General features: G+C 44.3%; 4 protein-coding genes across 13 annotated transcripts in view; 2 read left to right on the forward strand and 2 right to left on the reverse strand.

The window, feature by feature from the left end:
* Positions 1-1,309: 1,309 nt before the first annotated feature.
* Positions 1,310-5,742, reverse strand: LOC121288847. Its single transcript, XM_041207634.1, has 2 exons — positions 5,213-5,742; positions 1,310-1,944 (listed from the first exon to the last, which is right to left on the reverse strand). Exons 1-2 carry the CDS (start codon positions 5,740-5,742, stop codon positions 1,449-1,451), a joined length of 1,026 nt encoding a protein of 341 aa, XP_041063568.1. The 3' UTR covers positions 1,310-1,448.
* ccdc28a (coiled-coil domain containing 28A) lies at positions 5,698-35,186 on the forward strand. 5 transcript variants are annotated; one of them, XM_041182758.1, is made up of 7 exons: positions 5,698-5,850; positions 14,034-14,215; positions 26,931-27,109; positions 27,870-28,024; positions 28,897-28,919; positions 30,194-30,256; positions 32,912-35,186. In XM_041182758.1, exons 2-6 carry the CDS (start codon positions 14,064-14,066, stop codon positions 30,246-30,248), a joined length of 564 nt encoding a protein of 187 aa, XP_041038692.1. In that variant the 5' UTR covers positions 5,698-5,850; positions 14,034-14,063; the 3' UTR covers positions 30,249-30,256; positions 32,912-35,186. The 5 variants fall into 5 exon arrangements, with proteins under 5 accessions (XP_041038692.1, XP_041038693.1, XP_041038691.1 ...); XM_041182759.1 differs by lacking the exon at positions 32,912-35,186 and adding an exon at positions 32,119-32,455; XM_041182757.1 differs by lacking the exon at positions 32,912-35,186 and having other exon boundaries at positions 30,194-32,455.
* Positions 34,357-82,994, forward strand: LOC121288853 (epithelial cell-transforming sequence 2 oncogene-like). The gene is made up of 24 exons (XM_041207646.1): positions 34,357-34,489; positions 37,594-37,655; positions 42,295-42,699; positions 45,067-45,179; positions 46,449-46,611; positions 49,582-49,825; positions 51,700-51,836; positions 51,971-52,098; positions 54,430-54,553; positions 55,921-56,089; positions 56,982-57,110; positions 57,824-57,916; positions 61,305-61,487; positions 62,768-62,871; positions 64,122-64,238; positions 66,697-66,786; positions 70,294-70,508; positions 70,926-71,073; positions 75,573-75,646; positions 75,752-75,908; positions 76,686-76,751; positions 79,623-79,711; positions 80,790-80,962; positions 82,244-82,994. The coding sequence occupies exons 1-24, from the start codon at positions 34,357-34,359 to the stop codon at positions 82,372-82,374; spliced, it is 3,447 nt and encodes a 1,148-aa protein (XP_041063580.1). The 3' UTR covers positions 82,375-82,994.
* A 5,537-nt stretch (positions 82,995-88,531) lies between these two features.
* The window catches only part of reps1 (RALBP1 associated Eps domain containing 1), a 59,537-nt gene continuing 3,889 nt past the window's right edge, over positions 88,532-144,179 (reverse strand). For 3 of the 6 annotated variants that reach the window (XM_041173242.1, XM_041173234.1, XM_041173251.1), the window contains exons 2-19: positions 130,571-130,770; positions 129,736-129,826; positions 126,279-126,403; positions 125,192-125,354; positions 114,981-115,044; positions 111,085-111,239; positions 108,305-108,426; positions 103,405-103,485; positions 99,842-99,929; positions 96,999-97,100; positions 95,847-95,919; positions 95,506-95,639; positions 95,191-95,255; positions 94,500-94,682; positions 94,320-94,403; positions 92,900-93,048; positions 90,992-91,097; positions 88,532-88,797 (exon numbers count right to left, since the gene is read on the reverse strand). In XM_041173242.1, coding sequence (XP_041029176.1) covers positions 88,729-88,797; positions 90,992-91,097; positions 92,900-93,048; positions 94,320-94,403; positions 94,500-94,682; positions 95,191-95,255; positions 95,506-95,639; positions 95,847-95,919; positions 96,999-97,100; positions 99,842-99,929; positions 103,405-103,485; positions 108,305-108,426; positions 111,085-111,239; positions 114,981-115,044; positions 125,192-125,354; positions 126,279-126,403; positions 129,736-129,826; positions 130,571-130,708 — 1,992 coding nt within the window. In that variant the 5' untranslated portion in view covers positions 130,709-130,770 and the 3' untranslated portion in view covers positions 88,532-88,728. Of the gene's footprint in view, positions 88,798-90,991; positions 91,098-92,899; positions 93,049-94,319; positions 94,404-94,499; positions 94,683-95,190; positions 95,256-95,505; positions 95,640-95,846; positions 95,920-96,998; positions 97,101-99,841; positions 99,930-103,404; positions 103,486-108,304; positions 108,427-111,084; positions 111,240-114,980; positions 115,045-125,191; positions 125,355-126,278; positions 126,404-129,735; positions 129,827-130,570; positions 130,771-144,179 lie in introns of those variants that run through there. The other 3 variants (XM_041173264.1, XM_041173256.1, XM_041173270.1) reach the window with 3 other exon arrangements.

A 144,179-nucleotide genomic window follows, 5' to 3' on the forward strand; every position in this document is an offset into this window, starting at 1 on the left:
CTCCCTCCAAAGTCGATATACTCGAAGGTGAAGTGCCCAAAAATGCTTACAGTATTCCAGGCGTGGTCTAATCAAGGCTTTATAGAGCGAAGGCATGAGTTCTTCCCCCTTGTATTCGTGCTCTTCAGATATAAAGGCCTGCATTCCAATAACCCTTTTGGTCATTTTCTATGCCTGTTCACGAGGTTTTAATGATCTATGTACCTAGAATTCCCTTGCCCCTCCCCTCCAAACAAGTCTCTTTGGACCTTCTCTGTTCCTAACTTTTCACCATTTAGAAAGTACCCTGTTCTATTTTTCTTAGTAGATGACCTTACATTTGCCTACTTCTACTCAAGGATAAAGAAGCCCAGTTTTTCCTGTCTTTCCTCATAACTCAACCCTTCAATAACAGACATCCATATCTCTCCTTTGTACCATCCCCAAGGCTTAAGATTTGCCCCATGTCTTCTTGTTTCCCAAAACACAGCACAGTACATGGGGTGCAATCTGATCAGGTCACTGATTCCATCTTTAGTTTGGCATCTAACTTCCACTCAATGATCTAATAACATAATTAAACATTCTCTTCACTTTGTCCGTTGCTAAAGCACAAATATTTGACATGTTAACTGCTGAATCCACGCACAGATCCCTTTCCACTTTACCTTTAACTGTTTGCATATTGTCGGTACCATTCTGATTGCACATCCACTTTTCAGCCTAGTGTCAGCAGGTACGCGCACGCACATAAGTAATCAGGAAATGTTTGTCTCCTTATATTTTGCTTGTGATACCATGCAGTGCAGTGTTTTCCCTCACTGACCAATTTTCCTCTTGCCCTCTTCTCCTGAATCACAATGCACTGCCTCATTACAAGGTCATTGTTTACGTATGAATTTTGACAATGAGTGTCAGCAAGCTATTTAACTACTGCATCACAACCAATCCCAGTACTTCCCTTGCCCATCGTCTGCACAAGCAGGGAGGTGACACCAGTCTGCGGTTACGAGTGGGAGCCTCAATTGATTTTTTTTCCTCCTGCCGATATCCATTGCTGACAAAGCCTAATCGCACACTTTTTCCATCCATATATTTGTAGTCAGAGGCTAATCATATTGGTTCATTGTAGTAGCTTACCTACATTTATGGTTCTGCATTGCCCAATATTTAAATGTAGAGTGAGTTCTTATATTTACTTACTGTAGTAAGTTACTGTATATTCGGCTACTGTACTGAAGTATCCTAGTTCCCAAAGGACATTACCCTATATCTAGTTGCTATGGTGAGTTAACCTATAATTTAATGAATCAACATGCGTGGGGCATGGCACTCTCACCAACATTTATGCTTCATGCAATATCACAAAAACAGATTATCTGGTCCGTACCACACTGCTGTTGGGAGGGTCATGTTGTGCATAAATTGGTTGCCTACAACAGTAGCTACACTTTGAATGTTTTTTTTTGTCATTTGCAGAGTTTTACTTGGAGCTGGTGTACTTGGTCACCGCCTTTTGTCCCTTCCGACACGTCGTGCTTGGCCAATTCCCTGGGCAGTAGCAGGCACACGGCGGTCGGGATCTCCCGGGAGCTGATGGTGCTGCGCTTGTTGTAATGGGCCGGGGGGGAAGCCTCACCCACGATGCACTCAAAAATATCATTCACAAACGAGTTCATGATGCTCATGGCCTTGGAGGAGATGCCGGTCTCAGGGTGAACCTGCTTCATCACTTTGTAATGTAGATGGAGTAACTCTCCTTCCTCGACCTTAACTGCTTCTTGCCGCCCTTTGCGTGCCAGTTTCTTTAAGACTTTCTTAACTCCCTTCTTGGGAGCTGGTTTCTTCTCATCAATCATCTTCAGTTTCAGACACAGAGAGGACTTCGTGGGCTGTATAGTACTTTGGGATGTCCAATGGTGTTGAAAGGAGTGATGAAAATGTTGGAAGAGAGAGCAAGCCAGTCTGGAGGGCATAGAAATTATAGGCCAGTTAAGGCACAAGGCAGTTTGGCAAGGTTGGACGGTATTTATTTTAATGCAAGGAGTCTGACGAATAAGGCAGATGAGTTGAGGGCACAAATTAACACAAGATGGTATGATGTCATTGCTGTCACAGAGACATGGTTGAGAGAGGGGTAGGGTTGGCAGCTCAATATTCCAGGATATCGAGTCTTCAGGCGAGACAGGGAAGGGGGTAAAAGAGGAGGGGGTATCACAGTATTGATCAAGGAATCAATTACAGCAGTAAGGAGGGATGACATCTTAGAAGGCTCCTCAAATGAAGCCATATGGGTAGAACTGAAAAACAAAAAGGGAGCAATCACATTGCTGGGAGTGTACTATAGGCTCCCAAACAGTCAGAGAGAAATAGAAGAACAGATATGTAGGCAAATTTCAGAGAAGTGTAAAAATAATATGGTATTAATGGTGGGGGATTTCAACTTCCCCGACGTTAACTGGGTTAGTCATCATGTGATAGGTTTGGAGGCAGCGGAATTCTTAAAATGCATCCAGGAGAGCTTTTTAAGCCAGTGCATAGAAAGTCCTACAAGAAAGGGGGTGGTCCTGGACTTAAGTTTAGGGAATGAAGCCGAGAGGTATCAGTGGGGGAGCATTTTGCAGATAGTGATCATAGCTCCATTAGATTCAAGGTTGTTATAGAAAAGGACATGGATGGGCCAGAAATCAGAGTTCTAAATTGGGAGAAGGCTGATTTTCATGAGACCAGACATGATTTGGCCAGAGTGGACTGGGAGAAGCTACTTTTAGGTAAATCTGCGTCAGAGCACTGGGACTCATTCAAGAAGGAAATAGGGGGAGTACAGGGCCAACATATTCCAGTAAAGGTAAAGGGTGGGACCAACAAATTCAGGGAACCCTGGATGTCGAGTGATGTACAGGATTGGATAAAGAGAAAAAGGGAGGCTTATGGCAGATACCAAGGGCTCAAAACAGTGGAAGCCCTACAGGAGTATAGAATGTGTAGAGGGAAACTTAAAAAGGAAATTAGGAGAGCAAAAAGGGGCTCATGAAAAAACATTGGCAGGTAAAATAAAGGAAAATCCACAGTTATTTTACAAATACATTAAGAGTAAGAGGATAACTAGGGAAAGAATAGGGTCCATTAAGGACCATAGTGGTAATTTGTGTGTGGAGCTGGAAGGTAGGGTTCGAAATGAACACTTTGTGTCGGTGTTCACAAGTGAGAGGGACAACATGGGTATGGAAATCAGGCAGAAGGACTGTGATATAATTAAAGAAGTTAGCATAGAAAGGGAGGAGGTTCTAAGTGATCTGGCAGGCTTAAAAGTAGATAAATCTCCAGGCCCGGATGAAATGTATCCCAGGCTGTTAAGTGAGGCAAGAGAGGAAATAGCTGGGGCACTGGCAATAATTTTTCAATACCTCTCTGGCCACAAGAGAGGTGCCAGAGGACTGGAGGACAGCCAATGTGGTACCGTTATTCAAGAGGGGAGGAAGGGATAAACCAGGGAACTACAGGCCAGTCAGTCTAAACTCAGTGGTGGGGAAACTATTTGAAGCAATTCTCAGGGGCAGAATTAATCTACACTTGGAGAGGCAGGGATTAATTAAGGACAGTCAGCATGGTTTTGTTAAGGGGAGGTCATGTCTGACCAATTTGATTGAATTTTTCGAAGTGATGACCAAGTGTGTAGATGAGGGCAATGCATTTGACGTAGTCTACTTGGACTTCAGCAAGGCTTTTGATAAGGTCCCACATGGGAGACTGGTAATGATGGTAAGAGCCCATGGGATCCAAGGCAATTTGGCAAATTGGATCCAGAATTGGCTGAGTGGCAGGAAGCAGAGGGTGATGGTCGAGGGGTGTCTTTGTGACTGGATACCTGTGTCCAGTGGGGTTCCACAGGGATCGGTGTTGGGTCCATTGCTGTTTGTGGTATATATAAACGATTTAGACTTGAATGTAAGAGGATTGATCAGTAAGTTCGTAAATGACATGAAAATTGGTGGGGTGGTAAATAGTGAGGAGGACAGCCTTAGATTACAGGAGGATACAGATCTGATGGGCTGATCAGTGGCAGATGAAATTTAATCTGGATAAGTGTGAGGTGATGCACTTTGGCAGGACAAACAGGGCACAGGAATACATAATGAATGACCCTGGGAAGTATCAAGGATCAGAGGGACTTTGGTGTGCATGTCCACCGGTTCCTTAAGGTAGCAGTACAGGTAGATAAGGTGGTTAAGAAGGCACATGAGAATCTTGCCTTTATTAGCCGAGGCATAGAATACAAGAGCAGGGAGGCTATGCTGGAACTGTATAAAATGCTGGTGAGGCCACAGCTAGAGTATTGCGTGCAGAGAGAACGCAGAGGAGATTTACCAGGATGTTGCCTGCACTGGAGAGTTTTAGTTATGAGGAGAGATTGGATAGACTGTGGTTATTTTTCCTGGAGCAGAGGAGATTGTGGGGGGACATGATTGAGGTGTATAAAATTATGAGGAGCAAAGATAGGGTAGATAGGAAGGAACTTTTCCCCTTGGTGGAGGGATCAATAACCAGGGGGCGTAGATTTAAGGTAAGGGGAAGGAGGTTTAGAGGGGATGTGAGGAAGAATTTTTTCATCCAGAGGGTGGTGGGAATCTGGAACTCACTGCCTGAAAGGGTGGTAGAGGCAGAAACCCTCATAACATATAAGAAGTATTTGGGACAAAAATAAAAATACCTGGAAAAACTCAGCAGGTCTGGCAGCATCTGCGGAGGGGAACACAGTTAACGTTTCGAGTCCGCATGACTCTTCAACAGAAGAGTTCTGTTGAAGAGTCATGCAGACTTGAAACGTTAACTGTGTTCCCCTCCGCAGATGCTGCCAGAACTGCTGAGTTTTTCCAGGTATTTTTATTTTGGATTTTCAGCATCCACAGTTTTTTGCTTTTAAGAAGTATTTGGGTGTACACTTGCGATACCGTGGCATACAAGGCAATGGGCCTAGTGCTGGAAAATGGGATTAAAATAGTTAGGTACCTGTTCCACCGGCACAGACTCAACATGCCTTTTTCTCAAGGGCCTTTTTCTATACTGTAGCCCTGTATGACTCTAATTGCAAGTCTCTTTATTAACCTCTTTATTTAGCTGTTGTAGTGAATTGCTCCATATCTGGTTATTGTAGGGAGTTCCCCATATTGTTGCTGTAGTGAATTACCATATGTAGTCATTGATGTTCCTCCTAGTTGCTCTAATGAATTACCTTATATTTGCTTTGAAGAATGTGAAAGCTCTGGGCCTGTTTTCTGTGTTCAAGTTGTAGCTGTCTCTCTGGTCAGGTTGGTTGCCTCTCCTTCGCTCTCTCCCTCTCTCACCTGTACCTGTCCGTCCGTTGGGCCATGGCCGCCGCGGTGTTCTCCGGGGAATGGAGTTCCTCTCCTCAGGATTTGCCTCGGCCACCACGCAGGTGGAAACTACAACCCCCAGCATGCCTCTCGGCCTGCGGCAAACCCTTCCGGGGCAGGAACGGGGAGGTGGGAGGCTGCGAAGCGGGCGGCGCCATGGCAACCAGGGCCCTGCTCTGATAACCGAGGCCTGTGCTTCAGGGTTGGACGTGAGGCTCCGGGAACGTCCTCCGGCTCTGGGAAGATTGAAAGGCGGGCCGATCAGAAAGATGTTGCGGTGGAGGCGGGCCTCTTTCACGCTCTGATACTGCGAGAAGCCGCTCGGCCTAGGCCCGACTCGACCCAGGCGCCTCTTTTCTCCCCTCCCCCCCACACAACCAATGGCCATCCCCCTTGTGACCGCTTAGGCAGTGACCCAGGCCTCGCAGAGCCGTCATGTCCTCAGCCCCACCGCCCTCCTCTGCAGCATAGCGACCAGAAGGTGGGGGAAGTCCTGGTAAGGAAAGAGCCTGCGTTTATTGTCGTACCTAGAAGCACATCCCTCAAGCCACCTCCCATTGCTTCTTCTCCAGGATAAAAGCAAAAACACTGCAGATGCTGGAAATCTGAAACAAAAAGCAGAAGATGCTGGAAAAAACTCAGCAGGTCTGGCAGCGTCTGTGAAGAGACAGAGAGAGAGAGAGAGAAACACAGAGTTAATGTTTCGAGTCCGTACCACCTTTTCTTCAGAGCTCAAGAGAAGTAGAAATGTGATGAAATTTGTACTGTTTAAGGAGGGGGTGGTGGAGCAGGTGAAGCTATGGGTCAGCGATAGGCGGGGGCAAAGCTATGGGTCAGCGATAGGTGGGGGCAAAGGTGAGATGGACAAAGATGTCACGGGCGAAAAGACAGAGGGAGTGTTTAATGGCGGTGGTCAGGGTTATCAGAAAAGGTGCGGATTGTGGCATAAAGGGGTGAAAGCAGAATGTGATCGTGGCAGAACGGGGGTAGGCATTCTGTGAGAGAACAGCATGGAACAAGTTAAACAGATGGCCCAGATGGGGGTGAGGAAAAAAGAATAGAAAACGGGATGTAAAGGGTGGATTAAAAAAAAGGAGATAAAACAATGAATAAAAATGGGGAGGAAAAAAAGTGGATTAAAAAATAAAAATGGATTTTGAGAAAAGGGATGAAAATAGAGGGGAGGGTTCATGGTCTGAAGTTGCTGAACTCATTGTTAAGTCTGGAAGGCTGTAAAGTGCCGAATTGGAAGATGAGGTGCTGTTCCTCCAGCTTGCGTTGTGCTTCACTGGAACATTACAGCAGGCCAAGGATGGACATGTGGGGCGAGAAAGCAGATTGGTATGTTGAAGTGGCAAGCAACAGGAACTGGGTCATGCTTGTGGACAGATCAAAGGTGTTCCGTAAAGTGGTCACCCAGTCTGTGTTTGGTCTCCCCAGTGTAGAGGAGACCGCATTGGGAGCAGTGAATGCAGTAGACTAAATTGAAGGAGGTACAAGTGAAGCACTGCTTCACCTGAAAGGTGTGTTTGGGTCCTTGGATGGTGAGGAGGCAAAGGGGCAGGTGTTGCACCTTCTGTGATTGCATGGGAAGGTGCTTTGGAAAGGGATGAGGTATTGGGGGTGATGGAGGTGTGGACCAAGGTGTCCCAAAGGGAACGGTCCTTATGGAATGCTGATGGTGGGGTGGGGGGTGAGAGGAAGATGTGTTTGGTGGTGACATTGTGCTGGAGTTGGCAGAAATGGCAAAGGATGATCCTTTGAATGCGGAGGCTGGTGGGGTGAAAAGTGGGGACAAGGGGGACCCTATCATGGTTCTGGGAGGGAGAGGAAGGTGTGAGGGTAGAGGCATGGGAGATGGGTTGAACATGGTTGAGGGCCCTGTCAACCATAGTGGGTGGGAAATTTCGCTGAAGGAAGATATGTCAAACACCGTTTTGGAAAGTGTCATCATTGGAACAGAAGCAACAAAGGTCTGTCTGCAAGCATGACCCAGACCTTCCTGTTGCTTGCCATTTCAACACACAATCCTGCTCTCCTGCCCACATGTCTGTCCTTGGTCTGTTGCAATGTGCCAGTGAAGCCCAACGCAAACTGGAGGAACAGCACCTCCACTTCCTATTATGCATTTTACAGCCTTCTGGACTTAACATTGAGTTCAACAACTTCAGACCATGAACTCTCCCCTCTATTTTCACCCATTTTTTATCCCTTTTTTCAAAATTCATTTTTATTTTTCATCCACTTATTTTTATTTCTATTTATTTCCATTTTTATTCATTATTTTATTCCCCTTTTTCTATTTTCTATTTTCTAATCCTATTTTCTGTCCTTTTTTCCCCACCACCGCCCCCTACCCCCACAAGGGCCACCAGTTACTTGTTCCATGTTGTTCTTTCACAAAGTGCTTACTCTTGTTCGGCTATTATCAGACTCTGATTTCTTGCCTTTATGCCACCTATCGGCACCTTTTCTAGCCCTTACCATCAACATTAACACTCTTTTTGTCCTTTTATTCATGACATCTTTATCAATCTCTCTTTTGCCCCCATCTATCACTGGCCTTCTATCCAGCTTCATCTATCCCACCCCCCCTTAAACAGTATAAATTTCATCACATTTCGACTTCTCTTTAGCTTTGAAGAAGGGTCATTCGGACTCGAAACGTCAACTCTGTTTCTCTCTCCACGGATGCTGTTAGACCTGCTGAGTTTTTCCAGCATTTTCTGTTTTTGTTTCACATTGCTTCTCATTGGATAACTGTCTTCAAGATGGCCTTTTCCTTATTGGAGGAGCAACACAGTAAACTCTCACAAGCAGTGAATGAATGGCAAGCTGTTTGGTTGGAGGGGGAATGTTGGCTGGCACACCCTGCTCTTTTTCAAAGTGCTCTTCAAATGGTATTCGAGTGCTATTCAAAGTGCTCAGCAAAAAAAAATAATTTGTATTTATTTGTAGCTTTTCACCACCTCAGGACGTCTCAAAGCGTTTTACAGCCGATTATGTACTTTTGGAAATGTGGAGCATTTGGACATGGCTTCCTTTGTTAGCCGAAAGACAGCATCTCTGACAGTGTAGCACTTCCCCAGTACTGCACTGAATTGGTTGTTTAGTTTCTGTGTTCCAATTCACAGTGATGCTTCAACCAAGTACCTGAAGAGTTGATGAGTGCTACCAAGTGAGCCAAGTTGGTACTGCATGCCCTCCGCTCTTGAACCCACAAGGCTAATCCACCTCCCCCTGCCCACCACCTTTGATGAGGTAGATTCATGTTGTCAGTGAAAAGTGCCTTATTCAAACAATTTTTCTAATTACTCAGATGGAGTGCTTTACATAGTATACCAGATTGGAATAATCGCCATTGCATAAATTAATTCTTCAATTGCCCATTTTCAGGTGTGAAACAGTCTATATTTGCAGCCTAAGAGATAGTAGCTACAAGTTTTTCCTTTGGTTTTAAATTTTTGGTTAGAACTTGTTTCTACTTTATTTACTTCAATTCAACTGGCATACAGGACAAACAGAGCCTCCAGATCTTTAACCAGCTATTTCTTGAATGAAGACAGTACCTTAGCCTCAGTGACCTTTCTTGGGGGTCCCTTTCCAGCTGTTGATCATTTCCTGGTAAACGAATAATTGACATTTGTCTTGAATATTCCCTTCACAACCCTGAACCTGTGCGCTCTTATCCTAACCTATCTAAAAGAATTTTGAGTTTGTTTTTTCTACCCTGTTATCTCACAGTTTGAAAAGAACTGATCCGAGATATTTGGTCAAGGCTAAAGAACCTGAACTGAAACAGTTGTTTCTTATTGCCCTTCCGTCTCGATGTGGTACTGACTTCCGCATAATGGGAAGATATCAGGATTTTGCTGAGTTATCTGATCTCGGCTTGGCTGGCGGTGGCGATGACATGTCTACCCTCTGTGACCCTGAGTGGGCTGGAGGGCAAAAGTCACCTCATCTTTTTATTGCTATCAAGTGACTCCTGCTGACCAGTGACAACAAGATCAACCGATCTGCTTGTTATGGTTTATGCATGGACAGGCCCCACTGTACAGAGTGGCTGCTACTGCCCTGATATAAGATCCCAGCATTAATCAGGAGCAGGACAAAGAAGAATAATATTTTAGAGAAATAAATGTCCAGATAGTCTCATCGTTTAGAAAACTGCTTAAAGGCCTCCTCTTAGACAATGGGTTCAGTCTACCCCAGAACTGAATTGTGTTAACATTACAGTGCAGTACTGAGGGAGTGCCTCATTACCAGAGATGCTACCTTTTGAAGGGGTGTTAAACAAAAGCTTCACTGTCCCTTTGGTTAAGGTGGATATTAAAGATGTCGTAGCACTTTTTCCAAAGAGCCGGGAGTTCTTTTTGTATACTGACCAAAATTTCCTCCCTCAAGAAAGGCCACCAGAATAAATTAACTTGCTACATGTAAATTGGTTGGTGTATTTTCCTGCACAATAACAGTAATTGCACATCAAAAGTAATTAATTGGTTACGAATTTGTGATGTCCTGATTGTGATAAGGTGCACATTCAATTCAGGCAGTGACTAGTGGGGTACCGCAGGGATTGGTGCTGGGACCCCAGCTATTCACAATATATATTAGTGATTTAGATGAGGGAACTAAATATAATATCTCCAAATTTGCAGATGACACAAAGCTGGGTGGGAGGGTGAGCAATGAGGAGGATGCGGGATGCAGAAATGCTTCAGTGTGATTTGGACAAGCTGAGTGAGTGGGCAAATGCATGGCAGATTCAGTATAATGTGGATAAATGTGAGGTTATCCACTTTGGTAGCAAAAACAGGAAGGCAGATTATTATCTGAATGGCTATAAATTGAGAGAGGGGAATGTACAACGAGACTGGGTGTCCTCGTACACCAGTCACTGAAGGTAAGCATGCAGGTGCAGCAGGCGGTAAAGAAGGCAAATGGTATGTTGGCCTTCATAGCAAGAGGATTCAAGTACAGGAGCAGGGACGTCTTGCTGCAATTATACAGGGCCTTGGTGAGACCACACCTGGAATGTTGTGTGCAGTTTTGGTCTCCTTATCTGAGGAAGGATGCTCTTGCTATAGAGGGAGTGCAGCGAAGGTTTAGCAGACTGATTCCTGGGATGGTGGGACTGACATATGAGGAGAGATTGAGTTAGGATTATATTCGCTGGAGTTCAGAAGAATGAGGGGAGATCTCGTAGAAACGTATAAAATCCTAAAAGGACTAGACAGGGTAGATGCAGGAAAGATGTTCCCGATGGTGGGGGAGTCCAGAACCAGGGGTCACAGTCTGAGGATACGGGGTAGACCATTTAGAACTGAGATGAGGAGAAATTTCTTCACCCAGAGAGTGGTGAGCCTGTGGAATTCGCTACCACAGAAAGTAGTTGAGGCCAAAACATTGTATTTTTTCAAGGAGGAGTTAGATAGAGCTCTTGGGATGAAAGGGATCAAAGGATATGGGGAGAAAGTGGGTGCAGGCTATTGAGTTGGATGATCAGCCACGATCATAATGAACAGAAGAGCAGGCTCGAAGGGCCAAATGGCCTAAACTCCTGCTCCTAGTTTCTATGTATGTTTCTTTGTATGCTATAAATGAGCATCTATCTCTCTTTCACCTCCTCTTCCAAATCTTTACTCCTTTATATACAACCTGCTCATGTTTAAGGACTGAAATACAGTATCTGGGTTCTGATGTCTATCACAGTGTATGCATAGTACGTGGAGCAGTAACCCACTGTACCACAGCAAATTGAGAAGATGTACTTTGGTGATGTCAGTCTTGGGAATTGTCATTCGCTTTAGAAACATTGATGCCTACTTGTTTCTTTCTGGCCTGTCCAATCTCATTAAAAACCGCAGAGCCACAGTGATTATGGGGTTAGAAATGTGTGCCAGGCTAAACCGTTGCAGATTGTGTGATGGAGTGAAAGTTGAGTCTGACTAGCTTCACCTACTGACTGCTCATAGAGCAACATTGGCACAAGGTCAAAGAAATATTTGTAGGTGGGTGTGAGAAGGCAGCAAGTCAGGAAAATGGGCTAAAAATAGTGACATTCAAAATTTACATTGGCCTATGTCGCAATAGACCGGGGGCAATGTGATTAATGCAACTGACCTTTGACTGTCTGCCAACACCCAAAACGTGCTCACTTCATTCAAAGAGGATGTTAATATTATTGGTCTTATGGCCCAACTAGTCTATCCAGATGCTTATGCTCCACATAAGTCTCCTCCCACTCTATTTCACCTAACCTTATTAACATATATTCTTTCTCCCTCATGTACTTATCTTGCTTCTCCTTAAATGCATCTATGCTATTGGCCTCAACTATTCCTTGTGCTACCATGTTCCACTTTTTTAGAGAGTTTCCACTTTTTAGAGAGAGTTTCCAATATATATGCATATATTATATATGTGTGATATATTAAGTCAGTAATGAAACAGCAACAATGCCGTGGGTTTTTTTTCAAACAGTCAGTGTTAACTTTCTATGTTCATTTGAATTTTGGTTCTAGTTTGTATTGCTGGAGCTTTACAAGAGAACCAAAAGCAAGTGAATACTTGTACTTGCGGCTGAATAGTCAGCCAGAACATGATCCTGAGTGATCCAAGTGTGAATTTTCCTTGTGGTTTCCAACTATAGTTCATGTCAAGTCATGCCTGCCAGGTCAGGAACATATTGCACATGTTTATTTGTTTCCTGAAAAGAAGGTAAGAATAGAATGTCATCAGGAAACCATGTAATCTCATGGATTGTGTGCAAATACTTGACTCCAAGCTGTGCATATATTTGGACTTTCTTAAGAAAGATGACATATTATCATAGTTAACATACGTTACCCTTTCCTTAAAAATATGTTATATATCAGCCAGGACAGAGGATTGGTTAGCTAACAGGAAATGGGGAGTAGGCATAAATGGGGTCACTTTCAAGCTGGCAAGATGTAACAAGTGGAGTGCCACAGGGGTCAATGCTGGGGCCTCAACTATTTACAATGAATATTAATGATTTGGATGAAGGAACTGAATGTATAGTTGCTAACTTTGCTGATGACACGAGGACAGTTGGAAAGTAATTGTGATATTGATAGGTTAAGTGACTGGGCGAAAATTTGGCAGATGGAGCATAATGTGGGAAAATGAGAACTTGTCCACTTTGATAGGAAGAATCAAAAAGCAGTATATTATCTGAATGGGGAGAGTTACAGAGGGATCTGGTGGGCTGGTGCATAACTCACAAAGTTAGTATGCAGGTACAGCAAGTGATTAGGAAGGCAAATAGAATGGAATCGTTTATTGCAAGGGGGATGGAATATAAAAGTAGAGATACTTTGCTACGTTTGTCCAGGGGGTTGGTGAAACCACATCTAGAGTATTGTGTAGTTTTTGTCTCCTTATTTAAGAAAGAACATAAATTACATTAGAAGCAGTTTAGAGAAGGTTCACTTGACTGATTCCTGGGATGAGGGGTGTTATCTTGTCAGGAAAGACAGTTGAGTCTGTACCCATTGGAATTTAGAAGAATGAGAGGTGATCTTATTGAAACACATAAGATCCTAAGGGGACTTGGCAGTGCGTATGCTGAGAGGATGTTTCCCCTTGTGGGAGAGATAAGTACTGGGGACACAGTTTTAAAACAAGGGGTCTCCCATTTAAGAGAGTTAAGGAGAAATATTTTCTCCGGGTGTCATGAGTCTGTGGAACTCTCTTTCCCAGAGAGTGGTGGAGGCAGGCTCGTTGAATATTTTTGAGGCAGAAATAGATAGATCCTTGCCTAACAAGGAAGTCAAAGGGTATTGGTGGTAGGCAGGAAAGTGGTGTTGAGGCCACAATCAGATCAGCTTACTCCTGCTCCTAATTCATAAATTCATATGTTCGAAAAAAGTTGCATTTTTAATACTTTTCGTGATCTCAATAAGTCTCAAAATGCTTCAGATACAACAAAGTGATTTTGCAATATAATCACTGTTGTAATTAAAGAAAGAAAGAAGAACTTGCATTTACATAGCATCTTTCACGATTTCAGGACATGCCTTACAGCCAGTGAAGCACTGTACTTCAAAATTGCTGTATTATTGTAAATGCCAATTTGCCCAAAGAAATATCCCACAACAGCAACCTGATAACCAGATAATCCTATTTAGTGGCGTTGATTTGAGGGATAAATATTGGCCAGGACATCAGAGATAGCTCCCCTCCTCTTCTTCAAAAATAGTGCCATGGGATCTTGTCTGAGAAGTAGGCACAGCTTTGGTTTAATATCTCATCCAAAAAATGGCATCTTGGACAGTGCAGCATTTCCTCTGCACTGCACTGGACTGTCAGCTCAGATTTTGTGCCCAAGCCCTGGAGTGGAACCTGAACTGAACAACCTGGTGACTCAGAATGCTACCAACTGCACTATGACTGGCAGACAAATGTGCCAACTAATTTGTGCGCTGCCAGTAGTTGTTTTAAACCTTGTCCTTGTGTTAAAATTGCCACTGCCAATTGCAAGAACCTAATTATTGTTCCTATTTTTTCTATTCTTTTCCCTGTGGATCAATGACTTTTGCTAACTGCACATTCTCCACAAGCTTAATTTGAACCATTGTTAGGGGGAAATGAAGCTGGTACCTAGGTTTTTTTTTAGGTGTTGTAACATTTATTTAAATTGTCTTCCTGCAGGCAGACTTTGGCTCCTGAATAGCAGACAGAATGGAGGAGAAGAAACTGAAGCGCAGGAGTCCCAAGACCGCTACACAACAGCATATGCCTCCAGTAAGCAACAAAAAAAACACTGTACCAAGTAAGAGTGTGGGCTTGAACACTGGCTCACAGACAGCTGCTCCAAAACAAAAACTGAAAAGGTATAATACATTATTTTTTATTATTCATTCTTGGAATGTGGGCATTGCTGACGAGGCTGGCATTTATTACCCATCCCTAGCTGTCCTCGAGATGGTGGTAGTAGTGAGCCTTCTTCTGTAACAACTGCTGTTGAACTACCTCAGAGGCATATGAACATACGACATAGGTGCAGAAGTAAGCTATTCGGCCCCTCGAGCCTGCTCCGCCATTCAAAAGATCATGGCTGATCTGTTTGTGTTTCGGGTTCTACATTCCCATCTATCCCCGGTAACCTTTGATTCCCCTGCCTAACAAAAATCTATCTACCTCTGCCTCAGGGGTAGGCAGGAATGTAGAGTTGAGGTTACCTTCAGATCAGCCATGATCTTATTGAATGGCAGAGCAGGCTTGAGTGGCCTACTTCTGCTCCTAACTTGTATGTTCGTATTCAGTGGTCCCGTTCCCTACCTTCTGAGGCAGAGAGTTCCAAAGCCGCGCAACTCCCTGAGACAAAAAAAACTCTCCATTTCTGTACTAAAAGAGCAACCCCTAACTTTAAAACAGTGCCCCTTGTTCTGGACTGACCCACAAGAGGAACCATCCTTTCCACATCCACTTTGTCAATACCGTTCAGGATCTCAGATGCTTCAATCAAGTCACCCCTCACTCTTCTACATTCTAGTGGAAACTAGCCCAGCCTGTCCAACATATCCTCATAAGACAATCTAGTAAACCTCCTCTGAACCACCTCCAATGCCTTTACATCCTTCCTTAAATAATGAGACCAAAACTGCAAACAGTATTTGACATGCAGTCTCACCAATGTCCTGTATAACTGAACCATACCATCTTTACTTTTACGTTAACTTCCTCTCATAATAAAGGAGAGCATTCCATTAACTACCTTGACTACCTGCTGTACCTGCATACTAACTTTTTGTGACTCATGCACGAGAGCACCTAGATCCCTCTGCTCCTCGCAATTCTGCAATCATTCTCCATTTAAGTAATACTCTGCTTTTTTTATTCTTCCTGACAAAGTGAACAACTTCACATTTTCCCACGTTATAGTCCATCTGCCAGATTTTTGTCCACTTACTCAGCTTACCTATATCCATCTGCAAACTTCTTATATAAAAATAAAATACTGCAGATGCTGGAAATCTGAAACAAAAACAAAAATTACTGGAAAAAACTCAGCAGGTCTGACAACATCTGTGGAGAGAAAGACAGAGCTAACGTTGCGAGCCCGTATGGAGCTGCGGGCTGGCAAGTCTCCAGGTCCTGATGGACTTCATCCTAGGGCCTTAAAAAAGTGGCTAATGAGGTAGTAGATGGCTTGGTGTTAATTTTCCAAAATTCCCTAGATTCTGGAAAGGTTCTGAAGAAGGGTCATACGGACTTGCAATGTTAACTCTGTCTTTCTCGGCAAACTTCTTATGTCTTCTTCACAATGTACTTTCCTACCTATCCTTGAGTCGTCTGCAAATTTAGCTACCGTGCCTTCACTCCCCTCATCTAAGTCATTGATGTAAATTGTAAAAAGTTGATAAATTGGTTAAACTTGATTTCCCTTTCACAAAGCCATGCTGACTCTTCCTGATTACCTTATGTTTTTCTAAGTGCCTGCTATAAACTCTTTAATAATCCACTCTGACACCTCTTTGTCCTTTTGTCTGTGACATCTTTTGGTTATCTCCACCTATCACTGGCCCTCTATCTCGCTCTGCTTGTCCCACCACCCCCCCTTAAACCAGCTTATATTTCACCTCTCTTCTATTTTTACTTAGTTCTGTTGAAGTCATACGGACTCGAAATGTTAACTGTGTTCCTCTCCGCAGATGCTGCCAGACCTGCTGAGTCTTTCCAGGTATTTTTGTTTTTGTTTTAGAACAGAGTCAAAGTGCCCTTTACCAACATTTCAGAAGAACTCCCCTTAGTGCATCGGTGTTGGAAGCATTTTATAAAACCCTATGCCATTAACTTCTTTCAAAGGGAATGCCTGCTTTAGGACATACAATCATAACAGTGCAATACAGGTTTTGCTGAGGCTGTACAATGCACTGGTCTGGCCACATTCGAGTATTGCTTAGAGTCTGGTGATTCCCTGCACAAGAGTTATGCAAACATTGGGCAGGGCACGTAAAAGAGCACCAGAGTGTAAAGGAATAAGGTGTGAGTGAGATTGCTAACTTCTGCTCAGTCACAGGCAGTCTTGTGCAAGGGAGGAATCAAACTGAGAAAGCTCCAAGCTAATTATAAGACTGAACAAAGGAGAGGAAAGACTTGCATGGTATCAATCTGACTTGATTATAAGCCAAATCCCATCTTGAAAGAATACAGATTTCTTGCTCGCTGTGCCATCTGATCTCTTGTAGGCTGATTTCAACAAGCTTTTAGTAACTGAAACTGTTCGCTTTACAGCATTGGAAAAATCTATGGCTGTTGCTCTTTTCAATGTACTTGTTCTTTCTAAATATTCACAGCCTGTGCGTTAGCCCCAGAAGCTGATGGACCTGACTGAACTACACACTTTGAGCTTATAACAAAAAAATGTAGCCAAACAGCATGGGCTTGGAGGTATTCCAATGTAAAGCTGGGGGAATGCAGACTGGGCTCATTTTCTTTTAAAAGAAGAACAGTAGCTCAATGACATCAGATGCAGTTTTGGGTTGTCATCAGGATTTGAATAAAGCCTAACTGTGGGTGTGGAGCTTTTGTACTATCTCCACTTGTGATGCCGTGGTACAGTTCAATAATAGACCTTGTCCTTTAGGACAGTTCTGTGTCCGGCCACAGTATTTTGAGCTGTATAACATTGCTACTGATGAACTAGTTTGCATCATACGCTGAGAGGATTTTTCCCATCGTGGGCAATCTAGAACTAGGGGCCGCAGTTTGACAAAAAAAGGGATCTCCCATTTGAGACAGAGATGAGGGGGAATTTCTTCTGAGTGTCGTTAATCTTTAGAATTCTCTCCCCCAGGGAGCAGTGGAGGCTGGGTCATTGAGTATATTCAAGGCTGAGTTAGACAGATTTTTGATCGAGTCTCTTGTCGAAGGTTTATGGGGGGCAGGCAGGAAAGTAGAGTTAAGGCCACAATCAGATCAGCCATGATCTTATTGAATGGTGGTGCAGGCTGAATTGGCTGAATGGCATATACCGGTTCTTAATTTGTATGATCTTATATGGATTTTCTAACATTGGCATCAATGCATTGAACCCGAGCTTCAGCAACTGAAGGTGCTATGATGCCTCATTCCTGTTCCATACAACATCCATGCACTTAGCATTGAGAAATGCACCTTTATAGGTTTATCAATACCATGGAACAGCGTTAGGGGCATAGATTTGTCCTATCATTTCCTATGTTTGGAGGTCTTGGGTTTTTTTTTGGTGGTGATAAGAGAGGAAAGTATTGAGAGAACATGGGAATAGGAGTAGACCATTCAGCCACTTGAGTGTGTTCTGCCATTCTTTATTCTTCCATGGGATGTGGGTGTCACTGGCAAGGCCAGCATTTATTGCCCATCCCTAACTGCCTTTGAAATGAATGACTTTGCAGAGGACAGTTAAGCGTCAGCCACATTTGCTGTGGATCTGGAAGCATCTGGGTGGCAGATTCCCCTCCCCACTGATGGTTTTTAAAATAAACAATAATAACCGTCATGGGTCTAGCTTTTTAGGACCAGATTTATTAATTGAATTTAAATTCCACTGGCTGCCATGGTGGGATTTGAACCCACGACTCCAGAGCATTAGCCTGGGTGTCTGGATTACTGGTCCAGTGACATTACCACTAAGCTACTGCCTCCCCTCATAGATCATGGCTTATCTGTATCTCAGCTCCATGTATTCGCCTTTGCTCCTTGGGCAAATCTGTTTCCTGAGCATGTGTTCCAATGTGCTGTACATTGATAGGCTTGAGAGCATTTTACCTCCACTCCTTGGCCTCTTAACCAAGATAGTAGATGTCAGTAGGCTCTTTGAATTTGGAGGGCATCATAAATTGTGCCTGATCTTCCTCATATTTAAATCCCTTCATGGCTTCAGCCTTCCCTACCTCTCTAACCTACTACAGTCCTATCCTCCCCATCCCCCAGAGCTTTCTATTCCTCGGACCCTGGCTTCTTGTCTATCCGGGTTGTGCGATTGGCTGCCACGCTCTGGAGTTTTCCCATTCACCCTTCATCTCCCTCTCTTCATGCAAGAGCTTCCTTAAAACTCATCTCTTTCACCGAGCTCATGGTCACCTCTCCTTCATAACACGGCATCCCTTTTCTCTGAGTGGGCCTCTGTGAAGTGCCTTGGATGTTTCCCTGTGTCAAATGCTTTACATAAATGTAAATTGTTACAGCGACAGATGCTGATGTCACTTAATCTATTTTAAAAATATTCTGTCAACTAGAATTTCTTTAACTATTTAAAAACCTTATTCAATTCCTTATTTGTGACAAATAATGAGTAACTGTTTTCAGTGATGGAAGGGTCGGGAACTAGAGGACATCGATTTAGGGGAACTGGCAAAAAAACTAGAGAGGAGTTGAGTTTTTTTTACACAGCTAGTTATGATGATCTGAAATCCATTGTCGGAAAGGGCAGTGGAAGCAGATTCAACAGTCATTTTCAAAAGGGATTTGGGTAAATACTTTAATGGAAAACATTTACAAGGTTATGGGGAAAGAGCAGGAAGAGTGGGACTAATTGAATAGCTCTTTCAAAGAGTCAGCATGTGAACAGTGGACCAAATGGCCACCTTTTGTGTTGTTTCATTTTATGTAAATACTGAATCCATGTTTTTGCAAGCTGTGATCACAAATTATGCTTTTCTTAAATAAACAAACTGGATGATTATTTGGGTGGAATGGATTAATAGAGGAGCGTGAGTGAGACTCAACCCATGAATTCCACCGAGCACTGGAACTGTAAGAGGCATTCAGCAGTAAAAGTGCAAATGGTACATTTCAAATATTTTGAACGTTCTGACGATAATAATTTCTGAAAATAAAAATGCTATTAGTAATTTGGTTTAAGGATCTGCTTGTCTTCATTGTGTGTGGAGGAGGAACTTTCCAATTGGAGTTATAAATCCTGTATAGTGCAATCAAAATGCCAGAAACAAGAATACTGTCCATTTAAATTTAAATTCAGGTGCTGGAAGCAGTTCAGCAGGGCAGGAGGTGCTAATGAGTCCATCTCCCTCTTGTGGTAGGATATCAGCATTGTAGCTTACTGTTCTCTTTTCAGGAGTCATTTTAGATCTGTGTGCGATGTTTAACCCTTTTGCTTGGACAAACCTAAGTGGTCCATGTTAATCTCACAATTGTCCATTTTTAAAAAAAACCCACAAGTCTATTTGTGTTGTGATCTATTACCACAGGCAGATGGGCAGACTGAACACAGTGCAAGTCTTTTCACGCGTCAGTTAAAAGTGAGAAGCTTTGTTTCGTTTCTTCTATAACATTCTTGTTTTATTCTGACTCTTGCTGGTGCCTTGACTGCACAAGCCTAAATGGTGATCGTCAGTCAGCTATTTAACAGTATTACTTCCAAGCTGGGTCTAGTCCTATCTTTGGTCGTCATCCACGCATCTCACTTTCTAAATCTGTCTGTTAAACACTGTCGCCTGTTGGGGGCGCGGCGCAACTTGCCTCAGTGGCCACATGAGAGTCAGTGTGCTAGAACTCTTAACAGCCGCAGTTCCAGACCTTGGCTTCCTGAGAACAACTTGCTGAGTTTGGAAACACCTCGTTTAAGCTATGTTCGGTATTTATTATTACCATTAATATTAGATTAGGTTTTCTAGTTAAGCTATTAATGCTCCTTTCCGTCCTTCCCAAGAAAAAGGTTGCATGTTTTGTTTAGCCATTAGCATTAAGTTCTTCCACCCTCAGCCCATTCCCTAAATCCTCATGAATTGTTTTAAAATTTCCCCCCAGCCCTCTATTTGTTGCTGTACCGAGTCCTCTTGCGTTATTTCCAGTCTTGCTCCCTAACCCATGGCCCTTCTCGTGTACCTGAATCCATTTTCTGCTTGCTCCGTATACTCCCTGCTCTTCAGCTCCTAAGAGTGTGAGGCTAAGACCAGTTTTCACCTCAGTTTTGCTTTTTTCAGAAAGAAAAAATAAACCCAGCAAAGCTGGTGCAACTGCAAAGTGTCCACGATGAATTTTCAAATAATCAAAAATAAACACCAAAAATCCTGGGAATGTCAGTGGTTTTTGCCGGAAGAAGGGATATTCATCTGGGTTCTGCCTCACTCTTTACTTGATCTCTGGAATTTGCTTGAAGGCTCAGTGGGTAAGTGCAATGCCTGGCTTGGTACTGACCAGAATAGACCCATTTCCAGACTTCCCCAACTGCCTTATGCTGATTTAGCTGATCCAGGATTTGGTGTTCCTGATTTTCCCCCCCATGTCCTCTAAGTTAACAAGCTTCACCCCGCATGATGTACAATTGGCCTCAGTTTCTCTAGGCACAGAATTGGGAGACCTGGATGGGTGAGGGGGGTGGGGGGGAGATCAAATGGTGCCCCTGCTTTTCATTAATATTCGCTGATAGCTGCATGGCGGTGAGCATTAAGCGGAGAGAGGATCAGACTGAGCTGTGATTTCCTTCCTGCTTTCTATCTGCCCTCCCCACCCCCAAGTCCCACAACAACAACCTCTTGATGAAAATTGACCATTTGTGCAAATGGTGGCTGAGATTGTGTAACTGTACAACATCAGTTAGACGACTGATTTAGGGTGTTGTGATGGGCTATGAAAGTCTACGTTTATACAGTATGGTGCTTCAGAGCATTATTAATGGGATCCTAAATCTATTGTAATAGGCAAGGATGAACCTTACCAAAAACAAAATACTGTGGAGTACTGGAATTCTGAAATAAAAACACAAAATGCTGGAAACTCAGCAGGTCAGGCTGTTGGAAAAGGAAACGGAGGTAACATTTGAGGTCAGTGAGCTTTCGTCAGAACTGGAAGAAGTTGATGATTTAACACTTTAAGCAAGTGAAGAGGCAGAGAAAAGTTGGGGGCTGGTGGTGTGGAGTGTTGATGGGGAAGAAAGAACGAAAGGGAAGATCTGTGATAGGATGGAAAACAGGAGTGATTAAATGGCAAAATACTGCTGAAAAGAAAGACATCTTGCCAAAGCTTTTCATCTTGCGCTCATCAGGACAAATGCAAGAATGCCAAATGATCACAACTATTTATACTGCAGGAGAAAAGGGTGCTGATTGGCAAGTCGACTCTGGCTGAGACGTTGCCATGGAGAATATGTTCAAGCCTTGTGCCTTTTTCTAAATTACCTGGGTGCTTGCAGAGCCTATAGGTTCCCATTGCTTTCTCCAGGGCAACACCTCAGCCAATCAGTCGACTTGCCAATCAGTCAGCACCCTATTCTCCTGTAGTATAAGTTGTTGTGTGATTGTTTGAAATTTGGTAATCTTGTGTTTGTCCTGATGAGTGCAAGATGAAAAACTTTGACAACATGTCTCTCTTCAGCAAAGTTCAAGTTCTATAATACCAAGCGACTATTTATATGACAAGGAATGATGGTACAAGGAAAAGGGGAAGTTAAAGAAACCAAAGGAGGGTCTAGAGGAGCTGTAAATGGCAACAGAAGAACCATTACTAGCATCTGTTGGCTGAGAAAATGGAGCGCTGGTTGTGAGTTGAAGTTTTTAAAATCAATGCTGAATCCAGAAGGCTGTAACGTTCCTAATCGGAAGATGAGGAGTAATTTTATGTAGGGGAGAAAACTCCTGGCTTGTTCCTTCCTTACACTTCTAAGGCAAAGGGTCACAAAAAGGCCAAGTCACCAGTGAGTGACATCACAAGGCCTGATAGTTTAATGAAATGGGTGTTTGTTTATGAACTGTACCAGAAATTCTCAACTGTCAGCTTGACTTGGAGCTGCTGTTGATTAAGAGAAGCAGAAAGCACATACTGCACAGAGTGCAGACGGACTTACCAAGGTAAATTTGGAAGCCTGCTGTAATAAAACAGAGTGATGAAAAAATCAAAATATTTCCCGTGTTTTTATGATTGTGGAAATGAGAGAGTCCCTGTGGTGACTGCCTGGATAGATGGAATAACTGGACTATGAGTTTATGATGCTGAAGCGTTATTAGTAACCTGAAGCTAGGCTATTTCAGTCCCTCATTTTAGGCACTAGGCTCTGCTCCTGCAGGTAATGTAGAGTTTAACCATGCAGCTGTCAGCTCAAGATTTTGTACAGTGCCCAGTGCAACAATTCCTGTATCTTCGTAACACTACACCCTAGCCCTTGGCAAGTCGTGCCCATGATATAAATTGTCTCCAAGGTCAGTTTTCAATGTGGCAACATTACAGGCCACAGCAGTCAATAGTTGCTCCATTTTGGAAATATCACTCTTTGGGACGGTGTTAGCTGTGTGGACGAAGTCGAGCAAGCCAATGAGTGAATGGCTCAGAGAACTTCCCTTTTTGGTAACTGCCATACAGAAAGCTTCATATTTACATTGGGATATATACTGACCTCGCTAATTGTAAGCAGGTTAATGGTGATGGAGTTATGATTCAGAAATAAAACAACACCCTGTGCTGACTTTGAACGTAACAGACAATCTGGTGCAACCTGCAAGTTTACTTTTTTCCATGAGGGACTGAATATTTCTCTGAAAAAGAGCCCAGCTAAGTCGTAAAATGCCCTCACGCCAAATGGGGAATATAGGAACAGGAGGAGGCCATTTATAAAAACATAAAAATTAGGAGCAGGAGTAGGCCAATCAGGCCCTTGAGCCTGCTCCGCCAGTCAATAAGATGATGGCTGATCTGATGTGACTTCTACTCCATTTTCCTGTCTCCCATAACCCTCGACTCCCTTGTCAATCTAAAATCTGTCTAACTCAGCCTTGAGTATATACAATGAGCCAGCTTCCTCCTCTTCTGTGAGAGAGACTTCCAAACACTAACAACCCTCTGAGAGAAGAAGTTTCTCATCATCTCTGTGTTAACTGGGAGCCCTCTGATTTTGGAACTGTGTTCTCTCGATCTAGATTCGCCCACGACGGGGGTCATCAAGTCTTTATGGCACATACAGTCTATGCCAGCATTCTGCAATGCAATCCATTCAGTCCCATTCCCTGCTTTAGCCCTGCAAGCTTATGGGAGTCATCCTGTCAGCATCTGCCCATCAGCATCATTCAGCAACTTCAGCTTCTTCAGCCATTCAGTGACATCATTGCTGATCTGCGTCCTAACTCTTTGCGTCCTACCTGTTTCAATATCTCTTAATACACTACACTGGCATAAATCTTATTGCAGATGTAAAGTTATTAGTTGAGAGAGAGAGTTCCACACTTCTACCACCCTTTGCTGGAAAAATTGTTTCTTAACTTCTGTTCTGAATGACCTGGTTCTGATCTTAAGGTTAATTCTCCTCATCCTAGAATACTTTGGCAGTGGAAAATGTTTTTATCTATCTACCCTATTGATTTCCTTCAAAACGCTTAAATCTGCAACAAATCCCCTGAACCTTTGATGTTCCAGGGGCTACAATTTTTTGCAATCTCCCCATATAATCAAATTCAAAATCTCTTTCTATTTCTGAATTGATGTTGCGGTCACTTATATTTGTCCGAATGTCCACCATTCCTGATCAGCTTCCGCATCTATTTGTTTATCCTTCTCTCACTAAAAGCCCCCTTTTTTTTGTACCAGCTTGAAGTTTCATCCACTTCTGCTGGGAAGGGAGAGGTGTAGGGGAGTGAATCAGTCTTGTCCTCTGCTCTGGACTAGATTGGGCTTGGCTTTGATAGTTTGATTGACACGCATTGTCCAAGATCAAAAGGATCAGAGGTTGGGCTAGGTTTTGGGTCAGCCTGTACATGTGAAAGTAACTATGACAGAGACAGTTGAAGATGGAGCGGGGGAGGGGAATGACCCCAGAGTTTAAGCAGCTCAGATAAAGGAAGGATTCAGCAATAATTGTAAGGTTTATGGCTCTCACGCATTTGCTGGGAAAGTGGTGGCACTCCTTCCAAACCTCATTTCACTTCAGAGTTAGTGTTGGAGACTGCATCGGGCCAATTGTACTTAACTTGAATCCCTACCACTCCGACTTGACTGTTGCCCGAATCCCTGCCTCTCCCTTCTTGGCTGTTGCCTCCTGTTTTGTTAACCCTTGTCTTGCCCACAGGCGTGTCTCTATCCTGCATCAGGTTGCAGGTTAATCTGTTAATCCAGTGATCACTTTTACGACAGTTTCTTTTTGATTTGTTACCACAGGCCAGGGGTGGTAAGTGATGCAAGAAGTAGCAGAAGAACGTGGAACCATGGATAAGTAGCTATTCCCACTGCCCCAATCTTTTCTTCAGCAGGGTGATTCTACAGAAGCTAGCAGAAATGGATTCAAACACTGAGCTTGCATTGTGCATTGGGTGTCTGTGTAAATGTGGCATAAATAAGCCATTACTGCTCTTTCTGAAGTCCAGCAATAAAGGTTAATGGTGTTTAAGTTCCTACAGGATTCATTAGTGTTTGGCCAAGTTTTATAGCATTCTTGATTTGTTTTAATGCAAAGGACTGCAATGCTGGAACTCGCTGGGTAAATATATCTGTGGTGTGGAATGTGACATGCAAACTAGGAAGCTCCCAAGTTCATTCCTTGATCTATATTTAAATGAGCTGATCTCAGCTTAGAGGGGACACCACGATTCACATTATGTCATTTGCTAGGTAGGGGGAGAAATCATGTGGGGTACTTTGTTCACTGTTCATACAATTTTGTCTCATTTGGGATAATAGAGAAAGCAAGTATGTATGTCTGTAAATGTGCGTGTGTGTCTGTATGTGTTTATCCCATATTTCTAGCAGTGGGTTTTAAAACTATGTGGCAGCCTTCCATATGGTTCCTTAAGATAATAGTTTGCACTGTGGTTGTCAGCTCTGTACAGTGTTAAAACTAATTCCAGTGCAAAGCACGAGGTAACTCGCATAACGCAGTTTGTTGGAATAGATTTAACTTGATGTGTGAACCGTAACCATACGGAGAGTACAGAGGTGATCTTAAAAAAAGGGAATAACAAGGGCAAAGAGAGAATATGCAAATAATTTAGCAGATGACATAAAAGGAGATCCAAAAGCTGCTGATAAACTTAGAAATAGTGAAAAGTAGTCAAAGGAAGGGCTGGGTCAACTAGGGACCCAAAAGGAGATGAATATTCTTTTTGAGGCAGAAGTACTAAATGAGTATTTTCCATCTCACTTCACTAGAGAAATGGATGCTGCCAATGTAGCAGTAAAGGAGGAGGCGGTAGTGATATTGGTTAGGATCAAAATAGGTAAAGAGGAGCTACTTAAAAGATTGGTAGTTCTCAAAATAGGTAAGTCACCTGGTCTTGATGGAATACATCCTAGGTTACTGAAGGAAGTAAAGAACTGTAGAGGCTCCGGTCACAATTTTCCAGTCCTCCTTTGATGTCAGACTGGTGTCAGTGGACTAGAGGATTGAAAATGACACAAGTGTTTAAGAAAGGGAGGGGGATAAACCCTGCAACTATGGGCCAGTCAGCCTAACATTGATGATGGGGAGCTTTTAGAGATTGTAATCCGGAACAAATTAAAATCAGCACCCATTTGTTAAGGGAAAATGTTTGTTACGGTAGAGATGTTGATTTTGTGCGCCTGGACTTCATAAGGTTTTTGACAAAATACTACATGATAGACTTGCTAGCAAAGTTAAAACCCATAAGATTACAGAAATGGTGGCAGTGTGAATACACAGTTGACATGGGGACAGACAACAGACGGTAATGATGGAATAGTTCTTCAGGCTGGAGGGAAGTATAAAGTGGTGTACCCAGGGTTTGGCTCTAGGAGCACTGCTCTTTTTGATAAATGTTAATGAACTTGGTTTGGCATAATGTCAAAGGTTACAGGCGACACAAAACTCAGAAATACAGTAAACAGTGAGGAGGATGCGGGGAGACTGAGGACATGAGCAGACTCATGGCAGGTGAAGTTTAACATGGGGGTTTGAAGGGATAAACGTTAGTAGTAAAAATGGAAGGGAATATGAACAAAATGGTGCAATTTTAAAGGGGGTGCATGAACAGAGCGATCTCGGGGTGTATGTACACAAATCTTTAGGTGGCAGGACGAGTTGAGAAAGCTATTAAAAAGCACATGTGGATCCTTGGCTTTATTCATAGAAACACACGGTAGAAAAGAAATTTGGCTCATTTAGAGTGTTGTGTTCAATTCTGAGCACTGTAATGTAGGGAGGATGTAAAGGCCTTGGAGAGAATGCAGAAAAGATTTACTAGAATGGTACCAGGGATGAGGGACTTCATTTATTTGGAGAGACTGGAGAATCTTGGGTTGTTCTCCTTCCAGCAAAGAAGATTAAGAGGAGATTTCATAGAGGTGTTCGATAGAGTGAATAAGGAGAAACTGCTTCCAGTGGGAGAAGGGGTTGGTAACCAAAGATTAGATGATTAAAGTGATTAGCAAAGGATTCAGAGATGAAGAAAAATTTTCTATCTTCTTTTGTATGTATGTCGACAAATCGCTGTAGCAGCAGGCCTGAAACTAGGATCTGAATAGAGTGGAGTATTCGAGTTGACATCTCGCCAATCTGACAGCACAATTCGGTGCTCTTGACCTTATAGCCCTAGTTTTCCACTTTTAAGAATTGCAGATTTTAATCTATGCTTGCTCTCATTCTCACTTTCCCTCTTTTGTCCTTAGGGTAGTTAAAGAGAAGCCCAAACCACAGACTATAGCTGGAAAGAGCACCCAGTCGGCCCCTATTCAGCATTCCTTCCTCACCGATGTATCTGATGTGAAGGAGATGGAGAGGGGGTTGCTCAGCCTTCTAACCGACTTCCACTCTGGAAAGCTTCAAGCATTTGGTAAAAGGTTTTTTTGTGAGTTTACAAGATTCTCCTTCAAAGCACAAAGCTGGGTTTCACTACTTGATTTTTAACTTGGCTTGTTCTTCCCAGCGCTGAAAGTTATTACCTCCCAAGTGGAGTTGAGCTCTGTTCAGCAAGAACCCAGCTGGAAAGGCACTACACCTGATCAGAAGATTGTATTTGTGTGTAATAGTATGTCCAAAATACCCCATCCTACCTTTATGGAGATTTCTCCCTCACTACTCCTTGGTTTGTATCAGGGTGTGGCCCCTCATACGCTTCATCTGTGAGTCTTGACAGTGAATGACAGTAGTCTATTTGCTGGTGAGACACCATTAAGGCCACTCCAGTTTCCCTCCAGCATCCACACACACAGTGATTTTCCAGCTAGGTCTCTGGATGAATCCTGGAAGTACAGGCATTGTGGCTGAACAGCAGATGTAATATACTTGGATTTTCAAAAGGCCTTCGATACGGTACGCATTATAGGTTCCTGGCTAAGGAACTTTCGAGAAACAAGTAGCAAAATGGATAGCAAAAAGTAACGAAGACAGAGGTAAGGGTTAAAGGAAATTGGTTTAACTTGCAGAAGTTGGGAACCATTGTTCCACAGGGATTAATGCTAGGATCACTCTTGTTCATCATTCACAATTAATTAATTTGGCCCCACTCATCACCCTGTTCCCAGCTTCCAATGTTTTTTGTCTTTCTAATCGTTGCACTCCACGTCTCTTGACTCTTGGGGGCTTGTTTGTTTTCTCTGTTGTCGCAGGCAACGAGTGTTCCATCGAGCAGATGGAGCACGTGCGTGAGATGCAGGAGAAGCTAGCTCGCCTGCACTTTGACCTTTACAGTGACCTCGACGAGCCCGTGGAGGAACAGAGGAACATAGCTCGGGACATGCACCTGGACAAATTGCTAACCAACGTAAGTCACACTCAAAAGTGGCCAACTCTGCTGGGTTTGAAATGTTAGGGTCAAGCGGGAGCAAGGAGAGGGATGAAAAGAAAGAGAGCCCCTGTTGCCACACTCTCCTAGTGGATTGGCTGATTGATCCAATGAGTGCCTGAATCACCAAACCCTGCAAGGTCACAGGTTTAATAGGGCTAATTGATCTCAGCGATTGGATTGCTACAATTGGCACTGGTGTCCTTGAACTAGGGAAGGAGATAAATCTCACAGGGCACTTTTCCCTATGCACCATAGGAGGGGTGCTGCCTGAGTTGTTCACTTCATCCACTTCCCAGTTTTTCTAGTACAGTGTAGATAATTAGGGTAAAAACCCAATTGGTTCATTACTGGGGAAAGAAACCTCCCGTCCTGATCTAGTCTGGGCCTATATGTGACTGCAGTCCCACAGCCATGCAATTGACTCTCATCTGCCCTCGGAAGTGTCCTAGCAAACCACTCACTTGTGTCAAACCCTCACAGTGCAGTGGTTGAAGATTGTGGCTCACCATTACCGCCACCTTCTCAGGGTGACTAGGGATGGGCAATAAATACCAATTGTTACCAGTAGTGCCCACAATCAAAGAATTAATTTTTATAAAAAGACAAACCTCCAGTCTTGTCCAGCCACAATTTCAGCTGCTGTCTCAATCACAACCATGTTTGTGTTTTGTGCTTTGAGATTCCTACCTGTGCTCAGACTGCGCTGGGAAATCGCCCGGTCCCTGCTGCATGTACTGAAGAGGTCACATTTTGCTTGTGCACTGAGAACTTTGCAGGGTTTAGCCAGTCAGGGTGTAGTAGTTCCAAGTCCTATGATCAGATATTTGTTTTCCTTTTCTCTCCTGCAGTTGGAGGAGCTGAGCTCTTCGATGTATCCTTCAGCATGTGTGTTGAGCTGTTTTGAGTTACAATGCAGCAGAAATGAACAAGATGGTGCCCAGTGTAGGGGAAAGAAAAGCTTGCCTTTCTATAGCACCTTTCGTGACCTCAGGATGTCCCAGAGTATTTTCAGAGCTTTAACACTTCTTAAAGGGCAGTTGCTGTTGTAAGCTAGATCCCACAAACAGCTGTGTGATGATGACCCCAGGTAATCTGTGCTGTTTACTAGGACCCGAGGGCACAGCCTCAGAGTAAAGGGAAGACCTTTTAGAAAAGAGGTGAGGAGAAACTTCTTTAGCCACAGAGTGGTGAATCTATGGAATTCATTGCCACAGAAAGCTTTGGAGGCCAGGTCATTGAGTGTATTTAAGACCGAGATAGATAGGTTCTTGATTGGTAAGGGGATCAAAGATTACGGAGAGAAGGTGGGAGAATGAGGTTGAGAAACTTTATCAGCCATGATTGAATGGCGGAGCAGACTCGATGGGCCGAATGGCCTAATTTCTGCTCCTATGTCTTATGGTCTTACGGGATAAACATTGGTCAGGCTTCCCTCCCCAAAAAAAGTATCTTTTCCTGATGTCAGCTTTTTCCCCCCCTCTTTTAGCGGTGTTTACTTTTTTTCTCTTTTCCTCTCTGCTGTGTGATATTCCAGGTTAACGTGAGCAGGCAATCTGCTCCCCAACCCTGCTCTGTAATTCTGTAATGCAGCTAGATCAGCTCAATGGGAACCTTGTTGCAGATTTGAATCGGAGTGCTAGAATTCAGACTGCAGAGATGGGTCAGGGGGACGTTTAAGATGGTGGACATTGGATCAAGTCTGAAGAGGGGAGACTGCAGAATGGGGACTAAGCTGAAGACCTGGAAGCTGAACCAGACTGGGAGGGGCAGGGGGGGTGGGAATGGGATATGGTTGAGTTATACACTTTGTCATCATGCTGGATAATCATTAGACCCAATATTAACGGAGAAAGCAAATCCTGGAATCACAGCTGTATTGCTGCTTCCATTTGTATGGCCCTGGGATCTTAATGGAGTTAAGATCCGTGTGGTGGACCAGGTTCAAGGGATGAATGGCCTACTCTTATTGGCTCCTCTTAAGCACATGACATGATATCAAATGGTTACCAAAGACCAATACAAAAACCAGGAAGAACTCTACATTCATATATAGACATCAAAGATGGGGGAGGGATGGCTGGGGAAGGTGAATGTGAAGCATTGAATTCTTGGTTATATTCATCCTTAACCCATCATTTATTTCAGCCAAAAACTAAATTTGGCAGATAATCAAGATGTCCCAAGAGCATCCACCTCCTGAAAGAACAGGTGGGAAGTCTGTGTATAACACCATGCAAATGCCAATTCACAATAGCAGTTGATTAGGAAATTGCAGCATGGTGCTCCTTTATTATGGACATTGTTCTCTGGATCTGCCCTTTTGTACTTAATACTTCTCAGTGGACGTTCTGGAAGCCACTTTTGTGAAGAACGGAGCAGTTCCCACCGATTATTACTGCTGTTGCTGTGCTCATCTTCACCTGTCTGGTCAGCATTGCACCCAGAAAAGCAACTACTGTTCTCAAACTTGAGTGTGTTTTGCAAGAGTGGGATGAATCAGTTGTATAATGGTTGATTGTTGTGTTTAACTGGCTGGTGTACTTGGCAATGGTCCTCCTTGATTTTATTTTGGAGTGGTTGGTGGGTGAAATCTGCTGCTGTGGGAGGATGTGTGGCACCTAGGGGAGATGCCGCGTAGGTCTCTGATAACAGCCATAACGCACAACGTGTTGGCAGCGGCTTCCAGGGAAATTCGAGGCAAATTTATGACAGGAAAGTGAAGTAGCACCGGACGGTTTGGAATATTTTATATTGCTAATTGCGGAGATCTTCACTCGGGTTGAAACCACCATTCATTCGAACTTTGGAAGCCCCCGTTTGGAAGGTGCTGTCGGACTCCCATCATTGCGCTTTAAAACGTTCCACAGAGCTCCATGTCCAGTGGTCCCAGAATGGGAGCCAACTGGGGAACTGCCGCTTCTGTCAGACCACATCCCGACCTAATTGTAGCCTCTAGTGTGGCTGCTTTGCTGCTGTTGACCAGCCAATGTAGAGCAGCAGCCCAACCACGTGGCCCAAGGATAAGAGCTGGCGCTGAATGGAACCTCCGCTGGCTTCCTTGGCTTGTCCTGATTCACGTTGGCCGCAGCCATGCAGGCCTTGCCCCAGTTGAATTGTGGAAGCACAGTGCTCCAACACTGCGTGGTGAGGGTTCCCATGCTGTGACTGGGTTTGGGGGTGGGAAGGAGAAAGAAACCATCTTGAGCAATCAGTGAAGGATTCTCGTAAACCCCACCAGTTCTCAGACCACCACCAAAATCCTTGTCCTTTGTCAGGTAACTTACCAAGTACTAATTATGGGTTTAACTGACTGTGTCATTTAAGTAGATGGCTGCTGCCTTAATGAAAAGATTCTGGTGGGGGTGGTAAAGAAATCAAAATTGTGAGATCCCTGATTGAAATGATTTAAACTCCCAACAAGTGGAAGGACAGTTTTTTTTTTAAAAAAAAGACTGTCTTGTTTTAAAATGTCTTTTCTGTGTTATAGCGGCTTTCCCAGCAAAGCCTCGCTAACAGTATCCTTGATCGTGCTAAAGGTGGAAGTCACTTTGTGTGGAAGTGAGAAGGTGCCTCGCCCTCTGCTTTTCTTTCCTCCACCTCTTCCTGCCACTCACCCCCACAAACGGGAGTTTGTGTGACTCCTGCGGGACGCGTCAGGGTACAGGAGAGGGGTGAGCCCCACGAGCAGGCTGGCTCATCACCCGCTGGTGTTCGTTGGCATCCAACAGGGAAAGGGCTGAATGAATCCGGTGATTGCTGGGGCCAGACATCCTAATTTTCTCTCACTCCATTCACCATAATGCTTTACTGAGCTTCGGCAGCCGATACATGCTGTTGGTGTACCAGTGAAATCCAAGTTTTATTGCACATTACTGTGTTTACAATTCATGCAAGTGCAATTGTGGAAGAGTCCCAATTACTTACTCTGCCCTGGAGATTGTGAGTGAGCATGTGTGTATGTGTGTGTGTGTACCTATCTGCACGGATATGTATAGTATCTTTCAAATGTGCCACCTATTTTATATCAAAAGTGCAGTGTGAATAGCAATTTTATTTTAATTTTCTGTAAGGTGGTCCTTTGAGTTGGGAGAGTTGTCCAATTACAAACGATCCTGAAGTTGGAATGGAGGTCACCTGGCAAACTGAGCATGGCTAACCTTAAACTCGGACAGCCCAATGAGAGGTTTAGCTGCTCAAACTGAAGCATGGTGCTTGCAAGTTAGACATGAGGTGAGGGAATGATCGCCAGTCTGCTTGCTAGATGCAGCACAGGCAGGGGATGGGGTCTGATCCATGCAGCACTGCTCCCGCTGGTTTGTTTCTTGTCTGTTCTTGCTGTCTGTATGCTGCAGGCTCATATCAGGTTATTGCATAATGAAGCATTAAAATTAAATGTGTTTGACTCTCCTTTTTGAGTTTTATCTTTGGTTCCCTGTGTCCGCACCCAGTGCATGAGACGAAACCATCACCAGATGCAGCATGTGGGTCAAACAACAACTTACATTTATATGGTGCCTTTAATGTAACTTAACATTAGGGAGGTCGTTGCTGGCATACTGGCATGTAGAATGTGTAACCAAAACATCACAATCTAGCCTTTTCTCATCCTGGATGATGCCTGTTCTACTGTGTGTTTCCAGTATTTTCTCTTATTTCTGATTCTCTGCATATTTATATTCTCCTAAACTGCAGTTAGGCTTCATGGTCTTAAAGGGACTTTGATCATGGAGCACTGCATTATTGTTCCATGTGGTACAATATTCTGGTCTTTACATGGTATCCTATGGCTTACCATGAGCAATAACAGGAGAAATTTGAAACTAATATGAGTAATATTGCTGAAGATTTTCATCTTGTACACAGGGCAAATGCAAGGATGCCAAATTTCAAACAGTAAAAACAAATTATACAACAGGAGAAAAGGTTGTTGATTGATGGGATGTCGACCCTGGCTGAGGTGTTGCCATGGAGAAAGCAACGGGGCAAGGGGACTATAGCCTCATCAAGCTCCCGAATCATTTTAAAAAGGCACAAGGCTTGAACATATTCCTTTTGTTTGCAGAGATTGGGACCCTGCATATGAATGTTTGTCGCTTCTAGCATAAATGAGCCACGTTCCAAACATGACTGCTTATCCTACGTTGGCTGTTATTGTAGCTATTAGCACACTCAGGATTGTTCAGCAAGTGCTGCCCAATCATGGAATCACATCTAACAGACATTTTATTTTGGGTTTTGTGAGCCCGGGCTGTTTGATTACAGCCTGTACACTGCCTATTCTGAACAATCGTAGGAACACGCTGTTTGATTCAATCAGCCAATTGCTGGTATGTATTAATAATGTATACATTAAAAAAATGAATGTTACACTATGTATTACACTTTGCAATTTAATGTAGATTAATTTTGATATGGATATTTACTGCATAACATGTTTTGGCAGAAAGAAGAAGCAATGAGAGTATAAGCTCAATGGAAAGGCACTAAAGGGTTTCCCAAGTCCTAGAATCCTACAGTGTAGGAGATCATTCAGCACATTGTGTTTGTGTTGGCTTTCTGAGAGAGCTATCTGATTAGTCCCACTGCACTACTCATTCCCTGTAGGTCTGCAAATTTTCCCTTTTTAAACACATGGCTCTCTCACTTTGAGAACTGGCAGCTAAAGCAAAACAAGAAAAGCAAACTGTATTTTAGATTTTACAAGTCAAAGAGTAAGGAGGGAATCATCAGTCTTTGCATTGCAAGCAAGCAGTTTTGTATGCTTGATTACAAAAAGGAATTGACAACTTGCAGCATAGATTGATCAGAAACTATAGTTATAGGGGAGAGGATGCAATACTGGGACCATTTCACCTGAAGATGAAAACCCGTCCGCTGAAGTTCTACCACACCCCCCCTCCCCCAGCTCACTGATATCACCCAAGGTTTCCGGAAGTATTACAAAACTTGCCGTATTTTGGAGCGCTGTCAACCCAGCTCTGGTTTCCATACTATAAAAAGGATATTGAGGTGCTGGAGAAAGTGCAAAAAAAAAGACTCGCAAGGGTCTTGTGAATATCAAATCTATGAGCTTATACCTTTTGGAAAAAACTGAACAAGCTGGGGCTTTTTTTTCTCTGGTAAATAGGAAACTGAGGGGAGACCTGATAGAGGCCTTTAAGAATGTGAAGGTGGATTTAGAGGATAGATGTAGAGAAGATGCATTAACTTGCGAAGGAGTCCAAATTTAAGGGTTGGAAATATGAAAGTCAACCAGTAAATCCAATGGGGAATTCAGGTGAAAGTTCTTTACCTAGAGAGTGGTGAGAATGTGGAAATCGCTACTACCAGGAGTGGCTGAGGTGAATAGTGTAGATGTTTCGAAAGGGAAGGTAGATAAACAACAGGAACAAAAGGTTTTGCTGATGGGGTTAGATGAAGAGGAGGCTTGTATAAATGCAGGTGGGCTGAATGGCCTGCTGCTTTGATGTATAGCCTCTGTAATTTGTGAATAGTGAGAGTGTTAGAGGACACTGAACAGATCCGTGTAGAATTCCATCAACGAAGTCACTAAGTTGCCTAACCATTCATCATTTATGATCACTTTCTGCTATTTGTTTTGACCCGACGCGCCATGTATCTACGATAAAAGTGAATATTAAAATAACAAAACTGCTTCAGGTGCCACGAGTTTCTATGCAGTGGCTTGACCGTTATAAATGAATATTTGCCAGCCAATTTGAACACCTCATGGTCTCTCAGACCGCATTCAGCTGAATGACCAGGTCCTGCCACAACTGGTGTTAAGATGTGGCATGTTGACAGGAGGCTAGAAAAACCTCCCTGAGCAGCACCACAGGATCTTTCTAATCCACTGGGCAGCTGGGTTGGGGCTTAGGTTGCTTTCAAATGAAATGTTAATTTCTAATAATAATTTGCGGTTTATTCTGTTCAGGCTATATTGATTGGGGCTGGGTGGCGTGGGGATGGTAAGGGAGTGGTTGGGAGTGATATGAGGGGGATAAAAGAAATGGGGTTGGGAATGACGTGAGAAGATTGGGATGGGGATTGAAAGAGACTTTTGCAATAAAGATACTAATTTCACCCCAAACGTTTTGTGGATGTCTGCTCATGTTTAATAAAAATGCCATGTAAAGTTTTTGTTTTCTTTATTTATTCTCCCATTTATTTCTTATTCCCTCTCCGGTTTGCACTGCCTGGCAAAATGGTGGAAGCAGATTCATTTGCAACTTTCAAAAGGGAATTAGATATACACTTAGAGGAAAACTTTGCAAGATTTTTGAGTGGGTAGCTGAGCCGTGAAACTAATGGCCAGACAGCTTCCCCAGTCTTGGAATTATCCAGTCTCAGCTACGAAAGAAAGACTTGCAATTATATAGCGCATTTCACGACCCTGTGATGCTCAATACGCTTTCCAGCTATTGAAGTACTTTTTGAAATATACTCATTGGAAACACTGCAATCTCCCATGGACAGCAATGTGATAATGACCAGGTAATCTGTTTTAGTGATGCTAAGTGAGGGATAACTTGGAAATAGTATCAAAGAATCATTTTACATCCACCTGAGAGAACAGGCAGGGGCCTCGAATTAATGTCTCATCTAAGAGCTGTCACCTCCAACAATGTAGCACTCCCTTTATACTGCACTGGCACATTGGGCTAGATATTTCTGCTCAGGCCCTGGAGTGGGGTTTGAACTCCACTTGATTTAGAGCTGAGTGTGCTAACCAGTGTGTCATGGCTGACGCTACACTTATGAAATCATTATAGACGGGAAGGGAGAAATCCACCAGGGCTCCTGCCCTTGTTAGAATGACCTTTGGGTGAAAAGGTGGTTGCACTTGTTTGAATTACTTCCCTCCATAGCCAAGGAGGGTTCACGTCTCACCTGTAAATAATGTGCTGGGGGACACCTGGTGCACAAGCAACTGAGACCCAGCAGGAAGGCAATGAATTCTTGAGAGGTTAAGCAGGAAGAAACACCAGCAATCAGGTTACAACGCCTCTCCAAATAGCCATCCAACACCACCAACACAAGGTCCAGAACAAGGCCATGCAGACCAGCACATCCTAGCTTGCTATCCAGTGGAAAATCTGAAGTGCAAAGATCTCCCCAAGGCCATGCAGACCAGCACATCCTAGCTTGCTATCCAGTGGAAAATCTGAAGTGCAAAGATCTCCCTTGATCTATACCCTATTCCAAGAGGCCCCCACCCCACCCCCCAGACAATCCAGGAGGATCAGCAGCCGTATTCAAGATGGAATACCCGGTTGGGATTCCCACTCCTGAACAGCATCCAGTGGTCCCCGCCAAAGGCAATTCAAATTGCAGTGGGTGGTGAGGTTGAAAATTTCAATCATGCCATCCTCCATGGCCACAGGATTGAGGATGACTTGCTTCCACTCCACTTTGGTGCATTCTGAGATGGCGAATAAGCCCAATGTAAGATCTACAGACTTGGCAACATGCGGGGCAAATGGTGCTTGAAAGGTTGGGTAAGTGGATTGCTTGGAGGTTTGTGCACTCCCTCCAATGACTTGACTTCACCTCCGCACACCCCAGGTGAAGCCTCTCGATGTGTTGAGAAGCCTTCTCTCCAGCATGTGTCTCAATATTGATGTCGAGGTGCCTGAGTTCCCGAGCTATGTTGGTGATGCAGCATTCAGATGTGTCATTGTTGGGATTGTTCATGAGGGCCCTGAGATTCTAGGTCCCAAACTTAATCTTGATGAGTGGAAGAGCCCTGTGCACAATTGTTTTTTAACAAGGGGCGATGATTGCATGCCGACTATCACATGGTCTTGGCAGACAGGGCCTTGGTCCAATAGCAGAGTTGACTGGGGGCCAGGCTGTACTGTGAGACATGTCTGTGCATGATCATAACTGTGGAATGGATGAAATAATACTGAAGGTACCCCATTACTGAGGAACCAAAGCCTAGCAAGGAATCAACACCATCGGGATAAGAAGGACCAACAGCATCCCACCAGAAAGTAACTTGCCTTTCACAGAATTGTACCGTATAGTGCAGAAGAAGGCCATTCGGCTCACTATACCTGTGCTGGCTCTCAGGAAGAACTATTCCACTTAGTCCCATTTCCTCTACTCCTTTCACACAGTTCCACAAATCTTTCCTTTGCAATTATGTCCCCAAATCTCTTTCACTATTGAATCTGCTTCGACCGCCCTCTGAGGCATCACTTTCTGGATTGCAGCAAAACAAACTGAAAATCAATGCCAATGTTTATCTCTCCTGTCTGAATTTGGTAGAGAATTTGCTGGCCTTGAAAAGGCATCGCAGTGCTCCAGGGAGACAAGAGTCGGCTGATAAGAGTTTGCGTGGAAAATCACCTGCTGCATTGAGTTTCACTTGTGTTTAGTTGCCCTGGTGACATAGCCTGCACACATACAGAGAGGGCTTAAACTGCGGAGGACTAGCTGCAGAAAGGGTAAGAAATCGAAGTTTGTGGTTCAGCTTCCCGCTTCAAACTATCAACAAAGGTGCTGAGTTTCTTTTTTAGGAGCCTTTTGTTGTTTGACAGGTTTACTGAAACATGCTGAATCCGAGAAAATTCCTCAATATGAGTTTGAGTGGGTGGAACTCGTAAACCAAATTCCTTATATGGTTCTCATTTATTTTTGAGTTTGTGTGCTGAGTGAACTTCAATCAGAAACACAGAGAAAATTAAGTTCTGGCTAATTTGTGGTGATTGATGTTATAAGAAAGACCTTTTTCCTCCTGTAAATCTACATGGCAAAGGGGGAGTGTTTTCTGTCAGGAGAGTTATTAAAACAGAGAAGGGCAAATCACACTAGATGCAACAGGCTGTCGCTATCAGCCCACTTGCCTTAAACTTTAAATCCACATTTAATATAAGACATTGGTTCAGCCCTAGCTGGAGTATTGTATCCAGTTCTGGGCTCTGCACTTTAGGAAGGGTGTGAAGGCATTAGAGCGGGTGCAGAAAAGGTTTACAAAAATAGTTCCAGGGATGAGGGACTTAGTTACTTTGATAGGTTGGAGAAGCTGGGCCTTAGAGAAGGTTGAGAGGAGACTGGAAAGAGGCATTCAAAAATCATGTGGGGTCTGGACAAAGTAGCTAGAGAGAAACTGTTCCCGTTGACAGAAGAGTCGAGAACCAAAGGACACAAGATTTAAGGTGGCTGGCAAAAGAGTCGAAGGCGACATGAGGAAAAGCTTTTTTACGCAGCGAGTGGTTAGGATCTGGAACGCACTGCCTGAGAGTGTCGGAGGAGGCAGGTTCAATCATGGCTTTCAAACGGGATCTGGATCATTATCCGAAGAGAAATAAATGAAACGTTATGGGGAGTGGGATTACGTGAATTGTTCTTTCAGTGGGCTGGCACAGATGTAATGGGTCAAATGGCCTCCTGTGCTGTACGCATTCTGTGATTAGATTCAAGCCCAAGAGCTGCCTTATTGAAGAGTTTATCTTATTGAAGCAAGATTCTGATGGGGTTTTTAAAATTCATTCAGGGGATGTGGTCATCGCTGGCTGGGCCAGCATTTATTGTTCATCCCTAGTTGCCCTTGAGAAGGTGGTGGTGAGCTGCCTTCTTGAACCGCTGCAGCCTACAGCGCTGTTAGGGAGGGAGTTCCAGGATTTTGACCCTGTGACAGTGAAGGAACAGCAATATAATTCCAAGTCGGAATGGTGAGTGACTTGGAGGGGAACTTCCAGCTGGTGGTGTTCCCATCTACGTGCTGCCCTTGTCCTTCTAGGTGGTAGTGGTTGTGGGTTTGAAAGGTTTGATAGGGTGGGTGCTGAGAGATTGTTCCCCCTGGCTGGGGAGTCTAAAACACAGGGGGCACAGTCTCAGGATAAAGGGCTGATCAATTAGGACTGAGATGGGGAGAAACTTCTCCACTAAAAAGTTGTGCATCTTTGCAATTCTTTACCCCAGAGGGTTGTGTCTGTCAGGGAATCGAGGCTTAGGAGTAACTAAGTGGGAGCTGAGGCAGAAGATCAGCCCGGATCATATTGCATGATGGAGCAGACTTGAGGGCCATATGGTCTCCTCCTGCTCCCATCTCTTATGCTTGTCATGTCTGGGATAACCCTGCTTGCTGCTGTATTAATACTCAGCAGGTCAAGAGGCTCTGCGTTTAGTCCCAGGCACTGGGGTGAGTGACCTGTCTCCCCGAAACATATTTGAGTGTGTGGAGAGATTGGACTTGTGGGTGATGTGACTGTGGTGGAATAGCAGGTTGGCACCCACTGGCACGGCACATTTGTGAAAAGCTGCCTGTTTGGAGAGTCTTGTGTCCAGGAGAAAAGTGACAGAACAAACAAACTTTGAAATTGTCCCATCTCTGGCTGCTGTGGTAAGGGCTTCCTGGGAGACGGTGGTGGACTGGTAATGCCTTTAGACCAGAGCTCCAGACTAATGCTCTGGGGACATGGGTTCAAATCCCACCATGGCAGCTGGTGGAGTTTAAATTCAATTAATAAATCTGGAATAAAAAGCTAGTCCAGTAATGGTGACCATGAAACAATCATTCCAGTGAAGCTCAATGCAAACTGGAGGAACAGCACCTCATCTTCTGACTAGGCACTTTACAGCCTTCTGGACCTTAAATTGAATTCAACAATTTCAGTTCATGAACTCTCTCCTCCATCCCCACCCCCTTTTTCCAATAATTTATAATCTTTTTTTACAAATATATTTTTCTTTTCCCACCTATTTTAAAATTTATTTCGATCTATTATTTCATCTCCACCTTTTAGCCCATTTTGATCCCTTCTCCCCACCCCACCCCCACTAGGGCCATCTGCCACTAGCTTGCTACCCTTAATGTCCCCATTAGCACATTCCTTAGATAATATCACCACCATCAACACCCCTTTGTCCTTTTGTCTATGACATCTTTGGCAGTCTCTTCTTGGCCTCCATCTATCACTGGCCCTCTATCCAGCTCTACCTGTCCCACCCCCCTCTACCAACTTATATTTCATTTCATTTCTATATGTCTTAGTTCTGATGAAGGGTCATACAGACTCGAAACGTCAACTGTATCCCTCTCCGCAGATGCTGTCAGACCTGCTGAGTTTTTCCAGGTATTTTTGTTTTTGTTCTAGATTTCCAGCATCTGCAGTATTTTGCTTTTATCAAACTATCATTGATTGGCGGAAGACCCCATCTGGTTCACTAATGTCCTTTAAGGAAGGAAATCTGCTGTCCTTACCTGGTCTGGCCTACACGTGACTCCAGACCCCACAGCAACGTGGTTGACTCTGAAATGACCTAGCAAGCTGCTCAGTTAGGGATGGGCAACAAATTCAGTGATGCCAGCATCCAGTAAAAGAAAATTTAAATTTAAAATGTGTGGTGGGAAGTCTGGATCTTGGCGATCCTGTGTTTAAACCAACTGCAAAGATAAACTTTAACGAAGGAGAAGAGAGGCAGATCCCCTGAGTATGCTCCTGTTTCCCAATTCCACCCCACCCCAGCTCCTCTCCTGCAAGGTTTGACTGAGACACGACCCCAAGGTGGTATATGAGCTCAGTAGAGCCAGAGCAAGGCTTATTGCTGGGTGATTTCCTCTCACAGAGAGCAGGTTCTTTCATAACTCCCTCATTCTCTTCTGGAAGGTATTGATCCTGCTCCTGGATGAGGGTAATTATGACCCACATTAGCCCATCCACCCAGTAAAGACCTACAGCTCCCAATCCTCTGAGAGTCAAGCTGGGCACCTCACCCACGCTTCACCTGCGAGCCTCAGTTTCAATCAGCTATTCGACCCTGGGTTGTTTCACGTTATGGCCGAGCCTGACCTTTCTGCCCTTCCTGGGGTGGGGGTGGGGGGGGGGGGGTGGTGGGGATAAGTTCTTGGGGCTTTAAGCAAAGGTCACAATGGGGTCTTTTTAATTTTGCAGGGATGGGGAAGCTGGTACCGTCACGTGGGCCCCTTGGTATAAATGGGCAGGTTGCACCACACCATATTTCCGAGACTGGAGCCTTTTCGGTGGGCCGTGGGTTATCCCACCACAGGGGGGCATGGTAGGCACATCCAGTCCTCACAAGGCATCCACACGCTTCCTATCGAAGGCAGAAAAATAACCCGAATTGAATAAATGGTTTGATGGGGGAAGGGATTGGGTGGGGTCTGGAAGGAGAGACTGAGGAGCGGCCAATAACCTTCCTCATCCAACCTCCATCGTGTCAGTCAAAGGCTTGGATTTTCCAGCCCTGCCAGGGTGTGATCTCCGGGGCGGGGGGTTTGCAGTGGCCCAGCCAAAATTCCATTGGCTTTCGGCAAGACCGGACCATCCCAGTGGTGGGCAGGAATGGAAAATCCCACCCAATGTCTTGAGGGGATTTGAATTGAAGGGGTGTGGAGAGGAATTCCCTCCTCTCTGAGAGACAACGACCAGGCGCTAGGCTCTGCTCTATTGCTGTCACATAGGAACAGGAGGAGGCCATTCAGCCCCTCGAGCCTGTTCCATGAGATTATGGATGACCGGTATCTTAACTCTATCCCACCCACGTTGGTTCCATGATCTCTTTATGACTAATGAAAAGCTTATCAACCCAGCTTTAACATTGAATCTCAACTCCCGCAGCCGTTTGGGGGAGAAAGTTCCGGATTTCCACTACCCATCGGGTGAAGAAGTTCTTCCTGACATCACCCCTGAATGGCCTCGCTCTAGTTTTGAGGCCATGCCTCTTTGTTCTGGACTCCACCCTCCCCGGTCCCCATCCCCCAACCTCGAGAGAAGGAATAGTTTCTCTCCGCCAACTCCTTTGATCATCTTAAACAACTCAATTCTTTTTCCTCACTTGTGGGATGTGGGCTTCGCTGGCTGGGCCAGCATTTATTGCCCATCCCTAATTGCCCTTGAGAAGGTGGTGGTGAGCTGCCTTCTTGAGCCGCTGCAGTCCATGTGGTGCAGGTACACCCACAGTGCTGTTAGGGAGGGAATTCCAGGATTTTGACCCAGCGACAGTGAAGGAACTGTGATATATTTCCAGGTCAGAATGGTGAGTGGCTTGGAGGGGAATTTGGAAGGTATTGATCCTGCTCCTGGATGAGGGTAATTATGACCCACATTAGCCCATCCACCCAGTAAAGACCTACAGCTCCCAATCCTCTGAGAGTCAAGCTGGGCACGGTGGTATTCCCATGTGTCTGCTGCCCTTGTCCTTCAAGGTGGTAGATATCTTTCTTTCTCTTATTATCTTGAGGGTGGTAGCTCAGTCTGTCTGATATTCTTGACCAGCTTGAACCAGCGCCTATAGCAGAGGAGGAGGAATCAGACAGCAACAGCAAAAGGCTTGTGGCCCCTGGGGATATTTTTACTTTGCTGTTAGTCTCCTTTCCTGAATGTATTGACGATGTATTTCTCACAGGCTGTAAGTCCCCGGACACTGAGCGGGCTGTGGGGGTGAGAGGTTTGCGACAGAAGCTGGCATCACAGAAAGTGCCCAGTCCCATGACAACAATGCTCACCAGCTTGAGGACCTCCCTGCATGGCATCAGAAGGTGGGAGACGGAGTCTATGGGTCCGCACCACAGCCAATCGCAAGCTCTCGGGAGAGGCTCCAGCTTGGACCCGGCCGGGATTAGCCAGCAAACCAGACTCAGCACATGGACACCAGTGATACACAGGAAAGCAAACCAGCAGGTGAATTATCGATTCGGTCACATGTTGTCATGCTGCCTTTGGTTTATTAATGAATCTGTTTTTACAACATCAACAAATAAATTGTCTCCTTTGATTTTATATTTTTCCCTCCAATTTCAAATCTCCTCAGATCTGCTTGTCATGTTCTGGCTTTTGATTAGATTCTTCCTGTTTTCAAACCGACTCTTTCTTGAGCCTTGTTGCAGGTTGGTCTTTCAGTTTAGTTGAATTTTCTGACATGCCTGTACAGTACTGAGGGAGTGCTACATACTGTCAGAGGGTCAGTACTAAGGGAGTGCTACACACTGTCGGAGGGTCAGTACTGAGGGAGCACTGCATGGTCAGAGGGTCAGCACTGAGGGAGAACTGCACTGATGGAGGGTCAGTACTGAGGGAGTGCTACACACTGTCAGAGGGTCAATACTGAGGGAGTGCTACACACTGTCGGAGGGTCAGTACTGAGGGAGCACTGCATGGTCAGAGGGTCAGTACTGAGGGAGCACTGCACTGATGGAGGGTCAGTACTGAGGGAGCACTGCACTGATGGAGGGTCAGAACTGAGGGAGCACTGCACCGTCAGAGCAGCAGTACAGAGGGAGTGCTGCACTGTCGGAGGGTCAGTACTGAGGGAGTGCTGCACTCTATCAGAGGGTCAGTACTGAGGGAGTGCTGCACTGATGGAGGGTCAGTACTGAGGGAGTGCTGCACTCTATCGGAGGGTCAGTACTGAGGGAGTGCTGCACTGACGGAGGGTCAGTACTGAGGGAGTGCTGCACTGTCGGAGGGTCAGTACTGAGGGAGTGCTGCACAGTCAGAGGGTCAGTACTGAGGGAGAGCTGCACTCTATCGGAGGGTCAGTACTGAGGGAGTGCTGCACTGTTTCAAGTATTGTCTTTCAGGTGAGATGTTAGAGCGAGGTCCCACAGAAGGTTAGAGTTTGAGGAGCTTGGGTGGTTGTAGGACAGGTGAAGGGATGGGAGACGTAGGAGTGAGATGATGAGGGTAGTTGAGTGCAAGAATATGAATTTTAAATTTGATGTGTTTGAAGTTCTAGGTCAGTGAACACAGGTGATGGGTGAACAGGTGGGTGTTAGATTACAGGCAGCGGAGATTTGATGGAGCTCGGGTTTACAGAGAGTGAGAGGGTGCAAACTACCACTGCTGTACCGGCCGGCATGTGATAGTAGCTGTAGTATGTACTGAAAGCAATGAGGGGCAGGATATAAATACTGCATCTCAACCTTGAGCACAAATGAGAGATGGTCTGGAGCAGTGAGTTACTTTCTCTCTGACAATAACAGAGGCTGCTGATGTGACCTTATGCATTTTGGTTGAATGATCTTTCGCTGTTTCTAAAATGTTGTCATGCTCAAAGATTCTTGGAGCTGGGGGCTACAGTCTTTTGAAGAGTGCCCCTAGTTTATGGTTAAGCCACTGTCAACTCAGTTTGTGTATTTGTATTTGATACAAGAGCTCCCCCTGTAGGTCTGACTGCTCATTACACCCCCCTGTGCTGTGAGCTCCCTCTACTGGTGCCAACCCTCACTACACCATTGAATGCTGAATACTGTAAATTAAACACAAAACAAAAACAGAATTACCTGGAAAAACTCAGCAGGTCTGGCAACATCGGCCACCCTGCTCTCTTGCCCACATGTCTGTCCTTGGCTTGCTGCATTGTTCCAGTGAAGCCCAACGCAAACTGGAGGAACAACACCTCATCTTCCGACTAGGGACTTTACAGCCTTCCGGACTGAATATTGAATTCAACAACTTTAGGTCGTAAGCTCCGTCCCCCATCCCCACCCCCTTTCTGTTTCCCCCTTCCCCTTTTTTTTCCAATAAATTATAAAGATTTTCCTTTTCCCACCTATTTCCATTATATAAAAAAAAAACCCCACTAGAGCTATACCTTGAGTGCCCTACCATCCATTCTTAATTAGCACATTCGTTTAGATAATATCACCAACTTTAATTTTAACAACTATGTGTTCTATTGTACTATTGTCATTGACATCTTTTGATGATCTGCTTCTATCACTGCTTGTTTGTCCCTACAACCACACCCCCCCAACCACCCCCCCCACTTCTTTGTCTCTCTATCTCTCCGCCCCCCACACACACACCTTAAACCAGCTTATATTTCAACTCTTTCTTGGACTGGAACGCAAGTTCTGTCGAAGGGTCATGAGGACTCGAAACGTCAACTCTTTTCTTCTCTGCTGATGCTGCCAGACCTGCTGAGTTTTTCCAGGTAATTCTGTTTTTGTTTTGGATTTCCAGCATCCGCAGTTTTTTTGTTTTTATCACTGTAAATTAAATGTCTTACCAATAACACAGTGTGCAGTGAATATTCTCCTCTTGCAGCTCTTTGATGAGAGGGTGACTCTTGTGAGTCATTGGTTTGACCTATGGACTGATAAGCAGAGGAGACGGTTTCTACGCAGTGTCCTAACACGTTGCAGTAAATCACAACTCAAGTAAGTGTGAACAAAAATACTAAGGCAAAGCTGAGAACTCAAGCGTAATCCAGGTGTCACTGCAGAGGTGGTCATTTAAATTATTTTTGCTTTGAATGTGTTGCTTCCGTCGTGTGTTTCATTTTCCTGGTCGTGTTCGCACGAATCCCTGAGGCAGATGTTGTCGGAGGGGCAGCGCAGACGGAAAAAAATGTCCCGTTCGAACAGGTTTATCGCTGGCCCCAGTGAACTCCTTTTCCTTCTCTCCGGACTCGTCCGAGGTGGACAGGCGTCTCACCAGAACACGTGGAGCGAGAGAGACAAAAGGGGCACTTAGCCCAATCCAATCTGTCCTCCCACAGACGATGGATGTCAGTTGCTCATCCAGAGGCAGATGAAGCAAACGCTTACATCTGTTTCCACTGCACCTTCTCCCAGGAACAGCTCACCAGCCTGAAGCTATAGTTTGAGGGGCCCCACTCCACCTCCAGCACAACTGACCAGGAAACTCTTCTACTCTCACTGCCTGTCAGGGGCCTATTGGGCTGGTTTATAGTCAACCAGTTTGGCCACGTTATGAATGCATCTTCCATGACCATCAAGTCCTGGAGTGGGACTTGAACCCAAAGCAGAGGCAGGGACATTACTCACTGCACCACGAGGCCTCCTAGAGACTTTGCTGGTCACTTTTAATCTACTGAGGGAAAGGCCTATATAATAACCAAGAGAGATAATCAGTAAAATCTCCGGCCTGTTCACCTCATGGTCCAGGTAAGCATTGTCCCCTGAGAGATATTTGATCAGCATAGTCTATAATATCAGCTCCCAACTCACCCTCCATCAGACTGAGGGGTGACCTAATTGAGGAGTTTAAAGTAATCAAAGGATTCAATGGGATAAATACAGAGAAACTATTTCCTTTGTTTTGGGTGGTTGGTGGGTGGTGTTGTGGGTGGGGGGAGTCCAGAGCATAATCTTAAAATTAGAGCTAGACTGCTCAGGGTTAACATCAGGAAACCCTTCCTCACACAAAGGGCAGTGGAAATCTGGGATTCCCCAGGCTCTGGATGGTGAGGGTCAATTGGGGCCTTCAGCACTGAGATTGACAGGTCGGGGGAGTGAGGGATAGGGAATTAAAGCAGCTAAATGGAGTTAAGATGCAGATCAGTCATGGTTAATTAAACGTCAGGGCAGGTTTGAGGGGCTGAATAGTTTCCTTCTGCTCCTAGTGTTGTTACATTAATGGCTTGTTACCTACTGAGTGGTAATTGGGGCTTTGTGTCCACGCAGGTTTATCCAGGACTGGTTTACCGAGACTGTCCCGGTCGCTAGACTGGATTTCACCACCATCCTGCCACGATTCCTGTCGCTTTACATCTTCTCGTTCCTGAATCCGAGAGAGCTGTGCTCCGTATCCCAGGTCAGCTGGTACTGGAGGTTCCTGTCAGAGCAGGTCAGCCTTTCCACGTGACGCTTTCAGAAAGTCTGCGCTCCTGCAGAATCTGGCAGGGGGTGGGGGGAGGGGGCGCGGGGTGAGGTGGTCATTTGCAAATGGTTATTCATACAGAGGAGATTCCACAGTGTCAGTCCACAACCCTCCAGTTATCGGCTCCGCCATACTGACGCTTGTTGTGAAGGGTCACCATATCCCAAATAGCGATCAAACTCCCTCGACCCTCTGAATAACGCGAAATGTGTGAGTGACGACTCATTCTGGGATAGGAATCTTCGAACAGTTCTGGAGATGGCAGTAGAGGGGGACACCCTTTGGCTCATTGTCTCACTCCAGCAGTCCCAGAGTAACAGCACAACCCCTAAGCTCTTTGGTGCCACAGAAAGGGTGGTGGGGGGGGTCAGGGTGGGGTGGGGGGAGGGTGGGGAAGAGGCTTCAAGCTAGTCTTTGTCAACATCCCACAGCCAAGGATGTCCAGTGAGAGAGAGAGGGGGGCAGTAAATCTGTTGTACAGGCCACAGGAGGTGTGGAACTAGTCTACACCTGGCTGCCTACCTGTGCTTGGGGAATCATTCCATTATAAGTTGTGAGTGTACTTCACAAAGATTCACCACAAAGTGATGCTTGAGATAGTTACAGTCGATTGTCACTCAAAGTAATCTCTTCCTGACCCTGATTTGAAAATGGATGATGTAGATTCGTATGATTAAAGTGTCACATGGATAAATCATCAGCCCGCCTCCCTCCCCCGCAAAAAGTATGAATTTTTGAACTCTTCCAAAGAGCTAGCACAGCCACAATGGGCTGAATGGCCTCCTGTGCTGTACAATTCTGTAGTCCGAGTTGAAGGATTTCAGTGTGAAGAACTGAAAGTTTTAGCCGAACAGTGAATAAACATTAATTGTACAGTAACTGTCATCACAAACGCAGAGGGCTTCAGTACAACAGAGCAGAAATACTCTGAGGAAGGCTGGAGAATAAACCAGTTTACTGGTAACTCGGGGGAGCAAGCAGTTAGTATTGACTCCTGGAGTTGATGCCTGTCTTGCTGAATCTGGAGTACCCAGGATTGTGCCCTTGATTTGCAGACAACAATTTTGGCTGTGCCTGCACAACGGGGCATTGATCAGGGACTGGGTATCTGCTCACATAGAGATTGAGAGATCTGAGGGACAGCCATGCTAGAATACTCATACACACATTCTTCAGGCTGTATTTGTGGAGAGGCGGAAGCAGCTTCTGGCCTGGGGGAGATTGGGTTTGTATCGTTTGTGTGTACAGTGACATCATATACCACATCGGGCATTACAGCTCCAATCAGAGTCTGATCCTTGAAATATCATCAATAGGATGTAACATACTCTGTATCTCATATGCAGGGACTCTCTCTCTTTCTCTCCCTGCTTCTTGTGCACTCTCTCAGTCTCTCACACACAATCTATCCATCTGATACCCTCAATTTCTTGCTCTTTAACTTGCTTAAAACTCCCCCTTTCTCCCTACTCTCCACCTCTCAATTTCACACACTTAACACTTTTACCTCTCCTCCATGCGTCTGCACTTTCTCCTGATCAGCCTCACTCTCTTTCTTTCCCAGTCTTACCTTCACTCTCTCCACTCTATTTCCCACACCCTCCCTCCCTTCCTCAACCTCTCACTCTTTCCTTCCCGCTATCTCACACTCTCCCTCCCTTCCCCAACCTCTCTCGCTCTTTCTTTCCCGCTCTCTCACACTCTCCATCCCTTCCCCAACCTCTCTCGCTCTTTCTTTCCCGCTCTCTCACACCCTCCCTTCCCCAACCTCTCTCATTCTTTCCTTCCCACTATCTCACACCCTCCCTTCCCCAACCTGTCTCGCTCTTTCTTTCCCGCACTCACACTCTCCCTCCCTTCCCCAACCTCTCTCGCTCTTTCTTTCCCACTCTCTCACACTCTCCCTCCCTTCCCCAACCTCTCTCGCTCTTTCCTTCCCGCTCTCTCACACCCTCCCTTCCCCAACGTCTCTCGCTCTTTCTTTCCCATTCTCTCACACTCTCCCTCCCTTCTCCAACCTCTCTCGCTCTTTCCTTCCCGCTCTCTCACACTCTCCCTCCCTTCCCCAGCCTCTCTCCCTGTCTTTCTCCTTCATTCTCTCATCCTGTGATTACAATAATGCACATAATCCATCATCTTTAACTGTTTGAATTGCCTGAGTGAAGAAAAGGTTTACACATCTTGGTTTAATATATCAGGGCTGTGTACATTAACATTAAGATTATTACAGTGTTTTGTGAAGATTTCCAATAAAACTATAAATCTGAAGGGATTTACACCCACAGCAAGGACAGCTCAGAAAAGGCATTACCCCCGATAAGGCAAGTTGATGTGTTGGTGTTCCCAGTGTGAATGAAGGTGGTCAAGGACAATGTGGGTGTAAGACAGGTTCCAATTCCCTCAAATGATCGTCCATTGACCCTGTCCCCTCCCTCGGCATTGAGGGATCACAGAATCTCCAGTTAGATTTGCGCTGCCAATGAACACAAGGATTAGGAACAGGAATAGACCATTCAGCCATCGTGTCTGGTCTGCGTTCGATAAGATCCTGGCTGATGGGATTGAGGCTTTAATTCCACTTTCCTGCCTACCCCCCATAACCCTTGACTCCCCCTGTCAATGAAAAATCTGCCTAACTCAGCCTTGAATAGATCCACTGCTCTCTGGGGAAGAGAATTCCAAAGGTTAACAACCTCCTGAGAGAAAAAGATTCTTCTCATCTCCGTCTTAAACGGGGGGACCCTTTATGTTTAAACTGTGTCTCCTAGTTCTGGACTCCCCATCAAGGGGAAACATCCTCTCAGCACTGACCCTGTCAAACCTTCCCCCACGCCCCCCTCAGAATCTTATATGTTTCAATATCATCTCTCATTCTTCTAAACTCCAATGAGCCATGGAATCATCATTACATGTGAACATCTCATTGTGTTTTGGCAGGACTGCCTGTGGATGCCCAAGTGTGTGAAGCAAGGCTGGTTCCTGCCCTACACACCCCCAGACCATGAATATGGTGCATGGAAACGCCATTATGTGGCGTGTGCCTGTAGTCTGGACTACCTCACACCCTTGGAGACAGCCAAAATCTATGGAGTCCTTGAAGAACCCAAAGAGATCACAGAGGAGAGGTGGAATGAAAAGTTTCTAAGGAGACTAATCCAGGACAGACTGGCCCGACAGAAGAGTGAGTACAACTGAGATATCTTGTGAACTTGCCCCCTCAGCTGGTGCCTCTGACTTCTCCCCTCCCCTCCATGCGAGGCTGAGTCATGATGGAGTTTTGCTTCCTCCCCTACCTCACTCTAGTGACCTCCTCCGCGTTTGAGCTGAGACAGTGAGGAGGCCAATAGGGTCAAATCTGCCAAATTGGATTGGTCGCTTGCTATGCATCTCCCCCAGGAGTAAACTGCTGTTGCTTGGAGCCACTCCTGCCAGGAGATCTGCTATCACGGTTTGCCACGCTGGTCTGTCTTGCACCATCCCCACACACCCACAGTAGCTCGCCTGCAACCACCCTGTGACTTCTGTCATCCAACTAAGCCTAGGTTGACCCCTCTTTCTGCTGCCCTCCACATTGCCCTCTAGGAGAGGTCGCTGTAGATTTACGGCTTTGAGTAAATGGCTAAAATACTGACATCTTCTTTTCTGGATGTCACTTTTAGAGTTTGTTTTTTTAGCTCTTGCAATTTCAGGCACCTCTTCATTTATCTTGTGGTCTGTGTATGGATTTTTAAACATACATCTTAGCAGCCATGTTTCAAAGACCCCTATTTTCTTCCACAGGTCTTTACTTATCACAAACTGTGGAAACAAAATTGGAGAGAGCTGTCCAACAGGCAGCTGATCCAATAATCTTAACTTTACAGTATGGTCCAAAGCCAGAATTAGACCCACGTGTGCTACCAAGCTGTTTGACCCACTGCTAGACAATGCTGTCTCCTCCCTCAGCTGATACTAAACACATGGGTTTCCAGCAAGGGTTCAGTGAGTAGCAACTAGCGGCCGGAGCTCTGACAGATTTTACTTATCCGCTCCTGGGTTAATTTCTCTCCGGAAAGTTCCACAGAGAGAGAGAGGAGTTAAACCTGTGATCTCAGGGCAGAAGAGAAGGAAGCTGGAACCGGCCTCAATGTCTCCAGCCTGGGCTAAGGGACAGGTAAGAAGCAGCGTTCTCCTGCTGGTTAGGTGGAGGCACCTTCCAACTTGACTGCAATACCTCCCGGGGCTCTCACTCAGCCGTGGGTGACATTGACACATGTTCTCTGTGTATTTGTAATGTAGCAGCTAAACAGGTTAGTACCCACAGAATAGATATATCCATCAATTGCAAAATATACTCCATGCTTTATTTCAAACTGTCGCAGTTGCCTCATGATGTTGAGGTATTATTCAGAGAGACTATGTTATATATAAGTTCCAGCCTCCAAGAAATCTGTATTTCTCCAATTCTGGCCTCTTGTGAATCCTCACTTACTTTAGCTCACTGGGTCATAAGCTCTGGATTTCCCTCCCTAAGCCTCTCCACTTCTCTCTCTCCTCCTTTAAGATGCACCTTAAGACCGACCTCTCTGACTAAGCTTTTGATTACCTACCCTAATAGCTCCTTATGTGGCTTGTTGTCAGATTTCTGTGGCTCATTTACACTTGCTACAAGCTACATATATTCATACTCAGGGACCTGTCTTCTGCAGGCAAAAGAAACATGTCCAAGCATTGTTCCTTTTTTGCATTAAACAAAAGCCTGGGGGACAATAGCTCTCTGGTGCATTCTCCATCGCTATGCCTTAACCAGAGTTGATTCGCCAACCAATCAGCAATCTTTTCTCATGCAGTATAAATTGTTGCTCACTGTGAAATTTGGTATTCTTGCATCTATCCTGATGAGTGCAAGGTGAAAAGCTTTGACAGCATGTCACTTTTTTCATCAATACTCAAGTGACTATTTGTCAAACTTCAGTTTGATAATGCTTCTGTGCAGTGTCTTGGGTCGCTCTCGTACATCCAAATGCACTTTACAGCACTTTATGACGCTCTGCTTCTCACCTGTTAATCTTTCAGAGGAATCTCTGAGGACACGACCCCCTTGGTTGAGTGGGAGATGGAATTCTCCTCGGTGTGATACAAGACATCACATCAGCAGGTCCCAGACAAGCCTGGAGGACCCTCGACTGAGCACCACATTACTGCAGCTCACGGTAACACCAAGTAAAGTGGGACTCCTCTTAAAGAGGCATTCCACAGTTCATCTAGGGTTTGGGTGGTGCAGTAAGCAATACGTTCATGGTCTACACATGTGCCATTGTTGAACTCCTCTGTTGTTTTACTCCAGGATAAAAAGCTCCACATAAATGTGACCCTTTCCCAGCTCCTGAGGGAAGAGATCAAATCCTCGGCTGTGTGGACGCCAGCACTGGAGAAACAGCGTGTCCTGCGATCACTCGGATCGCTGCATACCAGGTCAGTAAAGGAGCACTGAGCAGATTGACTGGGTTAGTTGTATTTCTCTGGAACCATGTTGGCTGTGTTGCGCACTATCAAGAGGCTGGCTGCTATTGACGTAGGCCGTCAGGGTGTGTGTGTGTGTGTGTGTGTGTGTGTGTGTGCGTGTGTGTGTGTTCCCGCGTCCGAGTGACAACATCGCAGGTAAAGAGGTAATAATATCCTCTGAGGTCGGAGGGTAAACACACCCAGGAACCTAAGTTAGGTAGGATTGTGAAGAGGACTTAAGGAGGCTACAAAGGGACATAGATAGGTCAAGTGGATGGGCAAAAATTTGGCAGATGGGAGTAAAATGTGGCCACAAGAAGTTGGTTTGCAGATACAGCGAGTGATTAGGAAGGCAAATGGAATATTGGTGTTTATTGTGAGGGGAATGGAATATAAAAGTAGGGATGTTTTGCTGCAGTTGGTGAGACCACATCTAGAGAGCTGTTTACAGATTTGGTCTCCTTGTTAAAGAAAGGATATGAATGAGTTAGAAGCAGTTCAGAGAAGATTCACTGAACTGAAGTCTGGGATGAGGGAATTATCTTATGAGGAAAGGTTGGACAGGTTGGGCCTGTATCCATTGCAGTTTAGAAGATTGAGAGGTGATCTTATTGAAACATATAAGATCCTGAGGGGACCTATCAGGGTGGATGCTGAGAAGATGTGTCCCCTTATGGAAGAGTCTAGAACAAGGGCACATAGCTTAAAAATAAGGGGTCTGCCATTTAAAATGACACGAGGAGAAATTTTTTCTCTCAGAGATTTGTGTGCCTGTGGAAGTCTCTTCCCCCAAGAGCACTGGGGGCTGGGTCAATGAATATGTTTAAGGCTGAGTTATTTGGACTCTGGACTAACAAGGGAGTCAAAGGTTATTGGGGGTAGGCGGAATATGGAGTTGAGGCCACAATCAGATCAGACCCATGATCTTATTGAATGGCGGAGCAGGCTCGAGGGGCTGAATGGCCTACTCCTTTGTATGTTGGCATGTAATTTGTATGTTCGCATGTAAGTTCAAATGGAAAAGCAGAATCATAGAATGGTTATAGTACAGGAGGCCTTTTAGCCTGTCACACCCATGTCAGCTCTCTACAAGAGCAACCCCTCTAATCCCACTCTCCTGTCTTTTCCCTCCAGTCTGTAATTATTTTCACTTCAGATAATTATCCAATTCCCTTTTGAAAGCCGTGATTGAACCCACCTCCATCCCCGCTCTCAGGCAGTGCGTTCCAGACCCTAAACACTCAGTGCATGGAAAAGTTTTTTTGTCATGTGGCTTTTGGTTCAGATGCCAATCACCTTAAATCTCTGATTCTCAACTCCTCTACCAGAGGGAACAGTTTCTCTCTACCCTCCCCTACCAAGATCCCTCACGATTTTGAAAACCTCTATCAAGTCTCCTCCCAACCTTCACTTCTCCAAGGAGAACAGCCCCGGTTTCTCCAATCTATCCTCACAACCAAAGCCTCTCAACTCTGGAACCATTCTCGTGAATCTTTGCTGCACCCTCTCTAAAGCCTTCACATACTTCACAGAACTGGACACAATATTCCAGTTGAGGAGGAACCAGTGTTTTTTTATATAAAGGTTCATTAAAACTTCCTTGCTTGTACGCTCTGTGCTTCTATTTATAAAGGACAAGAATGGAAAAGTTAAGGAAAATGTATGAATTTGGAATCACAAAGTATTACCGTGCACCAAAGCTCTTTTGATTACCTGATTGGTTGATTTTTTTTTTATCCGAGTTGTTTACTTAATTTAATTTAATTGCTTTTTGATCTTCAATGGTCAGATAAACTGTCCAAGGCCAAAGCCTCACCTTGAGGCAGTACTGAGTTATACCATCCCCAACTCCCAGATTCCATTACCCACCTCTGTCGAAATATCTGATTTCATGGGAACAGGAGGAGGCCATTCAGCCCCTCAAGCTTGGATCTACCGTTTAATTAGATCATGGCTGATCTGAATCTTAACTCCATTTAAGCCTCCCCAGTTTGTATCTCTTCATACCCTTAGCTATCAAAATTCTGTGGATCTCAGTTTTGACCAACTGGTCCCCACATCCCCCACCCCCAGACTCAACAGCTTTCTGGAGGGTGGGGAGAGAGTTCCAGATTTCCACCCCACACTGCCCCTGGCCTTGCCTGAAACAATGCTTTCTGACATCACCCCTGACTCTAACTTTAAGTTCTGCCTCCTTGTTCTGGACTCCACCACCCCCCACCCAACCAGAGGAAATAGTGTGGGGTGGGGTTGGGGGTCAGGGGGCAGAAGACAATTGAGTCTTTCTCGATTTATTTGCAGGAAGAACTTGGCTGGAGGTGGGTCCTATCCTGTATTACCTCACAGCGAAGCCGCTCGATCAGTGAATAACAGCTCGGACCAACCGCAGGTTGTCCTCATATCATCCAGGATTCCAGCCTGGGAGGTAAAGGGTACAGTTTTGCCCCAATCGGGGAAATTCTGGAAGCGGTGAGGGGGGTGAGGTGGGGGGGGGTGGGGTGAGGTTTGTGGGTGAATGGAGATAGGAGGATCCGGCAATTGGGAATTGAATGTGGTGATAATTGTTCCTGAGGCCTGGATTAGGGATTTGGATAACGCGCAGGTGGGTGAGAGTCAGGAGCTCAGACAACCCCCTAAGAGCTGAGGGATCAGGAAAGTGAAAGCATTTCAAATGCAGGTGTTTATAACGCACCTTCCTCAACCTCAGGATGTCCCAAAGCATTTTACAGCCAATGAGTATTTATGGTGTGTAGCCACTGTTGTTATGTAGGATTTGCAAAGAGCAATTTGTGCACAGCAAGCTCCCACAAAGAGCAATGTTGTTTGGGTGACAAATATTGGCCAGGACATTGGGGAGAACTCTCCTACTCTTGGAGTCATAGTCATTATGGCACAAGAGAACATTCAGCCCATTGAATCCATGCCGGCTCTCTGTAGAGCAGTCCGATCAGCCCCATTCCCCTGGTCTATCCCTGTAGCCCTGCAAGTTTATTTCCCTCAAGTGCCCCATCCAACTTCCTTTTAAACTCATTCATCGTCTCCACTTCCACCAACCTCGTACACAGCGAGTTCCAGCTTGTTACCACTTGCTGTGCAAAAAAAGCTTTTCCTCATATCCCCGCCCACCCTGCATCTCTTGTCCAAAATCTTAAATGTGTGTCCTCCAGTCCTTGGGAACAGCCTCCCTTTGCCAACCTTATTTAAGCCTGTCATAATCTGGTACATCGCTATTCAAATCTCCTTTCTTCAAGGAGACCGACCCCAGTTTCTCCAACCTAACCTTGTAGCTAAAATCCCCTTATCCCTGGAACCACTCTGGTAAATCTCCTCTGCACCCCCTCAAGGACCCTCACATCCTTCCTAAAGTGTGGTGACCAGAACGGAACACAATACTCTAGTTGTGGCCTAACCAGAGCTTTATAAAGGCTCTTCTTTGAAATGCTGCCTTGGAATCTTTTACATTCACCTCAGAGGGCAGACAGGACCTCGATTTAACTGAACGACGGCTCCTCTGACAGTTCAGTGCTCCCTCAGTACTGCACTAGAGTTTCAGCCTGGATTATGGGCTCAAGGTCCTGGATTGGGGTTTGATCCCACAAACTTCTGACTCAGAGGATGGAAGACCCACTAAAAACAATTGGGGGTGAGGGGGGTTTGAGCACCCTAAGTACTGCCCACTCCTTCCACCCCCTCCGGACCCCACCAATGCTGGAACACGCATGATGCAATTCGGGGAGGGGCGGGGGGGAGCTGTTGTTGTGTGTATGAGATTTGAGCCTGTTCCACCCACAGATGGTTGTGGATTGTGTGAAAGTTGGCGTGATGTCCGTGGTGTATGATCACAGCGGGACAACACTGGACAGTCTCCTGCGCCGTGTGGAAAAGGTGCTGAGAGGCCGGGGAGCGAGGAGCATTGGAATCGTCGCTGAGGGAGACCCAACTGAGATCAACATGGTCCAAGGCAAGTGGAAATGGGCACCTTGGGTGATTAAACACTAATTGGCTGAACGAGCAGTGGCTCAGGACAATGCTGTCATCCAGAAACAGAAGGTTGAGGAGGGACATACTTGTACTGGAGGCAGTTCACAGAAGGTTCACTAGGCCAATGCCCGGTAGGAAGGGATTGTCTCAGGAGGAAAGATCAAGCAGTTGGGCCAATGCTCATTGGAGTTTAGAAGAACGAGAGGTGATCTTATTGAAATATATAAAATCCTGAGGGGGCTTGACAGGTTCGATGCTGAGAATGTTTCCCCTTGTGGGGAATCTGGATCTAGGGGGCACAATTTAAAGTAAGGGATCTTCCGTTCATAATGGAGATGAGGAGGAATTTCTTCTCTCAGAGGGTCGTTAATCTTTGGAGTTCTTTCCCACAGACAGCAGTGGAGACTGGGTCATTGAATATGTTCAAGGCTGAACAAGACAGAATTTTGATTGACAAAGGACGGAAGAGTTATGGGGTATAGGCAGGAAAGTAGAGTTAAGACCACAATCAGATCAGCCAAAAATGGTGGAGCAGGCTCTGAGGGGCTGAGTGGTCTCCTCCTGTTTCTATTTTTTAGGTTCTTGTGAAGGCCTGTTAAAACAGACAGTGTCCAGCCACTATGACCCTCATGAGGCTGCCTTCCACTGGTGAACTTCCCAGGCAGGTGGAGGCCTCTGGCCTTTGTTGGTCGCCTGGAGACCTGGCCATCATTGAGTACAGGGAGAGGAGGCCTCCACTGAGAGTTAACTCGGCAGGGCAGGCAGGCCAGGGGATTGCCGACTCTCCAGGACTGTGGGAAGTTTTGCAGTAACGTTACCCGCAGGAGTAGATTGTCTCCCTAATCTCTCTCCGTTTTATCCCCTGGATCTAGGCTGTAAAATCAGCTCAAAGAATCTTCAGGATGCCAAGATAAGAAGATTCTGGGAGAATCTGAGTGGCTATGTCCTGCCGCAAGAAGATGGGGGTCACATCGATATCTTTGTCCCATTGGCTGGATCAGGTTAGTTTCTAATCTTCGATAGATTAAGATGGATAGATTCAAAACCATTTCTGCAGTCATCGGGTCAGAACCAGTACTGACTGCTCTGGGCCAGGAGATTGTTATACAAGTTTCTTTCTATGGCTTTCACTCTCACCGAGTACATAGTTTCTCAGTCAGAGACGCACTGCTGAATTTTTCCTAGTTTTTAGGTCTATTTTAGCCTTGTCCAACTTTGGACTGGGATCCACCTGGAAGTTCCCCTCCAAGTCATTTACCATCCTGACTTGGAAATATATCACCGTTCTTTCACTGTCACTGGGTCAAAATCCTGGAACTCCCTCCCTAACAGCACTGTGGGTGTGCCTACACCACATGGACTGCAGCGGTTCAAGAAGGCAGCTCATCACCACCTTCTCAAGGGCAAGTAGGGATGGGCAATAAATGCTGGCCCAGCCAGCGAAGCCCAAATCCCATGAAAGAATTAAAAGGAACTGATGAACATCTGGATTTCCAGTTCTCCACATGTGGCCAATATATTTTTACAAAGCTAGATGGGATGCATTTCAGAAGCGAGAAAAAACATTAAGGAGAATGGTAAACAGGTGGGGAAGTAGGATTTGTATCTACCCGAGAGGGAGAGAGAGAGGCTTGTTGGGCCTAAGGGCATCCCCTGTTCTTAAAGGCCCCAAACAGTTTACTTCTAAATGTAACTCATCTTTGTCTGTGGCCAGAGGCAGGAATGGAGCTCCTTTCTCAGCTCTCTACACTGACTGCTGTGTATTACAGCTCACCGACTGGGGTAGTGACGGGATCGTACCAGCACAGTGAGTATTTTGTGTCTCCGTTATACCCTTGCAAAGCACATGTTGCTGCATTTGGTGCCCAAATTGCAGCATCTCAACCTGGACAGGCTGCTCAACCGATCAATTTTATAGAACGTATTGCGCTTCACTGACGAGGGTCCGCTCTCATGCCCCGCCCCCTTCTCTGCCTACTCCTCCCACTCTCCCCCCAGCACCCCCAGCCTGTGGTATAAATCTGTGCAGGTTCCATCTTGTCTTTTCTGCAATGCGTTGGATGAAACCACCATGCCTTGAAGTTCCTGTCTGACGGATTCCGGGCAAAGTCACCTGCGCTAACCAGTGGTAAACTCTACAATGGTGGGAGCTCAATCTCGGCACTCAATAGTCAGCCTGGATCCTGAGGCTGAAACATGGATGGGGCTCCGCTAAGCTGATTCCCCACCTGCGTTGCGCACACTTAACATTTCCTCCTGTTGGAGGTGGGTGGCTGTGGGTGTGAAACACTCACCTCAAACAGCCAGTTGGTCGACAAGTCGACTCTGATTGGCCAACGCGTTGCCATGGGGAAAGCAACAAGGGAACTATAGGCTCCCAAGCTCTTGGGTAATTCAAAAAAGTATTCCTTTTGTTTGTGGAGAACAGGTGCATGCATATGACACTTCTAGCAAGCGTAAATGAGCTGATGATCTTAAATTGGCTCTTAGTGTAGCTATTAGCGCACTCAGGATTGTTCAGTGAGGGCTGTCCAGTCATTGATTCACATCTCACAGTTTTGTTCTGGGCCTTGCAAGCCCAGGCCTTTGAGTATGGTCTGTACTCTGCCGATTATTAACAGCTGAAGGAACATACTGTTTGATTCAATCAATCGATCGCTGGGACCGTAAGACCATAAGACATAGGAGCAGAAATTAGGCCAATCGGCCCAACGAGTCTGCTCTGCCATTCAATCATGGCTGATAAGTTTCTCAACCCCATTTTCCTTCCTTCTCCCCGTAACCTTTGATCCCCTTACCAATCAAGACCCTATCTATCTCGGTCTTAAATACACTCAATGACCTGGCCTCCACAGCCTTCTGTGGCAATGAATTCCATAGATTCACCACTTTCTGACTAAAGAAGTTTCTCCTCATTTCTGTTCTAAAAGGTCTTCCCTTTACTCTGAGGCTGTGCCCTCAGGTCCTAGTCTCGGGTTCTGGTAGACATACGGCCTACACACCTGGCATCTCACCGACACTGAAATTCACACACCACATTGTGCAACTGTATGGTAGGCAGAATCTTTTACTCAAATTAGGCTGAAAACAACTCCAACTCCTAGGCCAGGATTTTACGGCCCCTCACACCTGGCGGGATATTGCAGTCCCGCTGAACTGAGTGGGGATTTGCCGGGGGGGGGGCAGCGGTGGGGGGGACATGCTGTGGTGGGGCCATAAAATCCTGGCCCTAATGTTCATGCATCCAGGCTGTTCCATGGTATTCACACCCATGTCTAATGGTTGGTTCCAGGATTTACATGGCAATTTGAAGGGGGCAGCAGTATCTTTCTGAGCGTTGACAAGCCCACTTCGATTCTGCGGTGGTTAACTTTTTGCTTCCTCTATTCCTGACGGATCCATTGTTAGCAGCAATGGGCATTCCCTAACTTGACTTACAGGAAGTGGAAGAGCGTCAGAGGGACACTAGGCAGATTACCGTATATCGAAGCTGTTAGGACCCTCACACCTGCAGCTGCAGGAACAAGTTTACACCCTAGACCTGTGGCATCACCTGGGACACATGGGGGCTGCATCACCAGCCCTGTGGGTGTGTGAAGAACTTTTTCTGCTGGAAGGTTCTGTCGAAGCATCCGCTCACAATACATCCTGTATTCAGTGGTACAGGAAGAGAGAAGGCACATCTGGATGACTAAAGCTTTGGTGCCAAAGTGCCATTAGCCACAACTGTAAGCGTCATGTCACATTAACTGGCGCCAAGCCTAGGGAAAGAATTTTGTGGGGACCAGGTCAGCATAGAACCATATGCATCTGCTTGGCCTGCTTTCCATTCACCATCTTAGACATTCCCTCCCTCCACCACCGACGCACAGTGGCAGCAGTGTGTGTGCCATCTACAAGATGCACTGCAGCAACTCACCGAAGCTGCTTCAACAGCACCTTCCAAACCCGTGACCTCTACCACCTACATAGATGGAAACACCACCAACTGGAAGTTCCCCTCCAAGTCATTCACCATCCTGACTTGGAAATATATCGGCCGTTCCTTCACTGTCGCTGGGTCAAAATCCTGGAACTCCCTCCCTAACAGCACTGTGGGTGTACCTACACCACATGGACTGCAGCGGCTCAAGAAGGCAGCTCACCACCACCTTCCCAAGGGCAATTAGGGATGGGCAATAAATGGTGGCCCGGCCAGTGACTCCTGCATCCTGCAAATTAAAAATAAAAGGGAAGAGCTGTGACATTCACTGTCAGGACATTTTCAGCTAACAAGCAGTGGAGGGCTCACATGGTGAGTGACAGTCCTGCTCAGGTGGACCTCCAGCTTGCCTCCACTGCTTTCCAGTCATGCTGCAATGCTGAATAGGAGTGTAAACATCTCAGTGCCGCCAAATACAGCGTCACCTCCAGCAGCTGTCAAGCTGGGATTGTGCTTTTCACTCCCTACCTTACCTTAGGCCTCCCTTTCACTCAATGGGTGTAGTCTCTTTTTCCCCTTTCTGGCATGGCAAAGAGAACAGTTGTGTTGAAAAGTCCATTTGACGTTACAGGGTCCACGTGTTCCCACAGTCTGTCCGCACCTTGTGGACCCCGGCCCTTCAGCTTTGATCCTTCACCATGAAAACAGTATCAGCAACAATCTGTATTTATATAGCACCTTTAATGTGGTAAAATATCCCAAGGCGCTTCACAGGAGCATTATCAAACACCAAGCCACATAAAGAGATACCAGGCCGGGTATTTGAAAGCTTGGTTGGCGAGGGAGGTTTTAAAGATAATCTTCAAAGAGGTGGAGAATTGGGGAGGTTTAGGGAGGGAATTCCAAAATGTGGGGCCCAGGCAGCTGAAGGCACAGCCGCCAATGGTGAAGCGGTTAAAATTGGGGGTACCCGTGAGACCAGAGTCAGAGGAGCACGGATATCTGGGAGGGTTGTGGGGATGGAGGAGATTCCAGACTTAGGGGAGGACAATGATGTGGAGGGATTTGAAAAAAAAGATGAGGCTTTTAAAAGAGAGGCAATCGAGGGTCGAGCACAAGCGTAGGTCAGAGAGATCGGGGGGGGTGATGGGGGAACGGAACTTGGTGCAAGTCAGGATATGCGAGCACACTTTAAGTGCACGACTTCACATGTGTTAATAATCCTCGAGTTCCTCTTGGAGTGAACCTGAGTGTTTGCTCTGTTGGCTGTTAGTCCTCAGTGAGTGGCTGTGGAATGCTAAGGATCCAGCACCCCCAGCCATATACTTCAACGAGGAGAAGCTGCAGGAATGGAGCAGGATGGCACAGGTACAGGAGGAGCTCCTGAGAACTGTTCGGAAGCAGATGAGGCTGTATTTCAGGCAATTGCAGCGAGACGTCTGTGCAAGGACGATCGGTAAGATTTCAGTCACGTTTTATCCCTTGCTCTGTGCTAAATATTTAAAAGACTCAAGTCTTGTATATTTGCCATAAGTTTTTTTTTAGCTAACATGATGAGCAGACCTTCTAATTTCCCCAGTGCAAATGTCACCAGCTTCTCTAGAATATAAACACTGGGCTCTTGCCCGTTGGAAACCCTGGCATTCTCTGTTCAAAATCCAGTGGAGGTCTAAAAGGTATAATGGAAATGAACGTGGGAGATAAATGTTGAGATTTCCTACTTACTAAATCTTTGCACTTTCCTTCCTCTTTTCTTTCTCTTTCTCGACTTCTCCTTTCTTCCTGTTCTCCCTGGCTGATAGGTGGATAAAACTCCGTCTGGACTTGGCTGGAAGACTCTTGAATCCCACCTCCCATTGTCACTCTCTCTGGCCACAAACACACAAAAGTAAACGTGCAATAGATTTATTGAGGAAAGACACCATTCTGTGAATAAAATATAGAACGAATAAACTAGGAGACAGCCCAATCCCCTATTTTATAAAACTCATAAATATTATTTAAAGATTAGAAATTTAATGAACTCATTCTGACAACATTTGATCGATGGACTTTAATACAAAATGCAGAATGCAACAAACCATTCATTTTTATTATATAAATTAAGGAGACCTGCATTTTGCAACATACTGTAATTATTTGTATATTCAAATGATCATACTTGTGCAATCCTTTTATTATTTTATACTTTATTCTTATTTTAATGGTTTACTATAACTGTTAGGAATTATGATTACTTGTTTCATTTGTATCGTCATCACAATTTGGAAATTGCCACCACGATGATCATCCATTTGTCTGTCCATGCATCCGTCCATCTATCTGTTCCACTGTCTGTCCATCTATCCATCCCTCCCTCCATCCATCCATCCATCCATCCATACTCCCCACCATCTTCTCCTTTCTCTCTGCTACTTAGTGTCTCCATCCACGTTGCTTCATTCTTGCCAACTCCTTGATCTTTTTTAAGCCCTGTATTTACTTTGCCCTTTTTTTGCTGTCTGGACACTTTTTTGTTTTTAAAGCATTCCTCCATTCTCTGTTTCGCTCAGTTCCTGCGTTCCCTTTACTCTCCTTTGCCCTGAGCGCATTTCCTGCAGTCAGTGTGTGCAACGTCTGAAACTGCAGTTACTTAAAGAGCCAATTATATCATTGTGGGTGAGAGATTTAGGAGCGGATGCAGGTTTAAGTCAGTCTTGCTGTACAGTGTAATGTGTGCCATTTATTCCTCTGAAGGACAGCTAATGTTCGACTCAATGAGTGCAACCAAGGTCCAGCACAATCAGGAAGTTGCTCAAGCTTTAACTGAAGGACTGATCGCTATGACAAAGGAAAAACAGGTAAGTGTCAGTCAGGAGCAACCTCATCTTCCCTCAGAGAGTATTAAAGATCGGGATGGTACCAGGGATGAGGTCCTTCAGTTACTGGGAGAAGATGGGGTTGTTCTCTTCAGAATAGAGAAAGTTAAAAGGGGTTTTAAAAGAGTCATTCAAAACTATGGGGGGGTTTTGACAGAGTAAATAAGGGCAAACTGTTTTGTTACAGACAGGAGAGAGGCAAACTGAATTTCTTTATCCTCTCCCCATCTGTCCACCAGCAGTGGCATTTTTGAATTATTTTTAAAGTAGGCTATGGTATGTTTCACCAAAGATTCAGTTTGTGTGGTCCAGTGGTCGAGTCATGTGACCTTCTTTATCCACAATGATTTCGAAAGGTTTATGTAGTGCCTGGAAGTGGCTTTAGTTTCAGGACTGATAACGTCCCAGCCATTAGCTTTTAAAAGAGTTGCCATCCATGTTAAGGATCTTATGTCGGGAAGACATTGTCTAGGCAGACCCTCTGATTCTGCTAGAGGGCTAAGCTTACCAAGGTGCAAAATGACGTCCACTGTCTCCTCAATGGGGCCCTTTTGAAAAGGACTGGACAGTCCCAGGTGTGAGATGAGTCTGTTAACAACTCTGCAGGAAGAACGAGTTCTTATCTGTGGGTCCCCGGTCTTGTGATTAGAATGTCCTTACAATTGGGTGTGAGATTCCACAATGATGAGAGGAGGATTCTTGTGTTCTTCTAGCTCCTGTTGGAAGCTTCCTAAACAGAGAGCCAAACCTGTAGTCATGTGACCTGTAGCAGCCATCTTGTTGGATTCAGCAGAAAGTCCATTTTAAAAGAATAGCAAAAAAAAAGACAGGAAGTCTGATGTGCACAGTTTGGATTTCTTTCATGTCTTATTGACACAACAGTTTATACTGGCAGGAGGGTCGGTAACCAGGACACAGATTAGGAAAAGAGAGAGAGAGATGAGAAAGAATTTTGTTTTTGCGCGGTGAGTTATTATAATCTGGAATGCGCTGTCTGAATGGCTGCAGGAAGCAGATTCAATAATAACTTTTAAAAGGATATTTCACTATGTTCAGGGCGCTGTAGGAATTCTAGTGGTTGTTGCAGCTAAAGAAGCATTTCCAATTTCTCAATCGCTTCATTGGAGCCCCGTTATTTGAAGTTTGATCCACTGCAAGACGGGCTCCATTAGATATTGTGCCCTGGGGTCTTCTGGGATGATGCAATGTGAATTGTTCCGCTTACATTTCAGGAGAAGCCTCTGGAATTTCTCGCTGGCTTCCTTAACAGCCGATCTGGGAAGAGCAAGTCACTAAAAGCTGCTGAAACATTTCTGACACTAGGTGGCGGAGGGATTGACCTGATGAAGGTGCAGTGACCTGATTTTTTTTCTCTCTAATCATTGAATCTTGGAATGATGCAGCACAATTGGAGGCCCTTCGGCCCATCGCTGCCTGTGCTGGCTCTTTGAAAGATCTATTCAATTAGTCCCACTCCCCTGCTCTTTCCTCCATAGTTCTGCATTCTTTTTGCCTGCAAATTTTTCCACTGCCATTATTTATCCAATTTCCTTTGGAAGGGGGATTTTCATGGGAAATCGTAGAACTCAAGTAAGGATTTCCAGTTCAGGAAACATTGAACAATAGGAGAAGAACAATAAACAGATCTTAGTGGCTACATTACTCACCAAGTCTGGCACATACCTAGAGCTACAGGGTCCTGTAGAGACCAGGATGATTCCAGGCTTGATCTCAGATTTTTTGCAGAGTTCCCGACTCTTTGACAAGGAAGGGATTTGCGGGGCAACAATGGGTGTCAGACATGGCGCAGTGAGGTACCCTCTGAGTCCCACTCCAGGGACTTGACCATAAAATCTAGGTTGACACTCCCGGTGCGGTAGTGAGGCAGTGTTGCACTGTCAGCGGTGTCACCTTTCAGATGAGTTGCTAAACCATCCACCCTCTTAGGTGAATGTGGGAGATCGCCTGGTACGATTTTGAAAGATGGTATGTCTGAAGTGCTGGTCAATTCCTCAACCAACATCACTGGAACAGATTATCTGGTCAATATCACATTGCTGTTTGTGGGATGTTGCTGTGCACAAATTGGCTGCCATGTTTCCTACATCACAACAGTGACTACTCGCCAACATTGGCTGTAAAGTACTTTGGGACATCCTGAAGTTGTGAAAGGCAATAGAAATATGTCGTTTTTTTTCAAACAGCACAGTTCACCTGCACACTCCCTCCCTCTTCTACTCCCACTCCCTCTCCCACTCTCTCTCCCACCGCCTCTCCCTCTCCCTCTCCCATTCCCTCTCCCTCTCCCACTGCCTCTCCCACAGCCTCTCCCTCTCCCTCTCCCATTCCCTCTCCCACCGCCTCTCCCTCTCCCTCTCCCATTCCCTCTCCCTCTCCCTCTCCCATTCCCTCTCCCTCTCCCTCTCCCTCTCCCATTGCCTCTCCCTCTCGCACTCCCTCTCCCTCTCCCTCTCCCTCTCCCACTCTCTCTCCCTCTCCCTCTCCCACTCCCACTCCCTCTCCCACTCCCTCTCCCACTCCTTCTCCCTCTCCCATTCCCTCTCCCTCTCCCTCTCCCTCTCCCTCTCCCTCTCCCTCTCCCACTCCCTCTCCCTCTCCCTCTCCCTCTCCCTCTCCTTCTCCCTCTCCCACTCCCTCTCCCTCTCCCTCTCCCTCTCCCTCTCCTTCTCCCACTCCCTCTCCCTCTCCCTCTCCCACTCTCTCTCCCACCGCCTCTCGCTCTCCCTCTCCCATTCCCTCTCCCACCGCCTCTCCCTCTCCCTCTCCCATTCCCTCTCCCACCGCCTCTCCCTCTCCCTCTCCCATTCCCTCTCCCATTCCCTCTCCCATTCCCTCTCCCTCTCCCACTGCCTCTCCCTCTCCCACTCTCTCTCCCACCGCCTCTCCCTCTCCCATTCCCTCTCCCATTCCCTCTCCCACCGCCTTTCCCTCTCCCTCTCCCTCTCCCACTTCCACTCCCTCTCCCACTCCCTCTCCCACTCCCACTCCCTCTCCCTCTCCCTCTCCCACTCCCACTCCCACTCCCTCTCCCTCTCCCACTCCCTCTCCCTCTCCCATTCCCTCTCCCACTCCCTCTCCCACTTCCACTCCCTCTCCCACTCCCTCTCCCACTCCCACTCCCTCTCCCTCTCCCACTTCCACTCCCTCTCCCACTCCCACTCCCACTCCCTCTCCCTCTCCCTCTCCCTCTCCCTCTCCCATTCCCACTCCCACTCCCTCTCCCTCTCCCACTCCCTCTCCCACTCCCACTCCCTCTCCCTCTCCCACTCCCTCTCCCTCTCCCACTGCCTCTCCCACTGCCTCTCCCACTCCTCACTCACTCACAAACCGTACAGTTTACCTGTACAAGATGCTATCTGCCCACCCTTCACCTTTTTTTCTTCCTCTATCTCCACCCTCCCTGGGCTATAGAGCGGGAGTTGTGTGGCCGGGGTGGGGGGGAGGCTGTTAGGTGGGAGTGGGGTAGAGGTGGGGGGGTGGGGTGGTGTGTGGTGTTTCCCTTTTTTAACAATCCAAGGACCCCTCACCCACTCCCACCCCACCACAGACAAGTGAGAATATGATTGGATTCAGCAATGATTCTCCACACGGTTGGTCAAAGTAACTCATGCTGCTGAACTCCAACATGAAGAGCAGCCACTCTGCTTGGCACTGACGTCTCCAGGTGCTCCATGGACCAGCATCCTGGCACAAACATCCAGGACAGGAGGTGAGATTCCACCCCCCTCTCCCCGACCCCCCTTGCTCATCCATGTTGGTTTTCTCCCTGTGTTTTCTCCCCTGCAGGAAGGTGCAGTGGGAGAAGCTGGAAGGCAGGACTACGACTCTCAGCCACTTCAGGGCCATGAGGAGACCAACCAGGAGCTGATCTACCTGGTGAGTGCTCACACTGAGCAACATTGTGTGTGGTGTGTGTGTGTGTGTGTGTGTGAGTGTGCGTGCGTGTGTGAGTATGAGTGTGAGAACAAGTGTGAGTGGGGTTTGAGAGGGTGAGGGAGCATGAGAGGGAGAGGCAATGTGACAGCGAGCGTGAGAGGGGGGAGGGAGTGGGAGAGGGAGTGTGAGCGGGAGTGTGAGCAGGAGAGGGAGTGTGAGAATGAACGTGAGAGCGAGTGTGAGAATGGATGTGAGAACGAGTGTCAGAGGGGGAGGGAGAGGAAGCGTGAGAGGGAGAGGGAATGTGAGAACAAGTGTGAGAGTTTTAAGGAGCACCTCGCAGGAGGTGTGCAGTAGCAAGGTGAGAGGTTTAGGGAGGGAGTTCTAGAGCTCGGGGCCCAGGCCGCCAATGGTGGTGTGACTAAAATCAGGGATGGGAGGGCAGAATTAGAAAAGCACCGAGATTATAGAGGTTTGTAGAGCAGGAAGAGAGTAGAGTTAGGGAGGAGCGAGGCCATGTAGACATTTGAAAACCAAGGATGAGAATTGCAAAGTGAAAGCACAAGGTCAATTTCTCCACAAGTCTTAATGTTTTCCTGTGTTCCAAGAAGTGGGAATTGTTATCCCTCAATGTGCAGTAAACTAGAATCATACAGTATAGCAGGAGGCCATTCAGCCTATCATGTCTCTGCCAGCTCATTGAAAGAGCTCTCCAATCAGTCCCACTCCCTGTGCTCTTTCTCTATAGCCACGAACTATTTTCCTTTTCAAGTGTTTATATAATTCCCTTTGAAAGTTATGATTGAATCTAGCTCTACTGCCCTTTCAGACAGTGCATTCCATATCATAACAACTTGCTGCGTAAAAAGTATACTCCTCATCATTTTCCCTCATCCTTTTGCCAATTAATCTTAAATGTGTCCTCTGGTTACTGACCCTCCCACCAGTGCAAATGGTTTCTCCCTATTTACTCCATCAAAACCCTGTTTATTCAATCAAAACCAAGATTAAATAATGGAAGTGTGTGAGATGCACAGAAGATTTAATTCACAACCTTTCTCTGAGAGAGAGAGTGAGAGAGGGAGAGAGAGAGAGAGAGAGAGAGAGGGAGGAAAGGTTAAGTGTTGAACTATGTGTAATGTTCAATTGTTCTGTGATTGATTATGTGAGTCTGTTTGCTATTGATGCTCACTGTGCTTGATTGGTTAAGTCTGGGCACTCAGAGAAAAGTAAACAAAGCTGTAGCCAGAGTTAGAATCATGGAGCAGACAATTTAAAGCACTGTGAATAAGATCTGTTACACACATTGAAACTAATGTCATTTCTGCATAACTGTGAGGTATATAAAATATGTAACAATGTGCCACAGAGTAGATTAATTATAGACTGAGGAAGCTGGGAGTTTGATAGGCTGATTGGGTTGTCGTGGTTTCCAATGTTAACATCCCATAATGCTGCTCCATTAGTAGGAATGATGACAGATTTCTAGGCACTGCTTCCAGGGCAGAATCTTGCTGACTGTGAGTGGGGATGGAGGGGGCGGGGGTCAAAGGATTTGGGTATGTTGTTACAGGCCAACCTCTGACCCCGTGCTGGGAGCAGAAGCCCCAGGTTTACCCCATAGTGACACAACCTATGAGGACCTTTGAACTTTAGACATCAAGTCATTTGCCTGCATGTGCGCGCAGCACTCAAGAAGCTCGACACCATTCAGCACAAAGCAGCTAGCTTGACCAGCAGTCTTCTCCTCTTTTCTAAGTAGCATCTTCGACTATTCGAGGATTGTCGAGCGTTGGCTTATCTTGTGATTGTTACTATGGGGCAGGGCAAGGAGGCAGGCCTCATATCTACCTTGGGAATGGGGATCATACCCCACAGGCTAGCTGTCCACCAACTGAGCTAACCCCTCCCACAATCAGCAGCCTACCAACCACCACAAACTTTCACTCCCTCCACCACTAGTGCATTGTGGACCATCTGCAGAATTCGCTGCAGTAATTTGCCAAGACTTCTTTGACAGTACCACCACCCCCCCAAAACCTATAGCCTCAATGGATGTGGCATATTTGGATTTTCAGAAGGCTTTTGATAAGGCCCACATAGGAGGTTAGTAAATAAAACTAGAGCACATGGGATTGGGGGAAATATGCTAGTTTGGATTGAGAATTGGTTATCAGATAGAAAACAGACAGTAGGAATAAACAGATCATTCTCAGGTTGGCAGGTTGTTACTCGTGGGGTACCACAAGGATCAGTGCTTGGGCCACAGCTGTTCACAATATATATCAATGGTTTGGATGTGGGGACCACTTATAATATTTCCAAATTTGCTGATGATGCCAAACTGGGTGGAAATGTAGTTGTGAGGAGGATGCAAGGAGGCTTCAAGAGGACTTGGGCAGGCTAAGTGAATGGACTAAGAATATGGCAGATGGGATATAATGTGAATAAGTGTGAAGTTATTTATTTTGGTAGAAAAAAACAGAAAGGCAGAATATTTCTTAAATGGTGAGAGGTTGGGAAGTGTGGGTGTCCAAAAGGACCTGGGTGTCCTTGTTCATGAGACGCTGAAAGCTAACATGCAGATGCAGCAAGCAATTAGGAAGGCAAATGGTATGTTGGCCTTCATCACAAGAGGATTTGAGTACAGGAGTAAAGATGTCTTGCTGCAATTGGATAGAGCCTTGGTGAGACCGCACCTGGAATACTGTGTCTAGTTTTGGTCTCCTTATCTAAGGAGGGATATACTTGCCATAAAGGGAATCCAATGGAGGTTCACCAATTTAATCCCTGGGATGGGGGTGGGGTTGTTTTATGAGGAGAGATTGGGGAGACTGATTCTGTATTCCCTAGAGTTTTGAAGAAAGAGAGGTGATCTCATTGAAACCTACAAAATGCTTACAGGGTGTGACAGGGTGGATGTAGATAAGATGTTTCCCCGGACTGGTGAGTCTAAAACAAGGGGACATAATCTCAGAATAAAGGGCAAGCAATTTAAGACTGAGATGAGGAGGGATTTCTTCATTTAGTGGGCTGTGGAATCTCAATCACTGAGCATGTTCAAGACAGAAATTGAAAGATTTCTGGAGACCAATGACACCAAGGGATGTGAGGGTAGTGCGGCAAAGTGGCATTGAAATAGATGATCAGCTGTAATCTAATTGGATGGTGGAGCAGGCTTGATGGGCTGAATGGCCTACTCCTGTTTCTTTGTCCCTAAGATCACCCTCTCTAGGCTCCCCTCCAAGTCATGCTCATCCCAAACTGGACATATGTTGCAGTTCTTGCATTGTCGCTGGATTAAAACCCCAGAACATATTGTTCGAAGAGCACTGTGGGGGTGGTCTCACTGCGCAGACTGCAGCTGTTCAAGAAGACGGCTCACCACCACGTTATCAAGGGCAATTAAGGATGGGCGGTACATTCACAGAATTCAAATTTGTAAAAATGTGCCTTTATTTTCTGCTGGTCACTTAATGTTTGACCTATCCTGCTCTTTTTTTCTAGAACAGGAGGCCAGGCGGTGAGTTTGTGGAGAAACGGACACAGGTTGCCAGGGAGACCTTGTCCAGCGAGCAGAGTTACGTACAAACCCTGGAGATTGTGAAGGACATTTACTGTGCTCCACTCAGAGCAGCACTGGCTTCCAACCGAGCAATCCTGAGCATGGCGAACATCCACACCATCTTTTCCGACATCCTGTCAATCCTGGAACTCAACAGGTTCACCTGGTACTTGATTTTTGTGGGGGGTGGGTGGTGGTGGGTAGCACAGCTTATCAAACTCACCATAAAGGGTGGAAGAGTGGGGAGAAAGGGAGCTGATGCCTTGGATGAGCTCTGGCAAGCCACACCAACCAAATGCACCATCTCACCTTCCGGATCATTCTATGTGCAAACCATCTGAACTCCTCAATTAGATTCCAGCCTGTAACTCACTCCCAGGTATCCATTATTCTATATTTAAACCGCGCAAACTCCTCAATTATACTTCAGTCTGTGTCTCATTCCCAGGTATCCATTATTCTGAATATAAACCACCTGAACCCCTCAGTTGAATGTTGCCCTAGTTATCTGTGTCCTGTTAGTCACATGCTTTTCCCATTCTAATACCAGTGGTGGTTGTGTTGATTGTTGTAGGGATTTATTGAGGGACCTGAGAGACCGTCTCAGTGAGTGGGGTCCGTCGCAGTGTCTGGGAGACATCTTCCTCAAGTTCAGCACCAGACTGACAAACTACACCAACTTCTTCAACAACTACAGTGCTATCCTGAACATTATTGATAAGGTGCGAGTGTGTTTGGGGCTTGAGCTGGTGTTCCAGGGAACAACATCTCGCGTCAGCTATTCTCAGATGAAATGGGCATCCAGTCTTTTCAAATGCCCTGCGTGTAAGACTCAAGTCAGCCAGTGAGTTCAGAGTCCTGAAAAGGCAGGTTAGTTACCAGCCACCTAGGGACCTCCAGAACTGGCCAGAATTGGAGGCGTTCTGTGCTGGAGATTGACTGCTTTAATGAGTAAGACCAATCTTTTTAATTTGCCAAGACCCTCTGACGCTTTCAATCTGATTGGTTCCCTCTCCTCCTGGTGACCTTGTCTTCCTCATTCCACAGCCAGATGTTGCTTCACCGGGAACCCTGAAGCCAGGTGATGGGGCACACGATGGGGAGCAGGGGATGGAGTCAGCTGAACATGCTGTTTTTAACATTCTCATCTTTGTTTTCAGATCCTTCACGTCCTTGTCCCTCACTATCCAGCTCTACATCACTTCGAGATCCCTGAGCTCCTCCAATTCCGGCCTTGATTTCAATAACTCCACCGTTAGTGCTCATGCCTCCAGCTACCACGGCCTAAGCTCTGGAATTGCCTCCTCAGCCTCTCCACCTTTAAGACGCTCCTTAAAACTAAGCTATTGACCGCCTGTCTTAATAGCTCCTTATATAGCCCAGTCTCACATTTTCTTTGAAGTGCATTGGAATGTTTCACTTTTTAAAGGCACTTTATAAGTGCAAGTTGTTGTTGCTGTCTTGTGCTCAGGGTCTGTGAGTCAACCAGGCTGTGTTCATAGGAGCGTGTGAACAGAAGATGGCCATTCAGCCCCTCAAGCACGTACCACCATTCAGTTAGATCATGCACCCCAACTCCATTTACCCACCTCAGCTCCACGACCACGACCACCTAGAAGGACAAGGGCAGCAGATAGATGGGAACACCACCGCCTGGAAGTTCCCTTCCAAGCCACTCACCATCCTGACTTGGAAATATATCACTGTTCCTTCAAAATCCTGGAACTCCCTCCCTAACAGCACTGTGGGTGTACCTACACCACAGGGTCTGCAGCGGTTCAAGAAGGCAGCTCACCACCACCTTCTCAAGGGCAATTAGGGACGGGCAATAAATACTGGTCTAGCCAATGAGGCCCTCATCCTATGAGCTAATAATTAGGGGAGAGAGTTCCAGAGTTCCACTATTCTTTGTGTGGAAAAAATGCTTCCTGATTTCTGTCCTTGAGGACTTTAGCTTCAATTTTAAGCTTCTGGACTCCTGAGGAAATCCTTTCTCTTTACCTCACCTGTCAAATTCTTTGAACAGTTTCCAACAACTCGATCAGATCACTCCTCAATCTCAGCAGGTCTGGCAGCATCAGTGGAGAGAGAAACAGAGTTAACGCTTCCTGTCCAATATGACTCTTCTTCAGAACTGAAGAGAGGTAGAAATGTGACGGGTTTTATACTGTTGAAAAAGTGGGGAGGGGCAGGAGAAACCAAAGGGAAGGTCATGGGTAGGTTAGAGGATGGGAGAGATTAAATAACAAAGATTAAGTGAGTGGTCATGGTTGTAGCAAAGTAACAAAGCATTGGCCTAGAGTCAGTGTTAATAGCAGAATAAAGGACAGCATTGTGTGAAAGCAGAACATGGAATCAAAATACTGACTGGCACTTCGCAAAAAAAAAAACGAATCAAAATGGGGGACAGAGTTCACTGTCTGAAGTCGTTGAAACTCATTGTTGAGCCCAGGGGCTGTAAAGTGCCTAGTGGGAAGATGAGGTGCTGTTCCTCCAGTTTGTGTTGGGCTTCACTGGAACAATGCAGCAAGCCAAGGACAGAAACGTGAGGGAGAAATTGTTCTCCCTGACCCTCCCCACTTTAGCATCAGCATAAATCGCTTCACATTTCAGTTCTGAAGAGTCATGTTGGAGTTGAAGCATTAAGTCTGTTCCTCCCTCCGCAGATGCTGCCAGACCTGCTGAGTTTTTCCAGCACTTTCTGTTTTTATTTCAGATTTCCAGCATCCCCAGTATTTTGCTTTTATTTGGCTCCTGAACCTCCTATACTCAAGGCAACGCAAGCCTTGGCTGACTTGGGGGGTGGGGGGGGTGGGGGGTGGAAATGAGCATGCCCTGTTTCTCAGCCTGAGTTCAGCCTAAAACGTTCAGGCTCTTCCTGTGTCTGTTCAGCTTCTGTGCTGTTTGTCACAAATGGGAAATGGCAGCAAAATGACCCAGGGGTTGATAAGATTAAAGTCAGACTCAATGTTGCTGTTTCCTCCTATTGACTGCTGATAATAGACCCATTTCTCTAGGACAGGAAGCAGCCTTCAGCCCTTCAATTCCTCCAGTGTGTTATTTTATATTCATGACAGATGCTCTGCTGATGAAGGCTCATTGTCAGAGAGGGACAAATCCATTAAGCCCCATCTCAGATCCCTGCTAACCTTGCTATACTCAGCCAGGGACCATGGTAAAAGGATCACTCCGATTGACCCCTGGACTAGGAAAGGAGACTATCAGTTAAGGTTTCCAACCCTGCTCACAGAAAAGGTTAGAGGGAGACCCGATGGAGATATTCAAGATAACGAGTGTTTCTAATCGAACAGAAACTGAAAGAAACTGTCCCACCTGAGTCCAGTGATTGGAGCCTAAAAATCAAGGCTGACTTCCAGCGCAGTACTGAGGGAGCGCTGTACTGTCGGAGGTGCTGTCTTTTGGAGGAGATGTTCGACCGAGGCTCTGTCCACCCCCTCCCAGGTGGATCGAAAAGATCCCACGGCATGATTTAAAAGACGAGCAGGGGGAGTTCTACCCGGTGTCCAGGCCAATATTTATCCCCCAATCAACATCACAAAAAACAGACTACCCACTCGTTATATTATTGCTGTTTGTGGAATCTTGCTGTGCACAAATTGGTTTGCCCGTTTCCTACATTGCAACAATGACCACGCGCCAAAAATACTTCACTGGCTGTAAAAAGCTTTGGAAAGCCATGAGGTTGTGAAAGGCGCTATAGAAATGCAAGTCTCTCTTTGCGGCAAAGTGGCTGGGAGGGGAAGGAAATAAGGAGAAATTGTTCTCACACAAATGGGTTGTTTGGATCCGGAACACACTGGTTGACAAGGGTGGTGGAATCCGATTCCATAGCAACATTCAAAACGTCGGACGTGTACTTGAAGACTGGTTCATGGGGAAAAAGCCGGGGTGTGGAACTGAACTGGACAGCACTCATTAAAGAGCCAGCATCGGCATGATGGGCTAAGCGTTCTCCTTCTGTGCTCTTAAATTCTATGATTTAGACTCACTGTCTGGTGAGCCTCCCTGGAAAGTGTGGATGTCCGCTGAGATCTCCAAAGTCTTGTCCCCGGTGGCTTGTTTGTCATAGTGATGTCTATCTCAAACACTCCCAGTCCACACAACATTCTCTCGAGTAAGGAGAATTTTTTTACAGTCTCTCTCCCTGCCTCTTAGCCGCAGACTTAAATTGATAACCCCTCATCACTGAGTCCTCAGTTGAAATAATCTAATAGCGTTCACCCTGTCAAAACCCTGCATCATTTGAAAGACCTCTATTAAATAGGATGCATTTTAAAGGAAGAATGAGGGGAGACAATGAAATAAACAAAGGGTACAAATTTAAAAGGGATTCAGGAAAAGAGAAACCTGGAGGCTTGTGTGTACGCCAATCGAGGAAAGTGGCAGGTCAAATTGATTAAATGCTGTTGATGAAATATATGAGATCACAATTTAAAATTAGAGGAATAAAGCATGAAAGCCGGGAAGTTATGTTAAACCTTTAGAAATCGCTGGTTAGGCCTCAGCTGGAGTATTGTTCTGGGTACCAGACTTAAAGAAGGTTGGCAAGACCTTGGAGAGGGTGTGGAGAGCATTCACTGGAATGGTAACCAGAGATTTCAGCTATGTAGAGAGACTTAAAGAAACTGGAGTTGCTCTCTTTAGAGCAGAGAAGGCTAAAGGGAGATATAATCAAGTTGCTCAAAATTATGAAAGGTTTTGTTCAATTAAATAAGCCAGGAGGGCTGGTACCTATAGGGCACTGATTCAATGCCATTGGCAAAAGAACCAGATACGAGATGGGAATTTTTTTGTTAAACACACAGCAAGTTGTGATCTGGAATACACTACCTGAAGGGTGGTGGAAATAAGTGTAACTAATTTTCGAAAGGGAATTGGATGTATGCTTGAAAAGAAAACATTTGAGAGGCTACAGGGAAAGGAACAAGTGGGGTGGGACTAATTGAATATCTCACCCATAGAGCCAGCAGAAGCATGATGGGCTGAATGGCCTCCATCTATCATGCTAGGATTCTACAAACCCCTCCTGTCTTCCTCTGCTGAGAACGCCCAGTAGGATGAGGTAGTTGATTACAACTCATGAGTTGTTGACCCAGTGGGGGAAGTTAATGCCTTCAGTAGAAAGGGTAATGGGGGAGAGGCTGTACTTGTGTGTATGTTCTCACGAGTTAACAGAAGCCTTACTTTACTGTTCATCCAGTGTCGAAACACTACCCCAGGTTTCCGCGCTTTCCTAGCCAGGCATGATCGATCGGCGACGACGAAAATGTTGAGGTATGCCAAATGTTGACATTTATTTCTTGCGTTTGTGAGCTTGCGTTAGAGTGTGGTGGAGATTCCCAGCTCCCTCTGGTTTTTGTTTCCTTTTAATTGCTGCAGCCTTCCGGAAATCCTGCTGACCCCCAGCAGTCGCTTTGAGGAGTACGTGACGCTGCTGTGCGCTCTGCGGCTGCACACTCCTGTCGAGCACGTGGACCGCCATGACCTCAACACTGCCACCGCCCACCTGAAGTGCTTTCGGGATCACATCCGGCAGGTACTTTCAGTGGCTGGATTAGCCATTACCAACTGAAGTAAAGCATCTGAAAACCAAAAATTAAATGAAGCTCACTGGCAGAGGCACGATGAGCTGAAAGGCCTCCTTCTGTGGCTGTACGATTGTGGACGTTCCCACTTTAATGTGGAAGCGGGGTCGGGAGTGATAGTGGACGCAGTTCATTAATAGGACACAAATTGTAGAATTTAGTCCATCCAGCCTAGTCGTTCCAATGGCCCATGTCCTCATCCTCCACCTTAAACATCCAACCTCTCCACCAACTGTGGCCGCCGTGTGTACCAGCTACATGATGCACTGCAGCAACTCACCAGGACATCTTCAACGGCACCTTCCAAACCCACAAGCTGCAGCACTTACAAGGCTAGGGGAAGCAGGTGCATGGGAACATGATAGCCTCCAAGTTCCACTCCAAGCTACACCCAATCCCGACCTCAATGTACATTGTTGTGTATATGTGCACGCGCATGTATATATCCACATGTATGTGTGTGTGTGTGTGTGTGCGTGCACGCAAGTGTTTATATAAGTGATCTGCCTGATTCCTGCCCGGCTGTGATTCTGTAATGGAGCAGATCTGTTTGGAACACTTTCTGGAACTAGCTCTTCTCTCAGCAGAGACACCCCCCACCCCCTGTCCCACTACACCAGCCGTCCCATGTAAACCTCTCCTCCAGTTTATTTTTCCATGAAGTGGTATTTGGTGAAAATGGAGTTTTTCCAGACAGGATTTGAACTTTCTGCCACTTTTTGTTCCAGCTGAAATTGCGCAGTGAGAGAGATCAACAGATAATGGAAGCCCAAAGAAGCATAGCCGGCACTCCTGTAAGTCAGCAGTGATCATCTGTCCAGGAGTGGAGCTGCAGCAGTTACAATGACAGACAACAGGAGCTGTATCTGTGCTCCAACTGTATTTAAATGCATCCTTTTAGTTTCCAGGATGATTGAGCATATAGTTTATCATTTATATATCAAAATTAAAGGCTTTGTTATTATTGTGTCTAACATAGATATTGGATTTTACCATAATCTTTCTAATAGATTAGTGTAGGAAAGTCAGTTTCTGAAAGGACAGATTAATGTTCTGGTGCTAACGCTTCAGATGCAAGACCACTACCTCCACTTTTGTAACATCACCCGTCTCCCAATCCTGCCTCAGTTCATCTTGTGAAACCTTCTCCCATGCTTACGCTGCCTCTAGACTCAGCTCTCCTTCTGGGCTTCCCACCTTGTGCCCTCTGTAAACTTCAACTCACCCAAAACTCTGCTGCCCATATCCAAACTCCACCAGGCACCGTTCATCCACCATTAACACTCTAGCTAAGCTGTGTGCTTGTTCGGCCATGCAGCAACCTGAAAGTTACTGAGCTTGCGCATCATTTGTCCCCTTTAAGATATTGTGTGTGCATGGGCGTGCAGAATATTTTTGAAGCTGCCACACACCTTTAAATGAATAAACTGTGCATGGCAAAAATAAGCAAAAGGGAACATTGCCCATAACCCCTGTGCTTGCTGACCATCATTGGGTCCAGGCCCCCAATACTTCAAAATTGTCATCCTTGTGCTTAAATCATTCCCCTCCCTATCTCAGTAACCTACTTCAGCCCTACCACTGTTCCACTGGCCTCGCTTTGTTCCACCAGTGGTGGTTGTCCATTCAGCTATGCTCTTGAGATGCTCTCTCCAAACTTCCCTGAGCCTCTCCACCTCAGCCTCCTGCTCTAAGACACTCCTTAAAATCCACCTATTTCGACTACAGCTATAAATTGCCATTAATAAATCCAATAGCGAATTCTGGAGCAATTTCATTAAGTGGAGTGGCCAAGGAGAATAGTGTAGATACACTTAAGAGGGAGCTAGACAAACCCGTGAGGAAGAAGGGAACAGGTTGTGCTAATAAGGCGAAATGATGTAGGGTGGGAGGCGGCTTGTATGGAGCATGGACTAGATGGGCTGAATGGCCTGTTTCTGGTTGGAAATACTTTGTTGGTTTTTGCTCCTGGTATCTTCCTTTTGGCTCAGTGTTTATCTAAGTTCGCTCCTGCGTGCGTTTTTCTCATTAAAGGTGCTTTACGAATGAAAGTAGTGGTTATTTATAGACAAAAAACGAGGTTAGCAGTTTAATTGTTTTGCAGTTTGGCATCTACATGAGCCGTGTGCCATATTGGTTCGGATGTTCAGCATACGCAAATCGTTTGCTTCAAGCCCCTTTGTGAAAGGAGGTTGTGACTGGTTCGCTGCGGTCAAAAAACAGCCTTTAAAAAGGCCCACCTGAGGCCAAAACCTAAACGGCCAGGTTTTCAAGCATTTCCCACACCTCAATGTGGAGACAAGAGGAGCATTTGTGTTCCTCACCCCAGCCTCTGCATCAAAACCAGGCGGTGGGGGAGTGGGGTCTGGCGGCCACCTCTTTTCTCCACCACCACCACCACCACCCTCATCCCAACCTCCAGACTCACCAGAGACCCTCGGCCAATTCCTGAAGCAGCTGAATTTCCTCCCTCTCTGCGGCGGAACTCTGAGACCACGACTGGCTGCTATACCTTATCAGCGACAGGGATGACAGTCTGATATTCCTATCTTGGCTGCCGACTGTGCATTTCTAGCAGTTTTTATTATATGCAAATTTCCATTGTTTGCACTTGCTTTTCCTTCTTCGCACCGATTAACCGGTCTATCATCACAGGGACATTTGTGTATTTAGTGTGTAAATTGGCTGCCACAATTACCTAGGCAACAGCTGTAGCAGCACACCAAAGTAACCTTGTGTAATGTACACTCCTAATCTGGAATGCTCAATAGTGATCGCCCTAGGTGATGAAAACAAAAGTAGCATTTCCATTTTGAGCATTGGGATCTGGATTGATAACAACCTGCATTTCTGTAGCACCTTTAATGCAGCAAAACATCCCAAAGTGCTTCACAGGAACACAATCGAGCTAAATTTGACACTGAGTGACACAGGGAGATATGAGGGAAGGGGACCAAAAATCTTGATCAAAGAGGAAGGTTTCCACGAGTATCCTAAAGTAGGAGGGTTTCTTGTGGAGGACAACACTGCTATGGGGAACCAGCAAGGGGGGGAGTGTTTGGAAAGCTATTTTCAAAGAGCTAGCACAGGCAGAATGGGCTGAATGGCTACCTTCTGCACTGTAAAATTCTATGATTTAACTATCTAATCAGCTGTCCTCGCCCCCTGCAAATAGACAAAGGGGAAAAAAGTGTGTAATATAATGGACAAACTCTCACACAGTCCTGCAAAACACTCCCATACCTTAGTTAAGCGCACCACCCTCTACGGTACTGAGCCCTTGGTCAACCCTGTGTCAGTACAGAGGGAGTGCTCGTGGCTGGGTTGGCAGTAGGTGCATCACACTTGGGTTCACCACCCAGAGCAAGTGTGCGCAAAAAATTAGCTTGGGCTCCTCAATAATCACCCATTGGTCAAATCACTCCAATCGTTTTGAGATTGTTACACCCTGCCGTGATTAGAGAGATTTCCAGCATCTGCAATACTTTGCTTTTAATCTTAGAGAGAAAAACCTTGAGTGTTGATAGACCCACCCTCCTCCCCAATACTATCTTAGCAGTGCACGCCTGTTAGAGGGGTGGGGATGGCTGGTGGTTATGAGGTTGAGCTCTGTTGCACTAGAATTGTTCTTGCTGTATTTTAAACTGGGTGTGATTGATTTACAGGTCCTGCTGGAGGCAAATAGGTACCTGATTCAGGTTCAGGAAGTGGCTCAGATGAGTTGTCTTGATGGAAAGATTTGTCCTTCCTTCAGGTATGCTCTGAAGTTCCAAACTTTTGCCATTCTTCACACACACACACACAGAGTGCTCCTGCTAAGATGTCTAGCTGTTTGCATTGATGTAGAAGCTTTGTGCTGGAAGTGCTTTTTGCGATATGCATCACAATGACTTTCCCATCCTGGGGTTGAGGAAGCTTTGACGCTTGCTTGCTGGTACTATCGAGACTGGAAAGACTTCCATATCGGGAGCATGGGTCTTTTTAAAAAACAATCTTTTCATAGGTTTTGGGCATTCGCTGGCAAGGCCAGCATTTGTTGCTCTTCCTTAATGGCCCTTTCAGGCTGCAAGGCCATTTCAGAGGGCAGTTAAGAGTCAACTACATGACTGTGGCTTTGGAGTCAAATGTAGACCAGACCAGGTAAGGACAGCAGATTTCAAATCATCAGCAAATTTTCTGGTAGACACGTTGCAATGTGACTTACTGAGCTGAGGCAAGGCCCAATAACAAGAAGCTGCATTTAAATAGCACCTCAGATGCATTCATCTCATGTTGCTTCAGCGGAGGATGTGCTGCGTGATTTCGGATGAGGTATTAAACTGAGGCCCCGTCTGTCCTCTCAGCTGGACGTGATAGATCTCAAGGCATTATTTCTAAGAAAACTTGGGATGTTCTCCCTAGTGTTCTGGCCAACATCTTCCCTCAGCTAACACCTAAAAAGGAACAGATTACCTGGCCATTTACACATTGCTATTGGTGGGACTTTGTGGTGCACACAATGACTACTGTGTTTCCCACAATACTTCAAAAAAAAAGGTACTTATTGGCTGTAAAGCACTTTGGATTGCCCTGAGGTGCTATATAAATGAAAGTTTGCTCTTCTTTGGAACTCAACATAGGAGCAAACAGGGCAGAGTGACAAAAAGCTTGTCCAAAGAGGTGAGTTGTAAGCAGGGTCTTTAGATAGAGGGAGGTAGACATGGAGATGTTTGGGGTGGGGGGTTAATTCCAGAACTTGGATTGTTTTGAAGTTTTGGTTTTGAGCTACAAGCTCCCTGTATAAAATGCACGATTACATTACTCAGTGTTAAACTCTGGTTTCTTCCCCCCAGGGTTTACGAGCACATTAACGACATGAGTCTCTTTCTTTTCAATGACACCCTTGTTTTCACCTCACGGACCATCTCTCACCTGCCCTTTGAACGAAGCCCAAAGACATCGCTCCAGTTCTCGGCAGCCGTGGCCCTCCCCAGGCTTCTCATCGAAGACGTTCCGGACTCCAAATGTACAGCAACAGTTTGTACAGCGTTTATCCCTACTTGCGTTAAAGTTTGCAATGCATCGATTCATAGGAGAGGGCAAGCAATATTTTGGTTGCAGTCTGAGCCCCTTCCTGCAGCTGAGAGTAGCTGCGCAGTCCTGGCTCTGGTAACAAGTGCCGTGTGAGGGCTCGCTTCCTTGTTGTTCCTAATTTTCTCACATGGTTCTAAAGCCTAAATTTCCAGAGCCGATGCTGCCAAGAGGCAGCACAGCAAGCACTGGCTACCTATATTTTTTGGTCACAGGTAGCAAGCAGCCTCATTGGATGAGTGCACAATTTACCTTCTGCAGCAGGTTCTGTTGGTGGATTTTCCTTCCTCTTAACAATTGCACTTTGCCTTGCCCATGTCCCCCCGGCTGAGAGGTTACTGAAGTAATTCAGTTAAAGCTTGCCTCAGAGGAACCTTTGACCAGTGGCTCGATCCATCATTCATCAGAAAGTTTAAAACGAAACTGCCAAACTTGGGCTCATGGGGATTAGAACTCAAATGAACGGGAAAAAATCTGTACAGGATCAGAATTAACCTATTAATGCACCTCACTAGCACACAACTCACAGGTTGTTCATTCCAGGTAAATGACCGGCTAACCTGAGAATCTTAGGATAAAAGTCCAAAAGGGGAAAGCATTTCACTTCTAGAACTTAGAAAGAACTTCATTGATTATAACATATTTCATGACAGCAGGACCTCTCACAGCATGCTACAGCATGAATTTTACTTTTTGAAGTGTTGAACGGTTGGGAGATGCAATAACAAATTTGCAGAACAGGAAGCTCCCATAAACTGCGTTCAGACAAATGACCAGATAATGTGTTTTCTAATGGGATTGGTTGAGGGAGCAATTACACCTGTGGAACTCCTCTGTGATTCTCCAAAATTCTGTCATGAGGCCTTTTACATCCACCTGAGGGGGCAGACAGGGCCTCTATTCAATGGTTGACAAATTTAACTGCGCAGCCACAATTTTAAGCAAGAAAAACTATGCTGAACGGTCCAAAAGAGCATGTGTACTCAGTATACATTCTACAGGTTAGGGTATCCACCCGAGACTGGTATCTTACGCCCGCTGGCTGCGCAAACCAGACCCCGAGTGGTGCCTTTCAGCTTGTTTACCAAGTTGGACCACAGTTGGCTGCTGATTTCTCAGACTCTCAGCAGCCAGGCCATTTCCAGTTAACCGTTATCCACAGCTCTCATCTCTAGAAAAGTTAACACTCTCCAACAATCTTTCTTGGGCTTTTCAGACATCCAAAATGCATTTGTTCTGCGAGGACCAAAACGGCAGTGGATTTGCGCTACTGACACTGAGGAAGACAAAGTCACCTGGCTCTCCATATTAGAAGGTGCCGTTCGTGCTGCAGTCAAAGAGACCTGATCTCAAGATGACGGTTATCAAATCGCTGAAAGCTTTCAGCTGGGATAAGAGCGTACGAGACTGGAATGTACACATAATAGAGTTCTCAGGCTTTCCACTTCTAATCGTGTGGACTGTGCGCAATGTATATTTGTCTTATGATTTTTTTTTAAGTGTAACAAAAGAAATGGTCTCCATTTCATGCTGAAGCTTCTAAGCCAATGGAATGCAACTTCTGATGCACGTTCTTAATGAGCAACCACTGTAAGGTTAATTAACTGTTACCACATGCATAGAACTCAAAATCCAAAATGAAACCTGGCCTAATATTTCACATTTAACATATGTTGTGTATTTTTATTCATGCCAACATTGTTGGTATTTTTTAAAAGAAGCACTGCTGTCCAGTAAAGGATCTTAGGACACATGTTACTAGATTTGATGGGAAGTTTATTGAGTTTATTTATTTGAGTGTCCTGTACTTCCATTCACCAGTTAGTAGAAAAACTACTGCACACTTTTTGATGCAAAGTGCATCGATTGCCTGTGGTACACAGCAGCCTAGAAGCTGAAGCAGCAGAAAATGGAGAGCTGGAAGGCAGCAGCTCAGATACTATTACACAGAATTGTTACAGCGCAGACAGAGGCCATTCAGCCCACCATGTTTACACTGGCCCTCCGAAAAGATTAAGGAGAACGGGAAGCTTCGGTTATGAAGATAGACTGGAGAACTTTGGACTGGTTTACCTTGGAGAAAAGAAGGCTGAGAGGAGGTTTGATAGACATATTCAAATTCCTGAGGATGGGACAAGAGTTTTTTTAAAATTCATTTATGGGACGTGGGGGAATCGCTGGCAAGGCCAGCATTTATTGCCCACCCCTAATTTCCCTTGAGGTGGTGGCGGTGAGGCACCTTCTTGAACTGCTTCAGTCCATGTGGTGTAGGTACACCCATAGTGCTGTTAGGGAGGGAGTTCCAGGATTTTGGCCCGGCGACATTGAAGGAACAGCCGATATATTTTCAAGTCAGGTGAGTGGCTTGGAGGGGAGTTTCCAGGTGGTGGTGTTCCCATGTGTCTGCTGCCCTTGTCCTTCTTGGTGGTAGCAGCTGTGGGTTTGGAAGGTGCTAAGGAGAATTGGTAAGTTACTGCAGTGCATCTTGTAGATGGTACACACTGCTGCCACTGTCCATCAGTTGTGGAGGGAGTGAATGTTTGTGGATGGGGTGTCCATCAAGCCAGCTGCTTTGTCCTGGATGGTGTCAAGCTTCTTGAGTGTTGTGGGGGCTGCACTCATCCGGGCAAATGGAGTGTATTCATCACACTCCAGACCCATGGCTTTGGGGAGTCAGATGGTGAGTTACTCACCACAGGATTCCTAGACTCTGACCTGCTGTTGTAGCCACAGTATTTATATGGTTAGTCCAGTTCAGTTTCTGATCAATGGTAACCCCGAGGATGTTGATAGTGGGGGATTCAGCAATGGTAACGCCATTGAATGTCAAGGGGTGATGGTTAGATTCTACCCTGCTGGAGATGGTCATTGACTGGCACTTGTGTGACACAAATGTTACTTGCCACTTGTCAGCCCAAGCTTGAATAATGTCCAGGTCTTGCTGCATTTGGACATGGACTGCTTCAATATCTGAGAGTGGATAGGGAGAAACTGTTGCCACTTATGAAAGGATCGAGAACGAGGGGGCACAGATTTAAAATAATTGGCAAAAGCTACATAAGAAAATACTTTTTCATGCAGTGAGTGGTTAGGGTATGGAATGCACTGCCTGGGAGCATGGTGGAGCCAGGTTCAATTGGAGCATTCAAAAGGGAATGGTCTGAAAATGAAGAATGTGCAGGATCACAGAGAGAAGGCACTAAGATGGCACTAAGTGAAATATTTACTGTTATTAAAGCCAACTAATATACTATTAGGGTGTCAGTGAAAAATATACCAAGCAACTGTATTGCTTATTAGCTTAAAAACATCAGCCTGAAATAAATGTGTTATTTAGCTAGCAGCCATGACAATACCTATCGCCTCTTCATTCCGCTTGACTACGAACAAATCCTCCACTCGTGGATATTGTGCTTGCGTAAAAAGAAAACAGCTCACATTTAAATCGCACCTTTCATGACTGCAGGACATCCCAAAGTACTTTACAGCTTAACAAAGAACTTATAAGTGTAGTCACTGTTGTAATGTGGGAATGACCAGGTCATGTTCTAGTGATGCTGATTGAGGGGTACCCAGGAGAACTTCCCTGCTCTTCATTGAAATAATGCTATTGGGGTCCTTTTTGCCTACCTGAGAGAGCAGATGGGGCTTCAGTTTAAAGTCTCATCCAAAAGTCATCAGCAATAGCCAATGTTACAGCGATATGAAAAACACTGGGAGTTATTCACAGCTGGGATTAGAATTGCTTGCCAACTTTCCTTCTGTTGGTTTCACCTGTTATTGAGCCACAGTGGAACCAGAAAGGGCGGTTTAGTTTTATTTGCATGCAACGTATTTGATACTAACATGTCCTAACAAACACTGATGGCTCCCTGTAGATGATGTGTCAATGAAGGAGTAACTGACACACAGCCACTGCAAGTCTTAGAGATAGTGTGCAGTTAACTTAAAGGGCCGTCAGGATACATTACCTACTTATCAGTGACTATTCAATCCATCTAACGTGTCCTTCTACAGTAACCTATAACCCTAACACAACATTCAATTGTCTTTAGAATAACTTGAGCTGTTTTCTTCCACTACCGTACCAGAGGCATTCCGGGTGTCGACTACTCAGTGTGAAGTGCTTCCTGACTACAGTCCCAAACTTGTCTTTTACCAGTTAATATCCACATCTTCTTGGCCTGAAGTTCTGGTTCATCTCAAAATAGTACTCTGGATTAACCTTTTCTATGCAACTTGATATTTTGTTTATCATTTTGCAACTAATTTTGTTTCATACGTTTTCAGGATATGGGCCTCACTAACCAGGCCAGTTAATTACCCAATCCCCAGTTTCCCTCAAGAAGGTCCCCACTTGCCTTAGTCCATATGATCAATGCGCTCCTGCAGTGCAATTAGGAGTAGGGAGTTTGGGGATTTCGATCCAGCGATGAGGAAGGAACAATGTCCATGTTGGGATGGTGTGTGAAATGTGTTTCATTTCAGAGGCACAATCTCATTACTTGACAGAAGAGAACTTGAGAGCAGATGAATGAGCTGGATTATGTTTCCTACTGCAGACCGCAGACTCCATAGGCATGTTATGCTCATTTTCTTTAAAAACAGTAGATTACAGTAACATTCACAATTCTCTTTACTGTCACGCTCATGGATTATAGCTGTAACCTGCCTATTAGCAATTCTTTAGCAAACAGGGTCTAGAACCTTGCGTCAGTCTCAGGATAAGGGGTCAGCTATTCAGGACTTGGATGAGGGGCAAATGTCTTTGCTCAGGGGTTGTGAATCTTTGGAGTCCTCTGTCCTAGGGAGATGCGGATGCTCAATTTACGATTTACTGGATATTAAGGACATCAATGGGATACAGGGATAAGGTGGGAAGATGGAGATGAGGTAGAAGTTTAGCCATGATCTTATTTTTTTGGTTATGTGTTCATGGGGTGTGCGTGTCACTGGTTGGGCCAGTATTTATTGCCCATCTCTAATTGCCCTTGAGAAGGTGGTGGTGAGCTGCCTTCTTGAACCGCTGCAGTCCATGTGGTGCAGGTACACCCGCAGTGCTGTTAGGTGGGGGGGGGGGGAAAGAGTTCCAGGATTTTGATCCCATGGCAGTGAAGGAATGGCGATATATTTCCAAATCAGGGGCTGTAAGTGGCTTAGAAGGGAACTTCCAGGTGGTGGTCTTTCCATGTATCTGCTACCTTTGTCCTTCTAGATGGTAGTCGTTGTGGGTTTGGAAGGTGCTTGCTTATGGAGGCTTGCTGAGCAGGCTGGTGGTCTTTTATGGTTTACTCCTGCTCCTCTTTCTTAGGTTCTTACGAACAGAGAACAGGGCAAGCAGTCAAATAAAATATTGTGCTGTTTTATTTGTGTAAAAATCACAGTTGCTAGTTTGCTCTGCCAAGATACATCCATGCACTTTAACATCCAAGATCCCAGAGCTAGAATAAGCAATTAAATAGAGTTGCTGTTAGTCAGCAATTTAATGGAAATTTACATACAAGATCAAAAGTGTGTATAATACAATTTACATCATCCCCCTTATACAGTACATTGACCTGAACAACAAGGAGGCTCTGATTAGAGCAGAGCATGAAGTCTTTCCTCCCTGTCTGTTCCTCCTGTCTTTCAAAGTACAAAGCCAGAACAGTAAGGCTTGAAGCTACAGAAACCAAAGAAAATCCCAAATTGAAACAAAAAATCTTTTGTTCTTTAAACAGAGATGAGTATACATATTCAGACATAAGAAACTGCAAATCACATTAACCCTTAGAATACTGAACACTGAAGTCAAACTTAATTATAAAATCTTGCTCTTCGCATAATAATTTAAACAAATATTCTCTAGCTCTGTACAATTTTCGATTAAACTCCCAGTATTTAAATTTAAAGAGGATCACCCTTACCAGTGTTGGGGAGATGGACAGTATGTATTCAGTAATCAGAAGGCTATTTTGGCGGAATGAAAATCAGTCAGTAACATGCAGATAGAGGCTATGTTGTGAGAAATCACAGAGCCGCAAGTCGTTTACACACGCGCACACACACACACCACTTGTCTTTCCTAAATCATCACAATTTATCCCCACATACGCTGCTACTGCACAAACCCCACATTTTGAGTGAGAATGGGGAAGAAGAGTATAGATTCACCTGCTTAATGTACAATCCATGCAAACTGCACACATATTCACCCCTTGAGCGGTGGCTTTTATATGTAAACTCAAGGTGCCACACACACACACATACCCCCACCCCATGCACATGTGGTTTATACCACACCTGTCATTCTCCCCCCACCCCACCCCCCAACCCACCCCACCACGAATACTTAAAAAAGTGACACATGGTGCAGCAACAGCATTTGGTTTTCTTCCCTTCTCTCAGGCAGGGCTTGCTGGTTAAGATCTGGTTAACTTTTGATGAATACATCCTACGAGTGGACAGGCAGCAGAGATGGATTGGGATTACAAAGCCAAAAGCAAAACACTGCACCACCCCCCCCTCCCTTAACTGTGGGGGCATGTGCAGCAGTCAGGTTCATGTACTGTATGAAACAGTTAAGCCACTGGGATACAGCTACACAGCAGCTTCATTAGTGAGTTCAGTGCACTCAAGTTTAAAAAGGCCAGCTCACCACAAGCATCTTGACATACACAAACCAACAGACTGCTTTAACATAAACACAACAGGCTGTTAGTCCTTAACGACTGACTGTCTTATATTTATTTTAAAAAATCTTAGCGGCTGTCTCTAAACTTTCACCCAGACTTTGAACATATATTATCATTTACCCCCTCCAATTAAAAAGTGGTTTTGAACCATGTCTACCAAATCATGAATACGCTTATATGTCAGTAGTGCAAAATATTTCATTACATATCCCCCTGCCCCACCCTCCCCCGGCCAAGGTTGCTCCAAATGTATGGGGACATTGCATTCTTGATATTTTACTGCAGTAACGCAATGGGAACAATACTTTTTTTTGAATGATCTGAACGTAAAAAGGGCAAGACAAGCCGTTTTCACACACAAAACGCTAGAACAAAAGCCCACTCCTCATCCAAAACGAAAGCTATGCAGATTCAGGAGAGAAGCATTTTGAGACACTGACACGGGCATTTCCCATCCAAGCACAGCTCTTCCATCCCCAACCTTTGCACGACCACAATAATTCTATCAAAATAACATTTCCCAAACTATATACCAGTTAAGGAGGTTGACTGACTGAGCATGGGTGCTTCAATGTTGCAGCTGGCTGGTAGCTTCCCTCTTTCGATCACAGCAAGTCCGGAGGATTCAACAGGCATCTCATTCAGGATCTCTGTCCTGCTGGTAAGCCAGCTCTGCTGTCTGTAACGTTTGGACTGATCTGGGAGGGGTTCTGAAATTATTCACTCTTCTGTAGAATCAACACTGTTGTAAATCCCTCCCCACCCAGGGCCTGAATGCCCAATAGCTTTACAACTTCCTCTTATTTCCACCCACCCCCCCACCCCCCCACCACACACAACACCTCCTCTTAAACACACTGCAGCCACATGTCAAGTGTGCAGTTTGATAAAATTAACCATGTAAACTACCGCTGCATTGTAGACCGGCGAAGCTGAACACAGGTAAGCTGTCTGCAGGGTGGAGGGTCTGGTGACACACTCAGACCAAACACGGTTTTTAGTCTCATCCAAGCGTCAGGAGGCTCTGTTACAAGTGCGAAAATGGTCGAAGCTGCTCCAGTTGGACCTCGAGAGAGATTCTTTCCTCAAGCACATCCTACGATGATTGCCCGGGATGGAGAGAGGGAGAGAGAGAGAGAAAAAAGAAAGGCCTTGATTAATTCTTTACACTTCACTTCACTTTTCTTGGAGCATGCACTCCCACTTGTCCTTGCACATCTCCCCAGGAGCAGCACCAGCTAATTCTCACACTCCGCTCCCCCGATTTACCCTCAGTTCTCACAGACATCCCAGGCAAAGTGAGAAACTGGCTATTTCTCCCTTAGTACTGCACTGAAGTGTCAGTCCAGATTATATACGTACTCGAACCCATGAGCTTGTGAGTCAGAGGTGAGACCCACTGAGCCAAGGCTGATGCTCAGTTTTAAAATCAGGCCATAAAGCATTAAGTGTTATATTTATTCTGTATGTGAAGGCATAATGGACAAAGTCAGGCTGAGGTTGTTTTTTTACTCATCCGTGGGATATGGGCATCGCTGGCTAGGCCAGCATTTATTGCACATCCCTAATTTCCCTTGAGAAGGTGGTGCTGAGCTGCCTTCTTGAACCACTGCTGTCCATGTGGTGTAGGTACACCCACAGTGCTGTTAGGGGAGTTCCAGGATTTTGATCCAGCGACAGTGAAGGAACAGCGATATATTTCCAAGTCAGGATGGTGAGCAGCTTGGAGGGGAACTTCCAGGTGGTGGTGTTCCACGCATCTGCTGCCCTTGTCCTTCTAGATGGTAGTGGTTGTGGGTTTGGTAGGTGCTGTTGAAGGAGCCTTGGTGAGTTCCTGCAGTGCATCTTGTAGATGGTACACACTGCTGCCACTGTGCGTCGGTGGTGGAGGGAGTGAATGTTTGTGGATGGGGTGCCAATCAAGCGGGCTGCTTTGTCCTGCATGGTGTTGAGCTTCTTGAGTGTTGTGGAGCTGCACTAACCCATGCGAGTATGCCTTCACACTCCTGAGTTGCGCCTTGTAGATGGTGGACAGGCTTTGGAGAGTCAGGAGGTGAGTTAATCACTGCAGGATCCCTAGCCTCTGACTCGCTCTTGTAGCCACAGTATCTATATGAGATTAGTCAGATGCACACTTTGGAATAGAGATTTTGCAGCTGTCAACCCTAGGTCTGGGCTTGATCGAAAAGTCTTCAAATAATTTCATAGAAGTTGGATGTTTTGAGAGTTTGAAAGCAGAGTTTACCAAAAACAATGATCTAAAACATTGCACAGATAATGAGAGTTCTTTATATTTTCTGATTGTAATCATACTTAAGTGCTTAGAAAATACTTCATGTCTCTCTCCATAGGCAGTTTTGCTGGTAACTGCAGTTTGGCTCTCTGCAGTTGTGTGCTAGCAAATATGGGCAAAATTAGTATGTATAATCCCGCCAATCAGATCTGAACATTTCTTTCACATAGGTAAATTGACAGCAAAAGCTGAAAAATAATATTTCCCCCATTTTCTCTCAATTCTCAAAACTGACTCCATTCAGTCTCTATCCAGCCAAGGCTGATGCGCAGTTTTAAAATCAGCCTCATAAAGCATTAAGTGCTACGTTTATTCTGTATGTGAAGACATGTTGGACAAAGTCAGGCTGAGCCTACCTGTAGAGCTTCATGTCCAAACCCTGAAGATTTTATTTTGGCCTTACACTGTTCGCACATTCTAGGTGACATTCTAGGTGTATTCATGTAACATGAAGGGGAGTGTTAAATCAAAAGTCTCAATGTTGTAGGGTACATGCAAGTGTCATATCTTCTCAGCAAGATTTACCGTACATGTCTTACAAAATAGCACAAATATATTGCCTATGAACTTTTCCACCATCTAATAAAATTACACTGAAAGTCTTTTTCATGCTAGGTATGAAATAAACAAACTCACTCAGGGATTCCTCCCTTGCCCAAGTTATTTGTAGAAAGGAATATTGAAGAACTTTTAATTGGGAGCCATAAGAAGGTTAATTAAACTAATTGAGGGGCACTTCTATGTCTTTTTTTTAAAAAAAAAACACTTGGATTATTGAATCCTTTAGAATCTATCCAATTGATCTGATGTGCTCTCCATTTAAAGCACATCCTAATGGTCTTCAGTGTCACCTCTTCATTTGAGGTAATTTGAAGGAAGACATTGAAAGACTGAACAGCAAATTTAGCTTAGCCTAAGTGTCAGAAGGATCGATATTTTACAGTTGTGGTTGGCTTTATTGCACTGTAAGTAGACTCAGTGTCCAATCTCTCCCTACCTTCAGCTGCTGTTGTAATTCACTGTTGAGTCTGGCTAACACCGTGTTAGTTTCCTTATTTCTTCTGATCGAAGCCTGAATAGACTTTTTATCTTTGCCAAATGACCTATAATTAAAGAAGGTGCATTAATAATTTTCCCCCACTCATACCCCCAGCATTGTCACAGCTCGTTTCTGTTCCCCACAGAGTGAGGGAGGGAGGATGGTAACTGCCACACAGACTGGCAACATGTAGTAGCGCTTTGTGCAACAGAATTCAGTAAATCTGGTTCCACTTTACAGAGTGCACCTCCCCACCCAGCCTAGGGTCCTGCAACTAGAAACCATTTAAATTAGGTCTAATTCTCCTGGTGCAAGTAAAGGCAAGTGGGGGGAAAATTGTCAACAAGGTCATGATCAACATCTTCCACAAAGCCCTTATTAGTGGCACTCCCAGGATCTAGCAATATAAAATGGGTTTGGTTGCAAAGTAAAGATCCTGTTCTGTCCCAACATCGTCGAGTTCCATCATCAGGTGACTGGAGTTAAGTCACTAACTCACGGATGCAACACTTCCCATTTTCCTTTGAACCATCCTTGGTCCCGGCTTCCGTGAAATGCAACTAAGAACAACATGAGAAATAGGAGGAGGAGTAGGCCATTCAGCCCTTTGAGCCCACTCCACTATTCAATGAGATTATGGCTGATCTTCTAACACCATTTTTCTGCACTATCCCTGTATCCCTTAATGTTTTCCATATCTAGAAATCTATCAATCTCAGTTTTGAACATACTCAATGACTAAGTCTCCAAAGCTCTCTGGGGCAGAGAATTCTAAAGATTCAACACCGTCCGAGTGAAGAAATTCTCCTCAACTCAAGTCGTAAATGGCCTGCCCCTTATTCTGAGACTGTGACCCCTGGTTCTAAATCCCCTCCAGCCAGGAGAAACATCTTTCCTGCATCTACTCTGTCGAGCCCTGTGGAAATTTTGTTTACCTGAATGAGATCACCTCTCATTCTGCTAAACTCCAGAGACAAAGGCCCAGTCAATTCATCTTTCCTCATAGGACAATCCCTCCATCCCAGGAATTGGTAAACTTTCATTGCACTACCTTTATGGCAAGTATATCTTTCCTTAGGCAAGGAGACAAAAACTGCACACAATACTCCAGGTGTGGTCTCACCAAGCCTCTGCAGCAAGATATTCTTACTTAAATCTTCTTGTAATAAAAGCCGGCATACAATTTGCCTTCTTAATTACTTGATGTACCTGCGCATTAGCTTTCAGTGACTCATGAACAAGGACACCCAAATCCCTTTGAAGTTCAACACTTTGTATTGACCACTGTATACAATTAAGGCTTATCCCCAAACAGGAATCAGTTTGAGATGATTTAAGTAGAATCTTTCCAGCCAATGGAAGGGGTTGAGGTGGTGATGGGGAGAGATGACCTTCAGCTCACTGATTTTGATTGAAACCCAAGTGTCAGATGAATGGACAATGTTATTGACCAGCTACAGTTTCCAGCCCCTCTTTACAGACATTACAGTTGCAGGGAAACTATCTGCTGAACTATTGTGGAGAAGTGCCAACCAGAGTACAGCCACTTTCCCTTCGGCGAGGTGGGGGCATGGAGGGTAGGGGATGGGAGGGAAAATTTACAGCAAGCTGTCCCAGCGTGCTTTTGTTCATCCGGTAGTCAAATTATATTCCAGCAGGAGACTGCCTCCTTAATTGGGGAGGGGTGCACAACAGAGGTAATACCAAATGGCCAAACTAAATATTGTTAGATAATCTCAATGTGGATAACTTAAATGTCAATTGCTCTGACATACATCTAGATCTAACATGTTACACCGATTGATCACAGGGAAAAAAATAATCACAATCTGGATGGGTACAAGAATTAAATAGAATCATACCTACCTTGGAATTGATGACTGTGCAACCAGCACAGTATTAATTATACTAGTTTTTTGGGCAAGTTCATCAGGTTCAGCACGAAGCTCGTCATCAGACTTCAGTCTCCTGCGGACGGGCTTTGGAGGGGGGACAAGAGATGATGCACTTTTAACCTGTAATTTAAGAAAAAAACGGTAAGATTGATACAATTCCAGAATTATGTTAAATATCAAGTTCCATTTCAACTCAATAATGATTTGTAGGTGTCTCTTGGATCAGATTTCCAACCCACTTCTCCCCACCTCTGCACTGCAAGGTTCTGTGGTATCTCTGTAAACGTGCAGTATTGCAGGGGCACAGCTCTCTTTTGATGAACATTGCAAATGCTTTACTGAAGTAATTGGTGAAATCAGACTTTTCCTCTGATATCTAAATCTCTGCTGCCCGTACTCCAACTCGCGCCCATTCACCCAGCACTCCTTATGCTCACTGACCTCCACTTGCTCTTAGCCTAATAAGACCTCAATTTAAAAATTCTCATTCTTGTTCTTGAACCTTGCTTCACTTCTCCCTGTAACCTCCTCCAACTCTGGCCTCTTGGGCACTCCTGATCTTGATGGCTCAACCATTGGCTTCAGTTACCCAAGCTCCTGCATTCACTGCCTAAACCTCTTTGCCACTGTGTCCTCCTTTAAGAGGAGCCCCAAAACCAACATCTCTGACCAAACTTCTGGTCACCTGCCCTAATATGTCCCGGTGTCAAATATTGGGCTGATTCAGCTTCTCTGAAGAGCCTTTACACTTTATAACATTAAAGATGCTGTATAGATGCAAATTGTTGTTAAGACTCAGGAAAGATGGAAAATCTTCAACGTGAAAATCTAACCTAATAAAATTGTGCTTACAGCAAAATAATGAGGAATGGGACAGTTGGGCCTTTTCAAACGCAAACAGAAGTGGGGGGAACTTTTGGGCACTCAAAAGGGAAAAGCGAACGTGTGACCGAGCTCGTTGCCGTGCTCAGTTCTGAAGGTAATCCAGAGACTGGAAGGACAAAGTCACAAGGTTTGGTTGAATCCTAATGCAGGTTCAGGTTACAGATGTCTCTTGCAATAGGTTCAGGTGCCTAGGTGCAGACATACAGTTTTCAGGGTATTCCCTTCTGGAAGGGAACTGTTTTATTTTCTTAAAAAAGAACAGAGCAATTGGTGATTGAGGATTTCTGATGAAGAATTTGATACTGAACATGGTTTTCTCTCCCCTGGAAAAAGAAATTAATTGGGCACGGTCTCAAACTATTACAGACCCCACAGCCAAGAATGGCAGCCATCCACCTTCTTCCATGTGTAAAAGTCCTTCTGTAACCTCGAACTAGGGTTGCAAGGGCATCCTGAGGTGGCTCAATCACTTATTATAAATAAGCTTAATTAAGGACTCTACATACCGTGTTTCCAGTTGGCTTTTCATCACTAGAACCATCTAGTTTTGCTGTTCGTAGGGTCCCTGCTGAATCTGGAGGTTTTTCAGCCTAAAGAGGTACATTTAAAAGGAATACTAGTCACAAATATGTAGACCAATGACATTTCAGCCCTAATTGCTGTGACAAAGCTCAAACAATGCTCACTGGAATGGTTTCTGCATGCTTGGCCGAGTCATCCATTTGCTGCTCTGTGCTCTTCGACACAAATGCTTCAAATTGCCGGAAATCAGCAAAGTTGGGCTGCTCTGGCATCTGGTGAGGAGAGGTGCTGGTGCGTGCTGCATGGCCATCAGCCTCTGCCGAGCGGTGTAGGGGAGGCACAGTGACCTAGATGAAAGGCAGCACAACAGGAGAGATGCATTTCAGCTTTTATGTTGCAATGAATGGCAGGGACATTGCACACCAATTTGAATTTAAGACCGCTAATAAGGCACTCACAATTGTCTTAAAATTGCCACCATTTGCTGAAAATACTTAAACACCAATTAAAAAAATTCTGAAACTTACAACGCAGTTTCTGTACCTTTAAATAAAGCATCATGATATCACAGTGATTTGTACTAAAAAATTAAAAACTTGGACGATTGTATTTTATTAAAAATGCTGTGCCAAATGCACATAATTTAATGACATTAAACCGAGAAGGACTAACAGGAGGAACATAAATCTGGTGCTTTCCTCAAGTCCTGATTATTCACCCCAACTCCCAATCATTCTACTTCATTTTCACATTCTGGCGCAGGCTAGCAGGAGTCTCAGGCAAGTTCAGCGTGCACCACACACCCAACATTATATCTTCAAAGCTCAGCCGCATGCATTGAGCTAATTCATGTACCTGCGTAGGCTGGGGTCTTGGAGGCACTGCAGGGGGACAGGTGACAACTCCAGCTTGTGGTTGCCCTTCAGAGCAGTGGTTATGGAAAAAAAAAAGCACAAAGCAAATCATGAGATATTCTCAAAAGCACATCACACTCGCCTTACAAACAGAACAAACTGACTTATCTTCACAGCAGCAGCTGATTCCTTCTGCACACCACAACCAAAGTTTAAACCGTAATCTCTGCGCTGACGACCCATCTCCCCGAACAGCACTTTAAATATTCCGCATGATTTGACAAGAAGAAAATCTTTACTATAAGGGTTCCCCCACCTGTGTTGCTGGCAGTAAAGGTTCTGTTCATATCTAGGGACGACGATCTCGAATGTGAAGGCTGGGGTCTTGGTGGAGGTGGAGGAGGTGCAGCAGTCTTGAGGGTATTGTCTGGGGAAGTGCCTGAATGCGAACTGTGAAGAGCACAAACATGCCTGAGAGAGTGATGTATGCTTTCACCCTTGCGATCAGGTGCTTTCTCCACTGAATTAAGTCGATTATGTTTTTTTTTTAAAAAACTCTCCAGAGAACATATTAATCATAATATACTTCCCTCCACACGGTAATTTAATTCTATAAAACCACAAGCCTAGAAACTCCCCAGAGAAGCCTCCACTTACCGTTGCCGAGTTATGCTGTTTCCGATCTGATCAGACTCTGAAACAAACGAATCTGAACTACTGTATCCATCAGCTGAGAGAGAAAAGGAATGAGTGTTGAATCAAAAACATTTTTCAAAGTCGCCTAAATATAATGCATAAATTCTAGCGAAGGTAATATCTAAAATATTTTGAGAGTAAATTCCAGCAAAGGTACTTGAATAGTAAGAATTGTGCACATAATGGGAGCTGAAGGGAAGAGAGAGAACAAAATAAAAGCAAGTAATTTGGTCAAGGTCAACGGGTTAACGGAACTCAATGCGACAAAAGTGACCACCCTGGTTGGGGGCCATAAGCTGCTTAGACTGGAACAGTTCCAGACCTCTTAGAATAATCCAACATCAGTCTAGTTTATTGCTGGACTGGGAGGGGGGGGGGCTAGACCAGTTACTAGGAGGACTGGGAATCTTCCTGACATTGCTCCAATGAAAGGACAATAGTCAAGCAGCTGGGAATTTATCAGCGCTCTCTACTGGTGAGCTACATGATTTTATGCCGTTAAATTTCAGCAGCAGCCTGCAGAGACTTGGATGATGTTTCAGCCTTGGCCTGAACCATCTGGCGACAGGTTTCTTCATGTGTCAGACACCTCGCTGACCAAAATAAAAGTTCGCCCTTGCACACTGCCCATTTCCCATCAGGCTCAGCTGTTACCCAATACCATCCAAAGCCAGCAAAAGCATCCTGGCTTTGGGTTTCTCCACAGCTACTGATACCACCTCACAATCCGCCCACCAGCTTTGCCCACTGAAGACCTCCACTGTCGTACAATGTCAAGTGACCCACCCAGAATCTTGGTGGAGGACTGACAGAAGCTCGCCGAGTAAAGCTAAATAACGTCCAATCGCATTTAAAAGCTGGGCTATGAACTAAAACACCATGGGGCGGAGATAATGTACAATGGAAGCGGTCAACAACAAATGGATAATAAATGTTGCCCTCATCAGCGAATGAAAGAATAAAAAGGCCCACAAATGGCTTTTATTTAAAGAAAAAAATAAATCTATAATAAAAAGTTCTCATGGGAAAACTGAAAATATATAACAAAGTAATCATACTGTCACTTCCAGGATGGGACAAAAATAAGCGCTACAAAACATATATTTCCCTTACCTACAGTATTTCCTGCAACAAATTTCACAGTGGTGGCTAATTTAGCCTCTTCTGAAAGCTCAGGCGAGTTTGTAAGCAGAGGACTGGTTGGGTGTGTTAGTTCTGTAAAGCAACGATAAATAATCATTTGGGTTTCATCAACCATAATTCAAAACATGAAGAGAACAAATCCTTCCTATAATTAGGCCACAATTTCCTTGATTGCTACCGTCGGTTTCACAACAGATCCCTGGATGCACGCTTAGCGGTAGCACGAGCACCCAGTGAGCAGCCATCATTTTTCAGGCGGGATAATGGTGGGCATGTGCAGAAAGGCAACAATCCATTAACCCACTTCATTAGATGAAGTTTGTATGCATTCCATTCATCCCAGATATTGCAGAATGCAGTGCCATTACAAACAGTTCACGTATCTTGGAGAAGTCAAAACAAACGGTAGCGGAGAGAAAATATTGGCCGCCTAATTAGATTTCTAGTTGCAAACTCAAACATAAAATAGAGTAATACAACTACAATGGAAAAGGCAATCAATAACAGCAGGGGCCAAGTACAAGTAAAACCACGAAGCACTTCCCATAGCCAGCTTTGCACTGGGTCGCCTCATCCATCAGTACTATATTGAAGGGATATTTTCAAGACCAGCGGTTCAATGTATAACGGTTATTAATATGAAGAAGTCTGCAAACTCACGTGTTTTTAAAAGTTTCCTATTCGCCCCTTAAAACGGCTCCTGGCATAAACTAAGAAAGGTCCACACAGGTATAATCAGTAATTCTGATTTGAAACACTGCACTTTACATAGTGATCTCTCACTCGTTGCACTCACTGCCACAAACTGGCAAACCTATTTCATTTGATATTCTTGCCTCAGCATACTCCTTCAGTTTGAGAACCTGTTATGAGTCATTTGAACTAACATAACAAAAAGGACAATATATTTGTGCTCCTAAGGGATACAGAACCACCCAGTGTTTTTTTTAAAAATCTAAAATAAAGATAACACAGCAGGGGTTGGGTGGAGCGCTGGAGCTGTGAACTGTTTCATTCATCTCTGGGATCTGGGCTCAAATCCAGGACACACATGATGTACTGAAGACACTCTGACTGATGCAATGTTTTGAGTAAACTGAGGTTCAGACATTCAATCCAGTCCCAAGCAAACGTAGGCTAACACTAAGCTAGCCAACACTTAGCTGGCAACCTCGTGGCTGGAAAGGGAATGGGACAGATACAGTCGAGTGGTTCCTGAGGCTGGGTTATGGCATACTGTTGGAGATGAGTAGTGGAAATGTTATTCCATACCTGCCACAGCCGAACTGTGGGCACCTTACGCAGACAGTGGATGCAAAAAGTGGAAGTTGTCCACTCTCCTGATACGACGTTATCACAAAAGCTCTCATTAAAATCCTGTGTACGTCAGAAATAGATACTCTGCATCTATCTATAATGAAGAAAATCAGAGTCCCTGCAGACAGCAGGTTGATTGCCATGAATGCATTTTGGTCATGGGCTGACTACATGTCAATCCCAGTGCCTCACCTTTAGGCCTCTCTTCTCAGGATCCTACTCCTCAACCTCCCCAAGCCTGTAGTCATCCTCCAGACCAGTGCCTCCAACAGCAGCCCTGGTCCCACCAGACACATCCTCAAGAACAAGAAACAATGAGGATCACACCCAGGCCAGGCAGCTTCCAGATGACAACAGTAGATGAGGAAAGGCCATAACTTGCAGCAGTAACCAGGCTAGGAAGTTAAGAGGAATAGGGAGCAGGTGTGATGAGCAGCAGGAATTTAAGTATGTATTCCGAGAGGGCGGGTGGTACAGATTTGTTAAGTGGGTGAGGGGTGCTGAACTTTCTTTAGCAATTTCAAAGGAAATAAATGTAATATCAAGTCAGTCAATCATTCCTCAGGCACCATGCTAGCCTTTTATTCAACCAGGGGAAAATGGCACATGTGCAATTTCGAGCAGGAGCCTCACCTTATGGATAGCGGTTGGGGGGTGGGGAGGAACTCTGGTTAACAGTATCCCCTTCAAGGGTCCAGGAACACTGAAGCCTACTTGCTGGCCCAGCCAAGGTCACATAACGCAGCAGAGTTCAGAGAGCAGGAGGGCTCTCTAGTCTGTATGGCTCAGCATAAGTCTGGGTTGCGTCGTTACTGTCTAAGCTAGGGGAAACGGGAAAATGGATAATTCACCCAATTTACAAACCCTAAACCTGGCGGGACCCGCCGTGGGCGAGGCGACCCCCCCCAGCCAGAAGCCCAATGACTTGTGGCAGGGCCAGAAAATCCTGCTTCTGGTCAGCCAATACCTGCAAGAGCGTTTATCCAATTTTGCCAGCCACAACTAAAACACAGAGAGTGTGTTAAAGCTAATCCGCTCACAATGGCAAAATGATATCCAAGGAGACAAATACTAGAGTTTTGTGGAAAGAACAGAATTCAATCCACACACTTCTCAAATCGGGAAATGGACTGCACCTCCAGGGAAGAGACACTACTGCAATGCGCCCAACTATCCCATCAAGAATCTAAGGCTGAACAAGTAATCTTATTCCATACCCCTGAGCAGAGAGGGTATCCCATTTTATCAAGTGTTGCAAAAAGGGGTACTGACAAATCATTCAGAAAAGACGTTCTTTAGGAAGCTAGAGTAGGTGAATAATTTATATATATATATATATATATATATATATACACACACACATACATACATATGTAAAAAATACATTTTCTTTGGAACTAAGGAAGATTCTAGCTACACATCCAAAACCTTGATCGTCAGCCCCGAAATAAATGCTGAATGAGACAGACAGACATGGGAGCAGCCCTTTTCATTACCACTTCCAATTCTTTTCAGCTCCATCTCTTGCATGTGAATTTTACTTGGAGTCATGCGGATTGGAACAGGGTGAACGATAGCTGTGTCCTGCAAGTTAATTTTTTTTGGGTGGGGTAAAGAAAGAGGGGGGAAAAAAATACCGTTAGCAATTTGCAGAAGAGATTTATAATCAGATTATTCACAGTTCTCGAGTGAAGAAAATTTTATAATGCATCCAATTAATATTCTCTCTGCCTGAATATGGAGAACGCAAAATGATTCTGATGACAGTGCATAAAACAGCCATTATTAAACTGCTGTGATTGTAGAATTCGATAATTCTTAGGATCAGGAATTCAGTATTTGCCCAAAATTACTTCTGGAAGAAAAAGTGTTCTTCAACCCATTCAAATATCAATTCTGTACAATTCCTTGAGGTTTCTGATACTTTTTTTTAATGAAAACAAGATATTCTCCCTCTATAGCTATGGTTTCTTTAAAGCCAGTTCTAGCTCTTTGGTTTCCCCAGATACAATTTCTCTGTAATGGGATAGACAGACAAGTCCTCAGGGCTCTGCTTCTCCATAACCAGGCTGGCAGGGTAGGCAACAATAAAGCAATAGATCTTCCGGGGGCCTCGCTGGAATTTACTTTCCAATCACACTGCAGCAAAAGGCAAATGCAATCACAAAACACAAATAACAGATGTGGTATAATTGCATCAGGATATCAATTAAAGGCACCACAATGCAGGAATACAGCAATATATTAGTAATCTCATCAGGGAGTTCTGCTTGCAACGCTTTCTGTAAGTTATCATGTCAGTGGCAGATGCCACATCTGGGGGGGGTGTCAGGGGGGCTGTTGGTGGAGAATGGGTCCTCTAGGTTAGACTGAAAAAATCCTGTCAATTTTTCCATCATCTGGCCACAGAAATGAGCAATGGGAGAAGGTCCATAAGTAGTAAAGCATATAACTTTCCCTTTCTGTCTCTCTTTTTGGCAGGGGGAAGGTGGGGGGGGGCGGAATCTCAGATGTAAACCCACTGGTTAAGGCAGCATGATTCTATACTGTAGCAGAGGTCACTCGTTCCACTGCTGATAGGAGGAACGTGGACACAAAGCTCTGCAAAATCACACTTGCTCTTAAACAGCAATTCACATCCAAACAAGGGTTTGGATCGAATTAACAAAATAGGTAAAAAAAAAACAAGACAGTGATGTATTCCCTATTAATTTAGTATAAAAAGCAAATCCTTAATCTGCAATATATGCAAAAACAGCACTACAATCTTACTCCGTTATTAAATCAGTAAAGAGTTAACAGTAAAATAAAGCAGAAAGGTACAAACGTAAGTGACATTTTAGGGGGTAGGAAAGGAGTGAAAAGAAGAGAAAAGGGAGCAGAAAGGTATCTATATTCAGCAGTAAGTGCATCACATTCATGTCAATTCTTAAACTCGGAGGATTATAAAACTAATAACTCGGAAGCCACTTGACTAAAATCAAGTCTGCTCCATTATGTTGCTACCCACAGCGGTTCTTTTTATTGGATCCATTTTCCTGTCCCTCATTCATACTTTTCAATCACTTCTTTTTTCTGTGTGCCTATCTCCCTTTTAAAGATCTCAACTGATGCTGCAACATCATGCATGATGCTGTTCTCCTAGAACAGCACTTTGGGCACTCGAAAATCCTTCCTAATGTGGTGTTCCAGAAATGGAGCAGAATTCCAACCGAATTGGATCAGCATTCTGTATAACTGCAGCAAGTTCTAACATAGCCTTTACCATAGCTGGCTTGCAGGTGCAACTGGTTTAGGTACATGGACTCAAAAGTCCCTCTTTATAAAAAAAAAAATGAGAATATGGGAAACAGATTTTTAACCCACTCAAGTCAGTGGTGGGACCAGAACCACAGTTCAAGTGCAAGTTAAACACCATGTACCTTCATTCTGGTCTTTCAGCCAACCCTCTACCACTCCTTACATATTACCGTGGCTTCCATTTCAATTACCACTTCAGCAGTGTATCCCAATGTCTCATAATCCCAAAGTAAAAACATTTAAATGTTTCTCCTTTCTTGGTCCGGAACTCCCCGTATCTAATTTTGTTTCTATGCTTCATTGTTCCAGATCCTTCAATCATTGGTTTCGCTTGCCCTCTTTGCCCTTCCGTCTAAATTATGAAAGCAACTGCGGCTGCAATCGTTACATCCACTCATGAGAAAGGGTAGTCTTGGGTGACTGCCACTGACATTCCCTCTTCCATTGTGGGTGGTAAGAGTGAGACAGCAACCGGCTAATCACTAAATAGGTGTCCCTGCATCCTGCGAATCAGTGGAGCACCACACCAGTCACACTAGCGTTGCATCATGACATGTCACTGGGTCATCCTCTATTTTAACAACTCTGGTGTGGCTAGCAGCCCGCCAGCAGCTTATCTGGAGAAACCTGATGAATTAAAGAGCCTCGAAAATCCCCAATTACACGACAGCTAGTAATCTGGCTGAAACTAAATTCACTTCAGCTTAAAGACTTGCACAAGTAACAATCCTGACAAATTCCATATCGTTGTACTAACAAAAAAAGGGCTACCGTACAATATAAGCTGTAAATACATTTCTTTCTCACACAGGCCTCCCAGCATACATATACCCGAGTAGCTTTATTTTGCACTGTGTGAGTAGCTGAATTGATTAGCCTTCTATGAAACCTGACCATTAACTGCTCTTTATCACTAAGATTCCCATGGAAATAACACCGCAGATTTCAGGTTGTCCGAATGGCATAGTACTATGAGATGCAATACCAAACTATTGAGAATAGGAAGTGTCCTGTGGTTAATGCCCAGAGTTAGCAGATTGTGCCAGGTCAGCAGTGGGGTGTAACAACTGGTCTGGGAAGGGAAAATGAGACTTCAGTCAGTGCTCCTAATCCCAAATGCTGCTCAGTTACCCCAGCTGGTTAGCTCATATTTGGATACTGGGTAGACAGGGGGCAAAATTTGTCTGCTCCACAGGCAAACAGCCCAGGTCACTCAGTCTACACTCTCATATGAATGATGACTAAACAGGCTGCCAGCACCATATCTCAGGAGGGGAAAGTGGGGAAAAAAGAGAGAGAGACAGAGAGAGGTGAGGTGTAGGTATAAGAGAGAGAAAGGGTGGGGGGTGGTGGCAGAGGGGAAACAAGAATGGGGCTGAGAGTAGCAACAAAATAAATTTTCAATCTTCATATAGAATTTAGCCTCTTATCCAAGGACAGTGATTATGCAGGTTTCCTACACTTGCAACTGATATGCCAGTTACAACAAAAGGAAGACCATTTCATTACAGTAGGCTTTAGAATTAGAGACAGAACTTCAATTGTAAGCACATGCTGATGATTTGGATACAGCACAGCAAGAAGCAAACAGGATCTTAGTGTATCATTATCAGCAGTTTCTTCGAATAGAGTTGATTAGTATATACATACACTATTTCCAACTCTAGCACGTGCAAAAGCAGCAAGTTATTTTAAAAAGATCAGGGTTAATAAAACAAAAGCGTAACATCAGAAAGCCCACTCTACATGATTCACTTACAGGATCAGCTGGTGCAATGTTAGAATCAAACTGGGTCAGAGTTTGCGAGCTGGAGGAGCGTTCACTAAAAGTCTCCCACTGCTGGACAGACAGAGTAGAGACCAATCAGAATGAGAAAGGTCACACATCACAAAGCTTTTATAAAGGTAATTTTGCAGAAAGAGTAAAAAAAGGAGAAGTTTCAAGTCAAGCATTTTAATTCATAACGCTTTTAACTGCTTGATGAGGTGGTAACTCTCCTGCTTCCAAGCATGCATTCAACTTATAAACAGATATCAGTCCTCCAATTCACTAAGCTAAACAGGAATGTTGTACAGATGTGGGACTGGGTGTAGCGAAAATAAAAGTCCTCCATCCTGTCTGATAAAAGGCCCTCACTACAAACAGGCCATTCCTATTTGGTCAAGCCCCTAGCAGATTTGTGGGAACCCACAACTTTGGTTAATGAGAAAATGTTTAGATCTACACAGCTGGGTCCTCCTCTGGTTGTGTGTGAACGAGAGGGGAACAATCTGTATTCCTCTTGCACTAGCACGAGTCTGGAACGCTGGTGCAGAGTGTTTCGCTTGCGATCAAGTGTCAGACTTGGCATTCAGGGACACAAAGAATGTGCACACCCCCGACTCAAACTCTTACAGTAGCACAGAGAAAAGGCTGATAAGTAACAGAGCATTTTCTGGCCAGGCCACATGTTGAGAGTTTCCACAATGGTGCTGGGACAAGACCAAATATAAATTAACTGGAGGCTGAACAAATGGAATGTTCCTGTTAGAGTGATACTTTAATATCCCCAATGGCCAGATGGAATGGTGCAAGCAGGGCATTAAGATGGCAGGGGAGTGGGACAAGGGATGGGGTTTTGCCTTTGTTTTAAGTCTCCCACTGTTTTAATGAGCTTGAAATCCGGCATGGGAAGTCTGCCCATCACAAAACCAGGGGCCCTGTTTTAAATGGCTAAGTTGGCTTCCAATGAGGCCAGAGTAGAACATGTAATTTTAACGGCGAGCCTGATTAAGGCTGTATGGTCTAAACCCCATCAGCAGTAGCTGCTGGCAGTCAAGATTCAGGTCACAGCAGGCACAACCTTTTGAAGATTTTAAGAAGGTCCCTTAAAGGCCAGGAATGCTACTCCCGACCCCTGAATAGCCCTTGGGTACATGGCAACACCCCCCCCACCCCCCCACCACCACCCCCCCACCCCCCCCAAATTTCAGACTCCCAAACCTCCAATCTCCTTACTCACCTTGCCAGGACTTTGGTTCCATGGGTCCTGGCAGTGTCCCCACACCATGCTCCCACCTTCTACCACAAACGTTAACTTCCAGCAATGTCACACCCATCAGGCGTGGATGGGAGTCAGCGCTGGGAAATATCAATGAAACCTAGGCATTAAGATATCCCCGGGCTTCACACTCCAGGAGTTCGCTGCCTGCTTCAGCCCCCACAACCCCCGCCCCCCATTTCCTGTCCCGAGTTAAAATTGGAGTTAAGCTACAGCAAAAAAGAGATTTTAAATTGGGATATTTGCACGGAGCGCTCTAAAGAATGGTTGTTTCAGCAAGATTTGAAATCAATCCATTTTCTAGTGAGCTTTGAGTTAGGGAACCTTATTCTACAAGTGTAGTTTATGCACCATGCAATGGCTATATGGTATTAAATTATCAGTAATAGATGAGTTTTAAGGCAAAAAGTAAAATAACGTTCAGAATTTTGAATACTCGAGCAACTGATTAAAATGTCAGAAGGATCTAGAGTTATAATAGAAGATGACTGCATTCAAAACAATAAAGCACAACTGTACCCCCATTTTCAATTACCCCACACTTTCCCCTTCTACGCCTCAACATCTAGGAACTCAAACATGAGAGCTGTTGTTAAAAATCTCACGTACAGGGAGGAAAGACAACCTACCTAACAATAGTGTGCTGTGTCACATGTGGAGGCAGCGGAGTTTCAGCTTCAGCTGACATTTGACTCTGCTGGCTTAACATGGAAGGAACTGACCGCACAGCAAAGAGCACTCTACACTGTTGACTACTGTGTGGCATTAGCAACTTGCATTTCTATTGTGCCTTCAATGCAGTTAGATGTCCCGAGATGCTTCACAGGAGCAATAGCAAAGAAAATGTGACACTTGGGACAGGTGACTAAAATGGTCAGAGAGTCATTGAGGTCTACAGCACAGAGAAAGGCCCTTCAGCCCATCGAGTCTGCACCTGTCAAACAAGTACCTAACTATTCTAATCCCATTTTCCAGCACTAGACCCATAGCCTTGTATGCCATGGCATCGCAAGTGCACATCCAAATACTTTTAAATGTTATGAGGGTTTCTGCCCTTACCACCCTTTCAGGCAGTGACTTCCAGATTCCCACCACCCTCTAGGCGAAAAAATTCTTCCTCACATCCCCTCTAAACCTCCTGCCCCTTATCTTAAATCTATGCCCCCCCAGTTACTGATCCCTCCACCAAGGGGAAAAGTTCTTTCCTGTCTACCCTATCTATGCCCCTCATTTTATACATCTCAATCATGTCCCCCCCACTTAATCTCTTCTGCTCCAGGGAAAATAACCCCAGTCTATCCAATCTCTCCTCATAGCTAAAACTCCCCAGCTCCACTCTCTCTAGTGCAATCATATCCTTCCTATAATGCGGATTCCAGAACTTCACGCAACACTCTAGCTGTGGCCTAACCAGTGTTTTATACAGTTCCAGCCTAACCTCCCTGCTCTTATATTCTATGCCTCGGCTAATAAAGGCAAGTATCCCAATCTGTCTTTTTAACCACCTTATCCACCTGTCCCGTTACCTTAAGGGACCGGTGGACATAAACACCAAGGTCCCTCTGATCCTCTGTGCTTTCCGGGGTCCTACCATTCATCGTGTATTCCTGTGCCTTGTTTATCCTGCTCAAGTGCATCACCTCACACTTATCCGGATTAAATTCCATTTGCCACTGATTAGCTCATCTGACCAGCCCATATGTATCCTCCTGTAACCTAAGGCCACCCTCCTCACTATTTACCACCCCACCAATTTTCGTGTCATCCGCAAAATGGTCAATGCAGCAGATTTTTAAAGGAACCTCTTGGAGGAGGGAGATGGTACAAAGGTTTAGGAAATTCCAGAGCTTAGGACCTAGGCAGCTGAAGGCATGTCATCAAAATCAGGGATGGGCAATAGACCAGCAATGGAGGAGTTCAGAGATCTGAGAGAAGTTGCAGGGATGGAGGAGGGCTAGAGTTAGGGAGGTCACAGAGGCTTCTGGGAACTAAGTAAGTAGAGAAAGAACATAATAAATGGGGGTAGGGGGTGTTGGCAGGTTGACAATAAATAAAAGGAATTTGCGGAAATGAAAACTTTTACAATCAGCCGCTACTATCACGGAAACCTGGCTGCTCCCCTATGAGCACGGACTACTCTTCATTGACCAAATAATCCATTTTAAGAAACCAAGCCTGCCAGGTAAAGGTAATCCTTTCCCTGATATTTAGAGTGGTTGGTCCTGCTCTAGGTATCAGTAGGAGGCTTGATCAATGTACCCCTAGCTAATAAACAGAGAGATGGACAGAAGGAGAGAGAGAAAAAAAGGAATTATATTTCACCTGTTCAAGAATGCCCTTCTCCATTTACTCTCAACAGGCAATCATCAGGCGTCAGGACAGCTTCAATTAGTAGTTAAGTACAAGGACAATTTTGCTTTTAACATGCACAATCTAAGCACATTTAACAACTTTTACAAGGCTATGCTTTTGCATTCACTGCATATTTTTATATGCCCAGTAATTCAGCATATTATCAACTGGTTCAGACATTCCCCAAACACCCCACCACTTCTGTTTAATGTGCTGAATTTAAGTGTGTGACTGAATGAAGGGGAGCGTGACATACATTTTCCCTTTTTCCAGCAAGGCTCAAGTCAAGAATATAGGAAACCAAAGTCCATTTAGCTCCATCACTTCTTAAACTCTCAAGTTCAAAATGCTCAACGTCGGAAGTGACCTTTCGAACAAATCATTTTACATTTGTGGAGTGTGTTTGGGGAAGAGGTAGAGGGAAGGGAATGTAACATCTTTATATACGGCCAACAATGGAGAGCACAAACTTTGTGACAGAGTACCAAGTCATACTGATTGGAAAGGCACCAGATCCAAATTCCCACTCAATGCTGGGTTAGCCAAATCTTAGCCAGGGCTACAGTATTAACTTTAAAAAAGGGAGTGGTGGCTGCTACAAGCAACCTCATTGCTGTCAGGTGAAGAGAGGAATGAACACATAAGGAAATCATCTGATAAAGTTTCCACCCCTGATGAATTCCCAGCTGTGTGTCCCACGATTAGGTCCTAGGATTAGACTGAACTGCAATGCTCCTAATGATCAAACAGTCCCCTAGTACTCTCAGTGCAGGCTCATGTAAGAATCATCATTTGTACAAATTAGCACTGCCATGCCCAATTTCTCAAAATGGAAGTCACTGCCTCCAAGAAAGAAACAGAGAATGATGGGGAGGTGGGATAAGAGGAGCAAATGAAACAAAATACATAAAACAAAACTGATAATTGTATTTTGCACCAGACACAACTCATAAACTAGTAAATGCACAAGGCAGGCTGTGGCTATTTGGTCTGCAACTGGAATGGATTTCTGCAGTGTCATATGTCAAATAGCTTTATAACACAATACTACTTTATCTGAAAATAAACAAGTAATTTCTATATGCTTTTGGGCTTTAGTTTTGGGTAAGACACTTGCCTTGCAGTTCAACTCCCTGTTCTAATTACACATCACATTGTATCCACCAATAATGAAAAGGAACATCTTGTCCGATTGCAAGAAATTGTGGATAACATGCAATAGGATGGATGCACAGCAATGGAATACAATAGAAACCAGTTACTAACCTCACTGCCCTGGTTCAGTTCTGGCCATGTCTGGTTTAGTGAGGGCATCGATGGCGATTTGCTAGGGGGCACCTCTGCTGGCGAGGTTGAGAAGCCAGTTTCAGAACCCCGGTCAGCAACTCCTAAAACAGAAGGTGGGCTAATGAGAACCGTACTGCACTCATTTGCAAACAAGCCAAAGTAGATCCAGTATGAAGCAAATGAGCAACATCGAAGTTTAAGGATTAAAGTGATGACTTCTTCCAAAGAAGGTTTCACTTGATGATTCTTCCTCCAGCAACAGTTTAGGGAACAGACAAATGACCAGTGAGTGACCCAGGCCATAGCTACTCTGAAATGAGACTACAGATGAAACAACATCCTAGCTTAGTGCAGTTACTATTCTTTCCCTTTTGAAAATGGCTAAACCCCGCTCTGTCCTTTTCCATAAACAGCACCAGCAAGATTAGGAATTTGCGTTCATTGAAAGTCATGGACCCAATCTAACACCCAAATGGTCTCCAGATTGCATTAGCCCTCTACAGCAAGATTTACCACTCACATTAAAAAAGTCTATGCACACAGTTAGGAAATCATCACAAACCCTAGGCATTCCATTCCTGTTATTTTCCAGCTGCACTTTCAAGAGGACTCAAGGTTGACAACGAACCACAACGACGCCTTTGAGAAGTCAGGAAGTGGGTGACCTCCTGGAACCAAGAGTTTTAATGTTGGCTTTGCACAGTTAGTAACACTTGTGCCTTCCAGAAGGTTGTGCACTTTCAGACTTCAGTACTGTACAGTAATGTATCAGCCTGCATTAAGGAAGTGCTGCATTGTTGATCTTTTAGATTAGAAGTTAAAGTGAAGCAAGGTCTACTTGTTCAGGTGGGCATACAGGGTCTTATTTCACTATTTGAATAGCACAGCTCTATCGTCTCTTAGCTCATATTCAACCATCAAAAGAACAGACTGTCTAATCATTCATTCAGTCTGTGTGGGAAGACTGCTGCGCATAACTGGCTGTTTGCCTACATAACGACGATTGCAATTCAGAATTAATTAATTGGTTGCGAAGTGCTTTAAGATGCCGAGAAAAAGATGCATTCAGTAAGAAGAGGATTTTTATTCACATCGCACTGTAATATGTCTCTTGGAAGCATCCCAAAGAGCCTCAGATCCAATTATTTTGGTGTGGTTACTGTGGCAGTCATTGTATATGCCAAAGCCCACAAACAGCAATGAAATGAGTGATCTGATAATCTGTTCTCAGGTGATGTTGGTTGAGGGAGCAATGTTGGTTACAATATAAGGTGAACTCTTTAATTGCCTTTGAATAGTACCCATTTGGTGCTAAGTGTCCATTTGAAGTGACAGAATGCATAAGTGACTCAAAAATGTCAAAACTGCACGGCATCTTAAATGTGCAGGTGGTTATCCTGTATGTTTGTACAAGTAGCATTTACCTGGTCCAAAATGCATCATTTGTGGGGTTAGCAATTATGAAACAACTCGGTTAATTTTCCATAAGCCACCATTCCCTGGTGCATTACCTCCTATCTGAAAATTTAAAGCATAAAAGAACCCAGGATTCTCTTAAGGTTAACTTGCAGGTTCAGTCGGTAGTTAGGAAGGCAAATGCAATGTTGGCATTTATTTCGCGAGGAATTGAATATAAAAGCAGGGATGTGCTGCTGAGGCTTTATAAGGCTCTGGTCAGACCACATTTAGAATGTTGTGAGCAATTTTGGGCCCCATATCTCAGGAAGGATGTGCTGGCCCTGGAGAAGGTCCAGAGGAGGTTCACGAGAACGATCCCAGGAATGAAAGGCTTAACATATGAGAAATGTTTGAGGACTCTGGGTCTATACTCGATGGAGTTTAGAAGGATGAGGGGGCATCTGATTGAAATTTACAGAATACTGAAAAGCTTGGATAGAGTGGACGTGGGGAAGATGTTTCCATTAGTAGGAGAGACTAGGACCTGAGGGCACAGCCTCAGAATAAAGGGAAGACTTTTAGAACAGAGATGAGGATAAACTTCTTTAGCTAGAGAGTGGTGAACCTATGGAATTCATTGCCACAGAAGGCTGTGGAGGCCAGGTCATTGAATGTATTTAAGACCGAGATAGATAGGTTCTTGATTGGTAAGGGAATCAAAGGTTACAGGGAGAAGGCGGGAGAATGGGGTTGAGAAATTTATCAGCCATGATTGAATGGCGGAGCAAATTCGATGGGCCAAATGGCCTAATTTCTGCTCCTTTGTCTTATGGTCTAAAACTTTCTATGGGTTGACTGATAAAAATTACCACAAAAAGCCATATTTGGAATATTAGATAAATGTAGTTTCAAAAATGTGGATCCTGAGTTAGGGGGTCGTATTCAGCTGTCTAATTGTACTCAAGCTACGGCTAGATTGATGAGCCAGTACAAGCAGCCTCACTGTTGTCAGGTGAAGAAAGGAAGGAACACACACAAGGAAATCATCTGATAAAGTTTCCACCGTTGATGGATTTCCAGCTGTGTTCTCCTCAAAACCACAAGTCATTACAAAACTGTCCAGTTTATCCTCGGTAATGCTGAATGCCAACCTCCAATGACAAATGTGGGCCGAAATACATCAGATCTTAAAATCACAAGGGACAGACAAAGCAGAAATTTAGCTCCCTAGAATCATAACACTTACGCTATTAAATTGGGTTACAACAGCCAGAATGTCTCCCCACTGAAACCAAATATTTCTACAACCCAATTGTAACTTTTTATAACTCTGATTAGACAGGAAATCAAATGTTACTTACCTCCTGAATCATCAAGATCAATCAACTTTGGCATCAAACTTTCTGGTAGCTTTTCTGGCAAATCATAGCCATTTTTTCTGGCCACTACTAGGTGGAAGGCTGCACAAAACTCATCCAATGTCAATGCTCCATCTTTGTCAAAGTCTGACAGCTCCCTGAATCACAAAGCAAACATCGACAAATTCAACATTTCCCAAGTATTTGTTAGAAATCTCTTGTTCATTAAGGTGAGGGATTATAGTGTGTGGGAAATGAGATTCCAACCCCCTCCCACTTTGGGCACTCAAGCACCTCCCAAGTCAATTTCTTAGAAACACCTTTCCCCTGCCTAAACCACTTATGTTTTTCCATTTCACCACAGCCCCCATCCCATTGCGTGAGTGTAATTAATATTGATTTAGGAACAATGATGTACTGTGACAACCCTCTCGAGTAATTGGGTAAAAGTGCCCAAACATTTTCTGTTGGACAATAACAACCAAACTACATTCCAGTGTGGGCTGGATTTAAACCCACCTTTCAAATGTGAAAAGTCAGTACAATTTTTAAATACACAAATACTTTAGGGATTTGGAACACAGGAACTGCTAGATCAAGGTTCATATTCCCACAACCAGTGGTTCAGGAAGTAGAGATGCACAATATTGTCTTAATTGAAGCTAACACTGGGAAGTTGTCTGAAAGACACGAAGTGTGATGGGGAGTTCTGTGGTCATGCTCTTCCTTTTACTACCTCCCTAGGGTGTCTGGACAGAGAGCTGCACTGTAGGTCTAGCTAAAGGTAAGCTCTCCATAGCAAACTGGAGACTAGTAATGCTAAACTCCAAAGTCATAATTAGAGATTTTGGGAGGTAATCCGCTCGTGGTAAAAATATTTGGACTTTGTGGCAGTGCATAAGACAGTGATAATACAGTGACTAATCATAGTAATCAGTTAGTTTACTAGACATCCAGTCATAATATGAGAAAACCCTAGGGAAGGAGCGCAAATTTTTTTTTTGAGAATCATAGGTTCAAAGTCATCTATATCTCCCAATCATACTAAACTTAGCCCATATAATGCCTCGTTGACTATATTCAAAAATGTTATTTCCTCAAAATTTATATTTGGATGAATCAATACTACTACCTCCTTTGTCTTCAAAAACTGGACATTTAGGCACAAAATAATCTTTCCACAGATTAGTTATGAATTTACCCTCCTCCTAACAGAGCTAGTGTTGTCTGGTTCTACTCTTTTGGACAAGGTGAAACAATATGCCCTGGTCTACCTCAACGGTTCCTTTTACAGCAGTCACATCACCTCTGAACCTTCTCTTTTCCAGTAAGAACATGCCCAATTTATACAGTTGCTCCTTATAATCTAATCTCTCTATCCCCTCAATCAATCTGGCTGTTCTCTTCTGTATCCTTTCAATAGTTGTGAAGAAATATTTCTTTTTCATTCATGGGATGTGTGTGTTGCTGATGTGGGCTAGCATTTATTGTTCATCGCTAATTGTCCTGGAGGTGGTGGTGGTGAACTGCTGCAGTCCATGCGGTGTAGGTACACCCAGTGCTGTTAGGAAGGGAATTCCAGGATTTTGACCCAGCAACAATAAAGGAACAGCAATATATTTCCAAGTCAGGATGGTGTTTGGCTTGAAGGGGAACTTCCAGGTGGTGGCATTCCCATTGTATCTACTGCCCTTCTCCTTCCAAATGGTAGTGGTCATGGGTTTGGAAGATGCTGTCTAGGGAACTTGGTGAGTTCCTGCAGTGCACCTTGCAGATGGTACACACTGCTGCTACTGTGAGTCACTGGTGGAGGGAGTGAATGTTTATGGATGGGATGCAAATCAAGCGGGGCTGCTTTGTCCTGAATGGTGTTGAGCTTCCTGAGTGTTGTGGGAGCTCCGCTCATCCAGGCAAGTGGGGAGTATTCCATCACACTCCTGACTTGTGCCTTGTGGATGGTGGACAGGCTTTGGAGAGTCAGGAGGTGGGTTACTCACCACAGAATTCCTAGCTGCAGGCCTGCTCTTGTAGCCAAAGTATTTATATGGCTAGTCCAGTTCAGTTTCTGGTCAATGATAATCCCCAGGATGTTGGCAGTGGGGGATTCAGCGATAGTAATTTCACTGACTGTCAAGGGGTGATGGTTAGATTCTACCTTGCTGGAGATGGTCATTGCTTGGCACTTGTGTGGCACAAACGTTACTTGCCACTTGTAAGCCCAAGCCTGGATATTGTCCAGGTTTTGCTACATTTGGACATGGACTTCTTCAGCAACAATTGCCAGGCTGTAAGAGATCATGACCCACTTCTATTCCCCTCATGCCAGCAAGATGCATGGACAGTATGAGTATTACATGCACAAGACTCGCCAATTGTAATATTTCATTCTCAAACAAATAATGGGAGGTGAAGGTGGTCTAGACCAGGAATGCAAACCTTCAGTGAATCAGCAGCCAGTTTGCAGAGCAGGTTCAATGGACCAAATGGCCTAAACCTGTTCCTATTTCTTACGAACTTTTCATGAATAGAGCAGAAAACCTACATGGCATAGAACAAGCTGGTGATTAACAATGAACCTTTTGCGTCCTGCTCTCGTGGACTATTTTTAACTTCTTAGGGTGAAATTGTAGTAGTTGGGGGTAAGAAGGAACTTAAAAACCCTAGGAGAGTGGGAATGTCGCCACTGAAAGTTCACAATACTGGCTCCCAAAACGGATTTAAAATGCAGCTAAATAGGTTTCTAAAAAGGGATAGATATAGTGAGAAGGTGGGGCTAAGGTCAAACAAAAATCAGATGCACCGATTTTGTTTCCTCTGCTAAAAATTAGATTTCTTTCAGCTTAACAAGCTAATTCTGTTGTAAGGGATTGAGGATTAGGAATGAGAAAAGGCCACTTAATTTGTCTAAATTGCATTTAATGCCAGCATTCCTCCTGCACTGGCTACCTGCCCATATAGTTTTGGGTCATCAGTGAACATTACTATTAGAAGTATCCAACTCCACACTATGAAAAGAGTGAACAGCAGGGGACCCAGAACAGAGCTCCACTTGTCACTGATGTTCAGAAAAGTCTTGTGGTGCAGTGGGTAGCGTCCCTACCTCTGGGACAGAAGCTCCAGGTTCAAGTCCCACTTCCGGACTTGTGAACGCACCTTCTGTGGCCATCGCTGCAGCAAAACAGGTTGAGTAACCTGTAAATCCTTCCAACATGCCTGATGGCAGGCGTTAAAGAAGTTGAGTGTTTCCTGGTTAGCCAAACCACTGCAGTACTTTGCCAAGCATAATCATGGACGAAGCCCATGTTGCCAACACCCTCAAAGGGCATGGTACCAGGAGGAGGAGTGGCCAGCATACTTTGTGCTTCAATGGTAAGTGGATTTTCAATCTAGTTAGCTAATTCACCGTAAATTCCGTGAGCTTTAAACTGTAAAAGCCTTACCTGTGGAACTTCACTTTAAGGATTCAAGTCATGTATGGCCAATTTGCTTTTAAAAGCATCTCTAGTTGAACACTGGACATAAAAAGTCCAAATATTTTTGTCATGAAGTGATCCCAATGTCTCTCATTAAGACTATGAATTTCAGAATTAAACAAACTAATCTCTAGTTTGATATGGAGTTGTTACAATTAGGTAGACAATTGTCCATTACCAGGAAAATCCTACAGTGTAGCCTTTCTATAGATACTCTATAAAAGATTCTGAAAAGAGAAAGACTATAAGCAGTATTCTGCAGAGAGCATACACTCCACATCACACTTCCTGCCTTTCAAAGTTTCTCAGTGCTTACTTCAAAGAAGTTATATTGTGAGTCTCTGCTCCCTTCCCAAGCTGCTGGTTATGGGAATGTTTGAAAGTGTCACACACTATGAATATCAATCATACCACATTAATACTTACCAAATATGAGAAAGCTCCAGAATTGGGAGTTTGGATTTTGTAAAAAATTCTTTCGCTGCAGATCCTATAAGAAGAGAGCAAGTTGGTAACAGACGTGGTAAGAATTTTTTCAATGACTCACAACAAAATGCACTTTGTTCTTTTTTAGGATTGCTCATTAAGAAGGGGGCGGGGAGGGGTTTGTGGCGCCGTGGGTAGCGTCCCTGCCCCTGGGCCAGAAACTCTGGGTTCCAGTCCCACTTCGGGACTTGATGCCCACGGAAGATGCACACATATTGTGGCCAAACAGGTCTATTATCAACCTGTAAATACTTCCAATACACCTAATGGCAGGTGTCAGAGCAGGAGCATTTCCTGGTCAGCCATACAGCAGAAGGCAAAGCAAACCACTGCAGTACTTAGCCAAGCATAATCCAATGGAAGGGCATGGTGCCTGGAGGAGCAGGGTTGCTCATGCGTCACAATAAAATATTGAAGACGTAGAAGCGAAGGATGTGGTGGCCTTGAGGCTGAAAGAAATTCCATTCCGATTTGGGTAACCTGATGAGCTCCCTTTTCTGGTTTCATAGTTTAGCAGTGTAGTGCTTACTGCCTCCACTCTTTGCTCTGATCTCCAGAATCTATACCATTTCTCATACCAAGGTAGCAGGCTAACAGCACTTAGAAATTGGTCTCCAATAGTCCTGTTATTGCAGACCAGGCTAGTGAGAGCATGATCTTCCTTGCCTCACTCAGTGCTTCAGCATAAGTGACTAAAGGACCTCCTGACCGAGGGAATTCTCTCTCCAACTTTACCCCTCCGCATGTTCTCTTGCTGATTTACATTCTTTGGGTCAAATTATAGTTTATCTTTGCATCACAGACTCGGTTCAAATCTTATGTCAAAACATGAATTTGGTTCGTTACTTCTGGTCAATTTATGGCAAAACAGCAGCTAATCTGGACGAGTTCCAAGAGAATATGCTCAAAAGGAATGTGAGCAATGTCAAACAATAGTTCATTGCTGAATTTTACTTTGTCAGAACCTATCATTTCAGCATGCAGCTAGCAGTTCATTTGTGTCATCTACAAGCTAGGAAGACGAGAGGACAAATCACTCAATAATGTCTTGGGCCATTTTGCATTCAGTTAAAGACCGGGGCAGAAATTTTAAACCCGGCGGGCACGCGCCTGACCCACTCGAGCGTGAAATGACGCGCGTCAGTTCGGTCGGTGGGCGTGCACCAGAGCCCCTGCAGCATGCCTGCCAAGCCAACAATGACAAGGCCTGTTAAGGTCATTAAGTCATCAGTTAAGCTAAACTTTTCACTGCCCGTCCAACCTAAAGGTGCCTCAGGGAGATTATGAAGCACACACGTGTGAAGGTTGAGCCCGCCTGACTCGCACCCTCCCCCTGCCCGCACAGGCAGAGCTGATCACTGCCACTGGCGTTTCACACTGGGCGGTTCTTAACTGGCCCGCCAGTGTGAAACCGCGGTATGATGCTGATTGCGGGGGGCAGTTGGCTTCCCAAAAATTCTGCCCCCAGTGATTATTTAAAGAAAATCCAACAGCTACCTGCCATTTTGTTTCAGATAGGATCCTGGTGTTGCTGCATATTTTTAAAATCTAAGCATTTTTGGGTTTAAAAAAAAAAATAATTTCACCCCTACATGACTTCAAAACTACTTGTCCTGGCTTTTTCCTCTAGCCTCTTTCTGTAATTACCCTGCATCGCAAATTGCATCCACTCTGCTGTACCAAACCTGGTCAACTGTGCACTTACTCCCTGTAACTTCCGCTTCGCAATCAGTGGCAGAGCCTTCAACCATTACGCTCTTGCAAGGTGGAAGCCACGACTTAATCCTACGTTTCCCTGTATTCAAAAACCTCCTCAAAACCAGTTGACAGGTTCTTGCCCACTTTTGCCTGTTATTTACCCCCACCTACGTGAATCACCTTACAAGTGTGGGCACTTGCTGCTGTCCACCCTTCTAGTTGTTGCAATGGAAGTATCTCCATCTTGTTTATCTGCCCACCTGACTACCTTCAGAGGCTCTTCCTCCAGTTACCCATTCATGCATTAGAATCTACTTTTTAAAAAAAATCAGTCCATGAGATGTGGGCGTCACTGGCTGGGCCAGCATTTGTTGCCCATCCCTAATGGCGCTGAGTGGCTTGCTAGGCCATTACTGTGGACAGATTTCCTTCTCCAGAAGGACATTAGTGAACCAGGTGGGTTTTAATTCCAGATTTTTAAAAAAAAAACTGAATTCAAATTTCACCACCTGCCTTGGCGAGGTTCGAACCCAGGTCCCCAGAGCATTACCCTCTGCAGAATACTAGTCCAGGGACAATACTACTCCTTCACCACCTCCCCTTCATTACTCCTTTCCTTCCTACTGTTGCCTGACCACCCACAGTTACAGAGACACAAATCTACTCTTCCTTTGCATACCTAACTCCTATTTCTTCATTATTAAATGATTTATATTCCAATCAAGATAAACATCAGAATTCATTGCAAGTTACTTTATTTTAAGCTGTGCTGTACATAACATGAGTAACATGACCTTCATTGTTGACGTAAGCTTGGGGATTATAAATCTTTTCACTTTGATATTATAAATATTGCGATCAAATTATGCCCATTCATTCCTAAACAGAAGTAAATAAATGAATTTAGTGACATAAGATGCAACTATGTCTTGACTTTAATCATACTGCAGCTACAGTATAAATGAAGTGCCTAATTACTCAATTAAACAATTTATCTTATTTGTAATACAAATGTTATGAGTAATTTCAAGAGTGAATTGGGTAGCCTGGAATAATCCCAATATTTTAATTACAGACTCTTAAATATTCTACGTTTGATTTCAGATAGACTAAATGTGACTCAAGGTTAGTCACCATTAGATGTACCTTTACAGGAAACAATGACAGGCGGCTAAAGCACATAACCACATCCACCGACATTCAACGTGCTTCAGCTTGGTGTTGTGTTGGTGTCATTGTCAGCATTCAAAATTACCTGGGTCAAAGATTGCTTGGTAGCAAAACGAGCCTCTCTTTGAATTGTTAATGTGCGACAATCCAATTGGTGGGATCATGGCTGATGGCTGAACCATCAATGGGTATGCTTGAATGGAATCCAGGTGTTTAAAACATGGACAAAAAGGAAAAAAAAAAATAATTGGGCGGGGGTGGGGCATGTGGGTTGAACACCAGCAAATGTGGTAAATTTAACCATAGAGGTTTTGGGATTATAAAGGTAACGTATGCATTACACAAAACATTTATTTTTTAAGAAGTTACAGTCCACAATGGGGGCAACATGCAGACAGTACTGAGTTAAGCTATTGTTCTAGCTTGCTGAATCTTGCATGGCTTGGTCAAAGGAAGGGAGTGTGCATGTCTTATTTTATGCATCTCTTCATATGACTTCTGAGAGGCGGCCCTATGAAGGATAAGTTCAGGTGACTTTCACCCTGTACGTCATGTCCCTGGGATTCTGGCATTCAGACAGTGTTAGATTCCTAGACTACCTCCTGCTCCTTTCCGGGAAACCGTCTGCCTTTTTCATCCGATATAAAGGGCAGTTCAGTCAAACAGTCACTCAACTGGTGAAGTTATGAAGAGATTGCAAGTTACTTGGCACTGTGAATCACTTGGAGCTAATGTGAAAAGATTACTGCATAAAATAATTGAGGCAGAAGAGGTCATCGGCCATTATACATGAACCACACTGTTATATACAGCAACACCAACATCCATTTAGAACCATAGAAAAGTTACAGCACAGAAGGAGGCCATTCGGCCCATCTTGTCCATGCCAGCCCAAGGACACCCAGGTGCCCTTTCTAATCCCACCTTCCTGCACCTGGCCCATAGCCCTGCAGCTTACAGCACTTAAGGTGCAGATCCAGGTACTTATTAAAAAGAGTTTAGAGTTTCTGCCTCTACTACCAACTTGGGCAGTGAATTCCAGACACCCATTACCCTCTGCGTAAAAAAGTTCTTCCTCATGTCCCCCCTATGCCTTCTGCCACTTATTTTGAATCTATGTCCCCTGGTTCTAGAATTCTCCACCAAGTGAAAAAATTTTATCCTGTCCACTCTGTCTATTCCCCTCAATTTTGTACACCTCAATCAAGTCACCTCTCAGCCTTCTTTGTTCTAAGGAAAATAACCCCAACCTATCCAATCTCTCCTCGTAGCTACACTTTTCTAACGCTGGCAACATTCTTGTAAACCTCCTCTGCACTCTCTCCAGAGCTATTACGTCCTTCCTGTAATGTGGTGACCAGAATTGCACACAATACTCCAGTTGTGGCCTCACCAGTGTTTTAAACAATTCCAACATTATATCCTTACTTTTATATTCTATACTTATGCCAATGAAGGAGAGCATTCCATATGCCTTCTTTACAACCTTGTCTACTTGAACTGCTGCCTTCAGGGACCTGTGTGCTTGTAAGCCAAGGTCTCTCATTTCATCTACCCCTCTTAGTATATTCCCATTTATTGTGTAATCCCTGTAACTGTTTGACCTCCCTAAATGTGTGATCTCACACTTCTCTATGTTAAAATCCATCTGCCACTTTACCGCCCACTCCACCAACCCATCTATATCGTTTTGGAGATTATGGCTATCCTCTACACTATCCACCATTCGGCCAATCTTTGTGTTGCCTGCAAATTTCCTAATTGTGCCCCTCCAACGTTCACGTCCAAATCGTTAATATATAACACAAACAGCAAGGGTCCCAACACCGAGCCCTGTGGAACACCACTTGAGACAACTTTCCATTCGCAAGGGCATCTATTGACCATTATCCTTTGTTTCCTGTTATAAAGCCAACCTTTTATCCAGTTTGCCACATTACCCTGAATCCCATGGGCTTTTACTTTACTGACCAATCTGCCATGTGGGACCTTGTCAAATGCCTTGCTAAAATCCACATACACAACATCCACTGCACAACCCTCATCAACCCTCGTCACTTCCTCAAAGAATTCAATCAAATTTGTGAGGCAAGGCCTTCTTTTAACAAATCCATGCTGACCATCCCTGACTAGTCCATGCCTTTCCACATGACAGTTAATCCTATCTCTCAGGATTGATTCTACTAATTTGCTCACCACCGATGTAAGACTAACTGGCCTGTAATTGTTTGGCATTTCCTTTGATCCCTTTTTAAACAATGGAACTATGTTTGAATTTCTCCAGTCCTCCAGTACCTCCCCTGTATCTAGTGAAGATTGGAAAATCATCCTCAGTATCTGCTATCTCCTCCCTGACTTCCTCCAGCAGCCTGAGAAACAATCCATCTGGCCCCTAGTAACTTATCAACTTTCAAGGATTTCAACCCCTCGAGTACTTCCTCTCTCTTTATCACTATCCTGTCCAATATCTCGCAGTGTTCCTCCTGGACTACTATATCTACACCCTCCCTTTCCTTTCTAAACAAGGAGACAAAATATTCATTCAAAACCCTTCTCACAGCCTCTGCATCTACACACAAGTTTCCATCTTCATCTCTGATAGTCCCACTTTTTCCTTAACTAACCTTTTAGCATTAATGTATTGGTAAAACATCTTTGGGTTATCTTTAACTTTACTTGCTAATCTTTTTTCATGCCCTCTCTTTGAACTCCTTATTTCCTTTTTTACTTTGTCCCTGCACTTCCTATATTCGTCTAGGCTATCTGCAGTGCTTAGTTCTTTGGGCCGATCGTATGCTTTTTTTTTCTGTTTGATCTTCCCCTGTATTCCTCTAGACAACCAGGGAGGTCTAGATTTGGCAGAGCCACTCTTATTTTTGTAGGGGACATGTCTACTTTGTACAATTAGGATCTCACTTTTTAATGTTTCCCATTGGTTTTCCACTGTTTTATCCTCCAGCAGTGCTGTCCAGTCCACCTCAGCCAAGTCCCTTCTCATTTCTGCAAAATTTGCCTTCCCCCAGTTCAAGACTTTTGCTCCTGCCTTGTCTCTGTCCTTTTCCATGGTAATGCTAAATCTAACTGAATTGTGATCACTGTCCCTGATATGGTCGCCAACTGTCACTTTACCCACTTGTCCTTCTTCGTTCCCCAAGACTAGGTCTAGAATTGCATCTCCTCTCATTGGGTTTGTCACTAATTGGTTGAAAAATTTTTGCTGGACACACTGCATGACTTTTTCTCCCTCAGTGCCCCTTATATTGTTTGAATCCCAGTTGATATTAGGATAGTTGAAGTCTCCTACTATTATTGCCCTCTTGTTCTTACAAGCAGAAATTTGCCTACATATTTGTTCTTCTATCTCCCTTTCACTATTTGGGGGGGTGGGGGGAGGGTGGTCTGTAGTATACTCCCAGGAGTGTGACTGCCCCTTTTCTATTTCTGAGCTCAATCCATAGAACCTCGTTTGTTGACCCATTTAGTATATCATCCCTTCTAACAACTGTAATTGATTCTTTAACCATTAGTGCTACCACCCACCCCCTCTTTTTTATCTCCTACTCTAGCATGTCTGAAGACGCTATAACCAGAGATATTAAGCTGCCAGTTTTGTCCCTCCTTTAGCCAGGTCTCCGTTATAGCAATGACATCCTGCTGCCATGTGTCTACCTGTGCCCTTAACTCATCTACCTTGTTTGTAATACTCCTTGCATTGAAGTATAAACAGTTTAACACCATCAATTTCCCTTGCTGGACACTTTGTAAACTTTGCTTCTCCTGTAACTCCATGTCTATCACAACATCCCTAGCTAGCTAATGTTCTACCTCCATTTTTCTGATCTGCCTCTGACCTATCTGATCCTACTCCTGGGATCCCATCCCCCTGCCACACTAGTTTAAATACTCCCCAACAGAACTAGCAAAAGCCCCCTGCAAGGACTCTGGTCCCAGCTCTGCTTGGGTGCAGCCCGTCCGGTTTGTACAGGTCCCATCTTCCCCAGAACCAGTCCCAGTGCCTCAAGAATCTGAATCCCTCCCGGCTACACCATCTCTCCAGCCGCGTGTTCAACTGGTCTATCTTAGCTCTGTGTGCACAGTATCAGAATGGGAAAAACGCTTGATGTGGCTTTCTCCTTGCTTACACTTAAAAGATAGTGCCACTTTATTTAGAAGCAGTGATTTCTCTCCTCTGTCACATCCAGCCCTTCTTTTCAGGTTTTAGCGCAGAATACATTTTCAAACTCAGCAAGATCTTCGCATTCATCTAGCAATGGTAAACAATATTACGTTGGTACCCGGAAGTGGTTAATATGTAGCTCTTTCTCCAGGAAACGTAGTGTTCCTATTTTCAGTACTTCTGCCGTGCATGTTCAGATGACCAAAGGTCGAGGGTCTCACTAACAGTTAGTGATAGTTTAACATAGATCTCCCAGTAGATCTGTTTCTGCTGTTGGTAAATTAGCACAATGGACGGTGAACAATATCTTTCTTAAATCTCAGCTGCAGTTGCATCCTTCGTGTGTATTAACAGGCTGCCTGATTGTCCGCACACATTCCACAGCCCACTTAATGCATTACTTGGTATTTTGCTGGGGGGGGGGGGAAGAGAGAGAGAGAGAGAGAGAGAGAGAGAGAGAGAGAGAGAGAGAGAGAGAGAGAAGAGCAGCATGGGGGCAGCTAAAAAGCTTTATTGCCAACTAAAAAGTCCAGATCTAGGAAAGTCTTTGTTCGACCTCCAGTTTGGGGTGGAAGGGAAAATGACATTTGGATCCCGTACTGTTTTGAAACATAAAGGCACTCAAGATTTTGAGATTTTCCACCTCAAATTGAAGCCAATAATCCAAGCAGCAAATCTTAAACTGAGGCTGCGGTCACTGAACTTATGAATGAGGAGGAATAGGCCACTCAGCCCCACTCTGCCATTCAATACGATCCTAGCTGATCTGACTGTAGCCTCAACTCCACATTCCCACCTCCCCCAATAACCTTTCGCCCCCTTTTTTAAAATCAAGAATCTATCTGCCACCTCTTAAAATATTCAAAGGCACTGTTTCCACCACCTTTCGAGGAAGAGAGAGTGTTCCAAAGACACAGGAGCCCCAGGGGAAAATCTTCTCATCTGTCTTAAACGGGCGACCCCTTACTTTTAAACAGTGAGCCCTCGTTCTAGATTCTCCCGCAAGAGGAAAAATCCATTCCAATCTTGACCCTGTCGAGGCCACTCAGGATCTTATATTTCAATCAAGTCATTTCTTACTCATCTGAACTCCAGCGGATACAAGTCTCGCCTGTCCAAGTTTCCTCGTAAGACCACCCGCTCTTTCCAGGTAGCTGTCTAGTAAACTTTCTCTGAACTGCTTCCAATGCTTTTACATCCTTCCTTAAATAAGGAGACCAATACGGTGCACAGTATTCCAGATGTGGTCGCACCAGTGCCCCGTGGAACTGAAACATAACCTCCCTACCTTTGTGTTCAATTCCCCTCACAATAAACCGTACCATTCTTTCAGCTTTCCTCATTACTTGCTGTACCTACATACTAACCTTTGGAGATTCATGCACTGGGACACCCAGATCCCTCTGAATCTCTCACTGTTTAGATAATATGCTTCCCTTTTTCTTCTTCCTGCCAAAATAGACAATTTCACATTTGCCCACATTATACTCCATTTGCCAGGTCTTTGTCCACTCACTTAACCTACCTATATCCCTTTGTAGCCTCCTTGTGTCCTCTTCATAACTCACTTTCCAGCCTATCTTGATGTCATCAGAAAATTTAGCAACTCCATCCAAGTCATTTATATTAATTGTAACAAGTTGAGGCCTCAGCACTGATCCCTGTGGCACACCACTTGTTACGTCTTGCCAACCAGAAAATGACCCATTTATGCCTACTCTGTTTCCAGTTAGCTAGCCAATCTTCTATCCATGCCAATATGTTAGCCCCTACACCACGAGCTTTTATTTTCTGTAATAACCATTGAGGTGGCACTTTATCAAATGCCATCTGGAAATCTAAGCTCAGTACATCCACCACACGTTACTTCTTCAAAGAACTCCAAAAACTTGGTCAAACACAATTTCCCTTTCACAAAACCATGTTGACTCTGCCTGATTGCCTAGATTTTTTCGGAGTGCCCTGCTATAACGTCTTTAATAATAGTTTCTAACATTTTCCCTATGACAGATATTAAGCGAACTGGCCTGTAGTTTCTGCTTTCTGTCTCCCTCCCTTTTTGAATAAAGAAGTCATTTGCCAATCTATTGGAACCTTCCCCAAATCTAGGGAATTTTGGAAAATTAAAACCAAAGCATCAATTATCTCACCTGCTACTTCTTTTAAGACCCTAGGATGAAGTCCATCAGGACTCGGGGACTTGTCAGCCTGCAGTTCCAGCAATTTACTCAGTACCACTTCCCTGGTGATTGTAATTTTCATGAATTTTACCCTCCCTTCCATTCCCTGACTTACAGATATTTCTGGGATGTTACTTGTATCCTCTATAGTGAAGACCAATGCAAAATACCTGTTCAATTAATTTGCCATCTCCTTATTTTCCGTTATTATTATTATTGTTGTAGCTTGCCAGGCCATTGCACCTTCAATTAAAGGCCATGAAAATACTGCCCCCTTGCATGTACTTAAACTCACATGAAATATGCTAGTGATGCAACACCAATGACGAGCTTTTTTCTAATACTGCCTGACCTGCTTTGCACACCTAGCAATTTTAACTTCAAAAATCATCAGCACGTGCGCTAAGCTTACTTCTACTGTTCAAAACAGTGAGCATTTTTGCTAACTTTTGAATTGTGCTAGGTTTATCCTTACATTGATAAACAGTGGGGTAACTTTGCAAAATGCCAGTAGAATTAATTGTTTGTATTAAATATCGTCATAAAACATTGTTCAGCAGCAAGTGTGCTTCTTAACGATAACACAGGAATATGATGAATTCAACACACGGTCTTTGTGATATATTGCTGCTGTTATGGCAACAGCAACTTACAAGATGGAGCCGGTGATTCCTTCTGAGGAAGCAAAATAGCTGGAAAGGATTGCAATCTACTTTAACATTTACACTTCTTGGAAACTGTGAATTTATTTGTCAACGACTACTGATGAAGCCCCAGGGAGGAAGAAAAATAAGTAAGTTAATGGTTCATTTAACTGAAGTTAAACAAAGTTTAATGGCGACACTTCATCTCTAATGCAGAGATTATACAATTACTTCAGCAGAAAGATGCAAAGGCTGGACACAGCCTCTGGTTTGCAAACATACCTGGAATAAAGCCATTCAAGTCTGGCTGAATGTTCTTAAACTGGTTAATATAATATTGTCTCTGCTCATCTGTAATCTTCCAAGGATCATCGTAACCACTAGACTGTCTGCGAATTTCCATGGCATTTGTAGCAGATGCCACAGTCCTGACTGTTGTATGCTCCTGCAAAAACAATCACAAGGTGAGCATTATTTTGAACCGCAGATCAAACTCTTGCCGGACACCGGACAATACTAGAGTTTGAGTTAACCAATCTGACGTGCTGGCTGAACCGAAACAAGAACGTGACTTGACAACCTGACTCAGCAAGTCAAAGTTAACGTTTCCCTTTAAACGATGTATGCAAGGTCAGGGTTTCAGGTGCTAAGTTTCATTGCTACAAAAGATCTGAAAGATCCAGCCCTATTAATTAGGGAAAACAAGATCTCTAACTTGTTGGGGCATTAAGTTTATATAAAGGGAAAGCTAAATTGTCTACAAATGTCTTATTTAGGTAGTGGACAAAAATATACTTGGGGCTGCAAACCTTTACCTTTCCTTTAGAAGAAAGGAATAATTAGATCAATAAAAACAATTTGCTGGTAACTCAAGAATGCGATTTTGCAGTATTTGTCTGGAAACTCATTGCTGTAATTTTCATAACAGGACAGAGAGCTGGACCAATAATCCAGTGAACGCTACCAAGTCAATTTTAGAATTTTAATTCATTTAAAAAAAATGGAAATAAAAAGCTAGCTTCACTAAAAGTAGCCATGAAATTGTCTGAAAAATCCAATATGCATTGCTTAATATAGACAATGGTGGGCAGGGGTTGCAGGTCATTCAGATTCACATGACAAAGTGTCATCGGACTTCCACCATCCTATACACTCACTATTGAATCCCTTAACCCTGGGTTTGCTTCTTAAAGCAACACAGCAGGTGTTAGCATGAAATCCTTCTCTCCCACTCCCCCACTTCCCATCTAGTGTTCAAAAAGTGCCCACATGTCCTCAATCAGTATAATTTATCATGTAATTGACAGAAAACACCAACTTCAGTGGGTACAGCAAATAGCTTCACAATTTGCTAAGGCTCTTTCCTTACCTGAATGGAGGCCGGATGCATTGCAGGAAGCGTGCTGCTAGGGGGAGTGTCAGTGAAACTCACCCAGTTCTCTTGGTTGGGAGGGGGAGAGTGGGCAGGCCACATTCCATCACCAGCAGCTGATCCTAGAATGCAAGAGGGACAAAAATGAAATGTTTGACATTGAAGAGCAAGATCTGAAGAAATTATATAGCAAATGGAATAAAATGAAAGCCTAGTGTAATCAAATGAAAGATTTCAAAAGTATACAGGAGGTCAAACTGCTCGAGAAAATAAGCAGAACAGCAGATATCATGAACAGCTGTGCAGGATAGGCACGCTGGGAACCTACTGAATGCAGAGTTCAATATCACCTTCATGAATCATACATTTGTGTTAATTTCACAGAAATCAAGCACACCCCTTTTTAATAATGGCAACCATTGCTATTAATTGCTTCAAACCACGAGGCCACTGGTTTGTGGTTTTCACCAACCAAGCTGTAGCTAGTAAAAATTCCGGAATCCACTGCAATAAAGATGTAATTTGAGCCAGTGCCTCTGCCCCCAACATAAACAAACCCTGGTTAATCTAACAGCAGGGGATACAAACATTCATTATGGAGTCTAGTACACAAACTTTGGGCTCCTTCAATGGGCAAAGGCACCAGGTCAGGTGATACTGAGCGACACAGAACCAGGGATGGTGCCAGAGTCAATCTATGCTAACAACTAACTTCAGCTAGGTCATCAGGATTGCTGCTACAACTGGCAATGATGGGGGGCAGTTCAGACAATGTGTTTGTGGACAACTGGTCTCCAGTGACCTCTGCTGGAAGGTGCAGATATGCATTCAAGCTCGTAGACAGGTCAGTTATAATGCTATTCTACAATAACCTGCTACCATTCATTGTCAGGTCTCTTGTTGGAAGCATGGCCAATTAGTCGAGGTAGAGTTACCAGCACCTGTGAAGCTGCATCCCAACACAAGTTAGAGTCTTCAGGAAGGAAGGGGAAAAGGAAAGAAAACTAGAGATGGGCAATATGTGGCTCCAACACAAGGCAAGTATTTTTTTCTCTTAGTAGAATCAGCTCGATACTTATATAAGTCTGTTAAATTAGCAAATCGTTGGAAACTCCATTCAGGAACGCTGAGGCCAGCTAAGTATTCTAGTTGCTGTAATGTAAATGGAGATTTAGTAAACCAAAGGGATTTGATGTACATTTTCCACTAAGGCAGACAGCAACATTACATTTGCTTGCAGGAATTCTGCCCATTAAAAAAAACTAACTATTTTCATCCATGTTATTTTATTACACATTTAAACCGTTCACCGACAGAGACATCTGTACTCATCTCACATCAACCAAAATTACATTGGCTTACACAGAAGTAGGAAACTTGTAGTTTTGGGATTATGTGAACCAATGACTAATTCCCTTTAACAAACAACAATCACCGAAATAAAAACTTGTATTCAGGGCTTAAAATATGTTATGTAAAGGTTAACCGGGTAGACAAAGAGAAGCTATTTCCACTTGTGGGCGAGATCAGTACTAAGCGCCATAAATTTAAGATGGCCATCAATAAATTCAACTGGGAAAAGAGACTTCTGAATTCCTTGAGAGTACTGAGAATGTGGAGCTCACTACCACAAGCAGTGAGGCAAACAGTAGAGATGCATTTGAGGGCAAGTTAGATAAGCACGAGGAGAAAGGGATAGAAGGATATGTTGATAAGGTAAGGTGAAGTAGGGAGAGAGGAGATTTGTATGGAGCATGGATCACTTGGGTCAAGTGGCCTGTCTCTGTGCTGTAAATTCTATGTATTTATAGCACCCTTAATGTAAAACCTTCCACTGGGAGTTTCACTGTAGTGTTATCAAACGACATTTGTCACTGAACCACCCAGGGAGATATTAGGGTAGATAGCCAAAAGCTTGATCGAAGGAGGAGAGTGAGGTTAAGGGTTTAGGAAGGGAGATCCACAGCTTAGGGTTTAAGCAGCTAAAGGCACAACTTCCAATGGTGAAGTGATTAAAATCAGGGATACTCAAAAGGCCAGAATTACTGGAATGCAGAGATCTCAAAGGGCTGTAGGACTGGAGGAGATTACAGAGATTGAAGGGGGTGAGGCAATGGAAGAATTTGAAAACAAGGAGGAGAATTTTAAAATTGAACCATTGCTGGGCTGGGAGCCAATTTAGGTCAGTGAGCACAGGCGAGATCAAGGAGCGAGACTGTGTGAGAATTAACATACAGAGAGTAAACCACAGAGCAAGGTCCTTTCTTATTCAAGGCACCTATGTAATCGCCACCCTCAGGGCCTGTGCTATTGATGGTGCAAATGGAGGCCAATATCCCAAAACAAGCACCCACCACCTCCAGGCTTTGGGTAGATAGCTTATCTATTATCCTACAATCAGGGCAATTAGGAATGGGCAATAAATGCTGGCCCAGCCAGCGCCAACCACATCCTGTGAAAGAATAAAAAAAAGTGTTGAGGTCCAAAACAGAATTTTCTCATGGCTTCACCCTCACCTCTTCCTGAAATGACCTACCAGTTGTGAAAGCTGTAGATGACTGCAGCTTGTAACTAGTGACTAACCATTTAAAAATATATTTTTTCATTCATGGGATGTGGGCGTCACTGGCTAGGCCAGCATTTATTGCCCATCTCTAACTGCCTTGTTCAGAGGGCATTTAAGAGTCAACCACATTCATGTGTATCTGGAGTCACATGTAGGTAGTCAGACCAGGTAAGGTCAGCAGATTTCCTTCCCTAAGGACATTAATGAACCAGGTGGGTTTTTACAACAATCAACAATGGTCATCATTAGACTTTTAATTCCAGATTTTTATTGAATTCAAATTCCATCATCTGCCGTGGCGGGATTTGAACCCCGATCCCCAGAGCATTACCCTGGGTCTCTGGATTACTAGTCCAGCTATAATACCACTACGCCATCAGCTCCCCCATTAAAGATAGACATTTAATTCTAGTTCTTTTTTTAATACTTAAACTGAACGTTTAGAAATCCATTGACATCCACATGAAACTTGAAGCAAAAAAAATTAAGTTGCAGGAAGTATTAAAATTCAGTCTGAGTATAGAGGAGATAGTAGGCAGTTAAGGGAAAGAACAGTAACAAACCAGCATAAAAAGCAAGAAAATTACAAAGAAACTAAAGCTCTGAAATGTACTGACGTCATTCTTATTGTTCCAAGTGGCTTTGACTTTGCGGCTCAAGTTGCAAAAATGACACCTTCTCTCTGCTCGCTGGAGAACGGCACTCTCCAATCTCCGTATGCAGAAGCACAGCGAGCATATCCACCTATATGCAGGGAAAACAACTGGGTGCTTCAAGGGTTTTACTGAATGCATCAGCAGCTTCCACCTTGTCACCCTCAACTTAACTGCTGCTCAATACCTAAACGTGCTTCTCCAAAGGAGGTCCAGTTCCCTGCTTGAGTATTACCTCCACTTGGATGCTGCTTGCTGTGTTTCCTCCAGGCAACTGGTGAAGATGGTGGCGACTGATGAGGAGAGATGACTGGGGATGTAGAATCCTAAGAGTGAAAAGGGGAGGGGAAAAAGAATTCAGACAAGTAACCTGTTGCATCACATATCAAGAAACATCTGCAGAAATTAACCAGTGCTGATTAATTTTAAATCACAAGTTAGGATTTATGTAACAACAGTTTAATTGCCTTGACACTGAGTACGTGGGCTCCTGTTCACAGAACAATGGAAAGCTTCATCGTACATTCCAACTCTGACCTTCTGTGCAGAGGGAGAGGGCTAACTGAAGAGAGCTTGAATCTTGTTGAAAAGAGAGACATGTTGCCGAAGCTTTTCATCTTTCACACATCAGGGCATAGGCGAGCATCGAACCCCGATCCCCAGAGCATTACCCTGGGTCTCTGGATTATTAGTCCAGCTATAATACCACTACGCCATCAGCTCCCCCATTAAAGATAGACATTCAATTCTAGTTCTTTTTTTAATACTTAAACTGAACGTTTAGAAATCCATTGACATCTACATGAAACTTGAAGCAAAAGAAATTAAGTTGCAGGAAGTATTAAAATTCAGTCTGACTATAGAGGAGTTAGTTTCAACGACTCGCCAACAAATCAGCACCCCTTTCTCCTGCAGCCTGAATTGTTGCGACGGTTTGGAGATTGGAAATTCTTGTATTCGTCCTGATGAGCGAAAGATGAAAAGGTTCAGCAACATGTCTCCCTTTTCAGCAAGATTCAAGTCCTGCACCACCATGAGGAGAAAGAGAGAATTCTCCGGATTTGCCATACCTGCCGTTCTGTTGATGTCACTCGCTGTGCTATCACATCATGAGGCACACTGGTGGAGACCTTTTTGACTTGTGTCCTGCTGGGGGGTGGAGGGATGACACTGGTGTATGTGCCCTGACTGTCAGGATCAGAATACATAGATGCGTGCCTCAGCTACTGCTTATTCTCAGAAACGGCAGAATAGGATAAGGGATCCTTCACTGTTAGGGAAAAGAAATGGTTAAACGGTACATAGTGGTGAGGGTGGAACAGAATACTATATTGTATTTATTTGTTGAACTTAGCTTTAAATCATACTGCAGACAAAAGGCAAAATATTTTGTGGCACAGTTTTACCCATTAAAATTTCTGTAATTAAAAAGCTTTCGATAACTGAGCTGAAAGGTGTTATTGCATTAAACCTAATCTGGTTATTAGGCAGTTTAACGGCATGCTAATCTCTGCAAAATAAAAAAAAAAGCCATGCTAACAGCGACAGAGCCTATTTAGATACATGTCCTTGATGCTGCAGGAGATGCAGGCTAGTGTTCCACTGGGAGCAGAAAGGCGGCTCCCCACAGAGGACAGAGTCAGTGACCCCCTAGATACCATCCGTTCCTGTGGCTGGTGCAACAGCTGGAAGCAGATTACTATCCCCACAAAATGATAAAACAGGGCAGAACAGATTTTCAGTGTCCACGGCTGTCTGCAGTTTATGAGCTGAGATAGTGTCTGTACCCAAACGTCCTGACTTACAGATACTGTCTGACCTGCTGTGCATTTCTAGATTTTTATTGCCTGTCAGTGCTGTACTTATATACTGCAGTCCACACCAGTCACATATCTGTAGTTAGCCAGTTTCAGCAATGAATGATTGAAATTCCCCATCTCTTCTTCCAACCCCCTCCAATTTATTTTCCCCTCCTTTATTCCTGTAACAACTATTACTAATTCACTTGGGACAGAGGTCATCACTGCTGTGCCAAGATGTCGCACTTGGTCATAGCAGTAAAGCCAGATGAGTTAGAGCTGCAAGGAGGGCCTAGTCAGTTTAAAGCTAGTATTTCACTTTGTGACTGATGGCAGTTCATTAAAGGCCCCAGCCTATGTAAATTCCTGAGATGTTCAATTGAATTAACACCGCCAAGATCCAATCCTGCATCAGCACACCCACACACAAATATAATAAAACCATCATTCATACAATCACCATATAGACAAAAAGTTAAAAACATATGGATTCAAAACCAGGGGGACAAGTTGGATTGCTGCCATGACTACATTTGTGGAGGTTGACATAATCGAATAACTAAAACAGATTTGGTCTTTGACCTGATACATTTGTTAAACATGAAGTGCAAAGAAACTGCAGCCTGGATTTCAGCCTGGCGACGAGTTCTGTGCAGGGGGAGGGATCTGTTGTGGAGGTCAGGAAACCTGGAATAACGCCCCGCAGAATTAAACCGAAGCGCTCCTTTAAACTGTTTCCTGTGGAGTGGTCACTGGTGGGAAGTCTGTTCACAAGGGCAAAACCTACAAGAGCAGGTAGGTGTATTGGCAGAGCGAGAGAGATGGTGCGTGATTGACTGGGTACCTTGCTGCCCCTGGAGAAAACACTCCTACTCCTGACCCACAAGCAATGGCGCAGGCATCATGGGCTCAGCCCCTCTCGCCGCCTTTGGCTACTAAGTTTTCCCGGAGGCCTGCGAAACCGGACTGTCTACGGTGGTGGATAGAACAACTGTTAAAATGAATGCAAGCAGCCTGGTTATAATTTTTAAATGCCCAACCCAACTCCTGCAAACAGATTGGCCACCTAGCCCTCAGTTAAAGCCAGAAGTGGGCAGGTTTGGTCCCTGACACGAAACTCACTTGTGAGTTAAGATTCAGCCCAATGTGTGGAAAAGGTTATTCATGCCACCATAACAGGAAGCCATGAGATTCCTCACAAATATGCCTCAAAATTATCAGGGAAGTCCGATAAAAATCCCAATTAGTCCCGGGGGGGCCATGCTAGAATTTCATTTGGGAATCAAAGCCTGATTCCAAGATTAAACAACATGATTGAAACCTCCCTCCCAAATTAGACAACTTGCCAGGTTTTGTTTGCTTCCTGGCATGGTGGAGGGAGGTGGGGGCATTGAAATCGGCAAGGTCATTCGTTGCTGCGTAAATCTCTTAGCAAAACTAAGGCAAAATTCATGACATATTCAATAAAGACTTCCTGCTGCAAGACTGTGTTGCCCTCTAGACCAGAGAGCAAAGAGGGGATGTGTGTGTGCATGTGTGTGAGAGACAATTGAAGAACAGGTGGTGGGAAAGACAAATTCAGGAATTAAACACTAGAACCCGATGACTTGACACGGCTCTCATTATTGGAAGACACATCGACGGTTTGTGGCTTGCTCATGACGAGTCACAGGATACACAGTTAAACCAGATAACAAAATATATTTTGGGCCTCCATATATAAATGGGCCATGATTGATGTTGCAAATAAAATGTTAGAAAATTGAGAGCATTGGTGGAATTTTCAGCCTCAAATTCCACGAATGTGCACATAGTTCCTTCACTAATGCTGGGTCAAAATCCTGGAACTCCCTCCCTAACAGCACTGTGGGTGTACCTACACCACATGCACTGCAGCAGTTCAAGAAGGCAGCTCACCACCACCTTCTCAAGGGCGATTAGGGATGGGCAATAAATGCTGGCCTAGCCAGCGATGCCCACAGCCCATGAATGAACATAAAAAAGTTGCACCTAATGTATGATCATATTGGTGTATGGAACATTTTTAGGTGGAGCTGGTAATTAAATTAGTGTTAAAAATAAAGAAATGAATGTAAAAATGGGAATGAAAAGTAAATTAATTGAAAAATAAAATGAAACTATATACTGGAAGATTTTATATAACTAACATGAATGAAGACTAGAATAAATGTTCATTATATAAAATTTCCATAAATATTTCAAGTACGCATTAAATATTTGTCAATACAGAGAATAAATATTACAGGTCCCGTATCCTTTATCCGTAAATCCGAAAATTGAACACATCCAGAAACCGTGCTTTCTTTGAACCTCATCAACTTTCAGCACGTGAAGTCTGTGATCCGAGCTGACATGAACTTTGCCTGCCACACCCAACTTTTAGCGCAGGAAGTCTAGTTGTTCGTCTGCACTGTTTGTTTGGCGAATCCTCTCCTACAAGCAGGATCGCAGATGGTGTCACGGTTGGAAACTTATTACAGCTCCCCTGTATTTATTATTCAGTGATGCATCTTTCTTTTGAGGCCATTTTATTTACTTTAGACCACAGCTAGCCTAGGCTTTGGGCCACTGTAATGTAATTAGGCCTAGACCTACACGCAGTATCCAAAAAGAAATCTGAAACGCAATGGACCCTGAGGGATTCTCGACCTGTATGAGATTTGAGTGCAGCTTCTGAGCTGTGAAAAGTTGTGTTCGCATTAGCAAGCGCCTGGTCACGGAACAGACATGGGGGGCAGTGTTTAGTGAAAGGCTCCACCTTCCTTAACATGGGCTCTAAAATATCTTCCTTTTCCCTTGGTGGCAGATTCTCTTCTATCATTGTAGGCTGGAACCTGAAACAAGTCAGTCACAGCTCCCCTGCTTGTTTCTTCACAGAAAGGCAGGTGGATTCCCCTCATCTTCACCTTCTACGCTATCAGCCTCCATATTCAAAGGGCCACCATGCCTCATCTCCAACATAATCGCACCAACAAACACATCATCCCATCCCTCTTAGCATTCCTGGTGGAAGAGATGGGGATGCAGGGGCGAAGGAGGGGAGGGAGACCTTACTCTGACACCTTGGTACATTCTTCAGCTAGTTTTTCTTGCTCTGCCACCTGTCTATTCATATACAGCAGATGCATCACCTTCTTTCTCACTGGTCTCTTCCCACACCACTATCAAAGAATTTATTTCAGGTGAAACAGCAATTTACGTTTACTTCCAGCAACCTAGTGTGCTGCATCACCACTCATAGTGCTGGCTCCTCTGCATTTGGGCAGACAAATGCAAATCACACAACTGTTTTACTGAAGATCTCCAGCTGTAAGTGTAACACCGAACTTTGTGTTGCTTGCCACTTCTGACTTCTCTGGTACACGGTAAAAGGCCAAAGATAATGAAGAGCAACACAAGGGACAGCACCTTATCCACTAGGCACATTACAGCTGTGGGAGCATTACACAATAATTTGCAGACAGGATACCTTTATGCTTCACTGGGGAAATCCCCTATAAACTGCCTGGAATGTCACTAAAATGAAGCAGCCCACAAAATGGAGTTTAGCTGTTGAACTGAATGTAAGCAAGTGGCTGGCTATTTCAAGCAATCAATAAGGCTTTTAGCCATGGAGGCCCTAGTTAATTATTCAAATCGAAGCTGAAAGCCATTAACTAATTAAGCTACAAAATGCCCAAATGGGTCCAGAAATTACTTGTGTATAAACAAGGCATCTCTTACTGAAACTAATATTTTACTGCTCCCTGTATAAAACCACACTCGGGGGACAGAGATGGCCCATTCCCCCATTTGAGGGGGGGAAAAAACCCCCAAAACAAAAGATGAATAAATAGAGAGGTCATAAACCACAGATTTGCTTGGGTAAGAGCATGCTCCAATAGTCAGTGATATTCACAGGAATTTCACATTTATCATGGGCAATTGGCAGAAAAGGCTGACCTGTTTTGATACTGGTCACTCTGGTTAAGTTGAATGAGGGGGTGTTCCTCTTTCAAATTAAGATATAAAAACTCCTCCAGTCAGTAAAAACAGTAGAAATCTGTAGTCAGTAGAGCAGTAAAGGTGACTTCTCAAAATCTCATTAGATGCAATTTCTCTTTGAAGAACTGTTCTGTAAGAACTTTTATCTAGCAGATGCAAACTTCTGTCTATTAGATGCAAGTACAAATTTATTCAGGATATATAATGAGGTTATGAAGGTTAAATTAAGCGCCAATAAAATCCAGAGATACATGCAGACAGAAATGTGTCACTTAATCATACAAGTGTCTAAGATCAGGGAAGATGCAAGTGAAGCCAGCTCAGATATCGGATTCATTTGTGCATAAAGTGGATTCAGCAGGAAGTGAAGATCCAAGTGGAACAGGCAACCCCATCACCAAAGCTTCTCATCAATTCAATACTTGAGAAGGTAATGCACATATCATGGAGGGAGTTCAACTTAACCATACCATTCACAAGGGCAAGGTGGTAAATGCTCTGGAACAATGCAAATGAAGCACATTGACAAGTTAACAGTGTTAAGTTAGCTAGTCATCGAGACAGAAATTAACCTCATCCAATGCAACAATCGCAGACTCTAAACTCTACTCCAATTATTCTCCAGCATTCACGAATGGCGATTTACCTGTGTAACCTGTTATTCATTTGCTACATCACTCTGTCCATTAATGATTAGCTGTTTAGCCTACGAGATGACCTTGACATCTACTCATATATTAAGAGTTTGTATATCCAATGTTTAACTTTAAGTTGTGACTGCATAGTTAATAGTTGTTAGTGCTTGACTTGTTTGATGATTTAGCAAAAAAAAAAGCATTAATTTGCTTGTGTATTAGCTTGTGGGTGTCCTCATTGTCCTGAGGTCACGGCAGGGACACCCTGAAGTTGTGAAAGGTGTTACATTAAAAAATGATTTTCTAATCAAGTGCAAGTAAAATAAATTAATTTTAACCTGAGCTGGTTAACACAAAGTCAGTTTGATGCCCTGTTCTCCATCTAAGCACAGATCTTTCTATTCATTTCCTGGGTGTGGGTCTGCTCGTCACAGCCCCCACCCACCCCCAAACTTCTGTTCTTTAAAATGCCAGATTCTTTTCACTTCAGAGAAAGGGCAATAACCGAAATACTGATTTTTGTTCTCACTCCAGTCTCCAGATCTGCTAAGATGTCTAGCATTTTCTGTTATTACTTCAGACTTTTTGTATTTTGCTCTTAATTGGAAACTTTGCTTTCAAAGGGGATGGGGGTTATATTGGAATATCTTACGTGCAAGAATCTCAACAAACTAGCCATTCAGTCCAAATCAGTTCCCATTGCTGTATATCACCCACTGAGTAATAATTCCAATCCCTACATGTCAATCCCTTTAATGCCCCTTTTCGCCACCTAACTCATCCTTAATGTTGACAAGCTCTGCTTCAAACGACTCTAATACATCTTCATCTAAAAGGTTTCCCCTTGCTCTGCCGTAATTTCTTCTGGTTAATCAGATATCCGTGTCCCCTTTTTCCATACCAATCCATTACCAGATACAGTCCCTTTCTACATACTCTGCCCCATCACTTCAGAATTTTAAACACGAATACCAAATTGGCCCATGAACTCTTTTGCTCTAATTAAAAAAGTCTCTTGTTTTTTTCAAGTCAATCTTTCTACTTGTATTTTGTCACATTATGCATCATCTGATCTAGTGCCTGGTCATCTTTTCTATATTGCTGAGCTCAAAACTTCACAAACTGTGAAGTACTGTAAGTACTCCCAAACTGTGGTCTTACTGAGGTTTCAGAGATTTGCCTTTGTCATTGCATCTTAACTTTTATAAAAACAAAAAACTGCGGATGCTGGAAATCCAAAACTGTTGAAGGGTCATGAGGACGCGAAACATCAACTCTTTTCTTCTCCGCCGATGCTGCCAGACCTGCTGAGTTTTTCCAGGTAATTCTGTTTTTGTCTTAACTTTTATATCTGTTTCCTTCTCGCCTGCCACCACACTACATAATGTAACTGCGGTGCCAAACTGATTGAAAATGGCTTATCAGTAAAGTGACGGAAGGGGTCATCAAGAGTGCTATCAGATGGCACTTGCTTAGCAATAACCTGCTCATGGACACTCGGTTGGGGTTCTTCCAGGGTCACTCAGCTCCTGACCTCATCACTGCCTTTGGTTCAAACAGGGACAGAAGAGCTGAACTCCAGAGGTGAGGTGAAAGTGACTGCCCTTGACATCAAGGCAACAGTTCACTGAATGTGGCATCAAGGAGCCCTAGCAAAGCTGAAGTCAACTGGAATCAGGGGGAAAACTCTCCACTGGTTGGAGTCATACCCAGCACAAAGGAAGATGGTTGTGGTTGCTGGAGGTCAATCATTTCAGTTCCAGGAGATCACTACAGGAGTTCCTCGGGGTAGTGTCCTAGGCCAAATCATCTTCAGCTGCTTCACCAGTAACCTTCCTTCCATCATAAGGTTAGAAGTGGGGTGTTCGCTGATGATTGCACAATGTTCAGCACCATTCACAACTCCTCATATACTGAAGCAGTCCATGTCCATATGCAGCAAGGCCTAGACAACATCCAAGCTTGGGCTGTCAAGTGGCAAATAACATTCGCACCCCACAAGTGCCAGACAATGACCATCTCCAACAAGAGATAATCCAACCATCACCTCTTGACATCCAATGGCATTACCATCACTGAGTCCCTCAATAACAATATCCTGGACATTACCATTGACCAGAAACTGAACTGGACTAGCCATATAATACTGTGGCTACAAGAGCTGGTCAGAGGCTAGGAATCCTGCAACAAGTAGCTCACCTCCTGACTCCCAAAGCCTGCCCATCATCTACAAGGCACAAGTCAGGAGTATGATGGAATACTCCCCACTTGCCTGGCTGAGTGCAGCTCCCACAACACTCAAGAAGCTTGACATCATCCAGCACAAAGCAGGCAGCTTGACTGGCAGCTCATCCACAAACATTCACTCCCTCCACCACTGACACACAGTAGCATCTAATAGTTGCACTGCAGGAACTCATCAAGGTTCCTTCAACAGCACCTTCCAAATCCCCGACCACTACCATCTAGAAGGACAAGGGCAGCAAATAGATGGAAACACCCCCGCCTGGAAGTTCCCCTCCAAGTCACTCACCATCCTGCCTTGGAAATATAGCACCGTTCCTTCACTGTCGCTGGGCCAAAATCCTGGAACTCCCTCCCTAACAGCACTGTGGTGTACCTACAGCACATGGACTGCAGCAGTTCAAGAAGGTGGCTCATCATCACCTTCTCAATGGCCATTAGGGATGGGCAACAAATGCTGGCCTAGCCAGCGAAGCCCACATCTCGTGAATATTTTTTTTAATTCAAAATGCTTGGTGATAAAAGGTGGTCCACACACTCAATGGTCTCCCAGGCAAATGTAAAATAAACACTGCAAAGATTGCTAGTCACTTAGTTTAAAGTTTAAAAAGACAGTTTTTTTCAAAGTCAAACTTTGTAATTCAAAACTCCAAAATCTGTCCTTAGTAGTTGAGAATGCAGATCAGTAAACAAGCCAGCGTTCATTATTTACTCACTTCTTTGCACCGGACATTTGACAACTACGTTCGTAGATTTCCAAACCTATGGACATGACCTGAAGGCTGGGATGACAATATAAAACACCTAAGGTTCACAATCAGCTTCGTTCGGAAAGCACTACATTTCAGCATGCTAACTCTACAACTAGTTGCTGCAGAGTAGATGCAATGGATTAAAGAAAATGTTGTTGCTTTGCAAATAGATAGCTACTGTACACTACCTATAATAGTCTACGTTCCCACACGGTAATTCATCACCAGGAAGATGGATCATTCAGTTGTTAATTAGAATTATGCCACCTTATGTCAGTTTGGCTCAGCTGGCAGTATTCTCACCCAAGTCAGGAGGTGGTGGATTCAATTCCCAATCCAGTACTTCAGCATGTAACCTCGGCTGACACGTCAGTGCAGCACTGAGGGAGTGCAACATTGGCAGAGGTGATGTCAAACTGAGGTCCCATCTGCCTCCTTAAGAGGATATAAAAGATCCCAAGCCACTATTTTGAAGAGGAGCAAGTGAGTTATCCCCGGTGTTCTGGCTAATATTTACCCTCAATCAACATCATGAAAACAGGCTACCTGATCGTAATCACACTGCTGTTTGTGGGGGCTCAGCTGTGCATAAATTGACTGCTGCGTTTCCTACATTACAACAGTAAAGAATCTTCCAAAGTACTTCATTGGTTAAAAAGTGCTTTGAGCTTTCTGGTGGTTGTGAAAAGCATTATATAAATGTGTCTTTCTGCACACTTCAAAACTAATTCACTTTACATTAATTATGTTGGGCCATTTTAGAGACATGATAAGGAGAGTTAAAAGAGAAGTTCTTTTGAAAAAGAAATCCTTGATAAATGCAAAGAAAAACATGTCGAAAGTAGCATTAGACCACAATGACAATACCACCACAGGTCAGGCTTCTTAATTTATTTATAACTTATTCATTGCTGACCCATATCCACTATACCCAGGGAGAAAAATTAAAACTACGATTCATGGATTGCAAGAGGCACAAGACTTTTTCAAGAAAATGTGCCTTTACAATTATTTCTCTTTTTCATCACCTCCATCTTGCTTCAACAGCAGCCATTTAGAGAACACAAAACAATTCACAGGGATTATGTGCAGTCACACACCAGGCCTTATCAGTTATGATGAGTGTCCTATTAATTACACTCCAACAAAGAGGAAGCCTCAAACAGGCAATGCGGGAGGTATAATGATAGACACTTGAGTTTTTTTTGGTAGCAAGATTTGGACATTTATGATAGTATACTACTGTTTACACTGTCGAACATTAACAGACTTCCAAAAGTTATTCCAGTGAAACTACTGCTCTGCTAGTTTATACAGGAGACAATCATACAATTAAGACTACCTTCACATGTACTGACACATATGAATAGAAACAGTGGTGGCTAGCTTAGGAAGTGCATGTTTAGAATGTATCACTCTTTAAATAAATATGTTAAGATTGGCTTCAGTTCACAGATTTATTGAAGAAGGATGTAAACATTCGCAATTCTCCAGCCCTCTGGCACAACCCCAGTATCTGAGGGGGACTGAAAGATTATGGACAATACCTCCACAATTTCTATCCTTACTTCCCTGAGGTGCATCCCATCAGGTCCTGTGACTCATCACGTTTAAGTACAGCCAGCCTTTCTAATACCTCCTCTTTATTCTATCCTTCAATCCATGGCTCTCTGGAATGGAACACTCAACTGTCATGTCAAAGCTTTTCAATTAACTCCAGGCAATAAGGGGCCATTTAGTCCACTCAGCTCATCTTTCCACAGGAATCTGCAGCATCCACCCATCACAACACCAAACTCTCTCTTGAATGATTCAGGGGTTTTTTTTGCCTTTAGCATCTACCTGGATGAGCATCCAAAACATTGAGCACTCTTTGCATGAAGCGTTCCATACATCAGTATGAACTTGCCTTTTGCTGGTCTATACGCATGTCGCTTCATTTTGAAATTGTAATTTACCGTAAAACAGCACTATCTATCTACCTTTTAAGGCAAAAGCTTTTCTTTACAATTCAGTCCTCCAGCATTACAGATCAACCCGTTGGTCCGTCTCTGCATCATTTTTTCAGGTGTGGATATTTCCTTGAAGTCACTGGATGTAAGACTCTGATCACAGTACTTTAAGCATAGTAGCATCTAATTTTTAAAAAAATCTGCCTGGTCAATAGCTCAGCAGTTAGCTTTGTAGATGTCTGTTCCACAATAACTAGAGATGCTAATGGTGCATCTATAATCACTGTGCCACATTTAAATGTATTCTTCCTTTCAATGTGCAATATCATAGATGCATTCGTACCAAATTTCACCAACTATAATTTAATTGCAAATCCATCTCCAAGTACTGTATTATCTAGCTACCCAGTCCAGTACCATAAATTTGAGCGATGTCATTCTATGTGAACATTTATTAAAAGCAGCCCAAAAGTCTACTAATTTACCTCGGGATTTCCCACTGTGAACTTGGGATGTTCATTTGCTAAAAATGCAAAATTGCCTCTGTTTAAAATCAGGTTGACTGTCAGTCACTCGACTCCTTTACTACAGACAATTTCCACTTTTGCTCTTGTTGACCGAGTCAGTTATTTTCGGCGTTACTGATGCAAAGCTAATGGATATATTAGTTAACAAAATTTGTTCTGTTGCAGTTTTGAAAACAGATGCCCCGGAGTCTTATTTCCGATTTCAGTGGCTCCTCCTCATCTTTTGTCAATTCCCTGCATTATTATCAGCTTTACTTCACAGAGCTTCCCCCTCTTGTGACACCCTCCCCCCCTCTTGTGACACCCTCCTCCCCACCCCCAGGCCCACTTTGCATCCCCACACATAAGCCCCAAGAACATGCGCTATGACTGGTCTGAATCCTATAAACCGGTGCTGGACTTTCACAATTAAAATCAATTTTGTTTTTCTAAACCTCCGATAACGTGCAGCTCAACTTTAATCTTTTCTTGTGAAAATTACGCCAATGGTCACAGAATGTACCAGTTTCTGAAATAATAATCCAATAAGACAGTGACAAAAAAAAACTATAAGTGCCAAAATAAATGCTGGAGTACATTAAAACTTTAATGCATTGTTTAGATTCAGGTCCCTTTGTTTTTGGAACTTCTATTATTAATCCTGTGTTATCATATAAAAGGAACTCTGCAGTTCAGTAGAACTTTTCAGAACACTACTTGCCTATCAGTTGTATCACTGCGCTCATGATCTAGTATTTTCAAAAGAAGCACGTGCTCAGTCACAAGATACAAACCACAAGTCAATAAACAAAACAGAACATATCAACTGACAACAAAACTTGAATCAAACTCACTAAAAAACACAAAACTCAAGACTCTACAAACATTAAACCAGAAATTGCTGAAAGCTGTCAGATGTTTATGTTCTAGTTCTGATAAACATTCTACTTCAACGCCACAAAACGACGATAACTTAGGTTTCAAACCTGCAGTTCAAATTTCTGCGTACGTAGAGGTGCAGTGCTTCCTACTTTTTTGTTGTTATAAACTGTCGATGCGTCACACAGCAACACTAGCAGTATAGCTGAGGCAGAAAACAGTTGTATATGAAGCAGACACTCAAGCAGACAGTTAAATTAATATGGTAATGGAAAAGTGGTAATTTGGCAGACAGAACTCATTTACTAAAACGAGAATTTTTATTTGATGGGCCAAAGGGCACAGAATATAGCTGAAGAGTCAAAGGACAATCTAAAATCAGCATTATTTAAACATCTCTGAAAAATAATTCATGAGAGGGGGAAATCTGCTGTCTAACTCCGGATTATAGCAGGTGCAAAAAAAAAATGGGATAAGTGATTAATTCCTGGAAATCTGGACTGGATCACAGTATAATTGCCTCAAACATGGATCATGTAACTGTAATCTACAAATATATTTTGATTAGAATCATGGACTAACAGCACGACATTTATTTACCCAAAGATTACAGAGTTGAGGAACTCAACAGTGACTACAGATCAACCATTTCAATGTTAACAAAATGATCTCCAATCCACTTGGCAAATTCAAAACGCAATTCCAATATTCTTAGCAAAGCCTCAAAAATTCTATACAATAGTCTTCAGCAATGCAAGTCTATAATAGCCAGTCACGTTATTGTACAGTGTACAAAACTGCAACTTCCTGGTAAGTCAGCTGCAGATTAGTTCCTTGATAAAGATGTTTCAATACTAAATCATCTTGTGTGAATGTCAGTGATCAGGGACATAAAATACATAAACTGACAGCGCAAAAGGAGAGCAGAAGCCCCCACAAAACTGCATCCATGTACACTATAAATTATTCTAGTGAATAATTAGATGGCCATAGCCTAATTTGAGGCTTCAGATGCGAAATCATTCATGCGTCACTTAAAATTCATTTGAATAACTAGATGAGAATTATATTACTACCTTGCAATGATAGAGCAACCACCTGATTAATTACATCCCTCTATGACTCCATGTAACCCATTCTGAAGAGGATTTACTGGTGCACGAACATTTCGAATAAGAACAGATTTTTGAACAGGACAGCAGCAACTTCAAACACATCTTGTCTCACACTACCTCCCTCTATTATTTAAATTTAACAGCAGTCAATTTATTTGCTTCAATTCTTTTCTGTGTAGTATAGTGATTTTAGCTATAAACCACTTGGGAAGAGGGAAAACTATTGAAAATCGAGTATGATGAACACCGAGAACCACCTCTGAATGAGATCGCAAGTTTAACATACTCACCACAGATCTATCAAAGTGGACGAAGACTGTGCAGACTAGTCAAAGGGATCTTAACTTCCAAAGACACACATTGTTCATGAGAACTCGTGTCCGAATCCAGCCAAAAGGTGAAAAGGGCAGGATTCTAAACCTACAGTACCACAGTCTCTCACGTCATGCAATGCAATAACCATGGCACTTAGAAACTGCCTTGTCAACTTTTTGATGCAGCACATATGTTTTAAAAGAAAAAGTCCTCTCTAAATGATTGGAGACTAATACTAGAAAACAAATCTGTCAATCAAGGAGAAAAAAAAATTACTTCCCAGCTCTGCTGAACTGAAACACAGCAGCATGCAACTGACATTCATTTGTTTTAGCCCACCATTTTAAAATTCTTGTTTTATGTTTCTGCTTTCTTGCTTGAGAAATTCCTGGTAAATTGAACTCATTGCTCCAAGGTGTGACCCTGCTTTGCCCCACTGAGAGCGTCCTACCCTATGAAGAAGTGTTCCTTTTAACA

This window comes from Carcharodon carcharias, chromosome 2 (assembly GCF_017639515.1).
Source record: "Carcharodon carcharias isolate sCarCar2 chromosome 2, sCarCar2.pri, whole genome shotgun sequence".
Classification (NCBI taxonomy): domain Eukaryota; kingdom Metazoa; phylum Chordata; class Chondrichthyes; order Lamniformes; family Lamnidae; genus Carcharodon; species Carcharodon carcharias.

Bases quoted from the DNA above. Each gene is read 5' to 3' on its own strand.
- LOC121288847 (XM_041207634.1), bottom strand. From the start codon at position 5,742: ATGGCCATTGGTTGTGTGGGGGGGAGGGGAGAAAAGAGGCGCCTGGGT. The intron at 1,945-5,212 runs GTAATTCATTAG...TATGCCCTCCAG, and splicing joins TTCTTCAAAGCAAATATAAG to ACTGGCTTGCTCTCTCTTCC.
- ccdc28a (XM_041182758.1), top strand. From the start codon at position 14,064: ATGGAGGAGAAGAAACTGAAGCGCAGGAGTCCCAAGACCGCTACACAA. The intron at 14,216-26,930 runs GTATAATACATT...TTTTGTCCTTAG, and splicing joins CCAAAACAAAAACTGAAAAG to GGTAGTTAAAGAGAAGCCCA. The intron at 28,025-28,896 runs GTAAGTCACACT...TCTCTCCTGCAG, and splicing joins TGGACAAATTGCTAACCAAC to TTGGAGGAGCTGAGCTCTTC.
- LOC121288853 (XM_041207646.1), top strand. From the start codon at position 34,357: ATGTGGAAATCGCTACTACCAGGAGTGGCTGAGGTGAATAGTGTAGAT. The intron at 34,490-37,593 runs GTGGGCTGAATG...GTTGTTTGACAG, and splicing joins GGAGGCTTGTATAAATGCAG to GTTTACTGAAACATGCTGAA. The intron at 45,180-46,448 runs GTAAGTGTGAAC...GTGTCCACGCAG, and splicing joins TGCAGTAAATCACAACTCAA to GTTTATCCAGGACTGGTTTA.